Consider the following 144,179-nt stretch of genomic DNA (forward strand, 5'->3'; position numbering starts at 1 on the left):
GGAAGCAGTAGCGAGTAGAAGTAGACGTGATAAATCGGCGAATGAAAGAGGAAACGTGTACGTGTCTGTGTGCGTATTTCTGCATGAGGCTCTGGCATAGCAGATAAGCACACGGCAGCTCCTTCCGGCTGTGAGAGGCAGTCCGGTTTCTGCGTCCGAAGTACAATGATAAAAAGAGTAGAGTTTGCACACATATTCATAACTCCATAGTGGTTATTAACCGAAGTCAGCGTCACTGTAAACAAGGCCCATGTCCAACTATCCTAAGTTTCGAGACTCACATCAAGACTGAAAATAAAAAATGGTTCAAATGGCTCTGAGCACTATGGGACTCAACTGCTGAGGTCATTAGTCCCCTAGAACTTAGAACTAATTAAACCTAACTAACCTAAGGACATCACAAACATCCATGCCCGAGGCAGGATTCGAACCTGCGATCGTAGCGGTCTTGCGGTTCCAGACTGCAGCGCCTTTAACCGCATGGCCACTTCGTCCGGCGTGACTGAAAATAATTTATGTAAAAGATCAGTATTTTCTCAGACAATATATTTCATTTTTATCTGGAACTAAAAGTTCTTTTCTTGTTGATTAATCGAAGTCATGATCAAATTGTCGTATTACAATAACTTCAACTAACTTTTGAAACTAATATTTGATAACTGTTAAATTATTGAACCTGTAACAGACGGCGAATTTCAACTTTTATTCAGCTATGCTAATTACCTTTATGTCTTTTATTAAATTATGATGCCTCGATGCCATGGCTATCTTTTTTCAGCGTTTCCTTGAGATTTTGTTGTTCTTTTGAGGTCTTTCATATCTGTTGCATTCCCGAGAGTGATTTATAAATTTGAAGGGTTGAAAAAACTTAGTTAGAGTAAAAATAACCATTAGGTTACACTGCGTGATTATTGCCGAATTGCGTAATACGGTAAATAAGTCAGTATTCATTCTGTATATACATTCATAAACGAATTCCAAATTTTTAAGTATATACTTGGATTTGACCAATTTTGTGATCACTTGCGTATATAGATTAGCTCCCCCGAGAATAATGACAGTTGTCGCCATACGCGTCTTACTATTTCTTACATTAACACAATCAGATCTAGTTGGTCTCAGAAGTAAATTTTCTCGTTTAGCACTGGCAATCGTCTTATTTTATTACATCATTAAAATTTCTTTAATCTGCATTACCTCATCACTAACAAATCTGACTGATCAATATGAATTAATTTTAGTAGTGATATATGTTATATCCTAGCCAGTAATGCCACCCGAGCCCGCTGCCAAAAGGTTGGCAGCATCAAAGTCCGGACGCCGTCCGCATAAGCAGCGCCAGCGAGACAGGAAATCGCCGCAAGTCTGCGCGCGCCACCGCTGGCTTCTGGTTTCTTAAGCGCTGGAGTCGCGAGCGCTAGGACAGTTCTGTATTCGCCGCTCAGTTGTATACTCGGCACCGAATTGTGTACTTGCTAGTCAGTTGTGTGTTCATCGCAGCAGAGTTGTTGTTTGTCGTCAGCCGACGCTGACCTAGCCGCTCCGACTCGAACTAGACAGATTTCTGTAGACACGGAGTTCACTATTGTGTTTCTGTATCTTCGTCAATAAAGATAAGTACCGACTTTTATTTAATCAGAGTGTTTGGGTTTTCATCTTTCTGTTCACTGTTCCAGCGGACCGGTCGGCCCGCTATTAAAAGTGTGGCGGTGACTTCGTAAGCCGTTTCTACCGCGAATTGTTTGTCGCTACGAACACCGCCACAAAAATATGTATTTACACTGAGTGATTATTATGGTTGTGTATCAACTTGTCATATAAATAATTAATTATACACTTCTTCACATCATCTCGGTTTATTTCTTCAGAATCGACGCCTTTCCGATAACGTAGGTGCACATAATCGCGGTTGATAACAGTGTTTATTATAAATTGTGGGAAGATTACAAACTGCCATCGTTTATGCACTAGTATCGATATCTAGGAAATCAGGTGCAATTTACTGGTATGGATGCAGAAGCCGAAACCTTATTTTCCGTGTTCTAATAAGAGATCGTGACGTCATACAGAAAACTAGATGCGAGGATATTTGGTTGACACACTCAGGTAGTTGCAGCTCGTCACTCAGTTTCTGTAGGGATTACAACGGAGAACTGTTTATCCAGTGGTACTGGATTATATATTTTTATGTAATGTATATTGCGAAAATGACGTGAGAAGCGAAACCTGTGGGGTGTTTATCTTTCAGAGAAAAAAAGAGTTTCAGTAAGTAAAAGAGAAAGGCATTGAAAAACCAGATGAGGAAGAATGGCCACAATTATCAACATTATAATTGTGAGAATTATTCGAAATCGCTTCGAAATGATGAATGAACTGTGTTATGAATGATGTCGGCCTGAAGAATGCCACTGTTGAAATGTAGAAATAAAGAACTCTTTCTACTGCACTGTAGTTACAATTGAATTAATTGAAACGCAAAGACTTGCGGAGCAGGAAGGTCTACATTGTACGGACAAGAGCAGACAAGAAGAATGAATCTTGCGCAAGCCATTTCCTGTGAAAATAAACTATTTGTAGTGGTACATAGAAAACATGTGCAACTTCTGTGTGCCAGGATTTAAAGAGGTAGTAGAACGACCGATACGTCGACTCTGCTGGAATTAATGGATTACAGAAGAGCCAAAGTCCTAGTTACGCATTAGTGTGTCATAATTATGGCACTTGTTTTCTTCAGTACCAATATGTTACAAAGAGAGCTCGCGAAAATGCAAGGTTTCAGGGCGCCATATCGCGAATCCTGTCGACAAAGATTACTGTCGGAAGAGCGGGCGAATTGTAGTTATCCTACAGTACAGTCCAGGCAAACTGAACAAATCAGTTTTTTTTTTCGTTAGTTGTGGTCCAAGGTGGGCCTTAGTAGTATAATAAATATACCGTTTTTTTCTTGGGTGGTTCCTGAGAAAATCACAAAAGTCGGTTTTTAGCCGTTTTTTTTCACCGTGAGAGGCAATTACCTAAATAAGTAAGGTTACCAACTGGTACCAGGTTTACCTGTATATTCTTTAGACATTTACCCACAAACAATATTTTTTCCGTTTTCTAAGATCCGTTATTAAGATATACCGAAAGAAATATGATTTTCGGGCACCAAAACTACGAATTGTGTTGATCGCCACTCGTATTACTTCTATGTATGGCAAATCGTGAAATTTTTACCGTATGTTCTTAAGATGACCGTCTTGGAGAACATTAAAACTTTTTTCGATATCATCACCCGTTACCGAGATCCAGAGGTCAATGTTATCTACTTACGCAGAAAATCACGACGTGGTACCCAGAAAAAATATTCGAAATTTGTGGTAAGTTCCTATGGCAGCAAATTGCCGAGGTCATCGGTCCCTAGTCTTACACACTACTTAAACTAACTTAAACTAATTTACACCAAGGACAACACACACACACACACACACACACACACACACACACACACACACACACACACACGCTCGAGGGAGGACTCGAACCTCCGACCTCCGACGGGGGGGAGCCGCGCGAACCGCGGCACGGCGCCCTAGACCACGCGGCTATTCCGCGCGGCTGTAGTATTCGATATGAGGCGTAAATGTTGTTTTAACTGACGTAGTGAACACGTTACAAGCGTTCTGGGACCATCGAAAGGATTTTGCGGGCACCAAACTATGTTTTTATCCAGCGTTTTTTTCTTCACCAATAGAATTTTATAAGGCGCTGTCTTCTGGGCACTTCAACCTAATTCTGACTGTCTTGACCTGGAAATTATTCAATGGTGTTACGTGGTGGTGTGTGCACCTAACAAAAAATTCTTTCTTCATACGAAATTCTTCGTACTTACAAATCAAACACCGCATTTTTTTTCTGTTCTACTACAGCGTAGTCTACATATGTTCTGCATTTCATGAAGAGTGAACCTGCATTAGATGGGAGTCTTGCGTTCACTTTAGACTAGAGGAAGTATCTATTTTGTTGAGCGGTCACTTCATACTGTATAGTTTTAGCATCAATTTAAAAATTTCTGTTTTCCTTCCTTAGACGGCTTTTTTAAAATATGTCGAAGTACGTAAATAAACTGCCAAAACTTTACTGACGAATAGAATTTGTTTTATGTAGCAGAAAATCCTACTGCACCAGAGAAAAGAAGGGAACCAGCGGAAAAATGTTCCTGTCGGACCACGAAAAAGGCTAACGTATTGCTTTTTAAAATACTCTGGCGGGAAAGTGGGAAACTTGCTGCTCCAGTCCTCATATCACCCTGCTCACCAAAAGTTTTGGCATGGGGACATATCTGTGCTATTTTGTGCTGAAAGAGAGTAGGAAAGAAAGAGGGAGAAGACATTAAGGGTGGGAGTGAAGGGGAAGTGACTCTGAAAGAGAAAGAGAGATGGATGATGACAACACCAGTGGGAGCTAAAGAAACACGAGGTAGTGCTGGTCAGTGGAAGACAGTGACAGTAAAGGATAAAGAGAGGTGGATGGAGATAACAGCAGTGGAAACAAAAGATAGAGGAGGCAATAGAAATGAAAAAGAGATGAGTGGTGACCCAACCTGCAATTCGGGAGTGAGGGAGGGGGGGGAGTATTCCGGTAATCCCAGACCGGCTAACTTTAGCACGTATATGTATGGGAGGGCGTATTTGGGACCACAATTTTAAACGCGTTTGTACAACAGATAATTTAGGTTGCTCTCACCCCCCAGTTTCTCAACTGCCGGGGTATGGTGGAGACAGTGTGATATACTATAAATACAGGAGATAGTGAAATGATAGAGAACGCCAGAGGAGGCCAACGTGTCAGAGAGGACACAACTTCAAAACAGAGGGACACAAGAGCGGAATGTTGGGAGAGAATGAAACGAGTGGCAGCAGAAGAGAGGAACCTACATCGTCAGTCACTGGTTTGAAAGCAGGAGTAGAATTTTGTCCAATTTCCCTCATTGCCATGCACCCATGTGTTACAAAAATTTGTCCAATTTCTCGAATGCCATTTCGAATGTTCAGCGTTAAAACAGCGCGAATATGTTGGCATACAAATATTTCTGATAATGAAGGAGGAATAAGGACTGTGGCAACTGGTTCACAACTTTTCTGTCAGCATATTCTAAGAGGAGCGTGTTCGACTTTATTGTGCTTCGACAGGAGCATGTTTGCGCTGGTTTTATTATACACATTGTGGGCACCAGTACTACTTCTTCTTTACTCGAAGTTAAATCTTACTTAAAAGTGATCACTACTTCTAAGCTGTGGAACCTAAAGTGCGGGAAAGAGTTCAATGGAATTGCGCGCAACGTACCTAATTATTTTAAGTTCTGAGCGACGTGTATCACATTGGCCCAGATCTGGAAGAACGACAGTTCAAATCTTCAGAAATGATTCTGTGATTTTACTAATCTGTTATTTATCTTAAACTATTAACTAAATTACTATTTTTTGTTACAGTACAGTAACAGAAAGGTGGTATGGAAAACGGAGCACAGATTAATTACGTTTCCCTGTGACAGTATATCTCGATGAGGATCGTAGATTACATGAATACATGCACATAGGAAGTGCGGCTAAGCCAACAATCAAGAGATTTGCTTAGAATGAAACCGAAAATGCGAAATGTGATATAAAAATTTTCGGTCGTAATAAATTGTTTTCCAACGAAGTCGAAAACGAAAAAGAAGAGGATTTGAAGAAATGATATTTGCTTTAAGCAAGTCGAACGTAAGTAAAGTTGCGTTCGACATTGCAGAAGGATACGGATTGCCCCATAATTTCAAAGCAGAAGAAGCTATAGCTGGGAAAAAGTGTAATGAAGGTGTCATCTACAACTACAGCTCAGCCTCTTTAAAGGAATTGTGTTGAAGACTGCGGGGAATCCAGCACAGAAACTCTTCGAGAAAATGGGGCATGGTATAGCGAGTTGTGTGAGGAAGATTGAATGGAAGGAATTATTGAATACATGAAATGCAAAACGTGAATTCATGCAGTGAGAAGAAAAACAGAAAAAAAATAGTGATTTACAGTGTAAGAACTAAAATGTCGAAATCTTATTTAAACTTAGACCTGTACATTACATTAACGTCACGGACGTAGTTAATAATGGTGGTGCAATCTGTGTACCAACTGCTGCAAATTACGAAACCACAGTCCTAATTTCTTCCACTTACAGATGTTCCGAAAATTAAGTGTAGGGTTGAATTTTTCTCATAATTTCCTGTCTTTATATCATATACTAACAATAACAACCAAGGGATGAAGATGGCAATGTTTCAATAATTTTGTAACTTACTGTTTAGTCTAGAAGGAATTAAATCGTACGAGTTGAAACGTCCGCTTAGAGAAATTAATGAATGATTTTGCTGATAAACCCCTTACGTTATTTGATTTTCAAACAGCTGAACAAAACTTACTCAGACATTTCGCTCTTTACTTATTCTGATAAACACTAAACTGACATACAATATTTTTAGCGCAACGCAATCTGACTTTCAATAATCTCTACAAAAGAATGGCCCTGACTAACAATAACCTATACCTTTCATGAATCACTTACCTCTCAAAAAACTTCGTTACTGGAACTACTGCAATACAGCGAGGGCCAATACTGCCAGCTAAATAAAAGATTCTAACTACTGAAGGCACTAACTACTGATAGGCATACTTACCAAATGAAAGATTTTGATAGAGAAGAAACAATGTATTTGCCTTAATAATATTCAAAAGTCATAATATATTATATCAGTCCATGACATCCAGTCTTACAAATTTACTCTCTCTGATGGACACACATCCAGATCATCCGCTCTCAAAACTCTGCCATCTCTCTCCCCACATCCACCACTGCTGGCGGCTCACCTCTAACTGCGCAATGCTACGCGCTGCTCACATCTAACTGTCCAACACTACAATAACAATGTTCCAACAACGCAAATCAGCCACGGACTGCACACAGCACAGTCAGTGAGTTTCATACAGAGCGCTACGTGGCGTTACCAACATAAAAACCTAAACAGCCTACCTACAAAGTGATATGTATTGGGCAACTCTCCCATCAAATAGTGGCGAGGAGAACAGAACTTCCTAGCTACCCAAATACTCAGAGAATATAGCCTTCTGTGACCTGTAACTGTGTGTGATTGAACTGTACTGTGGTTGTGAAAAAAGCTAATTACCAATCCAAACCCCTGTTGTGGTCCGGTAGCTGGCACCAACTGCCCGTTCTTGATGGCGGTACAGAAGGACAAATGGAAAAGACAGAGATTGGCTTTTAGAAGTGACGCACCAACTGCGGCGCCCGAGCGTCAGTAACTAATGGGCTGATCGCAGGCCGGCCGCGCCCTCTGATTGGCTGCCGGGCAGCGCTCATCCATTAGTCACGTGACGGTCGGCGACCGCAGGCCGGCGCGGGGCGTGCATACCGCCGCTATGCGCCTCACCGCCGGCCAGCCGCCTCAATGTTTGATGCCCAGCAGGGCCGGGCCCCGCTTCCGCCGGATACTGCCGCCTACGCCGCCAACGCTCTCTGGCAGCCCCCGAAAGCCCCTCTCACCGAAATAATACTGTCGGCCTCTGGGTGCATATCTCTGATTCGTCTCATGTACTATATTCACTGATTCGTAAAAAACGAGGATCTTATTCTGCGAAAGAATGGTTCACAAAAATGAATTTCTTTGAACCTGGGAATAATGTTTTGAAACATTCCATGCTACCTGCAACAGTTAATTACACTACTGGCCATTAAAATTGCTACACCACGAAGATGACGTGCTACAGACGCGAAATTTAACCGACAGGATGAAGATGCTGTGATATGCAAATGATTAGCCTTTCATAGCATTCACACAAGGTTGGCGCCGGTGGCGACACCTACAACGTGCTGACATGTGGAAAGTTTCCAACCCATTTCTCATACACAAACAGCAGTTGACCGGCGTTGCCTGGTGAAACGTTGTTGTGATGCCTCGTGTACGGAGGAGAAATGCGTACCAGCACGTTTCCGACTCTGATAAACGTCGGATTGTAGCCTATCGCGATTGCGGTTTAACGTATCGCGACATTGCTGCTCGCGTTTGTCGAGACCCAATGACTGTAAGCAGAATATGGAATCGGTGGGTTCAGTAGGGTAATACGGAACGCCGTGTTGTATCCCAATGGCCTCGTATCACTAGCAGCCGAGATGACAGGCATCTTATCCGCTTGGCTGTAACTGATCGTGCAGCCATGTCTCGATCCCAAAGTCAGCAGATGGGGACGTTTGCAAGACAACAATCATCTGCACGAACAGTTCACGACGTTTGCAGCAGCATGGACTATCAGCTCGAACACCATGGCTGCGGTTACCCTTGACGATGCATCACAGACAGGAGCGCCTGCGATGGTGTACTCAACGACGAACCTGGGTGCACGAATGGCAAAACGTCATTTTTTCGGATGTATCCAGGTCTGTTTACAGCATTATGATGGTCGCATCCGTGTTTGGCGACATCGCTGTGAACGCACATTGGAAGTGTGTATTCGCCATCACCATACTGGCCTATCACCCGGCGTGAGGGTATGGGGTGCCATTAGTTACACGTCTCCGTCACCTCTTGTTCGCATTGACGGGACTTTGAACACTCGACGTTACATTTCAGATGTGTTACGACCCTTGGCTCTACACTTCATTCGATCCCTGCGAAACCCTACATTTCAGCAGGATAATGCACGATCGCATGCTGCAGGTCCTGTACGGGCCTTTCTGGACAAAGAAAATGTTCGATTGCTGCCCTGGCCAGCACATTCTCCAGACCTCTCACTAATTGAAAACGTCTGGTCAATGGTGGCCGAGCAACTGGCCCGTCACAATACGCCAGTCACTACTCTTGATGAACTGTGGTATTGTGTTGAAGCTGCATGGGCAGCTGTACCTGTACACGCCATCCAAGCTCTGTTTGACTCAATGGCCAGGCGCATCAGGGCCGTTATTACGGCCAGAGGTGGTTGTTCTGAGTACTGATTTCTCAGGATCTATGCACCCAAATTGCGTGAAAATGAAATCACATGTTCTCGTATAATTTATTTGTTCAATGAATACCCGTTTATCATCTGCATTTCTTCTTGGAGTAGCAATTTTAATGGCCAGTAGTATAATATGAATACTATTCAGAAATTATGATCCGATTGGTCGCGAAATGGAAAGCACAGTGGAAATCAAAAATGTCTTAAGTGTAACAGTTAATTAAATCCTTAGCTACTTCTCTACACAGTCGCCGCTCCAACTGAGACATTTGTCGCAGCATTGTACCAACTTTCCAATACCCTCCGCACAGAACGCAGCTGCCTGCGCTTTCTACCAATTCTCTGCGCTGATCTGTTGTTTGTTGTCTGTGACAAAATGTTCTCTTCATACCCAGCGGTTTACGTGAGCAGAGATGAAAATCAGAGGAAGCCAAGTCCGGGCTGTGTGGTGGTTGATCAAACACTTGCTATAGAAAACACTGCAGTTGTGTCCTCATTAACCCTGCAGTGTGCGGCAGAGAATTATCACGAAAAAGGAAATGCGTGGTAGTTATGTTGTGTGGGTAGCATGAAATCAGGCGAGACCTCTCACAGACATTCATGCTTGGCGGGAGACACTATTTTCTAGGCATCTTTAATGGTCACCAAGCACTCAGTACAGGAAAGAGCAACGTGACGCGAGCGAAGTGCTGACAGGGTCCAAGACATCTCTCAAAACTTTATCCAGTTATCACTGTTGTTTCCACTTCGCGTTCGATTGCAGTTACCTTCCGAAGAGCCTTCGCAATTTATTTATGTACTATTGCAAAATGTTGCCTTCTTTCTATTTTCGATAGTCATATAATAAATGCCGCGCGGAGTGGCCGCGCGGTTTGACGCGTCATGTCACGGACTGCGCATTCACTCCCGCCGGAGGTTCGAGTCCCTTCTAGGGCATGGGTGCGTTTGTTGTTCTTAGCATGTTGTTGTGGTCTTCAGTCCTGAGACTGGTTTGATGCAGCTCTCCATGCTACTCTATCCTGTGCAAGCTTCTTCATCTCCCAGTATCTACTGCAACCTACATCCTTCTGAATCTGCTTAGTGTATTCATCTCTTGGTCTCCCTCTACGATCTTTACCCTCCACGCTGCCCTCCAATGCTAAATTTGTGATCCCTTGATGCCTCAAAACATGTCCTACCAACCGATCCCTTCTTCTAGTCAAGTTGTGCCACAAACTTCTCTTCTCCCCAATCCTATTCAATACCTCCTCATTAGTTACGTGATCTACCCACCTTATCTTCAGCATTCTTCTGTAGCACCACATTTCGAAAGCTTCTATTCTCTTCTTGTCCAAAATGGTTATCGTCCATGTTTCACTTCCATACATGGCTACACTCCACACAAATACTTTCAGAAACGACTTCCTGACACTTAAATCTATACTCTATGTTAACAAATTTCTCTTCTTCAGAAACGATTTCCTTGCCATTGCCAGTCTACATTTTATATTCTCTCTACTTCGACCATCATCAGTTATTTTACTCCCTAAATAGCAAAACTCCTTTACTACTTTAAGTATCTCACTTCCTAATCTAATTCCCTCAGCATCATCCGACTTAATTTGACTACATTCCATTATCCTCGTTTTGCTTTTGTTGATGTTCATCTTATATCCTCCTTTCAAGACACTGTCCATTCCGTTCAACTGCTCTTCCAAGTCCTTTGCTGTCTCTGACAGAATTACAATGTCATCGGCGAACCTCAATGTTTTTATTTCTTCTCCATGGATTTTAATACCTACTTCGAATTTTTCTTTTGTTTCCTTTACTGCTTGCTCAATATACAGATTGAATAACATCGGGGAGAGGCTACAACCCTGTCTCACTCCTTTCCCAACCACTGCTTCCCTTTCATGCCCCTCGACTCTTATAATTGCCATCTGGTTCCTGTACAAATTGTAAATAGCCTTTCGCTCCCTGTATTTTACCCCTGCCACCTTCAGAATTTGAAAGAGAGTATTCCAGTTAACGTTGTCAAAAGCTTTCTCTAAGTCTACAAATGCTAGGCACGTAGGTTTGCCATTTCTTAATCTGTCTTCTAAGATAAGTCGTAAGGTTAGTATTGCCTCACGTGTTCCAACATTTCTACGGAATCCAAACTGATCTTCTCCGAGGTCCGCTTCTACCAGTTTTTCCATTCGTCTGTAAAGAACTCGCGTTAGTATTTTGCAGCTGTGACACTTTAAACTGATAGTTCGGTAATTTTCACATCTGTCAACACCTGCTTTCTTTGGGATTGGAATTATTATATTCTTCTTGAAGTCTGTGGGTATTTCGCCGGTCTCATACATCTTGCTCACCAGATGGTAGAGTTTTGTCATGACTGGCTCTCCCAAGGCCATCAGTAGTTCTAATGGAATGTTGTCTACTCCAGGGGCCTTGTTTCGACTCAGGTCTTTCAGTGCTCTGTCAAACTCTTCACGCAGTATCTTATCTCCCATTTCGTCTTCGTCTATATCCTCTTCCATTTCCATAATACTGTCCTCAAGTACATCGCCCTTGTATAAACCCTCTATATACTCCTTCCACCTTTCTGCCTTCCCTTCTTTGCTTAGAACTGGGTTGCCATCTGAGCTCTTGATATTCATACAAGTGGTTCTCTTCTTTCCAAAGGTCTCTTTAATTTTCCTGTAGGCAGTATCTATCTTACCCCTAGTGAGACAAGCCTCTATATCCTTACATTTGTCCTCTAGCCATCCCTGCTTAGCCATTTTGCACTTCCTGTCGATCTCATTTTTGAGACGTTTGTATTCCTTTTTGCCTGCTTCATTCACTGCATTTTTATATTTTCTCCTTTCATCAATTAAATTCAATATGTCTTCTGTTACATAAGGATTTCTTTTAGCCCTCGCCTTTTTACCTACGTGATCGTCTGCTGCCTTCACTACTTCATTCCTCAGAGCTACCCATTCTTCTTCTACTGTATTTCTTTCCCCCATTCCTGTCAATTGTTCCCTTATGCTCTCCCTGAAACTCTCTACAACCTCTGGTTCTTTCAGCTTATCCAGGTCCCATCTCCTTAAATTCCCACCTTTTTGCAGTTTCTTCAGTTTCAATCTGCAGTTCATAACCAATAGATTGTGGTCAGAATCCACATCTGCCCCTGGAAATGTCTTACAATTTAAAACCTGGTTCCTAAATCTCTGTCTTACCATTATATAATCCATCTGATACCTTTTAGTATCTCCAGGAATCTTCCAGGTATACAACCTTCTTTTATGATTCTTGAACCAAGTGTTAGCTATGATTAAGTTATGCTCTGTGCAAAATTCTACAAGGCGGCTTCCTCTTCCATTTCTTCCACCCAATCCATATTCACCTACTATGTTTCCTTCTCTCCCTTTTCCTACAGACGAATTCCAGTCACCCATGACTATTAAATTTTCGTCTCCCTTCACCACCCGAATAATTTCTTTTATCTCGTCATACATTTCTTCAATTTCTTCATCATCTGCAGAGCTAGTTGGCATATAAACTTGTACTACTGTAGTAGGCATGGGCTTTGTGTCTATCTTGGCCACAATAATGCGTTCACTACGCTGCTTGTAGTAGGTAACCCGCACTTCTATTTTTTTATTCATTATGGAACCTACTCCTGCATTACCCCTATTTGATTTGTATTTATAACCCTGTATTCACCTGACCTAAAGTCTTGTTCCTCCTGCCACTGAACTTCACTAATTCCCACTACATCTAACTTTAACCTATCCATTTCCCTTTTTAAATTTTCTAACCTACCTGCCCGATTAAGGGATCTGACATTCCACGCTCCGATCCGTAGAACGCCAGTTTTCTTTCTCCTGATAATGACGTCCCCTTGAGTAGTCCCCGCCCGGAGATCCGAATGGGGGACTATTTTACCTCCGGAATATTTTACCCAAGAGGACACCATCATCATTTAATCATACAGTAAAGCTGCATGTCCTCGGGAAAAATTACGGCTGTAGTTTCCCCTTGCTTTCAGCCGTTCGCAGTACCAGCACAGCAAGGCCGTTTTGGTTAATGTTACAAGGCAAGATCATTTAATCATCCAGACTGTTGCCCCTGCAACTACTGAAAAGGCTCCTGCCCCTCTTCAGGAACCACATGTTTGTCTGGCCTCTCAACAGATACCCCTCCGTTGTGGTTGCACCTACGGTACGTCCATCTGTATCGCTGAGGCACGCGAGCCTCCCCACCGACGGCAAGGTCCATGGTTCATGGGGGGACTGCGAAATACAGAAGCGTAATTTGTACAATGTTAACATGCTTCTGGCGCTTGCCTTGTCGTGTCGTAACTGAACTTTTGCGCTCGTACGTAATATTCGTAGGCGATACGAGACGGTTTATTACATTTTGAAGATTTGCGATATGCTAGAAATGATTAAAAACTGAAAGAGGTGAATCAGCAACTTTGAAAATATCTTTGAAGTAATTCAAGCTGGAAATATAACCGAATATATTGTCTTAATCTGATTATTATCAACGAAAGACTGAACGTAGTCCCAATACGATAGACAATTAATAGTTCTACTGATAGGAAGGGATAATAGTGTAACGAGCGGTCTAACGCACTGCAGTCATGGACTGTGCGGCTGGTCCCGGCGGCGGTTAGAGTCTTCCCTCGGGCATGGGCGTGTGTGTTTGTCCTTAGGATAATTTAGGTTAAGTAGTGTGTAAGCTTAGGGATTGATTACCTTAGCAGCTAAGTCCCATAAGATTTCAAACACATTTTTGAATAGTGTAAACTGTGAGGAATATACCTAAACTGCATTAAAGTAAATAGCGTGATGTTGCTGTAAACTCTTTGGCTGAATTTACGCAACTAATGCCACCCACCTGAAAGAAAGGTTACTTCTTTAAGACAATGATAGGATGTGCATAGACTAGAATAAACCAACATAAAGTGAATTTACAGTGTGTGACATTTCTTTCAACCCATTTAATACTACGCGCTCATGAAACATATTTTATCTGCGCGACAACATAGATTATCAACAGAGCGTAGCATTCATAGATATTCTTTGGCCTTCTAGAAAGCTATCGTACTGATTCAGACTATTTAGCTCACGGGAATTGTAAACTTTCATAGATAAACTCTGGATGTATATAGACTGTAATCATTATTATGGCAATCATCCCAGTTTCTATGCATTTACATGTAGCTAGGCTCGTACGCGTCGGGGAGCAAATATTCATCTGAGTAAGCCGGTATAACTAACACGCACTCTGCGTAAATACAGTGCAGCAAGACAATTTTTTTTTTGTGACTTTGCTCGCAAACATCCTACCGCGAGCGAGCCGGAGCCTGAGCATCATTCATTAACGATCAAGGAATAAAAAAGGAGAAGTTACATCTCTACAGCTCCCTCGAGTACCAGGGCAGTCATTTACCGATGTCTTAACAGATGTCTTGTCATCCTGTCCCTTCTCCTTGTCATTGTTTTCCATGTATTCCTTTCCTCTCCGATTCTGCGCAGAACCTCCTCATTCCTCATCTTATCAGTTGACCTAATTTTCAACATTCGTCTATAGCACCACATGTTTCCATTCTCCTCTGTTCCGGTTTTCCCACAATCCACGTTTCACTACCATACAATGCTGTGCTCCAAAAATGTCTTTCTCAAATTAAGGCTTATGTTTGATACTGGTAGAGTCTCTTGGCCAGGGATGCCCATTTGCCAGTGCTAGTCTGCTTTTAACGTCCTCCTTTCTCTGTCTGTCACTGGTTATTTTGCTGCCACCGGTTATTTTACTGCCTAGGTAGTATAATTCCTTAACTCATTCACTTCATGACCATCAATCCTGATGTTACGTTCTCGCTATTCTCATTTCTGCTACTTCACATTAGTTTCCTCTTTCTTCGATTTACTCTCAATCTATTTTCTATACTCATTAATCTTCTCATTCCATTAAGAAATCATGTAAATCTTCTTTATATTCATTGAGGATAGCAACGTCCCCTTGAATTTTAATTCTACTCCTGAACCTTCCTTTAATTTCCATCATTGCTTCTTCGATGTACACATTGAACACTTTGGGGGAAAGACTACATCCCTGCCTCATACCCTTTTTAACTGGAGCACTTCGTTCTTGATCATCCAGTCTTATTATTCCCTCTTAGCTCTTGTACATATTGTATATTACCCGTACCCTGCTACAGCATACCCCTACTTTTCTCAGAATTTCGAACACCTCCACCATTTTATACTGTCGAACGCTCTTTCTAGGTCGACAAATCCCATGAACTTGTCTTGATTTTTCTTTGGTCTTGCTTCCACATCAACCGCAATTTTGGAATTGGCTCTCTGTGGCCTTTACCTTTCCTAAAGCCAAATTGATCATCGTCCAACACATCCTCAGTTTCTTTTCCATTGTTCTGCTTGTTATTCTTGTAAGCAACTAGGATGCTTAAGCTGTTAAGCTGGTTGTGCGATAATTCTCGCACTTGTCGGCTCTTGCAGTCTTCGGAATTGTGTGGACGATATTTTTCCGAAAGTCAGATGGTATGTCGCCAGACTTATACAATTCACACACCAACGTGAATAGTCGTTTTGTTGCAACTTTTCCCAATGATTTCAGAAACTCTGATGGAATGTCATCTATCCCTTCTGCCTTATTTGGTCGTAAGTCCTCCGAAGCTCTCTTAAATTCTAATACTGGATCACGTATCTCTTCTTTATCCTCTCCTGTTTCTTCGTCTATCACATCAGTCGAATCTTCCTCTCATAGAGGCTTCCAGTGAACTCTATCCACCTAACCGCTCTCTCCTCTGTATTTAACAGTGGAATTCCCGTTGCACTCTTAATGTTGTCATGCTTGCTTTCAATTTCACAGAAAATTGTTTCGACTTTCCTAAACGCTAAGCCAGTCCTTCTGACAATCATTTCTTTTTCGCTTTCGATTTCTTCATCTTTTTCACGCAGCCATTTCGTCTTAGCTTCCCTGCACTTCCTATATATGTCATTCCTCGGTGACTTGTGTTTCTGTGTTCCTGAATCTCCCTGAACATTTTTGTACTTTCTCCTTTCATCGATCGACTGAGGTATTTCTTCTGTTACCCACGGCTTCTTTGCGGTTACCTTCTTTGTACCTATTTTTTTTCTTTCCAGCTACTGTGATTGCCCTTTTTAGAGATGTTCATTCCTCTTCAACTGTACTGCCTATTGGTCTATTCATTCCTCCCATATTTACAATCTTAGAAAACTTCAAGTGTATTTCATCACTTCTTAGTACTTCCGTATCCCACTCCTTTGCGTATTCATCCTTCCTGACTAATTTCTTAAATTTCAGCCCTCTCTTTACCCCTACTACATTGTGATCTGGATCTACAGGGTGGTCCATTGATAGTGACCGGGCCAAATATCTCACGAAATAAGCGTCAAACGAAAAAAACTACAAAGACGAAACTTATCTAGCTTGAAGGTGGAAACCAGATGGCGCTATGGTTGACCCTGGAGATGGCGCTGCCATAGGTCAAACGGATATCAACTGCGTTTTTTAAAATAGGAGCCCCCATTTTCTATTACATATTCTTGTAGTACGTAAAGAAATATGAATGTTTTAGTTGGACCACTTTTTCCGCTTTCTGATAGATGGTGCTGTAATAGTCACAAACATATGGCTCACAATTTTAGACGAAGAGTTGGGAACAGGTAGGTTTTTTAAATTAAAATACAGAACGTACGTACGTTTGAACATTTTATTTCGCTTGTTCCACTGTGATACATCTACCTATGTGAACTTATCATTTTCTGAGAACGCATACTGTTAAAGGGTAATTACCTGTAAATGCCACATTAATGCAATAAATGCTCAAAATGATGTCCGTCAACCTCAATGCATTTGGCAATACGTGTAACGACATTCCTCTCAACAGCGAGTAGTTCGCCTTCCGTAATGTTCGCACATGCATTGACAATGCGCTGACGTATGTTGTCAGGCGTTGTCGGTGGATCACGATAGCAAATATCCTTCAACTTCCTCCACAGAAAGAAATCCGGGGACGTCAGATCCGGTGAACGTGTGAGCCATGGTATGGTGCTTTGACGACCAATCCACCTGTCATGAAATATGCTATTCAATACCGCTTCAACCGCACTCGAACTATGTGCCTGACATCCATCATGTTGGAAGTACATCGCCATTCTGTCATGCAGTGAAACAACTTGTAGTAACATTGCTAGAATATTACGTAGGAAATCAGCATACATTGCACCATTTAGATTGCCATCGATAAAGTGGTGGCCAATTATTCTTCCCCCCATAATGCCGCACCATACATTAACCGGCCAAGGTCACTGATGTTCCACTTGTCGCAGCCAACGTAGATTTTCCGTTGCCCAATAGTGCATATTACTTCGGTTTATGTTACCGCTGTTGGTGAATGACGCTTCGTCGCTAAATAGAAAGCGTGCAAAAAATCTGTCATCGTCCCGTAATTTCTCTTGTGACCAGTGGCATAACTGTACACGACGTTCAAAGTCGACGCCATGCAATTCCTGGTGCATAGAAATATGGTACGAGTGCAACTGATGTCGATGTAGCATTCTCAACACCGATGTTTTTGAGATTCCCGATTCTCGCGCAATTTGTCTGGTACTGATGTGCGGATTAGCCGCGACAGCTGCTAAAACACCTACTTGGGCACCATCATTTGTTGCAGGTTGACGTTTCACATGTGGCTGAAAACTTCCTGTTTTCTTAAATAACGTAACTATCCGGCGAACGGTCCGGACACTTGGATGATGTCGCCCAGGATACTGAGCAGTATACATAGCACACGCCCGTTGGGCATTTTGATCACAATAGCCATACATCAACAAGATATCGGCCTTTTCCGCAATTGTTAAACGGTCCTTTTTAACACGGGTAATGTATCACGAAGCAAATACCGTCCGCACTGGCGGAATGTTACGTGATACCACGTGCTTACACGTTTGTGACTATTACAGCGCCATCTAGCACAAAGCGGAAAAAAGTGGTCCAACTAAAACATTCATATTTCTTTACGTACTACACGAATATGTAATAAAAATGGGGATTCCTATTTTAAAAAATGCGGTTGATATCCGTTTGACCTATGGCACCGCCATCTAGCGGACCAACCATCCGGTTTCCCCCTTCAAGCTAGACGAGTTTCGTTCTTTGTAGTTTTTTCGTTTGATGCTTATATCGTGAGATATTTGTCCCGGTCACTATCAATGGACCACCCTGTATATCTGCTCCTGGGTGTCTTGCAATCCAGTATCTGATAACAGAATCACTGTCTTATCATGATGTAATCTAACTGAAATCGTCTCAGATTACCCTGCCTTTTCCTGGTATAACTCCTCTTGTGATTCGTGAACAGAGTATTCGCTGTTACTAGCTGACATTTATTACAGAACTCAGTTACTCTTTCTCCGTTCTTATTTCTTGTCCCCCATATTCTTCTGTAAATTCTTTTTACGCCTTCACCTAAAACAGCATTCCGGTCCCCCATGACAATTAGACTTTCATCTCCCTCATAGTTTCTCTGTCTCTTCAGCTTCAGCTTGCAATGTGGACATCTGAACCATCCCTTTCGGCGTTGGTCTGATGTCGATTCGATACGAACAACCCTACCACTGAACTGTTCACAGAAATACAATCTCTGCCCTACCTTCCTATTCATAACGAATCCTACTCCCTTTATACCATTTTCCGCTGCTGTTGATATTACCGTATACTCGTCTGACCAGAAATCCTTGTCTTCTTTCCGTTTCACTTCAGTGACCCCTACGATATCCAGGATGGACCTTTGCATTTCCCTTTTCAGTTTTTCTAGTTAATACTAATACTAATACTAATGCCACATTCAAGCTCCTGACGTTCCACGACCTTACTCGTAGAAGGTCATCCTTTCGTGCGTTATTCACACTTTTTCTCATGGTTCCCTCCCTGCTGGCAATCCCCTCCTACCGAGCGAGGTGGCGCAGTGGTTAGACACTGGACTCGCATTCGGGAGGACGACGGTTCAATCCCGCGTCCGGCCATCCGATTTAGGTTTTCCGTGATTTCCCTAAATCGCTCCAGGCAAATGCCGGGATGGTTCCGTTGAAAGGGCACGGCCGACTTCCGCCCCCATCCTTCCCTAATCCGATGAGACCGATGACCTCGCTGTCTGGTCTCCTTCCCCAAACAACCGAACCGAACCGAATCCCCTCCTGGAGATCCGAAATAGGGACTATTCCGGAATCTTTTGCCAGTGGATAGATCATCATGCCAACATGATTTCTGGAATACATGCCGACATCGCAAGCAAATGAAGAGATAGAGGAAGTGTGAGGGTACTTAACGGGTAATGCCGTGCTCAAAGCGAAATGAAAATCTAATAGTCATGAGGGACTGGAATGAGGTTGTAGGGAAACAAGTGGGAGAATGAGTTACGGGCGAAAATGGGCTTGGTAGTTGGAATGACTGAGGAGAAAGACTGTTTGAATTTTGCAGTAAACGTCAAGTGGTAATACTAGATACTCTAAACGAGAATTAGGAGAAGATGAGATGTATTTGGAAAACACCATGAGCCACAGGTACTTCTGGCATTCACTTAATGATCGTTATTTGAGTTGCACCTTCTGGTACTCATTGTTTTTATGTTGTTCTGAAGACAGTCTGCGAAACCAGTTAATAGTTGTTGGCAACTAATCAATCGTTTAAACGACTGGAGTTGTCCCCCTCAGTATCAGTGAAGGTTAGTTCCACAGTGTCCTCTGTGTTTTTGTTGGCATTTTGCATATGGGCGTAAGGATCATGTCTTGTAACTGTTGGGGAGGGTTTTCCTATATTGACATATGCTTTCTTGATAAAGTGTCGTAAACGCTGCGGTTTCTGTCTTGTTCTCGTTAAGTATGTCTTTTGTAATTATGTGTCTACTACTATTTTTCTTACCACTGTGCGTTTACTATAAGCCTCTGTTTTCTACCTTCTCCCATCCCCGCCGCCCCTCTTCCGCCCACTACCTATTGTTTAAATGCAACAGGTTACGTTTCCAAGTTTTATCTATTATAGCATATACTGTGTATGTGCCTCTAACACTCATTAATAGTCGGTGTTTTATGATACAGTTGTTACTGGACTTCGTTTGAGTTATCTGATCATGCTCAGTTTCATATATGATAAATGGTTTGTAGCGTACCTTTCAGGAATTTTCGGTTAATAGTCTATCATTGGCCTCTCGTTACGTGGTGGTAGAGCTGCATGTGTTCGCCCAAAAATTAACACTAGATTCCCTTGAATATCTCCTTTTCTTTGTTATATAATTGTTTTAGTCGTTTGTGACGCATTTAGTTGTTATGCACCCGTCTTCAGTTTTACGTGTGTGCATCTACCGTCACTTGAGTTCCGCTGGATATGACGTGTGGCGCTGCTAGTGATTTTGTTGTAGTAGTGTATTTATAGTCAACTCATGGATTGCTGTTGCGTGTTCATAGTCTTACATTAAATGGACATATTGTATTTACTTATGATTTACTTTCGGGCATGTTGTGTGGCGTCCTCACTGTTCACCTAATAACCTATTTCGTCTTTTAGGCCATGTGAATGGCCAGTACGTTCCATTTGAAATTTTGATTGCATGAATATAATGGCTATTGGTTTTAATGTGGGTTAAAAGGCTAAAGAGTTTACTGGTTTACAGTTCATTTATTTTAAAAAATGTAAATTTAAATTTAATTTTGTTTTTAATGTTCACATGTGTTTAAATACATATGAGTAACCTTCTGACTGGTTTGCTATACAAAAACCTTTTCTGATACTTCATGAATTGATACTGTTTAGTTATCATTTATGGTTCACTGCATCTTCACACTCTAGTACCACTCATTCTGGTGGGATATAACGTAGCTCTTAAGGGTTTGCTTCTATTGGGTACTATTATTACAGAGTATCTACCATAAGAGCCTTCTGACTGTTTCTAATCTGAATTGTCTGTTGACATGTAACCTTGATGCCTGGGACATTTACTGACTTACAGCAGTTACTTCACGAGAAACATCCACAGCCTCTCAAGCTGATCTTATGAATTAAGAAATTGTTCTAGTAAATGGCAATTGGGCAGTGGTCCTGTATCATATACCACTACACAGTTCTGAGGGAACACTTAACTGATTCACTGCTTAGGCAGGGGACACAAATTTGCTATAGGCCTCTTAATCTGCTATTAGCAGTTTTTACCATCACCCACCCACACACACATACACACACACACACACACACACACACACACACACACACACACTTGGCAGGGTCAGGAAACAGCTAGTCAGTAACACAAATCATGTATGTATTCTGTGGACCACCTCTTCCAAAAGGACTGATGCAATTGCTGTACAAGTTGACATCTGTGCAACCTGTTGGCGGGAACCTCAAGGATAGAAGGTTCAGGATGAGCACAAAGGGGCGGCCCAATTAGTAAATGATCAGGACTGAGAGCAGAAGGAAAATCTAGGTCATCAGAGAGAAGACACAATGTCCTTGAATTCAAGCATGCTTCTATCTGAATTAACACAGTAGTCAGTTCTTCAGATGTCAGTACCACATTGTCGATTATGCATTTGAGATGCGACTTCATGCATTTGATTCCAGCCCCCCAGAGTCCACCAAAGTGAGAGGCACAAGGTGGAGTGAACCTCCAACTGATTCCCTCGGAGGTCGAAAAATTCACCACACCTTCAAAAGTAGCATCATTAGAGATAAATCATTTAAGCTCATTGTCTGCACCTACAAATGTGGTGCCTTTGTCACTGTATGTGTGAGAAGGTTTCCCTCTTCTAGCAATGGATCTCCTGGGGGCAGCCAAAAATGAACTTGTTGCCAAGTTACTGACTAATTCTAAGTGGATAGCCTTGGTTGCCATGCAAATACATAAAGCAATATAAGCCTTGATGGTAACTTTATTCTGTCTGCCTCCACGATTTACAGCAATAGGGACTGCATAGTTTACTCCACAGTGCTGGAATGGACGAGACTGGTTTACTCTAGCTGCAGGTATCTGACGCATGAGTTGAACTGCTGTCTTGGATTTAAGCCTAAAATATTTGAAACCTTTCCTGATAACTCCTTTGACTGTGTTACGCCAATTGGGGATCCAAAACGTCCTGTGTAACATGACAACAAAAGTTGTGACCCAGCATGCAAGAGATTTCCATGTTAATACATTATGAGAATTTTTGTCAAATGATGCTTAGGCAGTACGATAATAGGATTGTGCTCATCATATGGTATATCAGCATTAATTAATCTCCCCCCCCCCCAACTCGTAAGATACCTTCGGCATCAACAAATAGGTGCAAATACCTTAATTTGCTATTATGTGCCATACGGGAACTGGCCTTCAACAAAGCAATCTCATTACCATATACACTATGTTGAGCTGCACAATGCCTTTTGATAGAAGTTTGGCATTCCTGTGGAGTGAGTGGCCCAGTTATCCTGTATGATTGCCAAAGCCTAGTATTATTAGTAAACCTCAGTGAATTGGCCAAAACTCTGTAAGTTTTCTTGAATGATGAATATTTACACAGCAGTTCATCAAGTTTAATGACCGACACCAAGGATACCTGTTTACGCCTTGTGTCAGGCACATCTCCTACAGTAAGTGGAGTGCAGGTCGAGGTCGCAAATGAATAGCCATGACGGGCCAGACCACCACCGAATAAGTCAACTCAAACCAGCTGGATTAATACCACATGATAAGTGGTCAGCATAAGTATCCTCTGATTTGACATGTCTCCAGATGGCAACTGAACTCAGTTCCTGGATTTCAGAGACTCTATTGGCAACAAAGGTTTTCCAGCGACCAGGACTACGCTGCAGCCAACAGAGAACTATTGTGAAGTCCTTCTACAAATGACTTTCGCCACTATCTATGTGTCTAAGGCATTGGCCACGTTGTGAATGAGTCGAGCAAGAAGCAGAACACCAGATAATTCCAGTTATGGAAGAAACAGTTGTTTTACTGGGGCAACCCCTTGGCTACAGCCAATGAGACCAACACACTGTTATTGGGAAGAACACATCTGACGTATACACACGCACCATATGCCAACTGTGAAGCATAAAAAAACCATGAATTTCTAGTTTAACATTCTGGGGCAAGGAATGATCTTCCTGTTAATCAAAATACCATTTAGGGAAGGCAGTTGCATACACACAGCATTCCATTCATCAGTGAGGTTGGATGGAGGAATTTCATCCCAATCAAGGATTAGTTGCCACAAACGCTGCAAGAACAATTTACATCTTATGATTGCTGGACCTAGAAGCCCCAAGGGTCATAGATTGATGCTGTTGTAGACGGGACATTGCGCTTGGTAACCTTTGAGAGCCGATGACTCTTCGGCTGCACATGGCACTGGAATGTGTCAGATCGAGGGTGCCCTAATATCAATACCGTTTTTATGGCTTGTTCACCAGTAAGATGACAAGGCAAAGACGTTTCTCTGTCCTGCACAGGAATTTATTCCATGACCTTGTGGCTATTAGAGCACCATTTCCTATGTGGAAACCCCCCCAGAAGCAAGTAATTGAGGCAGCTGGGTTTCAAGTTCCTGATCTTTGGCTTCCATAGTTGATCCACGTAAGAAGTCGTCCACATAAAAAGTAGACATCAACTCTTGCGATGCCATTGAAAACCTGTTTTGATTTTACAAATCCTACTGTTGAAGACATCTGTTAGTATGAACGGCAGCAGGAGCGGTTCCTTTAAATGAGTGTACACAGTCTATATTCTTGCATCGGTTCAGACAGTGATTCCCACCACAGAATTCTCTGGAAGTTCCTATCATCAGGATGAAGAGGCACTTGGCAATACATTTTTGCTGTGTCAGCTGACAGAGCCACATCAAAGGAACGAAATTTTATAATAATAGAAAATAAATCTGGGTGGGCAGTGGTACCAACCATCAAGATATTGAGAGATACCTCATTAGAAGTGGCAGCAGAGTCATCAAATACTACCCTCAACTTAGTAGTGGAGCTGCATTCTTTGAAGAGTGTATGATGTGGAAGGTAACACTTTGAACCAATAATACCTTGAGAATTAGAGATCTGCATGCGTCCCAGTTAGACATATTCATGCATGAATGCAGCATATTCCTTCTGCAGATTCGGTTGAGTTTTAAATCTCCTCTCAAGATGCGCCAAGGAATGGCCTCCTGATTCACTATTCTGCTCATTCCTTGGTTCAGCAGGCTTGCGGAGCAATGTGTTATGCCTTCTTTTACGGGTCTTACAAGGAGAAATATTTCATTTAGTCGACAAATGATCAGAGCTGATGCACAAATCAAAGCTTATTTTTTGTCATCGACTTTTAGAGATTGAAACCCCTTGCATTTAGTGATAGCATGGAGTTCACTACAAAAGTTACATGACTCCTCAGTATCAGCATTAGCGAGATGAGCCATCCTCACATGTCTCGTTTGATTTGAATTACTGGCAGTTCCTTGCAGATCCCTTGAAGTGTTTTGACTGAACCTGACCATCAAGCTGACGGGCCCGACATTCTGTTTCCAAAAAATCTATTAGTTGATTTAATGTGGTGAATGCCGACCCATACATCTTTACCTCCTACTCATGACGATCTGTGGGTTGCATACTAGACAGAATCTCTTCCGAAAGAATAAATTCATGAAGTGTAACATCAGGTTTGAGAGCTTTCAAGGCCTTCAAATGGCTTCATACGTGATTAATTAGTTGCCTATAATAGCTCTCTGCGCCATGGCCGACCGTAGGTAAGGCCAACAAAGCCTTAGCAAGTCTGGCTGCAATTATTTTTGCGTTATTATACATCTGCTCAATCGATAGGTTACCTGCTGTGGCAGGTATATATCTTTCGATAGGTCTTTAGCTTCACCTCGCAAAGACGAATTAAGGTAATGAAGTTTTTGAACGCCATCAATTGAATTGTTATTCATAATGAGACTCAAAAATGTATTGCTGTATGATGACTACCTAAGGTAGTCAGTTTCAAAATTTGGCAAGTCAATAGCGGGTAGTTTCAGAGAATTGACATTACCTGACGTATTCGAGCCCAAATGCTTTGAAAGCTGGGTGTACCTTTCCATTAAACGCTTGATAGTGTATTCAACAAAGTCCCACGAATCCTCGAATTCCGCCCTGTCGTTGCCATGATCTGCCGTGTCTTAGACGACTCAAAATCAGTCTGAATGCGAATCAATCGACTTAATTTTGATTCCAGCATTTCGATGCTGGTACTGTCCGCAGAACTGCACAAAACTCTCTAAGAGCGCCCTTGCTACACCTGTCTGCTCAACTAATTTCGTTTTGTAGCGGGCGCTGGCAGGCGTTGCGGCCTCCGACGGCGCGAAGTTTCGGCGGGAGCAGGAGGTGACGTCACCGATGATGCTGGCACTAACACGTTTCTGCGTTTCTCGCGTTTGACTTCCAGACACATTAAATGTTCACAAATATGTTCCCAATGACCGTTGTTAAGGCTCTTATTCTCGAAGTCCCGAACAAGCCTTGGGACACTCGATAGTGGTCACCAACGAAACCTATCCGTGCGCAACTCACAAGTGGTTTTTAAAAAATTAACAAATATCGGAAAATAAATCCGCGCGAAAGTAAATTCCGCATGGTCACTGTATCCGGCCAAAAAATGTATGCACGGGCTCTTCTTCCCGTGGTGGTACATTAGAGTGTGAGCGTATACTGCGAGAGAACTCACTGTCCTCCTAATAATTGGACGAAACAAATTATATGGTATAAGTGTTTATTGGAATAAACTTTACAATGTATGCAGGCAGCGCGCCAACTGCGGCTCGTGGCTTAGCTGTGAGACATACACGTCCATCCGCTACGGAGTCTCGAATCTACCTGCTCGGCCGTTACAAGCGCTTATCTTGCCTTTGCGCGCGCGAAGGACATGGGAGATCCACTTCTGCGCGTGGGTTGCAAAGTCTCCTGACAGGGAGCAGACTATACTGGACAGTCTGACCTGCCCAGTTTGGAAGCTGCCACTAGATGGCAGTTGGAGTGAGTTGCAGAGTCCAAACATATGTACTTATATTTTTATACGTTTTTATGTATTTTGTTGTTGTTGTCCATTTTGTCTAGATTGAACCGATTAGTAAATTACATATGTAATGTTGGAGAGATTCGGTACTTTATTTGTATCCGCTACATACGATTAACTTTTCATGTGGTTTACTGTTCAAATATTTTTCAGTTACTTCATGGATTAACACTGTTTGGTATCCTTCTGCATTGTAATGCATCCTCGCAATCTAGTACCACTCTTTTTGGTATGTTCTGATGTAGGCGGTCTGGGTGTGCCTTCTAGTGGATATATTTATTGCAAAGTAGCCACCTTAACATTGTCTGTCTGAACCCTAGTTAGCGTTGCAATAATAAAGCCAGTGACATTTGTTGACAGTATATCACATTATTAGTCAATAATTAATCACCTGGTTACTTAAGTTCTAGAGAGGCTGATTTAGTCTGTTATCTAACTCGATTACACCTTTCTGTGACATTGCTTAGTAATATATGTTGGTCCCATACAGGTATTCCATGGTTTGTTTTACCACGTAAGTAATATCTTCGTACATCTAGGCTATATTTCACTATGTTAGATACAAAGAGTGTGGATAGGTCATAATATTTTTCTGATTTTGTGTTTTGGTTGTTGACTGCTTTGTCTGGATAGGATTAATGTATTACTTACACATTAGAGGTATAATACGATTTTCCATCGACGTCTAATTTTTTAGTACAACATTGGACACATATTAAGTTCATTACCTTTGATATTACTGATAAAGCATAATACGATCTGCAGATACTATACGCTACATGTGAGCCGTGTGACTGGCTCAGCGATATTCCCGTCTTGGTAAGGGTCTCTTTATGGTGATGTGCGCAGAGCGCACGGTGGCGCCACCTACCGGACCGATCGGGGAGCGGGGGTATGTTCTAGCAAATAGCGAGGACTTTACTTTGGGACGCCTAGCAGTAACGTCGTTTGCCAAGTCTGACAGATAGTACAGGTGCCGTGCGACGCAGCAGGAAGAGCACATGTAAAAGGGGCTGTTTACCCAAGTGACGGCGCCATAGGAAATATCGCCGGTGTGGAAGCAGTCACGTTACTGGGAAGCCGTTGGTGTATTTCGCTTGCTACATGTCTCGTGGCACCGTGATGTGCGGCGGCTGGCTTCGTCGCACAAGCAGGATGGTAAGGGCGTTGCTTGTGCAGTAAATTGTGGCCGGAATCGACTACTGGGTTCTGTGCTGTTGACTTCATTTTCTTAGCTGGCCGTTGATACTCCTTCTGAGTCTGTCTTCGAATGTGTTTAATGTCAACTTCCTTAGTACGAAATGTTCTAGTGAGAGCTGTATGTGATGTGTTAATTAACATTTACTAGGGCATGGAGTACTGATACATACTGTTTGTAGATTGCTATTGTCAGTGTTTAACAGTCATTGGAAACAGTTTGGCTGGTTCTTGTCTAAGTGCCGCCTGGTTATTGTATTTATATCACACGGCTTAATGTATAATTGGCCTTACGCAGGTAAGATAATAGATTTGTACTGCTTAAAAAAATGGTTCAAATGGTTCAAATGGCTCTGAGCACTATGGGACTTAACATCTGAGGTTATCCGTCCCCTAGAACTTACAACTACTTAAACCTAACTAACCTAAGGACATTACACAGCTGGCCGATGTGGCCGAGCGGTTCTAGGCGCTTTAGTCTGGAACCGCGCGACCGCTACGGTCGCAGGTTCGAATCCTGCCTCGGGCATGGATGTGTGTGATGTCCTTAGGTTAGTTAGGTTTAAGTAGTTCTAAGTTCTAGGGGACTGCTGACCTCAGATGTTAAGTCCCATAGTGCTCCGAGCCATTTGACATCACACACAGCCATGCCAGAGGCAGGATCCGAACCTGCGACCGTAGCGGTCGCGCGGTTCCAAACTGAAGCGACTAGAACCTCTCGGCCACAACGGCTGGCTGTACTGCTTAGCTGATGTTCATTAATAGCTTGTTTAATTCTACAGATGATGTGCTGTAATTAATTATTGTGTTTCTAGTTACTTAAGGCAGATGTCAGTCTGTTGTAGATATTCACTAGTTCTGGGATTTTTCGTGCCTATTCATAACCGGTGCTGCTCCCGTTTGGGGCTCCATGCCGAGCCTGTATTGGAAACAGCTGAGTGGGCGGGCGTCCGCTTCTGGGCGTAGTTTGTTGAATACCACGAGGTTTCTTCGTCAAATGAAATTTTATACTTTATATCTTACATCGTATTGCGCCTGCCATTTAAGTAACGTGGTTGTGTGCCGTGGTATCTGATTTGTTGTTGCCTGTACTCTGAATTACTTTGGTAATACCAATCACTGCAGTAACGAAAGACTACATATTCTCGTTAAATTTTAGTAAATTGTTCAGGGTGATCATAGTTTTGAGTAAATAAATTTTAACTCATTTCACTAAATGTGTAATAGGCAATAAGTGCCGTGGTTTAAGAATGTTTAAATTTGAAATAACTTGCTTTTTGTTTAAATGTGCCAAATAAATGTTCAGTGAAACTGTTGATGGAGATTGCCTGATGTGTCATTGGTCCAGTCCTACCACCCCACAGCCTATTGTGCTGAGCTTGTGTCGTTGTGTAAAAGTTGAATTCCATGCTGTGCTGACACATCAACGTGGATGTATATTAACAGTATATGACATTTACATGAGCATTTAGTTGTCGTTGTGATATTTTTTTATGGCAGTACATGATGTATGGGTGCATGGTAAATGATATAGGCATCTTCTAACGAGGGTTTTCGTGTATTCTGTATATCTTATGACACAGGTAATTTCCTGATCCTTTGACACATCGTGGACATTCACTTTATTTATAGGGCATAAGTATGCCCCTCTACTGTTTTCACCTCAGTGTTTCATACTTTGACATGCCGTATAGATCTATTGATATTGCCATTTTGACAGTTTGCCATACGCCCACTTAGATTTTATTGAAGTCGTCCTTCAGCAAGGGCTACTTTCTCACAAATCTGTGGATGCTTTTTATCCTGCATGTTATCTTGGGTTTTATATATTCTAAGTATGGCATGACGTAGGGGGTTTTCTACGTTTGGTCTCTTGACACGTTCTTGGACATTTATTTTATATGTATAAGATAATTATTACTATTTTCTGTTTACATCTTAGCGTTTTATAACTCTGATTGGACGTATAGATATATTTATAATGCCATTTTGTTACTTTTACTTATATTGACACTAAGATACTGCTGATGCCGTCCTTGTGCAAGGACTACTTGCGCATTGATGCATGTTTCTTTCAGTTACTGATTTCTAAAGTTATAGTTTCTTTCATATATCTATCATTTGAGCAGTTATTTTTGTCGGTTAGTGACTACTTCTGGACTGACAATTAATGCATCTTTCAACTGACTAATAAAAATCATGGGATATTTAATGAATTTATTGATAAATAGTATATTCTTAAAATCCTCGGATTAAGAAGCGCGTAACAGATGCAGTCTTTGGCCCCCACGGTTCAATCTACACATCGAAGAAGCAATGACAGAAATAAAACAAAAGTTTCATAAGTAGGATTAAAATTCAGGATGAAAGGGTATCAATGATAAGGTTCAGTGAATGTGAAGAAGCATTATAGATCTGTTGAACGGAATGAACAACCATATGAATATAGAATATGGATTAAGTGTAAACCGGAATAAGACAAATGTAATGATTAGAACTGAGAACAGTGAGAAACATAACTTCGAAATTGGTGATCAAGGAGCAGATGATGGTCAGAAATTCTATTACTTTGGAAGGAAAATAACCCACGACTGACGAAGCAAGGCAGACTAGCAGAAGCAAAGAGGTCATTCCTGGCCAAAGAAGTCTGCTGGTGTCAAACATGGGCCTTAAATTGAGGAAGAAATTTCTTGTTGGTTGGGTGGTTGATTTGGGGCGGGGGAAGAAACGACGACGTCATCGGTCCAATCGTAGTGGGGAAGGAGTGGGCCCTACGTTTTCAAAGGAACCATTCCGACATTTGCATGAAGCTATTTAGTGAAATCACTGAAAACCTAAATAAGGATGGCCGGACATGTGTTTGGACCGTCGTCCTCCAGCATTCTAGTCCAGTGTGCTAACAACTGCGCCACCTCTTTTGGTAAGAAATTTCTGAGCATGTATGCGTGCAGCACAGCATTGCTAGGTAGTGAAACATGGACAGTCAGAAAACCGGAACGAACTGCAACCCTGCCTCGTTCACTTCCAAACTACGCCTCCCCATTCATATCCATCTACTCTTGCAAGTCCTTGGTAAACCTTCGCTTCCCCCGTACTTTATCCTAAGGATTACAAGGAGTTATTCCAGTCAACATTCTCAAAAGCTTTCTCTAAATCTACGACTGCTATAAGCCTAGGTTTGACTTCCTTCTACGTCTCCTCTAAGCTAGGTGGTAGGGTGAGGATTATTTCATACGTTAGCCCATTTCTTCGAAATCAAAGCTGACCTTCACGAAGATCAACATTTACAAGTCCTTTTTTCCGTTCTCTTTTAAGTTATGACTTATAAAACTGGTATCCACACCTTTCACGCATGGTTTCTCTGGATCCCTATTAAACCATGCAAGACGTCACTGAGCAAAACAGTGACGTTGATCTGAATCAAATGAACCAGTTCGAAATGCATATCGCCTACTTCCCCCCATCCCCTTCCTTCCCCCCCGGCCCGTATTACTCTGCTGCATTTCATTACTTTCATCATGGTAGCAACAGCCCTCCCCCCCCTGGCCCGTATTACTCTGCTGCATTTCATTACTTTCATCATGGTAGCAACAGCAGTAACCGTTACGAAATTGTTTCGAATGAAAACAGCCCACAGTTGCACTAATTATGTTTATACTAAATCTTACCATAGCAGCAACACCAGCAACCGTTATTAAATTGTTTCGAATGAAAAACAGCCCACAGTTGCACTAATTTTGGTCTGTTTTTCATTCGAAACTCTGTTGCATTTAATGAGCTGCGCGAAAAGGAAACGGGAAGACAAGGTGTAGCCATGACAAGTGAGTCGATATTGTAGTTCTTCTTGAAGTTAATAATGGTATTGGGCATGAAGGGGTTAATCTCTAAACACTGAAAGAAAAGAGCGGTAAGTTACACCATCGTTCATTGCAAAATATTCCACAGGAGGAACAGCACATGGCAAACAAACGTAATGCTTCACTCGCTCACACGCTGGTGATGAGCAGAAAACGTAAGATGAAATTCGTATAGTTACGCAGTTGTCAGAAACTGAGCGGAAAAGTCCACATCTCAGGGAGACACCCAAGTAAGTTAAGTACACGTTTTCCGTTTCGCACATGATGAATACGTCGTTCAGGTCATATTAGGAAAATATTTACAGTAACCCAAATAACTAAGTCACGGGGAGGCTATCGACTCCTAGAGCGCGATTTACAGTGAGACCCCCAGTGCCTTAACTGAAAACGCGCCTCCTTCTGTCTCGTCACTATCATCTCGCCCCACTTTACTGTCATGACAAGTCGATCTCCGACCTCAGATTTTTCAGATGGCATCCACGCTGCCAAAACTGCCACAGACCGCACAGAAGATGAATTTCTCTCCTCGGCCTCCATCCCACCGAAGATAATGGCAACGGCTCGGTTGCATTCTAACATCCCGTCCTGACCAAGAGTAAAACTGAAACGACGCTCCTCTGAGCTCTCAGCGGAAAGACTGGCAAAAAATACGTTTAGTCTAATGAGACAGAATTTCATAAGTAGAAATGCCGCCAATGAGAAAGAATGTAGCAAACATTTCCCCCTCTCTTCCGAAAATTTATTATTCTAGGTAATTTAGTTTTTCAGTTTAACATATTGGCTGATACAACCGGATCACAGCTGGTCACATGTTTCAAGTTAGTTATAACACCGTCGACTATGAGAGGGACCGAGCAGCTGTACCTTCTTTTTAGTGTCTCTTCGTCTCTGTTAACAGATACCATGACATCTCTTATACACTATTGGCCATTAAAATTTCTACACCAAGAAGAAATGAAGATGATAAACTGGTATTCATTGGACAAATATGTTATACTAGAACTCACATGTGATTACATTTTCACGCAATTTGGGTGCACAGATCTTGAGAAATCAGCACCCAGAACAACCACCTCTGGCCGTAATAACGGCCTTGATACGCCTGGGCATTGAGTCAAACAGAGTTTGGATGGAGTGTACAGGTACACCTGCCCATGCAGCTTCAACACGATACCACAGTTCATCAAGAGTAGTGACTGGCGTATTGTGACGAGCCAGTTGCTCGGCCACCATTGACCAGACGTTTTCAATTCGTGAGAGGTCTGGAGAATGTGCTGGCCAGGGCAGCAATCGAACATTTTCTTTGTTCAGAAAGGCCCGTACAGGACCTGCAACATGCGGTCGTGCATTATCCTGCTGAAATGTATGGTTTCGCAGGGATCGAATGAAGTGTAGAGCCACGGGTCGTAACACATCTGAAATGTAACGTCCACTGTTCAAAGTGCCGTCAATGCGAACAAGAGGTGACCGAGATGTGTAACCAAAGGCACCCCATACCATCACGTCGGGTGATACGCCAGTATGGCGATGACGAATACACGCTTCCAATGTGCGTTCACCGCGATATCACCAAACACGGATGCGACCATCATGATGCTGTAAACATAACCTGGATACATCCGAAAAAATGACGTCTTGGCATTCGTGCACCCAGGTTCATCGTTGAGTACACCATCGCAGGCGTTCCTGTCTGTGATGCAGCGTCAAGGGTAACCGCAGCCATGGTCTCCGAGCTGATAGTCCATGCTGCTGCAAACGTCGTCCAACTGTTCGTGCAGATGGTTGTTGTCTTGCATACGTCCCCATACGTTGACTCAGGGATCGAGATGTGGCTGCACAATCCGTTACAGCCGTGCGGATGAGATGCCTGTCATCTGGACTGCTAGTGATACGAGGCCGTTGGGATCCGGCACGGCTTTCATTATTACCCTCCTGAACCCACCGATTCCATATTCTGCTAACAGTCATTGGATCTCGACCACCGCGGGCAGCAGTGTCGCGATACGACAAACCGCAATCCCGATAGGCTACAATCCGACCTTTATCAAAGTCGGAAACGTGATGGTACGCATTTATCCTCCTTACACGAGGCATCACAACAACGTTTCACCAGGCAACGCCGGTAAACTGATATTTGTTTATGAGAAATCGGTTGGAAACTTTCCTCATGTCAGCACGTTGTAGGTGTCGCCACCGGCGCCAACCTTTTGTGAATGCTCTGAAAAGCTAATCATTTGCATATCACAGCATCTTCTTCCTGTCGGTTAAATTTCGCGTCTGTAGCACGTCATCTTCGTGGTGCAGCAATTTTAATGGCCAGTAGTGTATAATTACAAAACTGAGAAATCAGTCTATTTAGTCCAGAGGTTGAAAATACCGCCTGTTGTAAATTTCTTTTATTACCACGCGACCTGTTTCGGGCTCACATAAGCCCATCATGAGGTGTCGCAACTGTACTGTGCCCACCGAGCGCCGTGATGGACGTGGACTAGGCGCCGTGTGCTGCCAATGAGTGCAGAACATGGAGTTTTATTGATTAGTTAACACATTTGATTTGTTTTCGATATTTTGCGAGTTATAAGGAAACGTTTTCCGGTTCTGTTAGGTTTACTCCCTCCCTCCCTCCCCCAAAGCCCATCATGGAAACACGCTACAGAAAATGTAGTGTGTGCAAAGAAAAAAAGAAGAAAAGTGATGTAGGGTAATAGTGTGTGAAATGTCTATTGGCGTTGCACATGCCTGTATTTGTTCTGCTACACAACACCAAAAAAAGCTTCTTAAATAGTATTATCTACTTTCCTCATCACTTCAATAAACGGTAAGGATAGATTTATAAAGGATTACTATCATAAGATTATGTAATTATGAGGAACGTGTGTAAAGAAAAATATGCTGATTCTCGTAATTTAAATAGTGAATATGGGGTCGACTATGCGGAAAAAATAGTATTAAGTCAATTCTGGAGTTAGACCCCACCTGGGAAAATTTTGGAAGCCCTGGCCAATACTAGTGCTTGAACTTGCACCCTTTCAAAGGTCGAACCCAGCTCTCCCACTTGTGCACATTTTTTGGACACCGCCGAAGCACCGTGTGCGGTACTTTACGTGTGAGGTAATCTGGTCGATAGCCTCCAAGCGTGGCTTCTGAAGATGGTGGTGAAATTTAGGGTATAATGCGAGATAGCGCTCTTTGGCCCCTGCAGGGTCTTATCTACAGTCCATACCGCTGCCTAAATTTTCCAGAGGCGTCCTCTTTGCTCATTGGCCCCGCACTAGCTTTGATGTCGACAGGTTTCTAGCTGAGACTAAAGAACACGCAGCTGCCATCCTGCGGCAAGATTGTATCTACAGCTGGCACAATTGCCAAGAATCCTAGAACAAGGTCAGTATTCGGTAACATGGAGCCTCATCTGATAACGACACTACTCGACTTCGAATACTGAGGGCGACCGACTAACGTATCTGGGACACCGGACAGGTCAGGCTTTATCTGAGGAGTCAGGTATGCCACCAAGCCCGCACGCTCTGCACTCGAGGAATGCTTTTCCACTCGTAACCTGGCGTAAGCCGCAGCAAGACTGAGGAGAATGCACTAACCAGTAGAGCGCGTGGCGAATATACGTGGGCAGCGTTCATCTACATCACTTGCTATGCACGCAGACACGAAAGCAGGCAGCCAGCAGTTCACTCACTCGGTTATCACTTGGCACTCATTCATGGAGTGATGGGCAACAGCCGTGTGCCCTTACCACGTGTATAAAGAAACGTAGACTTTACCTATGCAACTTGAGTACTAACGGGCCCGGCAAAAATTCAGATGCATTGTGAGCTTGTGGGTGCTATTCTGTCATTCTGCGCAACAGATTAATCTGAGAGGTACCCTTTACCCTGCGGCTCCTGCAAGATGCAATTTCCACCCCCACACTATTACAGAAGTCAGACAGACGCTCCTAATGTTCTAAAGAGAAATGCCTGAAAAACTTTCAGCAATAAATATCTTCTGGAGTCGTCCGCTGTAAGGAAATGACACAAAAAATTCACAAAATTTCTTACGTAACTAGTGGGATACTTGGGTACTGGAGTAGAACTAGTTAGTATAAGAAAAACATGAAACTAATGAAAATTATTATTTATTTTGCTAAAATTCTGAGAAATCACAATGACATTTTTAGTTATGAACTGAACAAGTTATTTCCGGGTTCTTTTCGGAATGTGAAGTTACCTCTTAAGGATAGGATTCGTTAATGAAATTTCTATACAAAGTTTAATATTGTTATTGACTTTGCAGAATGGCAGAGAGCCGTGCCTACTTAACTTGAATAATTATCCGTTACAATGTTGCTAGGCTCGGTCAAGGTTCTCATGTGTGAAATGCAGTGTAGTGTACTGTTGTGGAGGAAATACGGGACTCGCAAGAGCTGTAGCGCACAATACCGTAGGCTGCGATGACTGCTGTCTGCCCCGCTCGCTGCTGACAAATAAGATAACTCTCGTTCTATCTGGATTGACCTTCGCCAATCAAACTCTCCCTACGCCTTTATGAAGTCAAGGACTCCTATTCGCCCCTAGTCTAACTATTGGCGTGGCACACCAGTCAGATAACCAGTCCACCGCGATGCTACTCAAAAATTCGCTCGCAGGCATTTAACTATAACTCTGTCCGTTCACACCGCACAATAAGTGTGGCGGCCAACACAGTGAACAACGCTTAATCGCAAGGACTCAATGTAGAGTCGCACTCCGATTCACTCTCGACAGAGGTGCTCTCCACTGAAGTACTGAGGAGTCACTTGTTCCTCGCCCTTTGAGTACACGTATGAACGCACACACTCCCGTTACGTGTTCTCGCTCCAAGAGCGACAACGGAACGGCCCTCTCCACGCCAGACGTGGAGGGGTATATCTTTCGGTCTCCTCCATTACTCTTTCAGCTCAAGGCGTCAGGAATATCGTCTGCCAATCAGCATTGATCTTTCAAAACGGGAGAATGACGTTTCGTTGAAGGCAACCAATCCGGAAATCTGTAGCATCGGCGTTTGGCGTTTGCTGTCTCCCTGTGAAAACCTCTGAAACTGCATGCTATGTTTGTAAAGAATGCGTAGGCTGGGCGCTCCCACACAGTGTAGCGGAATTTGCTTTAAAGCCGAACACGGGGTCGTTCTGCCTTTCACTCGGGCAAACGCTGTCTGCTGTACGGGCGGTCGAGGTTGACTCGTTCTCTGAAAGGACCGGCGTCCCAGCGTGCGGTCTGCCTCTCCCAAACTAAAAGCCCCTGTGACCGTCGTGTCTGGAATGTATGCCTGTACGCAAGCCTCGAGTATTTCAATCTCGGTGCGCATTTGCGATTTACTAGTTATTTGCATATCGTTTACATGAATTCATACAACATTGACTTTATCTTACCGAGTTTGGGTTCGAATGAAGCGTCTTGATGTGCGGAATATGATTGTCATGGCGGAATATGTAAACAATGAAGGTCAGGAGACCATGACGTCTTACAGCATTTATAAATAGAATTCCTTTTTAGCTGTCGATTTTCCGTGTTTTCTATGCAGCAAGTTGTGCTCTATACCTGAGATTCACCAAGTGTTACCAAAATATAACGAAAATTAAAGTGACAATCGAATAATTAATGTCATTGGAGCTCATTGTTTCAGTTGTGGAACTGAATGTTTCTGTGAAATAATAGCTGATGAACTGATGCTCGCTTTCAGTCAGTTGCTAACATGGCAGTGACTTTTAGACATATTTTCAACAGAACAAATTAAAAGATTTACGTTGAGGTATGCAACAACAGACTATAATTTCCAGTATCGTTTATGATGAACAAAAAACTTCAGAACAGTTACACCATACACTTTCGTCAGTAAATCGAGTAAATGAACTTGTAGGACTCATTAATTTCCATAATCTGAAAAGAAAGAGGTAGGAAGCGTAAGGTGTAGTGGTGAAAAGAGATGAGTACTATTCGAATAGATTTATATCTGGATAATTCCTCTAATAAATAGATCAATTTATTTGCCAATAAATTATCTGCAATTTAAATTAAATAATTAATAACGAGTAACATATAACGTCAACGTAGTTTCTTTGTTTACTTCTTGTACAGAATTAGCATTTGCTTCCAGAGCTCAGTGCAGTTTTTGAGTGGCAAATAACTTATTAACGATTTGCCTGGACTGTGTCGTTGTGGCTCAGTGGCTTAAGTTACAGACAACAACGCTTAGACTTAGGATTCGATCCCCAGTTGATTCTACGATTTTTCTCTCTCCCTATCGCTTCTTTCACCTATAAAAATGACAATAATGTGAATTCTACTTGCGCCAAATGTCAGAGTACGTGTTGAAACGTAAAAATCAGAGGCAAACCACGATCCCTAGTAAAGCAACGCAGGGTTGAGCATAGTTTTATTTGATTTAGAGAGTAGCAAGTGAGACATAAAGACGCATATACGCAGAAAAACTCAGCATTTTGGGTTATGACCCGTTTAGGAAGTTTCAGCAGCAAATTTACACTCCTGGAAATTGAAATAAGAACACCGTGAATTCATTGTCCCAGGAAGGGGAAACTTTATTGACACATTCCTGGGGTCAGATACATCACATGATCACACTGACAGAACCACAGGCACATAGACACAGGCAACAGAGCATGCGCAATGTCGGCACTAGTACAGTGTATATCCAACTTTCGCAGCAATGCAGGCTGCTATTCTCCCATGGAGACGATCGTAGAGATGCTGGATGTAGTCCTGTGGAACGGCTTGCCATGCCATTTCCACCTGGCGCCTCAGTTGGACCAGCGTTCGGGCTGGACGTGCAGACCGCGTGAGACGACGCTTCATCCAGTCCAAAACATGCTCAATGGGGGACAGATCCGGAGATCTTGCTGGCTAGGGTAGCTGACTTACACCTTCTGGAGCATGTTGGGTGGCACGGGATACATGCGGACGTGCATTATCCTGTTGGAACAGCAAGTTCCCTTGCCGGTCTAGGAATGGTAGAACGATGGGTTCGATGACGGTTTGGATGTACCGTGCACTATTCAGTGTCCCCTCGACGATCACCAGTGGTGTACGGTCAGTGTAGGAGATCGCTCCCCACACCATGATGCCAGGTGTTGGCCCTGTGTGCCTCGGTCGTATGCAGTCCTGATTGTGGCGCTCACCTGCACGGCGCCAAACACGCTTACGACCATCATTGGCACCAAGGCAGAAGCGACTCTCATCGCTGAAGACGACACGTCTCCATTCGTCCCTCCATTCACGCCTGTCGCGACATCACTGGAGGCGGGCTGCACGATGTTGGGGCGTGAGCGGAAGACGGCCTAACGGTGTGCGGGACCGTAGCCCAGCTTCATGGAGACGGTTGCGAATGGTCCTCGCCGATACCCCAGGAGCAACAGTGTCCCTAATTTGCTGGGAAGTGGCGGTGCGGTCCCCTACGGCACTGCGTAGGATCCTACGGTCTTGGCGTGCATCCGTGCGTCGCTGCGGTCCGGTCCCAGGTCGACGGGCACGTGCACCTTCCGCCGACCACTGGCGACAACATCGATGTACTGTGGAGACCTCACGCCCCACGTGTTGAGCAATTCGGCGGTACGTCCACCCGGCCTCCCGCATGCCCACTATACGCCCTCGCTCAAAGTCCGTCAACTGCACATACGGTTCACGTCCACGCTGTCGCGGCATGCTACCAGTGTTAAAGACTGCGATGGAGCTCCGTATGCCACGGCAAACTGGCTGACACTGACGGCGGCGGTGCACAAATGCTGCGCAGCTAGCGCCATTCGACGGCCAACACCGCGGTTCCTGGTGTGTTCGCTGTGCCGTGCGTGTGATCATTGCTTGTACAGCCCTCTCGCAGTGTCCGGAGCAAGTATGGTGGGTCTGACACACCGGTGTCAATGTGTTCTTTTTTCCATTTCCAGGAGTGTAATTAGCCAACTGATGATGAGTCATCACCAATCAGCCGAGTGAGATGGATGTGGAATATGATACGCCTTTTTTTCTCATAACAAACGTCCTTCACTATAACTATAAAAACTATTTTTCCATCGTGTTACTTGCTTTGTGCGCTACTGGTTATAAGTTCAAATACATAGATGTTGGGACTTTAGGAAAATACAGCGACTCGTCTATTTTTATGCAGCCAGTTTTTCATGAAATTGTCATTACTATAAATTTACGACTATCGGGAAAAAGTCTCATATCAAACAAGAGAATACTGATGCTAAACTTCGTTGTCGGAGATGAGGCATTAGGTATGTCTGAAAATTTAAAGTGTCCTTATGGAGAAAGCAGATTAACAAACACTGAAGAAACTTTCAAAAATCGACTGTCCCAGACTAAACGGCTTACAGAATGTACTTTTGGCACCCCGGAAAACCGAAAATTTGTCATCACCCAGCGAACGTCCGAGAAAAATTTGCATTTGCCAAACTAAATTCATGCTGTTTTTTTCAAAATAATGCGCCAGAAAAAGATGGTTATAAATTTGAAGACATATTATACGTCCGTCCAGAACTGGAAATTCCCTCAGGTTCTACGAACTGTCAAAAAACACGATATTTCGTTCTGGGTGCAGGCAAGGTCTGGCTACTTCGACAAGTGCACGGAGACTGAAGGTAGCCCCATGCATTCTCCACGAGACAGTGTGCTCACAACTGGCAGTGCCGAGTCACCAAGTCACAGCTGCCCGGCTGCACGGACCACTAAGCACATTACTGTTTTATTGGGTGCCGCAGACGCACTGCCTCGTGCTTTACAGTCATTACACTTCTGACTCGGTCCCCTTCAACTGTCTGTGCACCTTCCAATACGCTTCCCCCTGTCACTGCTAACATGACGCAAGAACTCTACAACACTAGAAGTACCGGACTTCGCTCTTCCCCTAGTAGTACCATGTAAGTCATCTTTGACCCACAGTAGAAAACCACAGTTTTAATCGTATTTGGGTGGTGTTTTGAGTGTCTTCATGTTGACAATACGTCTCTAAAATGAATAGTACACTATCAAACACAAATTTTAAGAAGTTAATTTTTTTTTAAATTTTAAATTTAACAGAAGAAATTCTGCAATCTTTCATCAATCATCCTTAAAACAAGTAAGTAAAACAATGTTACAATGTTTTTCTTTATAAAAATATTGAAAGAGAATCAAAACACAGTTTATGAGTATTAATAGTATTTTTACTTTTGTAGTAAAATAAGGTAAGTACCAAATATTCCAAAATGCAGAGCTGACTAAAATGCTCTGCGTGTTTTTTTGCTTATTGCAGTTAATGAACTAAAACATAAGAACAAATAACTTCAGCTTATAATTACCAATATTTGGAAATATTTCAAAAATGGCTCTTAGCACTATGGGACTTGAATGCTGTGGTCATCAGTCCCCTAGAACTTAGAATTTTTTAAACCTAACTAACCTAAGGACATCACACACATCCATGCCCGAGGCAGGATTTGAACCTGCGACCGAAGTGGTCTCGCGGTTCCAGACTGTAGCGCCTAGAACCGCTCGGCCACTCCGGCCGGCAAGGAAATATTTAAAACAAGGACATGACAGAATTGTTTAAGCTGTGATTCAGATATTCGACAAGAGTTTTTGCTGGACAACTTTTGCATACATACCGTTGCACTTGAAGCATACGTTTGATGTTTTATTTCCTTTGTTGTTTTATTGTTTGCTGGAATCCTGAATTTGACAAGACCTTCTATTTCCATAATGGCCAGTGCCGGTATCGAGTGCCTGATATGCGTACTTCTCTCTGCAGTTTGTAAGAGGCAGCAAGCTCGTCTGCTACTCTGAGTATTAAATCCCAACGTGAAATCTTCTTAGTGGTAAGCAGCATAAAAATGTGTGAACGTTTACCAGGGAAAGGTCAAGAATATTGTATAAGATAAGCACAGGCCATTGGAGGGTGCTAGCTCGGACACTATAATGCCTAGCCATTTGGTCAACTACACTCCTGGAAATGGAAAAAAGAAAACATTGACACCGGTGTGTCAGACCCACCATATTTGCTCCGGACACTGCGAGAGGGCTGTACAAGCAATGATCACACGCACGGCACAGCGGACACACCAGGAACCGCGGTGTTGGCCGTCGAATGGCGCTAGCTGCGCAGCATTTGTGCACCGCCGCCGTCAGTGTCAGCCAGTTTGCCGTGGCATACGGAGCTCCATCGCAGTCTTTAACACTGGTAGCATGCCGCGACAGCGTGGACGTGAACCGTATGTGCAGTTGACGGACTTTGAGCGAGGGCGTATAGTGGGCATGCGGGAGGCCGGGTGGACGTACCGCCGAATTGCTCAACACGTGGGGCGTGAGGTCTCCACAGTACATCGATGTTGTCGCCAGTGGTCGGCGGAAGGTGCACGTGCCCGTCGACCTGGGACCGGACCGCAGCGACGCACGGATGCACGCCAAGACCGTAGGATCCTACGCAGTGCCGTAGGGGACCGCACCGCCACTTCCCAGCAAATTAGGGACTCTGTTGCTCCTGGGGTATCGGCGAGGACCATTCGCAACCGTCTCCATGAAGCTGGGCTACGGTCCCGCACACCGTTAGGCCGTCTTCCGCTCACGCCCCAACATCGTGCAGCCCGCCTCCAGTGGTGTCGTGACAGGCGTGAATGGAGGGACGAATGGAGACGTGTCGTCTTCAGCGATGAGAGTCGCTTCTGCCTTGGTGCCAATGATGGTCGTAAGCGTGTTTGGCGCCGTGCAGGTGAGCGCCACAATCAGGACTGCATACGACCGAGGCACACAGGGCCAACGCCCGGCATCATGGTGTGGGGGGCGATCTCCTACACTGGCCGTACACCACTGGTGATCGTCGAGGGCACACTGAATAGTGCACGGTACATGCAAACCGTCATCGAACCCATCGTTCTACCATTCCTAGACCGGCAAGGGAACTTGCTGTTCCAACAGGACAATGCACGTCCGCGTGTGTCCCGTGCCACCCAACGTGCTCTAGAAGGTGTAAGTCAACTACCCTGGCCAGCAAGATCTCCGGATCTGTCCCCCATTGAGCATGTTTGGGACTGGATGAAGCGTCGTCTCACGCGGTCTGCACGTCCAGCACGAACGCTGGTCCAACTGAGGCGCCAGGTGGAAATGGCATGGCAAGCCGTTCCACAGGACTACATCCAGCATCTCTACGATCGTCTCCATGGGAGAATAGCAGCCTGCATTGCTGCGAAAGGTGGATATACACTGTACTAGTGCCGACATTGTGCATGCTCTGTTGCCTGTGTCTATGTGCCTGTGGTTCTGTCAGTGTGATCATGTGATGTATCTGACCCCAGGAATGTGTCAATAAAGTTTCCCCTTCCTGGGACAATGAATTCACGGTGTTCTTATTTCAATTTCCAGGAGTGTATATCGAATCTATCCTTAATTGCATTATATAACTTCACAGTGTCTGGAAGTTTCTTCTCAGTATTCCATTTCACCTGACATCCAGCATGTATGTTCTCAGGATACTGATATTTTTTTCTTTTTTCCTTGGAATCCTGTGAGAAGATTGCGCCCGTCTTGTAATTGTGTTGCGTAGAATGTGTCGTCTCCACTTCACACTACAGGAAGGACTTTCTTCAGTGATACCCGAAGAGAGCCAACTAAAGTTGTTCCTTTTGGTTTCAGCTCATCTGCCAGTTTCACGGAGGTGAAGAAGTTGTCAGTCGTGACGTTCCGTAAGGGCAACGCGATTGACATCTGCTGCCGTGTGCACGTGCCGCACGAGTCGCGCGGGTGCGACGCGTACACCATACTCCCCCCCCCCCCCCCTCAATGAACCATAGACCTTGCCGTTGGTGGGGAGGCTTGCGTGCTTCAGCGATACAGATAGCCGTACCGTAGCTGCAACCACAATGGAGGGGTATCTGTTGAGAGGCCAGACAAACGTATGGTTCCTGAAGAGGGGCAGCGGCCTTTTCAGTAGTTGCAGGGGCAACAGTCTGGATGATTGACTGATCTGGCCTTGTAACACTAACCAAAACGACCTTGCTGTGCTGGTACTGCGAACGGCTGACAGCAAGAGGAAACTACGGCCGTAATTTTTCCCGAGGGCATGCAGCTTTACTGTATGGAAAAATGGTGATGGCGTCCTCTTGGGTAAAATATTCCGAAGGTAAAATAGTCCCCTATTCGGATCTCCGGCCGGGGACTACTCAGGAGGACGTCGTTATCAGGAGAAAGAAAACTGGCGTTCTACGGCTCGGAGCGTGGAATGTCAGATCCCTTGATCGGGCACGTCGGTTAGAAAATTTAAAAACGGAAAAGGATAGGTTAAAGTTGGATATAGTGGGAATTTGTGAAGTTCGGTGGCAGGAGGAACAAGACTTTTGGTCAGGTGAATACAGGGTTATAAATACAAAATCAAATAGAGATAATGCAGGTGTAGGTGTAATAATGAATAAAACAATAGGAATGCGGGTAAGCTACTACAAACAGCACAGCGAACGCATCGTTGTGGCCAAGATAGACACGAAGCCCACGCCTACGACAGTAGTACAAGTTTATATGCCAACTAGCTCTTCAGATGACGAAGAAATTGAAGAAATATATGATGAAATAAAATAAATTATTCAGGTAGTGAAGGGAGACGAAAATTTAATAGTCATGGGTGACTGGAATTCGACAGTAGGAAAAGGGAGAGAAGGAAACGTAGTAGGTGAATATGGACTGGAGGTAAGAAATGAAAGAGGAAGACGCCTGGTGGAATTTTGCACAGACCACAGCTTAATAATAGCTAACACTTGGTTCAAGAATCATAAAAGAAGGTTGTATACATGGAAGAAGCCTGGAGATACTGACAGGTTTCAGATAGATTATGTAATGGTAAGACAGAGATTTAGGAACCAGGTTTTAAATTGTAATGCATTTCCAGGGGCAGATGTGGACTCAGACCACAATCTATTGGTTATGAACTGTAGATTAAAACTGAAGAAACTGCAAAAAAGGTGGGAATTTAAGGAGATGGGACCTGGATAAACTGACTAAACCAGAGGTTGTGCAGAGTTTAAGGGAGAGCATAAGGGAACAATTGACAAGAATGGGGGAAATAAATACAGTAGAAGAAGAATGGGTAGCTTTCAAGGATGAAGTAGTGAAGGCAGCAGAGGATCAAGTAGTTAAAAAGACGTGGGCTAATAGAAATCCTTGGGTGACAGAAGAAATATTGAATTTAATTGACGAAAGGAGAAAATTTTAAAATGCAGTAAATGAAGCAGGCAAAAAGGAATACAAACGTCTCAAAAATGAGAGCAACAGGAAGTGCAAAATGGCTAAGCAGGCATGGCTAGAGGACAAATGTAAGGATGTAGAGGCGTATCACACTAGGGGTAAGATAGATACTGCCTACAGGAAAATTAAAGAGACCTTTGCAGAAATGAGAACGACTTGTATGAATATCAAGAGCTCAGATGGAAACCTAGTTCTAAGTAAAGAGGGGAAAGCAGAAAGGTGGAAGGAGTATGTAGAGGGTCTATACAAGGGCGATATACTTGAGTATAATTTTATGGAAATGGAAGAGGATGTAGATGAAGATGAAATGGGAGATATGATACTGCGTGAAGAGTTTGGCAGAGCACTGAAAGACGTGAGATGAAAGAAGGCCCCGGGAGTAGACAACATTCCATTAGAACTACTGACAGCCTTGGGAGAGCCAGTCCTCACAAAAGTCTACCATCTTGTGAGCAAAATGTATGAGACAGGCGAAATACCCTCAGACTTCAAGAAGAATATAATAATTCCAAACCCAAAGAAAGCAGGCGTTGACAGATGTGAAAATTACCGAACTATCAGTTTAATAAGTCACGGCTGCAAAATACTAACGCGAATTCTTAACGAATGGAAAAACTGGTAGAAGCCGACCTTGGGGAAGATCAGTTTGGATTCCGTAGAAATATGGGAACACGTGAGGCAATACTGACCCTACGACTTATTTTAGCAGCTAGATTAAGAATAGGCAAACCTACGTTTCTAGCATTTGTAGACTTAGAGAAAGCTTTTGACAGTGTTGACTGGAATACTCTCTTTCAAATTCTGAATGTGGCAGGAGTAAAATACAGGGAGCGAAAGGCTATTTACAATTTGTACAGTAACCAGATGGCAGCTATAAGAGTCGAGGGGCATGAGAGGGAAGCAGTGGTTGGGAAAGGAGTGAGACAGGGTTGTAGCCTCACCCCGATGTTATTCAATCTGTATATTGAGCAAGCAGTAAAGGAAACAAAAGAAAAATTTGGAGTAGGTATTAAAATTCGTGGAGAAGAAGTAAAAACTTTGAGGTTCGCCGATGACATTGTAATTCTGCCAGAGACAGCAAAGGACTTGGAAGAGCAGTTGAACGGAATGGACAGTGTTTTAAAAGGAGGATATAAGATGAATATCAACAAAAGCAAAACGAGGATAATGGAATGTAGTCGAATTAAGCCGGGTGATGCTGAGAGAATTAGATTAGGAAATGAGACACTTAAGGTAGTAAAGGACTTTTGCTATTTGGGGAGCAAAATAACGGATGATGGTCGAAGTAGAGAGGATATAAAATGTAGACTGGCAATGGAAAGGAAAGCGATTCTGAAGAAGAGAAATTTTTTAACATCGAATATAGATTTATGTGTCAGGAAGTTGTTTCTGAAAGTATATGTATGGAGTGTAGCCATGTATGGGAGTGAAACATGGACGATAACTAGTTTGGACAAGAAGAGAATAGAAGCTCTCGAAATGTGGTGCTACAGAAGAATGCTGAAGATTAGATGGGTAGATCACATAACTAATGAGGAGGTACTGAATAAGATTGGGGATAAGAGGAGTTTGCGTCACAACATGACTAAAAGAAGCGATCGGTAGTAGGACATGTTCTGAGGCATCAAGGGATCACCAATTTAGTATTGGAGGGCAGCGTGGAGGGTAAAAATCGTAGAGGGAGACCAAGAGATGAATACACTAAGCAGATTCAGAAGGATGTAGGCTGCAGTACGTACTGGGAGATGAAGAAGCTTGCACAGGATAGAGTAGCATGGACAGCTTCATGAAACCACTCAGGACTGAAGACAACAACAACAACAACAACAACACCATACTTCGCACGTGCCGACTGACGACGCTCTGCGCTGACAGAACCGAAGCGCGCGCAACGTGTTATTTTCCTCAATCGATTTTACAGAAACTATTCAGTGAAAATATTTGATTTTTGCCTTACTTGTAGCGTTATATGTCAGCTTCGTGCCGAAGTGCCAATGATCTTATTGTGATGTACACATTTTAGTAAGACATTACGCAAAACTCAAAAAGTTTGCAACGAAAGTTATGGGTCGTTATGATTTTGCGTTTGGTGCGTATTACACCATATGTTGCTGCGTATGAAATTTAGCTAACATGTTGAATTTTTGTTTAGACTTGGGAGTAGGTCTCTATCTGCCTCCGGTCTCGAGAAAATTGATCCCATGTAGCGCACTCACTTCCGATCTCACGCCCGCGAGAATGAAATACTCGCAACATCTATCATATTTTCTAAATCGCTCGAGACATCGAAACGAAAGTTTGGCGAATGATAGCACACAAGGAAGAGTGCTTTGCCAATTCTTAAACACACGGCACTTTCTTATCTATATATCAGTACTTCTCTATATATCAGTACTTACATTTCCCTTTTTATTTATTTTTATGAAAATAAACACGAAATTTCTTCCTTTATGTTCCTGCAAACCGACGCTATGAGGTTTTCCGTAAGTTATTGAGTTCTGTGATTGCCAATTACTTGTTTAATGAGGCACTCCGTTTCGGAATTCTGTCTCAATAGCTGCTGTGAGATGAGTTTGGCAAATTACACTGTGATAAAGGAAGTACAATTAAACCAGTCACCAAGAGAAATCTGGCCGTTACTCACAAACGGTGATGCTTCTTCGAATGAGAAAAGCTTAACAACTCACGCAAAAATAGATTGCCAATTCTGTTGGAATTTTGGTGGAATCCCCGTAACCCATCGTATTTTTAACACTGACCGACTGGAATGGAAACTTACCAAAGGATTTTATTCCTTCTCTTGATCTGAGCAGTTTTAAAATAATGACGATCGTTCCTTCATGCGGAATGATAGGCACATGCCAGATACTGGTTACTCACCTACGGCTTGCCAAACTGACATTGTGTGATCGCGAATAAAATATTTGTTACTGAGAAAAATAAACAATTGATCTGTCCCACAACACGATGGTCAGTGTATTGTTAGCAGCGGAGGATAATGGGAGCGACAGGAATGCACAAGCTAGTCATGTGTTCCTTGTGAGTTGGAGTTCGAAAAACATTGTCATGAAAGTAGATCTACCTTTGTCAGCAGTACATTTCAACAAATTAAATATATCTAATCATAACACTCTTTTAGGATATACCTACTTTAGTAATAATACTGACCATTTTCTTCATTTGTATAGCCTGTTGTATAATTAGTTTATTAATGCTGATAATGTGCGTGCAACAATTGAAATGATTTTTCTCATCATGACAAACCAATTAAAACATTGTTATTTGTGACCGCTTTTCGACTGATTCTAACTTGCAGTGAAAATGTGATGTTCACATACATGTAGTGAAGTTTGTCGTATTATATTTTACATCCATATCCAAGTAATCACAGTGAGACTTCTATATCTCAGATTTTGGACGCTTTTTACCAGGAGCACAAAGGGATAACACCTGTGGAGATTATCCTTTTCTAAATTTTTGTAACAGATCGTACAGATACGCCAGCGTACTAGGCAGAGAAGAGATAACCTTGTTTTACTTTCCTGACTAGAATCACATGATTTTATAATATTCCTTGCTTCCTTATTCACTACCCTCTCTCCCTTCTTGAGATCTGAAAACATCGCGGAGGTATACGACACAATTCCAGCGGCCAAAGGCTCATCACTTACTGAACTATGCATTTTTGACAGAAGAAAAACAAAACAAAACAAAACTATACAGATATATATAACAGAAAAATATAACGTACTAACGAAGAAAGCTGGAGCGTTTAAATGGCGAAAAACGAAACACAACCCAAAGGCAATAAAATTTAGTACACAGTAAGGCAAAATTTATCGTACGGGCAATACTACCACTGCTCATATGCGCCGTTCCGATGTGAGGATATGGCCGGGCTACTTTTCCGCTCCCTGCCTCAAATTTCCCACGGTGCTAGCGAGGCACGCGCGACGCGCGGCGCGAGAAATTGTGCCTCAACCACAACGCCGCGCGACCTGGCGCAGGCGCGTGTCGCGTCCCAGTCGCAATTTGCGCAGTCCCATTTGAACCTGTGATGTTACAAAAACGCGCGCTGCGCTGCGTCGCGCCACACGCTCCACACGCGAAGTGTTAGCAGAGCCCTAGACAGCAGCGTAGAAGGCGACGGGGGGATATTACGTTACTCTGTAGCTAAGCAGTGTCACTCGTCAATCCATAGAAAGCCGCGCTGATATAAAGTAGCATCCGACAACCGAATGCTTCGTATTTTACGTTCTTTTTGGCCAAGAGTATAATAATATACTCTAATATCTCGTTAATAACGTCGAGGCACGCCCAGAAACAATTTAGTGTCTGAAAACCAACGTTGCTGATAAGAAACTATGTTAAAATAGGTATGGGTCGAAAATGACCCACATGGTACTACTGGTATAACACGTAAATTTTTGATACTTCCAGGTGAGCTAGGGGATGAAATTTTGGTGAGTTGTACAACCCCAAAAATGAGGAAAATTTACGGGAGCGTTTAGTCTGGCGATGATTATGGAGGGGACTACTGATCTCGACAAACCGTCGTGGGTCAAAAATGACGCACATGGTACTTCTAGTGTTTGCAGCCAACGATGAGAAAGCAATCGACTGTGTGTTCACAGTACTCTTTGTCTTAGAACTTCCAGCTAGTGAGATTTGGTGATATGCTTTGAGATCAACTTTATAAAATATTTTCTTGTCCACAAGAATGGAATTTACATCATTTACGTGAGGAATTGGACAGCGATCAGGAAGGGTCTAGTCATTAAGATGTTGGTAGTCTCCACAAAGACGCTACTGACCATCCGGCTTCCCTGCGGACTAGCCTACTGCGATTTAGTCAGGCGACTTATGTTAAGATTCATTAGAAACTGGAATTCTTGTTTAATCAACTTCACTTTACATGGATCTAAACTGCCGGATTTTGAGTATACTGGAACTTGCAGTACAATGTTCGACATCATGCTTCATTTCTCCCGGCGTAAGGGTAGGTTTTGTCAGGTCAGGAAATTTTTAAGTAGTTCAGCGTATTTACGGTTAGCATAGAGCGAACTGACGGAATCAGACAAATAAGCTGCACACTAAGTGCAGTCGCATGTAACTGAGTATTGATGTGAACCAATAATTTTGTTTTGAGATCTATCAACAAGCCAAGATGACGAATAAAATCTGCCTTTTGTTGTGTTAGCTACAATGAAATTTTACTCAAAATTGCGTTTTAAATCTAAAACAAGATTCAATAACTTTGATCCATCAGTTTTAATCTCAGATCCATTTGCAGCATAAAGTTTGTAGTCTGCTTCTTTAACTTTATTCTTGGGACATAATGGCATAACGGAAATATCAACACCGCTGTGAATCAGAAAACGCGACCCCGAAGTTGCATTTCTCACAGACAATCGATACTGGTGGTCTGGTAAAACCGTTGTGGCAGAACACTCAGTCGCTACTGTGTCTGCCGACTGGAATTCTCCTCCCTATTCCATTGACAAGGATGGACACACTTGCCAGGTCTGCATTTTGAGCGATAACGAAAATGAAAATGGAACTACTTGCCTGGACTATTGTATCTCGGCTTGCAGCTGCCTCTGCTGCGAGAACGTCGTAATGATTGATATTGTCGCTCCTTCGATCTGGATTTACGGACCTCAGTTTCCAGCTCTCCGATCCTTATCAGATCATCTTTTACTGATACGACGAATCACTCGTCACAGGGGACACTTTTGTTGAGGATGATTGAAGTTCACCAGTGCTTCACATTTCTTTCATCGGGCCAGCCATTTACGCTAGTTTGTCCACATTTTCTTCGGAGATTACTAAAATATTTCGAACGATACCAGGAAGTTTGTCTGTCAGAGAGTCTTTAAAATTTTATTTGTAACGTTCTTTCCTCCACAGATTTTCGTTTTCCGAAGCAGTTGATTAGGTTTCTTACCACCAATTTCTAATTCGCTAGTTAATTTCTAAATTTGATAATCTTCACATTTCACGAGCGTCCATATATTTTTGACAAATTGAGGCCCTAGGTCTGCTATCAAATAATTGAATCTGGTTGCTTTAGGCTGTATTCGAGGAACTGTAAAATTTGCTTCAAACTGACAAAACCGTATGTCAGGCTTTCAGTCCATAACGGAGGAGTTTCATACTACCTTCATCCGCTTCAAATTTCCGTATCACTGTCTGGGACATTACTGTTCCCTGTATCTGCCGTCATATTTGCTTCATGTTAATATCACGTTATTGGTCTTCTTGTACGATTAATCACAAGAAAACAGTATTTTAGATTCAAAATTATTTGGGAATTTCCTATCTTGTTACACTCCAACAACAAAACAACTGAACTCAAAATCTCTTTCTCAGTGCATTTCACAATATCATTTGTTTTGAAAAGAAAATATAAAGTTAAGTAAACCTACCTAAGCCCGAACCGTCCATGAAGGCCCAACGGTACCGACGGCTGCAGTGTCATCCCCATTCCACAGACATCATCGGATGCGGATATGGAGGGACATGTGGTAGGGCACACCGCTCTCCTGGCCGCACGTCAGTTTACGAGATCAGAGCCGCTACTTCTCAATCAAGTATATCCTCAGTTTGCCTCACAAGGGCTGCGTGCACCCGGCTTGCCAATAGCGCTTCGCAGAGCCGATGGTAACCCAACCAAGTGCTAGCCCCGCCCGACAGCCCTTAACTTCGGCGATCTGACGCGAACGCGTGTTACCACTGCGGCAAGGCCGTTGGCCATAAAGTTAACACAAATAACATTTATTGACATATCTGAAGGTTGTGAACATAAACATGACCTACACTTCAAGCGGCTGTGTCCACTGCGTGGCCAGTGTACATGCGCTCGCGTGGCTGTCATTAGCATCGGTAACCTTCGGCAGCTTCCAATAACGTTCGCGAAAAGTATTCGTTATTCGTTCTCTCACTCGCTAACCACAGAACCGTGTGGACCACCGGGATAGGACACGCGGTTGCAGGGTTCTAATAGAAAGCCTCATATGCTATCCAGTGTGCAGTTAATGGGAATACTGTGCTGTAGGAAAACTGTAACCTCCGCAATCAACATACGAGATTCGTTTGTGTATCATCACCCGAATTTCAATAACACAAAACCCAAAAGGACCCTCCACCTCTCGATTCAAATGTTTCAAATGGCTGTGAGTACTATGGAACTTAACATGTGAAGGCATCAGTCCCCTAGAACTTAGAACTACTTAAACCTAAGGACATCACACACATCCATGCCCGAGGCAGGATTCGAACCTGCGACAGTAGCAGTCACGCGGTTCCGGACTGAATCGCCCACAGCGGCCGGCCCTCTCGATTCAATAACTAATACTCTTAATGAGGATGAACCAGGCAGGCTGCCTCTAGCCTGGCGCATATCAACCAAATAAATTATACTAAACTGATGTTATCTGCGATCGCGACAATAAAGAAAAACGGCAAGCTCCTCCTTATTTTTTAGTTGCTTTCTCTACATGTTAGTCCACAGCTCGTGGTCTCGCGGTACCGTTCTCGCTTCCTGAGCACGGGGTCCCGGATTCGATTCCCGGCGGTGTCAGGGTTTCTCACCTAAATAGAGATGACTAGGTGTTGTTGTGCCGTCTTCATCAACATAATTTATCCCCATTACGGACGGAGAAAGGCAATGGCAAACCACCTCCACTAGGACATTGCATAGTACGGCGCTGCGGGTCTCACGCATCGTCCCCTACGCTCTGTCGAGCAGTATGGGACTTCGTCATCATCTACATGTTAACAGCACTGTATAAGATATAAGATATTACAGTGTGTTTCACAGTAATTTTTTGGGTTCCGTACCCCAATCAGTGAAAAAGGGTCCCCTTAGGATCACGTTGGTGTCTGTCTGTCTTTCCGACTGTCAAGATTCCTTTCCCTCAGGAATATGTAGAGGTATAAAATTAAAAGTTATGTCATATACTAAGGTTTTTAGTCCCATGGCGGTGTGAAATACTGGAGCTTCTATATCAACGGAATAAAAAGTTACTGCTACTTATGTCACGTACTTAGATATTCAAACACCTATCAAAGCCTATAGAGTAGTTCCCGTTCACCTAGAATCATGAAATTTGAGAAGTGCTTGGTTTCACAGCACAGGTAAATAAAAAGTCCGATAATTCTTATTTTATAATTATATACAAGATGCCTGGTTTCATAGTACAAGTAAATTAAAAAAGCCGAAAATTTTTATTTTGTAATTATGTCTCTTTTCTGCCATATTTTCGTCTGTCTGTCCATTTTCGTCTGTCTGTCCGTCCGTCCGTCTGTTAAGACCCCTTTTTCTCAGGAAGGGGAAGAGGTATCAAGTTAAAATTTATGTCAAATGCTGAGGATTACGGTAGCTTTACGATATAAATAATTTAAGCTTCTAAATCAATACAATAAAAAACGGCCATATATGTCATGTATTCTGATGCTTGCATAGTCACTCACTACTACCTACATACCAAGTGTTCCAAGCCAGATCTGGCGTGTTGGTCAAGCGGTACAGCGCGTGCCTCGGGAGAGAGACGTCGTAGGTTCAAATTTTGCTCAGACCACGATTTTTGAGTTTACCTATTAATTTAGCCTTCATCTCTCAACAATGTGAGGATTCGCCAGAAAAATCACGTAGTTCGGGTTCCAAGGTAAAGGAAAGGTCTTCTTTCCTGGTTCAATAATTTGAGTAGGTAAGGTACACGCGAGTCACTCAAGCAAGCCCAGCATTGACACGGCCGTCTGGAGAGGACATCCTGTACTTCCGCCTGCGGAGCGTGTGAGGTGTTTGTTTACATTGCGACTTAGCCTCCGCATGGGTTTCACGCACGGGGATTATGGCAAGTAAGTTCGAAAAACGTAAAGCGGTTGAAAATATCAGCCAACAAGCTGAAAAACGAATGTTTATTAGTCCTTGGCCTAGGTTTCGATATTTCTAAAAATATCTTCTTCAGAAGGAGTGGACGTTGTTACATCACATGGCGGTAAATTACATTAGCTGAAGCCGAGCGGCTCTTGTCATATATGACAACGCGTAGTAACAACGCCCATCCTTCTGAAGAAGATATTTTAATAAATATCGAAACCAGGCTCAAGGCCTAATAAATCTTTGTTATGCAACTGGTCATCTTTTTAAGCTCTTCAGATTTATACAGTTGCTGATTTGCAGACATGTTTCAGATTTTCATAAGAATTGAAATTATGTTTCAACTTTTTTCCGGAATACGCGCGACCAAAAGCCTTTGACGTGGAACGTTTTCTCGGTGCGGAGGCTAAGATCTCGCGATCGAAACTTCTGATACGCACCACGCGATTCTCAATATCACCGTTTACGTTAAAATGATCAATGACGCAACGTCGAGCCCGTTTTAAACGTGACCAAACGGGAACTCCGTTTCCGTCACGTTAACTGTAACGTCGGCGTGGTCAAAGTCGAATATGTGGGATTAGGCTGCCGTCTGCTTCACATCTGCTGTGCACCGAGCTACGTTACTTTAAGTATTAACTGTATATCTCTTACTTATCACTTCTTCTTCCGTGTGTTTTTGCTTTTAGAAAGCTTTAATTTTCGGGTACTAATAATAGTGTTCGATAGATTTCGTGTTTGTCTTGGTTACAGTCAGAGAGACTCCCTTTAATCAGCTGTAGTACCAGTAGTGCTAGCGTTTGTTTTGTATACAGTCCAGAGACAGGTAGTGCTTATTTTCATTGTTTTCAACAAGAAGTGTCTAGTAACCACCAGTTTAGTCAGCTTCAGCCGCCTTTAGTGAATTAGCAGTCTGGTTAAAAGCTGATTAGGTCTCTACAGTAAATTGTTGATTTCTTAAGATGGATAGGATGTGTGACTGCTGTGTACGGACGCAGGACGAGCTGGCCACTGTTCGCGAACAGCTGAACGTGTTGATGGCCGCCGTCAGCCGTCTTCAGGCTGCTGCCTTGGAGTGTAGCGGCAGTGGGGAGTCTGGTGCGTCGCATGGTACACCCCAGATGTTACAAGCTTCACCCACGGTCCCTGCGGGTACCGGGTGCGATTGGGCCATCCTCTCCCCAAGGGAAGTCGCGGGTTCAGCGGACTTCGGAGCGCACGAGGCGGAGCGTCAATGTGGATGCTGGCCGTGTGGCATCGCCCGCTCTGCCTGTGAGTGGATATGTGGCCGCTCTTTCAGCAAGATCCGAGTAGGCACACGGGGAGAGGGGTTTATTAGTGATTGGGAGCTCCAACGTTAGGCGGGTGATGGAGCCCTTTAGGGAAATAGCGGAAAGGTCGGGGAAGAAGGCAAGTGTTCACTCTGTCTGCTTGCCGGGGGGGGGGTCTCATCCGAGACGTGTAGGAGTCCCTTCCGGCGGCGAAAGAGAGCACTGGGTGCACCCGACTGCAAATTGTTGCTCATGTCGGCACCAATGACTCCTACCGTCTGGGTTCAGAGGTCATCCTCAGTTCATACAGGTGGTTGGCGGAGTTGGTGAAGGGGGAAAGCCTCGCTTGCGGGATGGAATCTGAGATAACTATTTGTAGTATTGTTCCCAGAACCGATCGCGGTCCTCTGGTTTGGAGCCGAGTAGAAGGCTTAAATCAGAGGATCAGACGATTCTGCGGAGATCTGGGGTGCAAATTTCTCGACCTCCGCTATCGGGTGGAGAAATGTAGGGTCCCCCTGAATAGGTCAGGTGTGCACTACACGCAGGAAGCGGCTACAAGGGTAGCGGAGTACGTGTGGAGTGCACATGTGGGGTTTTAGGTTAGAGAATTCCCTCCCTAGGCCCGACAAGACGCCTCCTGAGACGCGAAAGGGTAGTAGTAGGCAAAACGCAACAGGGAATAACAATTTTAATGTGGTAATAGTAAACTGCAGGAGCGTCTATAGAAAGGTCCCAGAACTGCACTCATTAATAAACGGTCACAATGCCCACATAGCACCAGGGACAGAAAGTTGCCTGAAACCAGATGTAAATAGTAATGAAATACTAAACTCAGTTTGGAATGTGTACCGCAGAGAGAGGCTGGACAGTGAAGGAGATCAGAAATGTGAAATAATTTGGGTGAAGGTTACGGATAAAGCAGGCTCAAACATGATAATTGGATGTCTCTATAGGCCCCTTGGCTCAGCAGCTCTTGTGGCAGAGCACCTGAAGGAAAATTTGTAAAGTATTTCGAGTAGATAACCAGACCATGTTATAGTTCTGGGAGGAGATTTTAATTTGCCGGATATAGACTGGGAGACTCAAACGTTTATAACGGGTGGCAGGGACAAAGAATCCAGTGATTTTTTTTTTCAGTGCATTATCTGAAACTACCTTGAGCAGTTAAACAGAGAACCGACTCGTGGCGGTAACATATTAGACCTTCTGGTGACAAACAGGCCTGAAGTATTTGAAACAGTTAACGCAGAACAGTGAATCGGCGATCATAAAGTGGTCATTGCATCGATGATTTCAGTCGCAAATAGAAATATTAAAAAAGGTTGGAAGATTTTTCTGTTTAGCAAAAGTGACAAAAAGCAGATTTGAGAGTACTTGACGGCTCAACACAAAAGTTTTGTCTCAAGTACAGATAGTGTTCAGCATCAGTGGACAAAGTTCAAAATCATCGTACAATATGCATTACATGAGTATGTGCCAAGCAAGATCGTAAGAGATGGAAAAGAGCCACCGTGGTACAACAACCGAGTTAGAAAACTGCTGCGGAAGCAAAGGGAACTTCACAGCAAACATAAACATAGCCAAAGCCTTGCAGACAAACAAAAATTACGCAAAACGAAATGTAGTGTGAGGAGGGCTATGCGAGAGGCGTTTGAATTCGAAAGTAAAGTTCTATGTAGTGACTTGGCATAAAATCCTAAAAAAGTTTGGTCTTATGTCAAAGCGGTATGTGGATCAAAACAAAATGTCCAGACTCTCTGTGACCAAAATGGTACTGGAACAGAGGTTGACAGACCAAAGGCCGGAATACTAAATGTCTTTTTCCAAAGCTGCTTCACAGAGGAAGACTGCACTGTAGTTCCTTCTTTAGATTGTCGCACAAATGACAAAATGGTAGATATCGAAACAGATGACAGAGGGATAGAAAATCAATTAAAATCGCTCAAAAGAGGAAAGGCCGCTCGACCTGATGGGATACCAGTTCAATTTTACACAGAGTACGCGAAGGAACTTGCCCCCCGTCTTGCAGCGGTGTACCGTAGGTCTCTAGAAGAGCGTAGCGTTCCAAAGGATTGGAAAAGGGCACAGGTCATCCCAGCTTTCAAAAAGGGACGTCGAACACTACAGCAGGTCAACAACTGGAAGCAGTTAATTCCATAAATTATCCGGGAGTAGGCATTAGGAGTGATTTAAAATGGAATGATCATATAAAGTTGATCGTCGGTGAAGCAGATGCCAGACTGAGATTCGTTGGAAGAATCCTAAGGAAATGCAATCCGAAAACATAGGAAGTAGGTTACAGTACACTTGTTCGCCCACTGCTTGAATATTGCTCACCAGTGTGGGATCCGTACCAGATAGGGTTGACAGAAGAGATAGAGAAGATCCAACGGAGAGCAGCGCGCTTTGTTACAGGATCATTTAGTAATCGCGAAAGTGTTACGGCGATGGCAGATAAACTCCAGTGGAAGACTCGGCAAGAGAGATTCTCAGTAGCTCGGTATGGGCTTTTGTTGAAGTTTCTGGAACATACTTTTGTGGCGGCGTTCGTAGCGACAAACAATTCGCTGTAGAAACGGCTTACGAAGTCACCGCCACACTTTTAATAGCGGGCCGACCGGTTCGCTGGAACAGCGAACAGAAAGATGAAAACCCAAACTGATTAAATAGAAGTCGGTACTTATCTTTATTAACGAAGATACAGAAACACAGTAGTGAACTCCGTGTCTACAGAGATCTGTCTAGTTCGAGTAGGAGCGGCTAGGTCAGCGTCGGCTGACGACAAACAACAACTCTGCTGCGATGAACACACAACTGATTAGCAAGTACACAATTCGGTGGCGAGTATACAACTGAGCGGCGAATACAGAACTGTCCTAGCGCTCGCGACTCCAGCGCTTAAGAAACCAGAAGCCAGCGGTGGCGCGCGCAGACTTGCGGCGATTTCCTGTCTCGCTGGCGCTGCTTATGCGGACGGCGTCCGGACTTTGATGCTGCCAACCTTTTGGCAGCAGGCTCGGTTGGCATTACTGGCTAGGACATAACACTCCGCCCCCCCAAATCGCCGCACCGTCGTTGAATAATGACGTGGCGAGCGTCGACGGCGGGGGAGGGATCTGGCCGCAGGCGTAACAGAAGAGACCGGGGCGGAGACTGTTGTCGGTGGCAGTCCCCGGTCCGCACCCCAGCATTGGCTGCGCGGGGCCTCGGGAAACACCGACTGAAAACCGAGGTCAGGGTGCACGCCTGTGACCACGGGCGCAGCTTCTGGTACTGGACGCGACGGGGCGTCGGGACCCACGAAGAGAGGCAGCGTCTCCTGACGCTGCGTCGACGGCTGCTGAGTGGGCGCCGGACAAGGCGCTGCGGTGTCAGACTCCTTGGGGGTGCCCAAGGAAAGCGGCTGCAGGACGGGCTGCACAGCCACCGCTTGGGAAGGCGGCCCGGCTGAGGGGTCGACGTCCATCAGCTCCGAAGGCGGTGGCGACTGAAGAGGGACCGCAGGCGCCGGAGCGACCACCTGGGGCGCTCCCGGATGAAGCTGCGCGGGAGACATCAACGGGACGGGCTGTCGGCGTGGTAGCGGCGACGGCTGCTGCTGCTGCCCTGGGGGCGGCAGCGAAGTCGGAAGGCGCGGCTGGAACCCGCCGCGGACCAAATCTGTGGACAAAGAACGAGCGGCAGAATCCGGGCGGCCAGCGCAGCGCAACTGGTTCTGATGCCTCCTGTGCACCCCAGTAGCACCTTGAACAGTATAAAAACCGCGACCCTGTACACTTATCACGGTACCACGTTCCCAACGACGGCGACCGTGATAAACTCTGAAAAAAACGGCGTCGTTGCGCTGAAAACGCGTGCGATGCTCAGAAGCGGCGGGTCGATCCGGGGGGTGCAACAACCGTAGTAGGGTGCGATGACGACGGCCGTGGAGAAGCTCCGCAGGCGAAGGGCCGTTGCGTGGCGTGGTCCGGTACGACGACAGGAACGTGATGAGGGTCTGCTGACGAGAGTGCGTAGCACGAAGGCGGTCCATATGATGCTTGAATGTGCGTACAAAACGTTCCGCTGCACCATTCGATTGAGGGTGGAACGGCGGAGTAAGAACATGGCGAATGCCATTGGCAGAACAAAAACTTTCAAATTCAGCAGAGGTAAATTGTGGACCATTGTCAGACACTAAAACTTCTGGAAGACCCTCAATACAAAAAATTGAAGTCAACGCCTGTATAGTTTGTGCAGACGTTGTAGACTGCATGGGCACAACAAACGGAAAATTACTAAATGCATCTATCACGATGAGCCAACGAGAATGCCAATATGGACCAGCGAAATCAATATGTACTCGCTGCCAAGGACCGGCAGGGCGTGCCCACTCAAAATAGCGTTGAGACGGAGCAGCTTGATGTTCGGCACACGTCGAACAATCTGTTGACATCTGCGTAATCTGCTTATCAATGCCGATCCATGTACAATGACGGCGGGCAAGCTGCTTGGTGCGGACCACTCCCCAATGACCTTGATGCAACAAGTCGAGGACCTTGGATTGGAGCACTTGGGGAACCACTACACGAAGCTGGTCATTCTCGGTGCGCAACAGCAAAACTCCGTGCGAAACAGACAACAGATGACGTTGCGGATAATAGCGACGAACCACAGGATCCGATATGTCCTTTGCCTTGGACGGCCAACCACGTTGAACAAAACGTAATAGTAATCTCAGATGAGGATCCGTAGCTGTCTCACGTGCCACCTGACGATAATCAATCGGAAAATCCCGGAGGGATTGATGCTCATCGGCGTCAATCTGATGGCAAGAGTCGTCAGAGGAATCGAAGACATCATCCGCAGCAATCGGCAATCTAGAAAGCGCGTCAGCGTTTGCATGCTGAGCTGTAGGGCGATACAGTATCTGATACTGGTATTGTGATAACAAAAGAGCCCAACGTTATAGTCTCTGAGCTGTCCGCTGAGGAACTGGTTTAGACGGATGAAACAGTGACGTCAGGGGCTTGTGATCTGTTACGAAATAGAATGGTCTACCATAGAGGTAGTGATGGAATTTTGTGACACCGAACACAATAGCCAACGCTTCCTTGTCCAATTGGCTATAATTACACTGAGCTTTGTTTAGCAATTTAGATGCGAACGCAATAGGACGTTCGGTGTTACCGACTCGGTGAGACAACACAGCACCGAGGCCGAAAGAAGAGGCATCACAAGCTAACACCAGAGGCTTGTTAGGGTCGTAATGGACCAGACAACGATCATTCAATAAAGCCTCTTTAAGCTGCTGAAAGGCTGATTGGCAATCAGCTGACCACACAAACGGAACATTCTTACGGCGGAGACGATGCAACGGTGCAGCAATCTGTGATGCATTAGGTATAAACCTAATATAATATGTCAATTTGCCAAGAACTGCTTGCAATTCATGCAGATTGCGAGGGGCGGGCAAATCACGAATAGCTGCTAAATGTGACTGGGAGGGATGAATGCCTTGAGCATTAATAACATGTCCCAGATACTCCATCTCCGTAAGGAAAAATGAACACTTATCGATGTTGCAACGTAGGCCTGCCTGAGACAACACTTTAAACAAACACTCCAAATTACGGAAATGTTCAGCAGGCGTCCGACCGGACACAACAATATCGTCTAAATAGTTGCAACACGATGGCACATTAGCCAGAAGTTGTGACAAAAAACGCTGAAAAACAGCTGGAGCTGACGCACAACCAAAAGGCAAACGCAGAAAACGGAACAACCCCAACGACGTGTTTATGACAAAATACTGTTGTGATTGCTCGTCGAGGGGCAATTGCAAATATGCTTCACGGAGATCAATTTTGGAAAAGAAACGAGCTTCCCCTAACTTATCCATCAGCTCGTCCGGTCTAGGCAAAGGAAAAGAATCAATGACAGTCTGAGGATTAACTGTCGACTTAAAATCAGCACACAAACGTAACTTGCCAGACGGTTTCTTTATAATAACTGAGGGAGAAGCCCACTGGCTCGCTGAAACGGGTTGAATAACACCGTTGTTTTGCCAACGACGAAGTTCATCTGCTACAGGTGCCCGGAGGGCGTGAGGCACTGAACGAGCACGAAAAAATCGAGGCTGAGCATTATCTTTTAACGTAATATGAGCGGCAAAGTTCACAGCACAACCTAGTTCGTCTTTAAATATGTCACTGTATTGTTTACACAAATCGGTTATGCTGTCTTGAGGAACAACAACAGAATTAATTTGCAACACATTGTCTTGGATAGACAGGCCAAACAAGTCAAAACAGTCTAATCCGAAAATGTTTACACTGTCTGTAGCGCGGAGCACTGTGAATGAAACTGTTTTTGTATTGCCACGGAATGTGGCTGGCACGCTACATACACCTAACACAGGAATTTGTTCTCCACTATAAGTAGCCAAAGAATGTTTTGCCGCTGAAAGTTTAGGGCGGCCGATAGCCGCATACGTAGCACTATTTATGAGAGTCACAGACGCACCAGTGTCTAATTGAAAATTGAAGGTCTTATCCTGGATGCGTAGCTTCACAAATAGTTTATTACACTGTCTCTGGATCGGTGCAGTGGAGGCGGAAGACACAAAATCAGCGCGTTTAGCGCGTGTTTGCTGCGTACGACAACTCGTGGGTTGGGCGGGTGGAACAACAACTCCTGCTTCACTTGCAGTCTGTACATTACTTTTTACAGCGTTTGAACTACGCTTGGGTCGCATAGCAGAGGGCTGGGTGGGTGGCTTATTGCGAACAAGTTTATTACCCACACGAACCGTGGAAGAGTCTTTAAACGCGACCTTCTGGGCGGGCTGGCTTTGAAGAACATGAATATCCGTGGGCTGGGCAGCACTAGAATTGTTCTTGCGTTTACGCAAACAAACAGTCTGGATGTGTCCTTTCCTTTGACAAAAGTGACAAACCGCGTTTCGTAACGGGCAACGTTCACGAGGATGAGCAAGAACACACTTAGGGCAAGACTTAACTCTATCATGTTGCACACGCGGCTGACGAATGTGTTTAACATGACGCGGCCGGCTAGTGTTTACAGTCTGACTCTGCCGGTGGGGCCGCGGGCGTGACAGAACTTGCTTAGCACAGGCAATTTGAGAAATACGTGGCTGATCTAACTCACACACAGCATAGTCAAAAGTATCTTGGGCTTCAATGATGTTCATCACAGTCTCTAATGACGGGTCAGGCAACTTTAAGATAGCAGCACGAATACGAGAATCTGCAATGTTTTGAGTAATAGCGTCTCGTAGCATGACATCACCGTAGGAAGCTCCACACACACAATTAAATCGGCACTGACGGGTGAGGCCCCGTAAATCTGTTAACCACTGTTTATTAGATTGATGTGGCAGTTTCTTTAATCTGAAGAACTTGAATCTGGCTGCTGCCACATGAACTCGCGACTCGAAAAACGCAGCAAGCTTGTTAACAACAACGTCATAGTCTAAAGCTTCTGGCTGGGATTCCGGGAACAACTTACAAAGTAGTCGATAGACTTCCACGCCTGCAGTGGAAATTAAATAAAGCTGCCGCTCAGTACCCGTGATTTTGTAGACTGTCATGTGCGCCTGCAACTGCGCGAAATATTCTCGCCATTCTTCTCTTGATGCATCAAAAGCACGGAAAGGTGGTGCTGCCTGTGCTTGTTCCTGTTGTGTTGGAGGATTAGCCGCTTGTTTGGCGATTGCTTCCACCAGGCTTTGTATTTGCTGACTCTGTAACAAGATCAACTGTTGTAAGTCGGCAGACATAGTGAACACAAATTAAACCAGCCCCCAAAAGTTTATCGCTATAATTAGTATAACCAGAAACAAGTTGAACCAGCCCTGCACAAGAGTTCGGCAGTCCTCGTCGCCAGTTTTGTGGCGGCGTTCGTAGCGACAAACAATTCGCTGTAGAAACGGCTTACGAAGTCACCGCCACACTTTTAATAGCGGGCCGACCGGTCCGCTGAAACAGTGAACAGAAAGATGAAAACCCAAACACTCTGATTAAATAAAAGTCGGTACTTATCTTTATTAACGAAGATACAGAAACACAGTAGCGAACTCCGTGTCTACAGAAATCTGTCTAGTTCGAGTCGGAGCGGCTAGGTCAGCGTCGGCTGACGACAAACAACAACTCTGCTGCGATGAACACACAACTGACTAGCAAGTACACAATTCGGTGGCGAGTATACAACTGAGCGGCGAATACAGAACTGTCCTAGCGCTCGCGACTCCAGCGCTTAAGAAACCAGAAGCCAGCGGTGGCGCGCGCAGACTTGCGGCGATTTCCTGTCTCGCTGGCGCTGCTTATGCGGACGGCGTCCGGACTTTGATGCTGCCAACCTTTTGGCAGCGGGCTCGGTTGGCATTACTGGCTAGGACATAACACATACCTTCACCGAGGAGTCAAGCAGTATATTGCTCTCTCCTATGTATATCTCGCGAAGAGACCATGAGGATAAAATCAGAGAGATTAGAGCTCACACAGAGGCATACCGACAATCTTTCTTGACACGAACAATAGGAGACTGGAATAGGAGAACCAACAGAGATACGCAAAGTCAGGTGGCTTGCGGAGTATGGATGTAGATATAGATGTAGATGCGCAGCCACGTTCCGTCTTATCTGACCGTTAGTGGATGTCGAGCTGTATTTAGTACGACGAACAGCTGCGTACCTATTCTGGGTGTGGAAAAGAGGGCCACATCGGATCTGCATGTCGGCAGCGACGGATAGGCAGCCTGGAGGAGTGGTACTTCCTTCGTCGTCTGCGTTACTACCGATAAAATACGCAATGTCGCTTAACTGGCGGCCGGCCGCCCGGCGGCTCTCGGTATCACAATAACGTCTGATGGATAGTTTTACGATCTGTCATGAGACGGTCGTAGACAAGGTGACTGACGATGTAACGTCATGTTCTTAGTTCTGGTGGTTGCTCCGGCTACGCCCGTGGACGACACTGACGTCGGATATGACTCCTTAGTCGAACTATCTGGTTGTCCCGACGATGACCTTTCTGCCTGACCGGTGCGACTCTCCCGCCTTCGGACCGTCATTAAAAGACGCAAAAGGATTCGTTGTAAGTCACCAGCAACGGACACTTTTCTCTGTCCAGGTGATACACTACCTGTCCAGCAAACCAGCATTTCAGCGTCTGGCGTCTGAAAGACGGCGTCGTCAATGCGTCTGTGAAACGGCTGCCCTCAGTGGCTCCCGCATCGCCGGAACGGAATGTACCTGCATCTGCAATCCCTACCGAAGAAGGAACGTTACCTGCCGCTCTGGCGGTATCGGCAGGCGCTGAACATACGGATACCATGGCGACGGAGTGACCGACCGTAGATGCCCAAGACGAGTCTCCGCCGTTAAGGGATGTCAACTTCTGTGTCGTGCGAGGGGAGCCTGCAGTGCCTGCCGCCGGGTGCCCCCGCAGCACCGACCTGTAGCCCCTCACCTCGGTGTAGCGCAGCTACACGTACAACGTATCATGACACAGAATGTCAAAGGCATACGCATGCCCGTCGAGATCCGTCTCCTGAAAGGAATGATAGTATTCGGAACTAGACATTGCACTGTTACAGGAGATGCATTTAGCACCACTACCACGGATAGCAGCGTACGACTTCTGTGCCTCTCATGGCGATCACTTTGGCGGTAGAAGGGCTGTGCACGCACGCGAAGACTTTCTGATTGACGACATCGTGTATCTGCCGTCTGTCGAGGATAAGCCGTTTACTATTCACTCCACACGTGTTCTTAATGTCTATGCGCCTTCTGGTACAGATCGTCGGCGTGACATGGAGTGATTTTATACGGAGAGGACTGCTCCGCTATTCTTAGGGCGACATGAGAATCTTCTCTTTCGATGGGACTTTAACTACGTACTCAGCCGGAAAGATCAATACCCGTATTTTACAACGTGCCAAGAGCTGCGTCTCGTTGTTCGCGATCTAGCCCTACGGGAGGTACGCCGCGCAGAAGAACCGCGATTCACGTTTCACACGAGCCACTCGGCCAGTCGGTTAGAAACCATTTGTGTCTTGAGTGGGCGGTTGATACGGTGTTCGCTGTAGAGTGCAGACCTCTGATGTCCCCTGACCGCTATGCGTGTACGTGTACACTGCTCCTTCCACCCCAGGAGGTTTGGTGGACTGCCATAGTAGCTTTCTACTCAGCATCTACAGAATCCTGATCGTTGTAAGCTTTCTATGAAAAATATTATCTCTATATGAGAAAACTTAATACATTGGTTTCGAAAACTTTCTCCTCGTGTCACATGAAGTTTAAATAACGTGTTCAGTTGCTGAGGAAAACTGATTGCCGCGCGGGATTAGCCGAGCGGTCTCAGGCGCTGCAGTCATGGACAGTATGGCTGGTCCTGGTGGAGGTTCGAGTCCTCCCTCGGGCAAGGGTGTGTGTGTTTGTCCTTAGGATAATTTAGGTTAAGTAGTGTGTAAGCTTAGGGACTGGTGATCTTAGCAGTTAAGTCCCATAAGATTTCACACACGTTTGAACATTTTTGAAAACTGACTGTTGTTTCGCCCTGTGTTACGTGTGTGAACAGTCTCGTGAAGTAGAACTTTATTTCATGAAAGACAAAATTTGAAATAAGGAAAATGAATCTAATAAAATTCCACCAGAAACTAACCGTGTGTCGGAGTACATTATGAACTATGCGCAATACGAACTGCAATGTTAAACTAAGAATATCCACAAAAATAAACTACTGCTCTAGTCGGAAGAAAATTATTGTTTGAAATTACCGACATTATTCACTGAAAATTAATCTGCTTGCTAGCATGATACCTGATACATCCCGACTACATATTGTTTGCTCAAGAAAGCGACGTGAGATCTGCCCTGAAACAAAAGTGTCTTACCTCCGGCTCTGTATACTGTTTTTTGTTCTGGAGTACTGACGTTCTTGGAAGCAAATACAAATCAGCAGATTCAGCAGTTAAAGGTAAGTAATTTTCGTCAGAAGCAATCTGTCGCTTAGTGTGGCGTTAAGGTGAAATGCACAGACGATACATATTTAAAAAATTATTAAATATCATTAAAGTGGCTTTTACTTTAAAGAAAATCGTTTTTGAGAAACAAAAATCTGATTATTAACAAAGACTATGTTCAACATAGGAAGTCTCTATCAATTATAGAATTCTGTCATTACAAAGAAACTACAAACATACTTTCAAAATTCCTCCAAAATCTGCTCCATCAATACAAAGAACAAGAAGTATTACATATCAGTTTTCATCGCCATAATTAATCACCATAATTAATCGCCATAATTAATCTAAAAAGGTTCTCCCAGATCTCATTTTTCGAAAACTCAATTGCATGCCACTGTCCCTCAGATAAGAATGTCTCAGCGCTGCACAACTGACTGACTATCAAGTCAACCATAGATAAAGGTAAACACAGAGTCAGTTATCTTATTCAGTACTCCTACAGTATGCTCATTCATGTTTGTCCCAGAACAATAAAGGTAAATTATTTAAAATAGGAGAAAACTTACGAGAATCTTACACATTGAGACGTTGACAAGGTGCGGATGGCATCTCCGATTATAGCCTTCAGTGATAGGCTGTTAGCTAGGTATGCTAAACTGACGCTCCACCGAACATTCATCACTTACATTAGGGAGGTGGCCGCATGGCACAGTCACGCTACGCACTTCTGTTTAGCGCTCTCCGCGACTTTGACTTCCCCCGCAGTGTAAACTGAAAGCACCATGGTTAAGGCGAAGGTGCTATCGATTACTCGACGGAAACTGCAGGGGGGCTGTGGTACGTGCCTGCAGATCTGACGAAGTGTGGCGAGAGAACGCTTGCATCATGCATCGTATTGTGCACGAACGCAGACTGCAGATAACACTTAGTCACTGAACTCGTTGATCACGGTGCGCAGCGGGTCACCTTCCAAGTGTACCGTGCCTATGATGGGGCCGTCCTGGAATTCGAGCCTGTCGCTGCGGACATTCCACACGATCTCACGATTGAGAACGGGATTCATTGTGGATCTCAGTTATGCTCGCGCCGAAATCCTACGAAAGCGCCGGCCTCGGGCGAAGGATTCCTATGTCTCTTTCCTGCGTAGTGTCGTCTGTAACATCGTAGAACCCAACTTCCAACTGTTGCAATGGAGTGTGATTTGGCGGCACAATCTCCACAGTTTCTTTTCGATGCCTGTCAGCTCGACTTATGCGACCTGTGGGAAGGATCCAACTGATCAGCTTCTGACTCAATGCCATAGGACTGGCGTTCTCTCCCCTCTGCGCTGTCTGTCGTACTGTCGACGATTATCGCCACTACTTCAATTGTTTAGCCGTTTCCGGTGTCTGGTTGTTAGGGCGAAAACTGGTCACGTGTTTTCTGCGAGTGCCGCCGTATGTTATTAACCCCGATTCCTATCTTTACCCAGCGCTCAATATTTTCATATCACTACATCTCTGACGGTACAAGGGATAAAGGGCTGGAAATTGGCCTATCTGTATAAAGATCCTCATCACCAAGACCTCCATTTTTGGCAGTACTTAATTGCAGACTGCACATGCGGAGGTCTCGGCTGTTCCCGTTATCACCCGTATTTTGCCATTTATCTCTGGATATAAGAGGACAACATTTCAGGACTGGTGTGTCTTCATAATCATCTGTGTTGCGTCAGTTTATGACACCATGACAACGCTGGAAAGCTATAACGTTTTAATTGGCTTCGTTCAAAACTGGCACTAAATGTGGAGTAGTTTATTGCTTCTTAACTCTTCCTGTTCATTCCAAATCTAATAGGACTGGTTTCTAAGATGACGTTACATTTCCACTAGTTCCTACACGTCCCTTGCTGAATTCCTTGTTTTTTTTTCTCGGAACGCTTGCTATCTCACGTCGTCATATGTGTGACGCTCCGGCACAGTTTCCCTACAGCATTTTTTTCTGGCTTCGGTGTTATCTGCGTGGCGTTAACGACAATATGGGTTTATTTAGCTTGTTTATCACTCTTTATGTCGGAGTTGAGAGGGAGGAGCTCTTCTTGGTTGGGATTAGTGTTCAGTTACAACAGAAAAAACGGTTCTGAGCACTATGGGACTTAACATCTGAGGTCATCAGTCCCCTAGACTTATAACTACTTAAACCTAACTAACCTAAGGACATCACACACATCCACGCCCGAGGCAGGATTCGAACTTGCGACCGTAGCAGCAGCGCGGTTCCGGACACGAGCGCCTAGAACCGCTCGGCCACAAGGCCGGCAGTTACAACGGATTGACAGTTCTCGTGGAGTTGGCAGGACTGATATAGTGAAGAAGGAAATTATTACATTAATTCAGTTCGTTTATTGTTCTAATCAACACTTTATTTTTATTGAGATGTCAGACCAAACGCCTCAACAGAATGTCAGATACTTTCAATGATCACTAGGTAGGACCTTTATCAATGACGAGTGATTTCAAATCCACTCGGTCTGCCAACTATTAGCCACTTGGCCTTAATCATAAATCATCAACACTTGAAATAATTCACTATTAGTAAAGGGCCACTTGCCCTATAGTAAAAGAGACAAGTACTAACCTGTAACTTGTTCCTTCTGTGCACTGAAATTCCTCTAACTTAGTTCTTTGAGACAGACACAGGTAGTCTCTCTTCAATAGTATTCCAATGAATACTGAAAATTGCTACTTAGCTTGCAGCTGCCGTGTGTTCACCAGAGTCTATCGCTGTATTTTCGTAACTAAAGTTTCTAGTTCTGCTTCAGGTGCTGCTGAGGAGCGTCACTCTGGCTGCTCGGATTACTCACTGAATTGCTACTCCACTTTAACCTGCCCATCGATGAGCTTGTGTTCCATTCAACACTGATCATGGGTGCAAATGGCCCTCTGCAATATCTGCCGGAAGCTTTCGTTGTAAGCTTTTCTAGACACGAGACCGGCTTAATGTAAGACTAACATTCTAGTTTCCACTAGAAATTTGTCCATTACATGCATCAGACGATTCCCACTAACTCCTGTGACCCTCACCTCTTTGGCGTGCCGTCAAGAATAATCCTCACTGCTGTGTTTGTTCATCCGCTCAGAGGCTAACAGCTTGCGGCTGTCTCGGGACTTGTTATCTCATCCTGTTCGTCACTCGTCTGTTCCATACGCTTGAAACCCTGTGTCCGCTTGTAGTTATGATCTAACATGGAACTTGATGTGACGTGGAACATTTTCTGATCCGACATGTAATTAAAATTACTAACATTTTCCACAGTCATGATATATGTGGTAAAATGAGTGAAACGAAAGACAGAGAGTTTAATTTTTCTCGGCAGTAACATGTTAGTGAGGGGTTTGAGACTCTCCTATTGTAGCATGATTAAACTCTCAGAGAGCTTGTATTACATCACCAGTATTTGTTGCTGAGAAGTTTAAGATTTTTAGAGTGCAGCCTGTGATGTAAACCGTGTGATATTTCAACGAGGCAGCTGTTCTTCTCCTTCGGGTGCGACTGTGGGAGTCGTAGTGCCTCTTCAGTTTATACGCTAGCTCATCAGAAAGAAGCAGCCGACAGGGGGAGGGACGAGTTGCAGTGGACGCTCCAATCCGTGTTGCTCTGCGCCTTCGCCGGTCGTAGGCCGCAGACATCGGCATGAGCACCCGAGCAGGCGTGCGGCCTAGCGGTCGGTGTACCGTGCCTCAGATCTGCTGTTCTCGTTGGGAGTCACAGACTCTCTCCAACACCAGCACCAGTCTGGTGTGCTAGCACATAAACACAGTGGCTAGAAGTCATTGCTACGGTGATGAGCTGTGTTTGTTGGGCAAATGCTGCGGACAGATCCTGTGTAAGTCACAGATGTAACCACGATATCTGAGAAATCCGTTACCGACAGATTTGTATAGTAAATATGACAGCCCTGGCGAGTTAAATGACTCTGAGTGTGAGGTGTTACGCAATGCAAAGCGCAACGGTAATAGCATGTGGCAAGTTAATCTAAAATTCGGGTTTCTCAAGTCAACAGTGTCTAGGGTGGAACTTCAATACAGTAAAACCATCGGTTCCACAGCCACAAACCGCAGCACACAGCAGCTAAGTTTTTGAAGAATGGACGTCACGTCGCATCCGCCAAACCACACCACGAGGGAATCGGCCTCTGCTGCGAACCAAATTTAGTTGGGGAACGTCAGGAACCTGTTTCTGCCAGCATTATACGAAGACAATTGCATCGCGTAGGTTGCAGCAGACGATGACCGACATCACGCTCAGTGCCTTCCCTTTGGTTCGCAGTTTCCACGACAGAATCTTACTCAACACCCGAGAACTTTTAATGATAGATGGTACTGTTATGGAACGAATTACCTGAAACTTAGGAACCGATCATATTGCTCATTTTCTAATATATCCACGATTTATGGGAAAGAAAACTTACTCAGAACTCGATATTGTACACTTTTCGTAGTATTGTGTGATAGGTCTCGTCGATCTACGTCCGCAGAGCGCAGATATTTAGTGATAGTGGAGGCTACATGAGCACTTAAATGTGGATGCCCGGACAGAAATGTGATTCCTGAACTTCCTTCATATTCCTAAAGGCGCTCTCCTAAATTCGCTTGTAATATGTCTGGTGTTTCCTTCTTATGCGTAACTTAAATGTGAATCCTGACGGTCTCTTTGCCATTTCTACTTTTTTCTGTATGCGAGTACTGAAGATATGTTTCCGTATTTTCCTTGCTTGTGTCCGCGTACACATAAGATACCATCTTATGTGTGTTGCGTTATATTCATATTAACCTCCTGCATATTACGAGGGTAATCCGAAAAGTAAGGTCTATTTTTTTATAAGTACATATACGTGTTTATTTCTACAATGGTTTACATCAGTTTACAGCTTGAACATTTAATTACTTTTTGACATAATCACCATTTCTGTCGATGCATTTTTGTAGACGCTGTGGCAGTTTTTGTATGCCCATGTCATACCAGCTCGCCGCCATGCTTTTCAGAAAGTTATTAACCTCTTCTTTCAGCTCGTCGTCGGAGATGAATCGCTTTCCGGCCAAATGTTCCTTTAACTTAGGGAACAGGTGATAATCACTGGGCACCAAGTCAGTTCTATAGGGTGGGTAGGTGATTATGTTCCATTGCAGGAGAGCAACGGTTTGCTGAACGATGTGTGGGCGAGCGTTGTCATGGAGAATGTGTACGCGCTTGCTCAACATTCCTCTTCTCCGGTTCTGAATTTCCCGTTTGAGTTTTTTCAGAATCTCGCTGTATGGCGTGATAGTTGCTTAGTCTCAGGTGTAAAGTGGTATGCCCAGGTTTCGTCACCTCTGACAGTTTATTCCAGCAAGATGTCCTGTTCGGCTGTAAGACGGTGAAGAAATGCGCGGGAAGCATCAACTCGTTGCCGCATTTGGTTCTGTCAGCATGCGTGGCACCCATCTTGCGCACACCTTCCGGTAGTTCAATGCTTCGGTTAACATTCTGTGAGCGGTGCTTCGGGAAACTTCTGGAACCAACGTGCAGAGATCATCCAGGGTGATCCGCCGATCTTCACACATGCTTTTCTGAACCTCCAACACTGTCTCCTCAAAAATTGGCGGTCTCCCGCTCCTTTGTTCGTCGTGAATTTCGGTCCGACCAGCTGCAAACTCTCTACACCTCTTACGAACATTTTTGACATCCATGCACGACTCACCATACACTTTCGTCAATTGTCGATGGATTTCAATCGGTGCAGTTCCCTTTGCGTTCAAAAACCGAATAACTGTGCGCAATTCGCACTTGGCGGTAACGTCCAACGGGAGCTCCATTCTCAGTGGCTGCCAAGCCAAGACTGACCGCCTCAGCACGGCGTGCGCATGTTTAGACACAGCGCGTGAAGCACTCTTCATAACAGTGTGACCAACTGCCACACAAACAGAGTTCTGTACTTATAAAATAATAGATCTTACTTTTGGGATTACCCCCGTATGTATCTTAATTAATGCATAAAACGTGGAACAGTACTACATGCTGGATAAAAGCAGAAAAAATAACCTTATGAATTGAATACGTTTAGTAAAAAAAAAATACACCCTACAGGATCACAAAGCTCATTTCTTCTGAAGGCAAGGATAGGTACACGTCTTCCCCTAACTTGAGAATAACAAGACAGACTCCTCCACTCAGTGGACGAAGGGAAAATTATTCAGAATTAATAACTGGACAATATTCATTCTTGTTCAGTGATGCATACAATGTACAGACGGTAGAACTTCCCATGGTAACACTGGTAACCTATGAGTTGGCAAACCCACGAACAGCAAGGAACACTTGATGTCCTCAAACATAAATCAGACGAAAAATTACAAGATTTCGCACTGGTTCAGTTATGAAGACGAAATGCTTACTTGACGGATTAGCCTCCTGAGCGAACAAATAGATTAGACGCCTAATGGACATTATGTGCCAACTTTACAAATGAAAAATAAAGGATGTGATCACTATGTATCTCGGACTTAGCAATTAAAGCAACAACAACAAATCTGATACTAGATTTTCAGAAGAGATGTAATAAAAAAGAAGCTGGTATCAGTTACATGTAACACAGAAAGGGAGACACACTAAAGCAAAGGGAACAACTAACAGAAAGTAAACAGCATACGAGATGCGACAATAAAGTAATGAGACTGATTTTCTTTGCAGGATGTGGCAGCGTTGCAGGCTTGCATAGGCACAATACCTTTGACCTTGGTCTATAAGCTGCTTCTAGCCCAAGCAGCACATCGATGCAACTGCTGAGTCATGAGTTGTGCTGTAGTAAGTTAACACGTGTTTGTGTCTCTCGTCACGGAAATGGAACCACATAATATTGCGCAACGGTATGCCATTTCTTTTTGCGTGTAATTGGGTGAAAACGAGACGACAACTTATGGTAAGCTTCAGAAAGCTTTTGGAGAGGAGTTTATGTCAAGATTTAAGGTTTTTGTTGACATAAAATGTTTAGTGAAGGCATCACGATTGTTGAACATAAAGACCGCAGTGGACGACCATGAAGGACACAGCCGGATGTCAACTATGCCAGGGTGCATGAACTCGTACGATCTGATCGTAGATTATCCGTGCAAATGATTGCAGAAGAACTGAACATCAATCGAGAAACGGTTCGTCTAATAATAACTGAAGATCTTGGTATGAGAAAGATTTGTATAAAAATGGTCCCCCAAAACCTCACACCATACCAGCGAGAAACACTGAACAATGAGGTAGTCGATCTGTTTGTTGAGTCATGTTATCACTGGTGATGAAAGTTGGTTTTTTCAGTACGACCCAGAGACAAAACGCCAAACTTAGCAATGGTGCTCAAACGGATCACCCAGACCAAAAAAAGCTCGCATGTCAAAGTCAAAAGTGAAATGTATGGTTGTGTGCTTCTATGATTCCAAGGGAATTGTTCATAAAGAGTGGGTACCTCCTGGACAAACAGTTAACCAATATTACTACAAAGAAATTTTAGAAAAACTTTGTAAAAGAGTTCTTTGTGTCCATGCCAACATTGCTGATAATTGGATTCTGCATTATAATAATGCGCCACCCATACTGCTCTGTCAGTACAGCAATTTTTAACCCCAAACCAAATTTCAGTACTACCCCAAACACCTTATTCACCCGGTATCGCTCCTTGCGACTTTTTTCTATTTCCAAGAGTCAAAACGGCGGTCAAGGAACACCATTTTCAAACAACACAAGAGGTTCAAAAATCTGTGACGAAGGTCTTGGAGGATATTACAGAAAATGAGTTCCAGAAACGTTACCCTCAATGGCAGAAGCACTGGAAAAGTATGTGCTACCAGAAGGGAACTACTTTGAAGGAGACAACACTAAACTTGACTAAAACGGTAAGCAACAGTTTTTTTCACATCATTCTCATTAGTTTATTGTTACACCTCGTATTTACGAAAACAGAGAGCAATGGACATAGCATAAAAACAAAGTACAAATGTGTGAGTGAATCAGTTTATCTACTAGTGAAAACCACATAAAAATCCTACAATAGATCTTAAGATTGGCTAGGAACATACATACATTAGTGGCTACAAAGCAAATTAGTTTGTGTGTGTATAGATGATTAAGTCTGAATTTGTAGTCAAAACAGAACCAGCAGTTAATGCAGAAGTCACAGCCAGTTGTTAATTAGCTTCATTCAATCTGCAAACGAACTGGGATTTCAATGACCTGTTTTTCGATCTTCGTGCATTATGACCTCGCCATTAATTTGTCCAACAAGCTAGTTAACGTTAATGTTGAAAAAAAGTAATTGTAAGAAAGGAACGACATTATATTGTGCACTGATAGAAAATAACTCTAACAAGCTCCAAGAAGAATGCCACTTCAGAGAGACGGATGTTGAAACTTCTTCTGCTAACGAACATATGCAAAGATCATAAGCACTGCGTATATTTGCTGCATGAATATGATGATATTATTATTATTATTATTATTGTGTTGTCTTTTTGTTATTAGGCTTCGTTTCAGCATTTATTATTGATTTATGCTCTAAATGTAGTGGTTATGCAAGACTTAATAATCCAAAATAGTAACAGCTGCATCATAGTCTTGTAAATCATCGATTTTCATGGAATTGCTTCAGACTTTTTGTTCCTAATTGATGTATGTGATCTTTCGTTACTCCTATGTCCCACAAATTTTGATACTATAGAAATATTCGAAAAGCCCTTCTTAAGGGAACCTGTTACATTCAACACAACATGCTATAACATCAGAACAGTTTATTTAGAAATCGCTGGGGAAAGATAAGACAACCTTGTCATCTGATAGCTAAAAGACAATAATACACAACCTCATCTGAGGAGAATAAGCCACAAAAGAACAAGAACTATCCATGATTTCAGTGAAAAGGGTTTTGAGATAAAAATCTTTTTAATGACTTTGAGAGGTACTTGCAAGTTTAGATACAAGTAATTTATTGTAAAGGATGAATTTTTAATATATAACGTGTTTAAATTGATTAAAAAAGCATAAAATAATTTCCTTAGCACCATACTGATCCCTAATGCCAAACAAATACTCCTGAAAATCTATGAATCTGAATTTTTAATAAACATGAAAATACTTGTAAGGGTTATAACGAAAAACGTGGGGACATGCAATACAAAATTGATGAATGGTAGTTCATCTGCTAATTATTAGTTATTGCAAGCTTTCCACGTTTATCGATATGGATCTTATTAGTTTCCCATAGCTATTAAATTCATAACCACATACTTTTCCGGCTATCTGCGTGGTTTTAGGAATCTGTATGGTGTGAGGAGAAATTTTTCGACACTTTTTAGTCCAATTTAAAAATGTTGGATATAAAAATTGAATTTTATTTCAGTAACTATTTCCCGCTTTTTAGTCTCGTATGTATGAAACTTTTCAATCGATTTCAAACATTTTAATGAAATTACAACAAAGACATGTTGCAAATTTCAGGTTTATTTCAATTTCCCTTCATCTCGCTCTATTAGTATACTACTTCTACTTATTTATGGCTCGAGAAAAGACCATGAATGTACGAATGAGAGAGATTCGAGGTCACAGAGAGGTCTATAAGCAATCGTTCTTTATGTTCTTTGGCCGGAACAGGAAAACTGGGAAACAGCAGTGGTATACAAAATATCCTCCGCCAGACGCCAGATAAGAAAGTGAATTAATACTCAATTTTCATCCTTTTGTGAACTATATATAAAATTTTAATTCTATAGATCATTGGGATCTTGATTTAAAATTTATTGCAAATTTTGTACCTGACAGACAGAGAAAGTGACATCCATTTCTTACTCTACTCTCTCTGTTGAGCCGTCCCTGTACACTTGCATACCGCCCAGAACGTATTCTGATACCACCTGAACAATACGCCTGTCCTACAGGACAGGCGAAATGTCATACATTACTAACCATTTTCACACCTATCCCAAAGGACCAGATGGACAAGAAATCCAGTTAATACTACATTGTTATTCAGTTGACAGCTATGTTTAAAATATCAAGTCCCTATCTTATAATGAAGTTAGTTTAAAATCATTTCCAAAATTTCTACCGAACAAACAGAGAAGAAGGCTACCTAATAAAAACATGCAAAGTAATTCGATGTCTGTCGTAGAATTAATAATTGCAGAAAATGAAGGGAAAATGTAGAATACTTCTGTGATTAACTTGAAATGGAGGAAAAGTAATTACCAAATGACACACAGAATATAAACAGACAAAATCAACCAAACAAGGAGCACAACATAAACACATACAAATTAAAAAAGGCGAGATCTGTAGCAGGAATATTCCAAAGGACTAAGAACAGGAGTAACAAAGTAGCAGCAGCGACTGACCATTTGTTCCAGTAACTGTTTCAGCGATCCTGTAATGGTCTGCGATATGTTTAATCATGCATGACAACAAACACACGTTGTAGCTAGATGGAGAATATGAAACATATCGTTTAAAAATGGAGATTGATTCGAGTTCTGCAAATATGTATCATTTTATATGATTTGTAATTCGATACAATGCTGTACGAAATCTGTACAGTCTGCAAAATGCTGAAAAGATCGCTGAGGGAGAAGTCGTTGACTGGATGCAGAATGACTTCATTAACCAAGATTACGAGTTTTTGCCAATGCTGTCATCAAATATCTGTTAAAATAAAATAAATCACATAACTAAATACGAAATAAATGTGGGTTACAAGACCAACATACGAATACAGTACAATTAAAAACATTCCAATCCTAAGACTATGCATATTCTGGAACCTCAAGTAACAAATGCACATAACATGCTGCAGTGGCAACAAAGGTGAACAGATTGATATTCGAGTCCCTTACTTGTTACAGGAATTCTTCTGTAGCTGGGGTAGGTGACCACTCAGGTTTCACACAAATTGCAGTTGTGGAAAAGTCTTGATAGCACAATTTCTTATTAAATGTCACACATTTCGAAAAATCGTTTCAGATATAAGATGTGGAACAAAGTACAGAAGGTAACACATACAAGCATAATACTGGATTGTGATACTGTGAGTACAGTTATTTCAGTATGCATATGTAGACCTAGTTTTAGGCATGACAAACTGAACACATGGACTGTATATGGTAATAAAGTTCTCATTTGATAAAGACTGCGTTTGGTAGCACAGTTGTCAGTTCAATGAATGCAAGTGTGAAAGTGACAATAACGTACTAAACTGTCAAACACTTAAACTACGCTGACATATGGCGTTAGCATTAACTATAGACAATTCACGACGACGATTAAATACACTTTCTCTGCACGGTTCCAAGATGGCCGCCGAGTAAGTGACGCCAGAAACCATTTCCAGAAAGTTAAGTGATTTAGACAGGAATATAATTTAGTTTAACGCCGACAACAAATTAAATACGTGCATTAGTGTATCGTTTAGTCTTGCCGTTAAAGGTTTGACTTTTCTTTGCGTATTTTTTCAGAAAACACGAAAAGATCGTAACTTCGCGAAGTCACGCTTAGGCTTAAATTTTGTAAACGTGTTTGTTTATTATTTCACGGTAATTTAACTAGTTTCTCGGTAACAAATAAGTAAACTACCGTAAATAGCGTATAACTTCATTATTTTAATACAGATTTCGGAAAAACAGCGTAACTTTATATCAGAAACTTGCCTATATACATTTGTTTATAGGCCTAATTCTCGTAACGTTTTTGGAGAATCAAAGTTAAAGTATCTCGTTTAATTGTCCTTTTTTCATTCCATCGAGTGAAATATATAATAAATAGCGTATACCTTCGTTGTTTTATACAGATCTCAGAAAAACAGCTGAATTTTAAATCAGAAACTTTCTTATATACATTTGTGAATAGGCTTAATTCTTGTAACGTCTTTTTTGATTTTCGGTAATTTAATTGATTTATTCTACCTAAAGTATTATTTTTACCATGAGTGAGAAGTGCCTAACTTGCCGTAGAATTGTTAGTTCCGGGGTTTGGTGTGATGGATGTAGTAGTTTTTTTCACTGGGGGGACTGCAGTGGCGTGGGTGTTGGGAAAGTGGATCAGGCTCATCAGTGGTTATGTAGGATTTGCAGCAGAGATAGGAAGATAGTGGAACAGGAGGGGAAAATTGCTGCCCTTCAGGCTGAGCTAGATCAGGCTAGGGAAGATCTGGACAAGTTAAGGAGGGAGAAGGGAAAAGAGAGGTGGGAAGTGGCAACAGGTAGCAGAAGGAACAGGCCTAGAACCAAGTCTGACAGTTTTGTGGTGAATGTCAAAAATAAGTTTGACCTGTTGCTTCAGTTAGAAACTGATGAGCCTCAAGCAGAGGTAGGTGTGGACAGGTCACAACAAACTTTCAATAGGAAATTGAAAAAGAATGTAGGAAAGTCATCGAAAAGGAAGAAAGTTTTGTTGTTAGGCAGTTCTCATGCCAGAGGTGTAGGCCAACTTCTGCAGGAGGAATTAGGACCAGAATACCAGGTCACAAATTTTTTCAAACCAAGTGCTAGTCTGGATCAGGTGACAGAGGATTTAGGTTCACTCTGTAAAGGATTTACCAGGGAAGACACCGTGGTTATTGTGGGAGGGCCAGGGAACAGCATCGACAGAGATCCTGGGTACAGTATAGAGTGTGACCTGGTAAAGATTGCGTAGGCATCGAGACACACTAATGTTGAATTTGTATCTGTCCTGAGACGCCATGACCGGCCTCATTTGAACTCTTCTGTTGGGAGAGTTAATTTGGAGTTGGAACAGCTGCTTGGGTCGGGTGCGGGAGCTCATATTGGTGTGATTCCTGTTGATTATCTCAGTAGGTGGGACTATACCAGGCACGGCCTACATCTCAACAGGAAAGGGAAGGGGAAACTGGCTGGAGTAATAGCAGGAAATTTAAGGGGGGGAGGCACTGCCATGAATGGTAAAATACCAGTGGTTACAGGTGTTGGAGCAGCACCTTTTTTAGGATAGGTAAGACAGAAAGATGTCAAGTTCTACGAGAGGTCAGGATTGAAACAAATCTTCAGTTTAGGAAAGAAATTAAACAGCACAATTCTAGCACATTGGATCACCAATCACAGCTACCAATTATAAATTTTCACCAATCACCAGAAATTTTATCTACACCAAGTTGTATCTCAGTCCTAGGTAATTGCATTGATGAATTAGTCACCCAACCCAGTTGACATAATCTGCCTCTCTGAACACCATGCGACCACTGGTATAGGAACTAGGCCTAAGAACAATGAGAAACTCAGACAGGAGAGTACTGCAAATGTTAGAATAAGGAAAGGTTCTCATCAAAGTATAATTAAAAATAATGTAAGTATATTTCATCAAAATATTGGGAGTTTAAAGAATAAAGTAGATTAGCATCTGGTTTGTTTAGAAGATTTAGAAGCTGAGAATGAAATAGATATACTATGCCTGTCTGAGCATCACATTGTTACCAATATGGATATGGTAAATGTAAGTGGTTATAAGCTCTCTGCACATGTAATGAGAGAAAATATGGAGAAAGGAGGAGTTGCCATATATGTCAAAAGTTATCATTGTGCAAAAAGTATAGAAACAAAAAAGTTTTGTGTAGAGAAACATATAGAAGCATGTGCCTGTGAGCTTAAATTAAATAAAGGCACATTTATAATTGTAACTGTATATAGGTCCCCATCAGGAAATTTTCATCTATTTCTGAAAAATTTGGACTCCTTGTTGTGCTATCTGTCAGACAGGGGGAAGCAAATTATTATTTGTGGGGACTTCAATGTAGATTCTCTGAAAGAGGTTAATAGGAAAAATGACCTTGAAGTATTACTCGGTTCTTTCAATTTGACGCCCGTTGTTGATTTTCCTACTCGGGTGGTAAAGGATAGCAGCTCACTGATAGATAACTTCTTTATAGACCAAGATAAGTTTAACCAGGTAAATGCTCAGCCTGTTGAGAATGGTCTTTCTGATCATGGTGCACAGATAGTTACAATATATGACATAGCTCCATTCAGCAATACTAAACAGTCCTCCAAAGTAGTACGTTCAGCCAACGATTTAACAATTGCAAATTTCAGGGAAAGCCTACAGCAGTTAGACTGGGATGAGGTGTACCGTGAATCTGATGCCAATTTAAAATATAATTTATTTCATGACACTTTTGTAAATGCATTTGAAAACTGCTTCCCCAAGAAAATACTTAAATATACTCGTAAGAAACCTTGTAACAAACCATGGCTTACTAAGGGTATAAAAATATCTTGTAACCGGAAAAGGGTAATGTACCTGACAGCAAGAAAGAGTAGTGACCCAGAAACTATCAAAAATTATAAAAACTACTGTGTTATATTAAGAAAAGTTATTAAAAAATTCAGGAGTATGTGTATCATGTCTGAAATCAGCAACTCTGATAATAAAATTAAAACAATTTGGAATATTATTAAAAGAGAAACAGGTCAACCAAGAGCAGAGGAAGACAGTATTACCATCAAATTGAATGAAAGCTTTACGAACAAAAAGTCAGAAGTTGAAAATATTTTTAATAATCATTTTCTAAATGTTGTGGATATAGTAGGATCCAGGTGTTCATTAGAAGATGCTAGGCTGTTAATGGAAGAGGCCATACCTATGCAATTTGATACAATTGAAATCTCACCCACTTCTCCCTCTGAAATTAGGAAAATAATAAACTTGCTTAAAAGCAAAAACTCACATGGAATTGATGGCATTTCCAGCAAAATACTAAAAGCTTCTTCTCAACAGATAAGTAAGATTCTCAGCCACCTGTGTAATAGTTCTCTGGAACAGGGCATTTTCCCTGATAGACTGAAATATGCTATTGTTATACCTCTGCATAAAAAGGGGGATAGATCTGATGTCAACAATTACCGTCCAATCTCCCTTCTAACAGCTTTATCCAAAATTTTTGAGAAAGTAATGTATTCAAGAGTAGCTTCACATATCTGTAAAAATGAAGTACTAACAAAATGTCAGTTTGGTTTCCAGAAAGGTTTTTCACCAGTCAAATTTTGAATGATATGAATAACCGAACACCACCCACTGGGATTTTTTGTGATCTCTCAAAGGCTTTTGATTGTGTAAATCATGAAATTCTGCTAGACAAGCTCAAGTATTGTGGCATGAGTGGGACAGTGCACAAATGGTTTAATTCGTACCTAACTGGAAGAGTGCAGAAAGTTGAAATAAGTAGTTCTCGTAACATGCAAAGATCAGCACATTCCTCAAACTGGGGAACTATCAAGAATGGGGTTCCACAAGGGTCAGTCTTGGGTCCTTTGTTGTTCTTATTATATATTAATGACTTGCCATTCTATATTCATGAAGAGGCAAAGTTAGTTCTCTTTGCTGATGATACAAGTATAGTAATCACACCTGACAAACAAGAATTAACAGATGAAATTGTCAATACTGTCTTTCAGAAAATTACTAAGTGGTTCCTTGTAAACGGACTCTCACTGAATTTTGATAAGACACAGTACATACAGTTCCGTACAGTGAATGGTATGACGCCATTAATAAATATAGACCTTAATCAGAAGCATATAGCTAAGGTAGAATATTCCAAATTTTTAGGTATGTCCGTTGATGAGAGATTAAATTGGAAGAAACACATTGATGATCTCCTGAAACGTTTGAGTTCAGCTACTTATGCAATAAGGGTCATTGCAAATTTTGGTGATAAACATCTTAGTAAATTAGCTTACTACGCCTATTTTCACTCATTGCTTTCATATGGCATCATATTTCGGGGTAATTCATCACTGAGGAATAAAGTATTTATTGCACAAAAGCGTGTAATCAGAATAATAGCTGGAGTCCACCCAAGATCATCCTGCAGACATTTATTTAAGGATCTAGGGATATTCACAGTAGCTTCTCAGTATATATACTCTCTTATGAAATTTGTTATTAACAACCAAACCCAATTCAAAAGTAATAGCAGTGTGCATAACTACAATACTAGGAGAACGGATGATCTTCACTATTCAAAATTAAATCTAACTTTGGCACAGAAAGGGGTGAATTATACTGGCACTAAAGTCTTTGGTCACTTACCAAATAGTATCAATAGTCTGACAGATAACCAACAGGTATTTAAGAAGAAATTAAAAGAATTTCTGAATGACAACTCCTTCTACTCCATAGAGGAATTTTTAGATATAAATTAAGAAAAAAAAGAAAAAAAAGAAAAATATAAAAAAATAAAAAAATAAAAACAAAAATAAAAAATAAAGAAAAAACACAAGAAATAAAGTTGTTATATTAACTTAATTATGTTGTTAAATTAACCTAATTATGTCATGTATTGGAAAATTCGACTCATTCCACATCATTACGAAATATCGTATTCATGATCCATGGAACTAGAATTAATCTAATCTAATCTAATCTGCAAAACGAGATACAACTCTTACGAAACAAGACATTTTAAATTCTGTCGTTGGATAAAAGTTAAATGATAATAAAATACTCATCGAAATGCAACAGTGACACAGATAAAAGTTAAATGACAATAAAATCATCGAAATATAACAGTAACACAGTAGGTAAGAACTACTTAACTAAGTGTGTGTCATTTACATAGGATGTCAGTTGTGACGTGTTGCTACTCCAATAAGTAAACTAATAAACGAAGTTAGGAAATATAGGCAATAAAAGTAGTAATATATGACATAACATGAGAAGAATATATATTATTCGTTAAACAGCTTTATGAATGTAAAATACAGGTGTAGAGGTTCATGTATGATACGCACAATTGATCCTAAGTACGCCTGGACAATAGTAAATAAATGTAAAATATTGCAATATTTCTTTATGAAATTGGGAAACGTGAATAGATTAATCCAGGCGGCAGTAACAATGATTTTTAACCAACTGCCAAGTAATTGGATTATTTACAAAAAGAAAGATCAGTACTGTTTAAATTGTTTGTGCAGTATATATTAGAAAATAGCTGAAGTGCAATTATCATTAGCGAATGCAACATGGTAGAGAACTTCAGGTTACATAAATGGGTACAATAATGAGGCCAAAGCTGTAAACTGTCAAGTTGAAGCCGTTCGTATAAGTACAATGTTATGATACAAACTTTGATCACATACCGCATTGTATGTATGCATTTATCAGCAACATGTAACAGATAAAACGAAGTGGTGGGTGGAGCACCGACACTGTGAAGCACTCCAGAGGATGGTCATAATCATACTGAGCGCGCCAGGTGGGACAAATATTTATATTAGCGACGTGCACTGAGAGTGGCACTATCACTTTGTGTGAAATGAAAGTATGGGGAAAAGATGATGCTGTTTGATGAATAGAGACTAATATCTATTTTTCTCATGTTATGTCTTATATATTACGTTTTATCGCATACATTTTCTCACTTCATTTATTACTTTACTTATTGGTGTAGCAACGCATGTTAAAACTGATATCACGGCTGTCTGAATCTTATGTAGTTAAATAGTTGTTACCTACTGGGTTACTGTTATACTTCGATGTACATTTTACTGTCATTTAACTTTTATTTGTGTGATTGTTATATGTCGACCCATGTTTTATTATCATTAAACTCTTATACAACGACAGAATTTAAAGTATATTCTTTCATAAAAGTTCTTACACCTTTTTGCAGAGAAAGTAATGTTAGTACATTGACACATCGATGTTAATTGTCTTTGGTTATCTTATGCCATCACTCGGTATGGTTTACGTCTGTGGTAATTTAATATTCTACAACTACTCCATTTAACACCTGCATTCCTTAAATTGACAACTGTACTATCAGATAAAGTCTTTATGATATGAGAACACTATTGCTATATACAATCTATGTACTGAGTCTAAAGCTAGTTCTACATGTAAATATTGAAATAAGTGCGCATATAACTTTTGTCAGGACTATGCATTGTACTTGTATATGTTACTTATTTTTCATAATTTCTGTAGATTGTCCCATACCTTTTGTTCACTGAAGATTTAACGAAACGAGTAAAATATAATAATGATTTTTGCGATAAAAGGTTTTCCGTAATGGTAATTCGTGATAAATCCTGTCCATTTTACGAAGGTATAAATTTTTAACACCAGATGGCGTTGCAAATGTGGGCATGGCGCTCTACAGTGCCATCAAAAGACCTACACACGACTTACAAACAGCATTAAACCAAGACAATACAACGAAATTTACAATGAAACTGAGAAAAGTTTACAGAAGGTAAGATAATGCTAAAACAGTTACATAGTATAATTCAAACCATTCTCGGTTCGTGAATTTTGTGTCGGATTAATGACTGCCGGTAAACTTCTATATGAGTTCAGGTTTATCTGATTTTCCATTCATGGACATTTCACATAACGAATGTGGGCGGAAAGAAGAAAGTGCCTTACCCTTCTTAGAAGGCAAGTCCTCGTAATGTTAACAGTGACGTCTCCATTACGCACACAACCTGTATTGTAGTAAATGTCGCTTAAGCTTGACGGAAGTCACTCTCTAATAACAAAGTCGTTTGGAAACGCACTGCTCTTATTTTGTCCCCTTTACCTCCCTCATTAAGGGGGGACGTAGATGAAAAATACTCACTGTATCAAAAATGCACCAAATCCACAGTTTCGGAGATATGGCAATGAAATTTTGTACTACACTTTACATGAAAGTAACACATTTACACATAAAATCTTTTGATTATACATATTCAACTTTTTTGAATTTTCAAAAAATTATGTGTGTTCCTTTTTCTCAGAATGTATTCAAAAGATTTCTACAAAAGTTACTCTGTTTCATCTCTTTATATGTTGTAAGCTTCTCTCGTGAGATTTTTGGAACAGGTCAAATAGGAGAATTTTCATAGTTTTTTAATTATAATTCCACAAGTACAATTTTAAATTAATGCAAAATTCCAAGCACTTTGCCCTGTATCTCAGCTTGCAATCAGAATTTCAAAATTTGCTTTTGAGACAACGTTTATTAGGTTTACAGAAATATGTGTACAAAATGTCATAGTTCCAGCATTCATAGAATCTGCGGAAAAGGTACACATACTTTAAAAAACTAACTTTTCAGGAAATGCAATTTAAAGTTCAATCTAACTTTTTTCCTTATGTCACTTCTTCAGAAGGCACTACATTTGTATTCTGGGTCGTCTTTCCTTTCAAGACTTCTCTTCTGGTTTCTTGTTATCTGTCTTCTATCCTTTACCATGTCTTCAACTGACTTTTCAGCTGCAGAGACGCACTGTAAATCTATTTTTCTCAGGATGTCTTGAAGCCCACTCTTTCTAATACGTTCATCCTCCCGTGTTCCCATCATTAAATATAGTAACTGCAACATACATTGCAATTCTGACAACTGTAGCAGATGCAAATGTGTTTTTAGGGCATCGTTTCCATTAGAGTGAATGTAGAGACTCATTTGGATTTTGGGTTCTGCCATGAACACACGTTTTAAGAAGTGCAGGCTCGGCCAAAGATGATCTATAAAACCAAAGAGTATATATCACGGCCTTCTAGATGTATCCCGCACACGTTTGGGTGAAAGTAATACACAGAATCGCTGTTCGCTGAGCTGGTATTGAAGTGCTGCTTCAAAATGTGGGCGTGGCAGGGAGGCCGCGTCACACTTTTCAATAATTTTCAAGTACTTCGGATGCGATTTCAACATTGACACTTTGGGAACTTAATGTCCATGAGTTGTACTAACAAATAACAAATAAATGGAAAATTGACATTTTTGGTCAATTTCACCTACGTCCTTCGTTAAACGTACTTGGTAAAGTTTGCATATAGACGAGCAATACTGAAAAGACCTGTCTAATACTACTCGTAATTTTATAAACAAAGCTATTCGTCGTTGAATAATATTTCCTTGGATTCTTCTGATGAGACTCGGTTTGATATCTATTTTTCCAATTAGCTTTGTGAGGGTTCAGGAGTCTTACTTACAATTATTTTACAGTTGCTACTGTTTTCAGTGGTTGACTACTAATAACGTAATTGAAGAGTAGTCTTGTTTATGCACAATACATTACTTTTGTTTATGTTGAAAATAAACTGCAAATTCCTGCATTTCTCTACAGTTTTCTGTTGTTTCAAGTTCGATGTATGCGGCATTATGGTTGGTGAATAACCTCACTATGTTCAATAACACTACAATAGGGCAACTCCAGCGTCAGTATTTTCTCTAAAGATTTCGAAACGATGTTTGTTGTTGTGGGCTTCAGTCCTGAGACTGGTTTGATGCAGCTCTCCATGCTACTCTATCCTGTGCAAGCTTCTTCATCTCCCAGTACCTACTGTAACCTACATCCTTCTGAATCTGCTTAGTGTATTCATCTCTTGGTCTACCTCTACGATTTTTACCCTCCACACTGCCCTCCAATGCTAAATTTGTGATCCCTTGATGCCTCAAAACATGTCCTACCAACTGGTCCCTTCTTCTAGTCAAGTTGTGCCACAAACTTCTCTTCTCCCCAATCCTATTCAATACCTCCTCATTAGTTACGTGATCTACCAACCTTATCTTCAGCATTCTTCTGTAGCAAAACATTTCGAAAGCGTCTATTCTCTTCTTGTCCAAACTAGTTATCGTCCATGTTTCACTTCCATACATGGCTACACTCCATACAAATACTTCCAGAAACGACTTCCTGACACTTAAATCTATACTCGATGTTAACAAATTTCTCTTCTTGAGAAACGCTTTCCTTTCCATTGCCAGTCTACATTTTATATCCTCTCTACTTCGACCATCATCGGTTATTTTACTCCCTAAATAGCGAAACTCCTTTACTACTTTAAGTGTCTCACTTCCTAATCTAATTCCCTCAGCATCACCCGACTTAATTTGACTACATTCCATTATCCTCGTTTTGCTTTTGTTGATGTTCATCTTATATCCTCCTTTCAAGACACTGTCCATTCCGTTCAACTGCTCTTCCAAGTCCTTTGCTGTCTCTGACAGAATTACAATGTCATCGGCGAACCTCAAAGTTTTTACTTCTTCTCCATGAATTTTAATACCTACTCCGAATTTTTCTTTTGTTTCCTCTACTGCTTGCTCAATATACAGATTGAATAACATCGGGGAGAGGCTACAACCCTGTCTCACTCCTTTCCCAACCACTGCTTCCCTTTCATGCCCCTCGACTCTTATAACTGCCATCTGGTTTCTGTACAAATTGTAAATAGCCTTTCGCTCCCTGTATTTTACCCCTGCCACCTTCAGAATTTGAAAGAGAGTATTCCAGTTAACATTGTGAAAAGCTTTCTCTAAGTCTACAAATGCTAGAAACGTAGGTTTGCCTTTTCTTAATCTTTGTTCTAAGATAAGTCGTAAGGTCAGCATTGCCTCACGTGTTCCCATATTTTTACGGAATCCAAACTGATCTTCCCCGAGGTCGGCTTCTACCAGTTTTTCCATTCGTCTGTAAAGAATTCGCGTTAGTATTTTGCAGCTGTGACTTATTAAACTGATAGTTCTGTAATTTTCACATCTGTCAACACCTGCTTTCTTTGGGATTGGAATCATTATATTCTTCTTGAAGTCTGAGGGTATTTCGCCAGTCTCATACATCGTGCTCACCAGATGGTAGAGTTTTGTCAGGACTGGCTCTCCCGAGGCCATCAGTAGTTCTAATGGAATGTTGTCCACTCCCGGGGCCTTGTTTCGACTCAGGTCTTTCAGTGCTCTGTGAAACTCTTCACGCAGTATCTTATCTCCCAATTCGTCTTTATCTACATCCTCTTCCATTTCCATAATATTGTCCTCAAGTACATCGCCCTTGTATAAACCCTCTATATACTCCTTCCACCTTTCTGCCTTCCCTTCTTTGCTTAGAACTGGGTTGCTATCTGAGCTCTTGATATTCATACAAGTGGTTCTCTTTTCTCCAAAGGTCTCTTTAATATTCCTTTAGGCAGTATCTATCTTGCCCATAGTGAGATGAGCCTCTACAGCCTTACATTTGTCCTCTAGCCATCCCTGCTTAGCCATTTTGCACTTCCTGTCGATCTCTTTTTTTAGATGTTTGTATTCCTTTTTACCTGCTTCATTTACTGCATTTTTATATTTTCTCCTTTCATCAATTAAATTCAATATTTCTTCTGTTACCCAAGGATTTCTATTAGCCCTCGTCTTTTTACCTACTTGATGGTCTGCTGCCTTCACTACTTCATCCCTCAGAGCTACCCATTCTTCTTCTACTGTATTTCTTTCCCCCATTCCTGTCAATTGTTCCCTTATGTTCTCCCTCAAACTCTCTACAACCTCTGGTTCTTTCAGTTTATCCAGGTCCCATCTGCTTAAATTCCCACCTTTTTGCAGTTTCTTCAGTTTCAATCTGCAGTTCATAACCAATAGATTGTGGTCAGAATCCACGTCTGCCCCAGTTCGAAACGATACGTACTATAAATTAAGTTTTGCTTCATAGGAAATCCAGAATCCACTCATTGGGCTGGTGTAACACTTACTGAGCGGATCTAATTTTGTCCTCCAAACATTAGTGTGGAAAGGCAAGCCTTTTGTGCTGTTATTGTACACATCCATCTCCACATAACATTACTTCATTAGTATAAAACTGTTGATCGTCATTAGTCTTTTTTAACTTTTATTTGTTTGTTTGTTTGTTTGTTTGTGTGTGTGTGTGTGTGTGTGTGTGTGTGTGTGTCTGTGTGTGTGTGTGTGTGTGTGTGTGTGTGTGCGTGCGCGCTTGTATGTGAGGGAAGGTAATAAATATTGCTGTTTAGTGAGGGTGTGTGACAACATGTAATAAATACTGCTGTCATGTGAGAAATTGCTCCCTCATAATGATAATAAATTCCAACTATTTTACCACATTTATAACAAGATAGAACTATTCTTAAGCAACACTGCCATTCATTCTCAGCAGTCGGAGGATAACGCTTTTTAAAGGAAAGATTAATAGCAACCACTAAGTGAGCAGGTCTACATGTAAACATACACAGCGATCGTGGTAGGTACTAGAGCAGCCTCTCTATTTATTTGATTGCAGCTTCGATTTCCTTCTTGGCTTAGCAAATCTCTTCAGTCTACAATAAATGCTCTCTATTCCATTTATATAAACTTCAGTCATTCACGTATTGCACAATTTTTAGTCATTATGACTCGTTACATTATCATATCAATTAATAGCTGACAGCATACTACTTATATTAAACTAACTACTCTCACCAGTGAGGGGTTCCAATATACAGTATTTCAGTTCCAACTGTTCGGTCTATTATATCTTCATTCTTTTTTATTTCTAGAGCAGTCAACATATTTTTATAAAATTTTGAAGGGGTTCAGTTTCTTTTTCTCTGTATTTCCCAGCACTTATGTTTCGCTTCACTTCATTGTCTATTCTCAAGACACAGTAACTGGGATTTGTTCATGTCTTTAACGTTAGTGTTTCGAATCAGCTGGTTTCTTGTACTGAAAACAACTCGCAGACATTCTATTCTCAGAGCAGTCTTTGTATCAGTAAGCTTAACTTTAGATATCTCATTTCATTCCACTTATTGTGTCAGGACTTTCTCTCTTTTGATGACTGCCTTTGACATGTTTCATAGCTAAGCAATGACATCTGTTTCCTGTATATTTTTACTCCTTCAATAATTTTCCACAATATAAAGCCACAATGACTGTCTTTCAATAGATCAGTATTCTTTTTCTTTTCTTTCTCTAGTCAGATACACAGTGAAGCTATATGATTAACTGGTCCCATATTTAATACCTTATGATATTGCTGAAATACTGAAAGTAAGATCATCACTCGGTCGGGAGAATGACGCCTCACGTCCGAAGATGCAGATTTAGGTTTCCCGTGTTTTCCCTAAATCGCTCCAGGTAAATACCAAGACAGTTTCTTTGAAAGGGACGCCTGATTTCCTTACCAATCTGTAAAACATTCCAAGCTTTTGCTCCTTCTCTAATGAGTTCAGTGTCAAAGGGATGTTAAGTCCTGACTTTGCTTCCTCTCTTCTTCTTATTTGGAAGTCATTGACGTCAGTGCTTCAAACATTTCATAATTGAACCACTGATTACTACCAAGACTGCAGTCCTCAAATTAATGAAATGTCACTGATCTCTAAGCTGCTCCAAAAAATTGTAATGTAACACTATATTATTTTAAAATTCAGGGGCATAGACTCATTTCTTCAATTAGTAATGCTGCTGGAATTAAATAATGAAGAAAGTAAGTGAGGTTATGATTCATAATACAGGAAGCTACTGATTCATAATATTAAATCTCTTATTGGCGGTGAATACGGACTCGGTGAACCAGACAGCTCAAGAGTAGTGGAATTAAGGACAATAATGAAACGTACATGCAGGTCGTAGGCGTCAATACGAGCTAGGCAAAAGTGCCATATGTGCTAGTAACTGAAAAAATATTCCAAATTGTAAAGGAAATCTGTGGATGTAGCCATTGAAACAAATACAATGGCACCCCAAGGAATTGGTCAACGAAATTTCATACACACGAAAGTCACTTTGACCACTCTAATTTTATTTCACTCGGAAGTATTCTTCCAAGAGAGAGTGAAAGAGAGGAGACTGACGAGAACAATGGTACATAAAAATAATAACATAGATTGCTACGATATGACGTTACCAGGAAATGAACTGAAGAACTTTTCCGGGAGAGAGATAATCTTTGAATTAATAAAAAAATGATCTACAATATTGGCAGAGCACAAAGGAGAATGCACCTCAATTTTGGCAGTTCCAAGTATCCAGAGTTGGAGTTTCTGGGAAATCACTCTCAAGCAAATACAAAGGAATATACAACTGAAATGGTGCATGGGTTTCCGCTGCCAATATTAATTAGTACAAAACGTTTAGAGAGATATTGCCACACTGTACTGTAAAATTAAATAATCTCAACATCCTGCAGAAATCTAGGAATTTCAAAGAATATATAATATTTTCTTTCGTAATTACATAGTGTTGTACGGAGAAAGATTTTATTTAGATAAACATCAATGCTGCAAGAACATAAGTAAAGTCTAGCAAGAATATGGAGAGAACGTTAGAATTTGAGATTAAAAGGTAAAGTGGTTCCATTCGTATTATTTAATTATGTTTTCTTCTAGCTTACTAGCTTTAATGAAAAATAAATTCAGACCAAAATGCTCATTGTTGGATACTGTAGCATTTTTCTTAAATAAAATAAGTGCATCTTCGTGGAAGGAGATTAATATCACATAGGTCGTTCACAGAAATTAATTTTCCGAAAACCTTGCTTTTTCATAAGTACAATTAAATGAAATAGTTTTTTACTGTTCATTCAATGTAATTGCCATAACTCTGCAAACAGTTTAAATAAAAATAACATTACGAATTATTGCACAAAGGTATCCATAAGCAGGAATATCACTTTACATTATTATTATTATTATTATTATTATCATGTGCATTGAGAACGATGCAATCGGACACAAGAGGTCACATTTGTGGTTTTGACAAAAGATACGGCCTCCTGGAGTGGTGAAGACAGCGTGCAATGTTGTAACGTGGCTTCCATCATTTGACTACACATTATGCACTTCATTTGTTACGAATAACTTCGGGAAGGCACAGTAAATATTAGTCACTTGGCTATTGTAACTGATTACTTTATTTTTGTGTTAAGAGGATTAGTTGACTGATCAGTATTGTTTGTGTTCGAATGTGAGTTTACAATAGAAACATTATTTTTAGGGTCTTCCTTGGCATGATATTCACATCATTAATTAATTTCATCTCTGATCAAGTCTGCTCTAGATAATTAAAGGTCTTAGCATTTAATTAATGTCTGGATTATTTTACCATTGCTGAGGATCGTGTTTAACATTTTAGCCGCCCTATTCAGGTCAAGTCCACAGGAAATCTGACGTAAAACAGCGACAGGGCCCTCAGAATTTGTCATTCGTAATTATGAATAATGTTGTTCAGGAGGTGCAGGACGTGTAATGTTCGGAATTTATTTTATATAGAATGAATCTGAGGTCTTTGAAAACCAGTGCAAGTATATGACCTTTAGATAAAGCTCATATGCTTCAAATAGCATTAGCAAAAGTACTGATATTCCAATACTGAATCCAACAAAGTATAAGTTTTGTCCATGCACAGTGAACGTACTCTTGTGTTCAACATGTTTTGTCTGAGATTAAATAGTTAAGTTCTATGGAGTTCGTTAAATCACAATAGTCTTTACAAAATAATCATGCACACAAATAGTGTAAAAATGTTTCTCTTCGTTTGTGGAAAAGATGATTTGAGTTTTACAGGAGTCTCACACGTTTGTTTAGCTATGAAAAAAGTAATTCATGTTAGTACATATGTCAAAGCAATTGGTTTGAAAATTTGGACTTTTGGATGGTAGGTCTCGATGTAGACCTTCCATGTTGAGATGAATGGGAGTCTGGGTAGGAAGGAAATGCAGGTTGTCGACAATAGGACCCATCATAGAGGATAGGGATCTGGACAACCGGGCCAATGAAGTGGTAGGTGATCATGGGCCTCACGATAGTTTAGTTTCATTTCATGGAGACGTCAGGCAGGTCCTCAGATATGGATTACATGGAAAATTTGTACGTTTGGATCGATAACATATTACACTGTTCTAAAATAATCTTATTAACACATAAACATGATTCCCATTAGAACATAAACAACTTGTTAATCATTTGGACATATTAAATAGATTCATGGTTTCATTGAGGATTAATTTTTTTCTTTTAAGCTTTCAGATCTATATGTTCATTGTCCATCGGCCTGCACCTTTTGTATGTTGGTTTAGTTACTGTCTATTATTCACGACCTGTATTGTATTTCAGAGGCAAACTTTACAGATATAATTGTACACTAGATGCATTAGGTGAGGGTCTTTGTAGGGCTAGGCTTCTAAACTGGTGCTACATGGTTTAATTCAATATGGTTACGTGCCCAGTATTCCGCTTTGACAGTTAAGTACAGTGCAGACAGTATCGTCAGTTTCAATGAGCCTGGATCCAGTACTATTTGCTGTTCACTCACAGTGGTCTTGTGAGGACTTGCTTCCATAAAAGAGGTCATCTGTATTGTTGGAGTTGAAATCTCTGATTGGATTACGCAAGTCAACATATTTTACAACAAACTTGAATAATCCGAGTGAGAAACCACTATTTCTTCATTTATGTGCTAGACTTACATATGTCATCACTTGCTGGCATGACTCGAAGGAGGCTCTGCAGTGACGACTTTGAATTTGACTTTTCCGCAGAGCTACAGTCTGTTTGGTTCCCCAACACGTGTTTTCGACTCTACAGTTTGGAGTTTGGTAGAAGAATTTCGTGTTTTACCTAACCACCGTCGCTTTATATGTTTGTTGCCACGCCACAGTGATACTATGGGCCAGTGTAATTTTTTACTGAATGGTGCTGTTCTTGTGAGCTCCAACACTTGTGTTCTGCACCTCTTTACACCCTTGGTTGTGATGCGGTGAGTGGTGTATGCAGTCTACTCGTATTACGGATTAGTTATCGTTTACATATAATTAGAAGAAGATAAGCACCAGAGAGCACACTGCCATGAAACTGCTTTGTGTCCCTGCTGTATGCCATACTAACATGTGATTGGAATAAATGCCGGCTTGTGACTGGGTGTAGATTAATGCCTTGTTCAATTAGGTCACCTGTGGAGCCGAGGGTTATGGCGTTGTGAACATTACTACCTTCAATGCTTTGTGTTTAACCACGCTCTCGGTGTGACTGTTCTGTACTTCCTTGTTTTTGTAAGTGTAAGGTGTTAAATCACTTCATTTCGCGCGGAACTTCTAACTTGATATCAAAATCGTCTTGTCGGATGGGCAAATGTTTCCTGGAATGGAATCGGGTTTTGAGTTTTGTTAGATTTGGTCGTTTGTTGCGCGGCCCCCGCCTTGTTCGTTTCACTTCAAAAACTAGTGCAGTATAAATATTTCATCTTCTATGGCGAATAGTCTGTGTAATACCATGGCGAAGTAGTTATACTAACCCCTGATTAGCTTAGAAGTGGCGCACCACTGTAGTTAGATGTTTAGTCTGAGTTATAGATTTCCATAATTTTTTTTTCCAGTCACTTTCAAAATGTTTAACCCACAGCACGCTCTTGTTCCACAGCACTCAACAACTAACATAAGTTGTACATGTGCAATTTGATTTCGATGCAAGGTAGTCCATTACAGCGCAAAGACGTCCTGTTGTTCTAAGTAGTTTACAACTTGGTGTATATGGCTGCCTTGAACAGGTGTGGTAGTTGCAAATTTAATTTGTGCTGCCTGGTGAGAAGTATAATTATTTAAGAGGGCAAAGCTGAGCTGTTATTTCAACCAAACTTGTGGCTTAAACTGGGTGTCTAGTTCTATTAAATTTAATTATGATTAGACTGTGGCGTTGACATTTTGGAGGCAACTGTTTAATGTCCATAAATTAATATTTTCTATAGGGTGTTGCACAATCTCATTTGATATTTGATTGTTTTGCATCATTTTGTTAGATGTACTGGACTTGTAAAATTGCCATATGTGGTGTTCATGTTGTTAAGGCGGTTGTCAGCGTCGGGATTAAGATATTGCCAAGGCCACGGCAGTGATTTGGAGTTACTAATCAGTCCAGTCCGCTACAGCCAGTCTGGTGAAGATGTTTTCACATTCAGAGTTTCAAGAGGGCATTCATGGACCAGTCATCTTTGAGTGCTTGAACCATTTCTGTCCAGGCCTTAAATTAATAAAACAGAATCAAATCAATCTACACTCCCATCACATAATTTTCTCCCACTTTCACTGTTTCACAACTTAACTATTTTCTTATCAGTCATTTAATTCACAGAAGCCAATATCTGCTTCTGTATATTCTTTGAATTATGTATGACATAAATATAGGGCATACATACATTATATACAATATGCACATCAGAAAATGTCTTATTAATCACTACAGTTTTCCTGCACAATACGTAATTTAACATAAATGAAATAAATAAGTTTTTTACCAATACCTATAAGCAGCTAACTTCTATACAGTTGAGAGCATTTATGCACTAACATAAACCTGTATGTGTAGAGAATGTAATTTTACAATATGTATTTCTTTAAGTCACGATGAGGGTACAGTCCTTTACTCTTGTGTAAGCCAGGTAAGGCTAATAAGTAGCTTCCTTCATGAGATATTCTATTTTAAGTGGCCCTGAGTACATCAGTTGCCAATAACGATTTTTCTTCTTTAAAATGAATGGCTTCGGGCGCGTGCTCAAAATTGTTTTGTCCTCACAACGAATTCTTTAGTATTTGTTAACTTTTTGACACAGTATGCTTTCCTTAAGCAAATGTTTTCTGTTAATGTGATAAGTGTTTGTCTTATGTTTTCTTTCCAAGGAGATTTCCCTGTAATTAAGAAAGTGACTTGGGATTTCAACTACTTGACTGAAAACAGATGAAGTCGATTAGTACAGATTTATTTTAACTCACAACCTTCAGTCATCACGTTACATGACTCTCCTAACAGGCAGTGGCAATAAATTGCGTTTGCGTGGAGTAAAGCGCGATAAATCAAAAGTAATTCCTATCGACTGACCCAGGCATAATGCGAAGTGCAAGAAGAATTCTACAATACACAGTCCATGAAACTCTTGTGGAAACCTTGACGACGTGATCCAACAAATTAATCAGTGGTCGGGGCGGGCGCAATATCACCGAATTCAGCATGGTGGAGCGGTGTGGTTGTGCCGACGTCGGCCGACCTTATGGTGCTGCAAGGCTGCACTCGTCTATTCACTTCTAGCTATCTTGCTCAGTACTTAGCTGAACCAAAACTTCCTATCTCCAAGCTCAGTCGTTCCATTTGCTAAGTCCTAAACTGCAGAGATACTCACCCTTTCTCAGGAAAGCTGAGTAAAGAACGCCACGTTCGCACTCTAGGCAAGCTGGGAACGGAAGACCTCTACGGAGACTTCACACAGTCTGCTCTTCACATCGGTTTCCCCTCCAGCAAAATCACTTACGCCAATTGCAGTGCAAGTCGCGTTAATTATGTGTCGCTTCCCAGCACCGACCAATGCCTGCTCTGGGAAGTGAACAAATTTCGACAAAATTTCCCTTCCTCTCAACTTCTGTTATTTAGCTCCTCCCAGGCCACCCATCAAGGTTAGCGCCTGCACAACACCAAGTTTTGCGGAATTCTGACTCTCAGGAGAGTACTTCAAATTCCTTGGTCCTACGTTCCCATCAGAGGCTCGCATATTTCATTCTGTCGCTCTTCACCTGATTTGCTTCAGACTCTGTGGACTGTGAATTCAGCGTGGAGTTGCTATAGTCACGAACACGCATATTTTCACCTCTGTTGACTGCTCCACCGTAGCTTTGCGCGCCTTTCTCGCATGTTTCACACAAAACGGGACAACGGACATTTATCAACAGGCGTACAAGTTCTTCGTCTGTTTCCTGGTACACCAGCATGGATTTGGGGTCAACCACCCACTCACTATCACCCATCTTAAGGCGACTGGAGGCCGCGCCCCGTTACCGCTTTCTCAGAGCTTGAGCCGCCCTAAGCTGCCTATTGTCACTTCCCTTAGCCGCTCCCCTGGCGGCCACGGTCACTGTATGCTTCCCTGGGACAAACTAGCCTCCAGTAAATCGACGGGTTTCCACAAAGTTTTTCATGTCGTGTGAATTACTTTAAAACCATCACCCGACATTAATTATTCCAATACGTCCATACTATACCCTCTACAAGACGTATTGTGCCTTGTCAGTAATTTTTGTTCAGCTCTGCTGTTCGCTCAATGTGAGTTAGGTGATGTTTAATGACTTCATGTAAGGGGCATAGTTCTTGCCATCTTACACATATACTATATTTTAAAAGTGCCACGAAGAATAATACGCAAGAAACAGAGTCATAATGATGTGGGCACAAGTACATAGTAATATTTAAGGTACTAGAAAGGCCGACCAGTTAGCAAATCAAGAAAGCTATCTAGTATAGCAACGAAATAGCGACCATCGATTTTATGAACTGAGTAAAAAAGGGAATAAAGACAGTATGCTCACTTGGCAGGAAAAACCTTATTGTCTGCAGCGGTTAGTTCTACAAACCTTTTCATCCAGCAACACCTCATAACTATTACAAAAATTTCATATCAACTACAGAAAAATTTCATTCAAAACTGCGTAACTGAGATACTATTGTACATATTACAAAGGCAGAAAAGCTCCTTCGAATAGGTGTGTAAAATACAACTTCCTGTTCTTGAGAGCAGGAAGAATATGTGGGTCATTTCTTGTTTGGTTGTAAACTCAAAAATGTTCAAAAAATTTAGAAAACTATGTGATACAAAAAATTGGAAATAAAAAATAATCTCCATATAAGTCACATCTTGTATTTGATTGCCGTAATTTTAGTACATTTTAATGAAAGTTAGTCATTAATTTCTGTACCAAGTGTCATTGACATTGGTGTATTCGTTTCAGAAAAGACTGTTCTTAAACCTACAAATTGCATCGTTTCGGACAAATGCATTTGAAATTGATAATACAAACTATTCAGCTTGTGTTCATAGTTAAAACTCGCCAACCGCACATCTGTCGTCGTTGTGGATTTCTATATGTTACATTTGAAGACCCTGTTTTGAATTATGGTCTCTGCTGTTATTTGTAGGATACTTTTCTCAGGCTCCCGCACACTCAGCTGGACAGTTGAATGAAGCGCACTCGTCCTGTTCATCCCATGTTCTATGTCCATATCACTGAAAACTTTCAGACTGCTGACAAATCCTTTAGTTAAGCACAGCGTTCATGACAGCAGTGTTTAGGGGTTTCAGGCCCAAAATTTCCATTGGAGACAAGTGTTCCCACGCGTACTTACTGAAACTTTCGTCATTATTTTGAGTCCTCCTATGGAGGCATGTAACAAACAAGTCTTTGCTAGGTACGACTCAATAGGTAGGTTTTAAAATATTTGCAACTGATACTGGCAGGAGGTGATTGTGTTTACATGCATCACCAATTACACTACCTTTCTGATACTTACAAGTGACACGACTCTTAGGATAGAGAGAGTGAAAAGAATCTTCGTATGTAAGAGTAATGTGAAAGAAGGTGGATTACATAGCTTTTCTGTTTCGCTAACTTATTAGTATTTCTCCGCACTATTTTGTCCATACTTTTACGATGTATACGGTCAAAACATAATTGTAAACAGATTAAGATTACTTCGTGAATCCAACATCTCCACCACATGCTAGCACGAATGTAACATGTACAGGACACTGAGCTGATGTTCATCTATCATCTACACTCGCTAAGCACCGGAATGTCTAACTTGAAAAGTAGTGGGCAAGGAACAAATAGGGTAAAGGCCGAGAAAGTCTGCTAAAACTGGAATAAACTCAACGGAATTGTCAACACATTGAAGGGGACATGTCGTTATTTGGAATATGCTTTGTTTCCTTCATAGTTTTAACTGAAGCATGTAATTCTATGTAACTATGTCTATATTACCCAGTGGAATGAAGTAAGAAAACGTGTGTGTGTGGGTGGGTGGGTGCGTGAATGTGACAATATCAGTAACCATTAGCTGGATAAACAAGTTACAAAGTTACAAATTAAATCAAAAATAAAGCCACTATGCCACATTGTAAAAGAGATTCTAGTCAAACGTTAAACTGTAGAACGAAAAACCAGTCCAAGTTGCAAATTTTTACGTTCATTCATTCTGTTACAAGCTTCTCTACAAGTTTTACATCACCTCCCCCCCCCCTACACACACACACACACACACACACACACACACACACACACACACACACACACACACACACACACACACACCGCGCGCGCGCGCGCGCGATTTAGTACTCCCTCAATTTATTGCTACATTCTGTAACTATTTATTTTTCTTCTGCCATACGTTTTCGCCTTTCTCCGATGATATTCCGGTGCAATTTGACGTCATTCTGACCAGTGGTATTATTTCTACTGCGATTTGTAAGTTTAACTTTAATTATAATCATCCTGTATTTTGCTGAGGTCGACGTTGGGCAGCCAAATTGGTAGAACGTACATAACAAGCAAAACGTGTCAACGAGTGCCCATTATAGAAATTATTCCCGCTCCAGTTTGATATCACTGAGCGTTAGCTGTAAAGTTAATCCTAGACAAGCAGCCCTCAAAAATGCGCAGAGGCCAATGTATGTTAAACGTCTCCCATAAAGATAATGAAGTCTTGCATGACACTATCAGAATAGCATGGACCAACCGCCCATGTTAGTATGGAGTCTGGTTTTGGTCCAGTTTTCACTTCCTCTACGTCTGTATCATGAGGCTCAAATGTGATTTGTGACTCCTCCTCCTCCCGCAACATTTCCCTTGATGGATGTCCCCCACTTCCCTCCCCATCTCCCACGCCCTCTAGGCCAATTGCCTGTCATATGAATGGGGGCTGTTACCTTATTGTTTGGGCTATCAGTTTATGACCTCCAGAAATCCCTCCCCCTCCTATTCACGCCCCCAGCCCTTCTCCTTCTAGGCTTATTGGGCTGTTATCCAGTGATTATTTAGGATTCATTTTGTTACCCATTTATTATCCTTATCGCTATAATTTATTACCCAGTTAGGGTGGGCTGAGGTTGCTTGTTTGGGATCCATATTGCAGATATCTGCTACTGAATTAGGACAGACTGTGGATGTTTACTAAGGCTACAGTTTATTACCGAATTTGGATAAATTTACTACCCTACTAACGGTGTTTAATTAGGTCCTTATCGCTGATATTTATTAACCATTTAGAATAATTTATCAGGCAGGATGGCGTTCAAGATAGCTGCCGCAATCAAACATTGCTAATTAATGATTCCCTCCCCATTACATCGCAGTGGACGTAAGCCAGTGCAAAACCATGGGAAACAGAAAAAGAACCAAAGTGGGGCAACTATGTTTGACAGTTGTATATTGCATGGTCTATTTACTTAAATACTTTGGTATAATGTAACATGTTACGTCTTTTAAGGGTATGTGTAGCTGTCTTTTAAATTTATCGCACCCTTGCTATAAAACAGTTACACCGTGGAGGTCTTGGCTCTCATTTTTTTTATCAGAGTACGCCCTTGCTACTCAACAATTACACTTTGCAGCTGCAGGTTTCATGTTTTAAACAAAGTATGTGATAACTGCTGTTTCCAGGTTTGAGAGCAGTTTTTTACGTGGTCATGCTGCACTACCAATGCAGTTGGAAGGGAAAGAACAATTGTGACAGTTTGATTATAAACATTCGAAGCCTTATTCCTCCCAATGGCGATCAGTGAGGGTAAATGCCGTCCACGCCGTTTTCCGCTGTGCTCTACTTGTTAGTGTGTGGAAAGGAAAGGAATCCAGACTGCAGCAGCACCAGGCCAAAGTTATCTCCTAACCCACTCCCCCCTCCCCCCCTACACACACACACACACACACACACACGCACACACACAAACACATACATACACATGAATACACACTAAACCCCACTCTGGGAACGCATTTTCACTTCCGTATAGCATGTTCGAATCTGTGAACCAACATGACCGACAAACACTGAAAATGAAATACGCCACTATTTCGAAAAAAATTGGCTCTGAAACTCAGCTTTCCGATTCGTGATGATGGTGGGACCTCAGTACACGTTTTACACGCTTTTAGGCCATATACTGGCAAATGTGAAATGTGGGAAAACATACAACTAGTTTTTGAGAGCCATAGTTCGATCATCCTGGGGGAGCTATGAGACGGTGGGCTGATCACAGGCATTCGTGAGCTGGACTGTGTACACAGTCGCACCATTATGCGAGTCTCCTTTTTTTGTTTTAGTGTGGTTGCGCTTAAAGAGGCTGGATACTACTTCTACATTTCATTTAAACACACTATGGTCTGTAGCAGTTAATTCTCAAGCTTAGATAATACACCTTGCAGTCAATGGCATCAGTTTCACTTCGTTTTTTGTGCACACATACAGAAAGATTTTTCAGCTGTAATGATATTACAGCTTCTATTTCATCCACTGGCCAAAACCGGAGGCGAGTTACAATGGAATCAAACGTGTGACACATACATTTTCCATTCTGTCAAGAGCTTGTTTCGTCAGTTGTATTCTGCACAGCAACGCCCTACGTTTTAGTAACAATTTTACTCTGCTTGGCATAACATTTGAATGTCACCGTTGCTTCCCAATGCAATATATTCCAACGAGGTGGCACGGCGGCCAACGGCCGTGCCGTAGCAGTAAAAGCGGTTCCCGTCAGATCACCGTAGTTAAGCGTCGTCGGGCTGGGCTAGCACTTGGGTGGGTTACCATCCGGTCTGCCGATCGCTGTTGGCACGCGGGGTGCACTCAGCTTACGAAACATTTGTTCGATCGATTTTTGAGTACTGCTCATCAGTGTTACTCATTTATCAGGCTACCCTAATATATGAGGTAGAGAAATTCCAATGCTTAATAGCATGCACGCGTTTGTCTTGTCAGTGATGGAGTTTTATGTAGAGACTAAACATACTTCGGTGGTAGACGTTGTAAGAGATACGTTGTGCACCACAGAGAGACTCAGTGTCGAAAACTTGAAAAGCATTGGGCAGCATACTACTTCCACCCACAGAAGTCTCGCTAAATCACCACAACGACTACACACCGTAAGATGCAGTGCAGGCGTTATGAAACTAATTTTCGGCACAATCTTTAAATTGAAATTAACGTCGTTTGGGTGTAAAACTTTTCCACCCGTCCCCCTCCTCCTCCTCCACAACCTTCACCCACCCACACCTTTCTCTCAAGCCCTTTCTCACATGTTATAGTACAGGAGTTTTACCTGTAGCATTAATGTTTTATATATGCTACCATAGAACCACAAAGTTACTACAGTTTATATATAAAATGAAGCGCAAAAGAAACTGGTATAGGCATACGTATTCAAATACAGTCATACGTAAACAGACAGAATACGGCGCTGCGGTCGACAACGCCGCCGGCCTCGGTAGCTGAGCTGTTCTAGGCGCTTCAGTCTGGAACCGCGCGGCTGCTGCGGTCGCAGGCTCGAATCCTACCTCGGGCATGGATGTGTGTGATATCCTTAGGTTTAAGTAGTTCTAAGTCTAGGGGCTGATGACGTCCGATGTTAAGTCCTATAGTGCCTAGAGCCATTTGGACCATTATTTCGACAAAGCCTGTATAAGACAACAACCGTCTGGCGCAGTTTTACAACTGTTACTGTCTGCTTCAATGGTAGGTTATCAAGATTTAAATGAGTCTGAAGGTGGTGCTATAGTCGGCGACCGAGTGATGGCACACAGCCTCTCCGATGTAGCGATGAAGTGGGCTCACGGGTGACGCGTACGTATACAACCTGTCTGATCACCTGCATCCATTCTTGTCCATTGTTTATTCCGACGGATTTGTTCAATTCCAGCAGCACACTGTGACACCTCCTGAATTGCTACAGAGTGAGTCCAGGAACACTCTTCTGTGTTTAAACACTTCCACTGGCCATAAAACTGCACAGACATGACCATTATTGTACATATCTGGGATGTCTTGCAATGTGCTGTTCAGAAGGTTTCTCCAGTCCCTCGATCTCTTACGAATTTATGGGCAGTCCTGCAGTATTCTTGGTGTCAGTTCCCTCCAACACTACTTCAGACATTAGTCGAGTGCATGCCACCTCGTGTTGCGGCACCTCTGCCTGATCGCGGGGGCCCTACATGATGTCAGGCAGATGTACCAGTTTCTTTGACTCTTCAGTGAATATATATACACACACATCAGAAAACTTTTTGCATCACCTCCGTTCCGAGATTTCCGGAACCTGTACAGAAATTTGTAATAGAGATCAACATAAACGTCATTTGTGCCCTTTTTATTGCTCATGAGAACCCCACATTTCATGTTGTACCACGATACAGCGAGACATTCAGAGGTGGTGTTCCAGATTACTGTACTCACCGGTACCTCTCATACCCAGTAGCACGTCCTCTTGTATTCATGCATGCCTTTTTTCGTCGTGGCATACTATCCACAAGTTCATCAGGCACTGTTGCTCCAGATTGTCTCACTCCTCAATGGCGATGCGGTGTAGATCCCTCAAAGTGGTTCGTGGGTCACGTCGTCCATAAACAGCCCTTATAAATCTATCCCAGGCATGTTCGGTAGGTTCATGTCTGGAGAACATGCTGGCCACTCTAGTCGAGCGATGTCATTCAAAAATGTGTGTGAAATGTTATGGCACTTAGCTGCTAAGGTCATCATTCCCTAAGCTTACACACTACTTAACAGAAATTATCCTAAGGACAAACACACACACCCATGCCTGAGGGAGGACTAGAACCTCCTCCAGGACCAGCCACATAGTCCGTGACTGCAGTGTCTTAGACCGCTCGGCTAATCCCGCGCGGCGAGCGATGCCGTTATCCTGAAGGAAGTCATTCACAAGCTGTGCACAATGGGGCGCGAACTGTCGTCCATGAAGACGAATGCCTATCAAATATGCTGCCGATATTGTTGCACTATCGTCCGGAGGATGGCATTCGCGTATCGTACAGACGTTACGGCTCCTATGATCACCAGCAGCGTACGTCGGCCCCACATAATACCACCCCAAAACAACAGGGAACCTGTTGCTGCAATCGCTGGATAGCTATCTAAGGTGTTCAGTCTGACCGGGTTGCCTCCAAACACGTCTTCGACGATTGTCTGGTTGAAGGCATATGCGTCACTCATCGGTGAAGAGAACGTGATGCCAATCCTTAGCGGTCCTATCCGCATGTTGTTGGGCCCATCTGTACCGCGCTGGATGGTGTCGTGGCTGGAAAGATGGACCTCGCCATTGACATCGGGAGTGAAGTTGCGCATCATGCAGCCAATTGTGCACAGTTTGAGTCCTGTGGCTGCACGAAAGGCATTATTCAACATGGTGGCATTGCTGTCAGGGTTCCTCCGAGCCATAATTCGTATGTAGCAGTCATCCACTGCAGCAGTACCCCTTGGGCGGCCTGAGCGAGGCATGTCATCGACAGTTCTTGTCTCTCTGTAACTCTCCCATATCCGAACAACATCGCTTTGGTTCACTTCGAGACGCCTGGACACTTCCCTTGTTGCGATTCCTTTCTGGCACAAAGTAACAATGCGGACGTCATCGAACCGCGGTATTGACCGTCTAGGCATGGTTGAACTACAGATAACACGAGCTGTGTACGTCCTTCCTGGTGGAATGACTGGAAGCGATCGGCTGTCGGACCCCCCACCCCCTCTAATAGGCGCTGCTCATGCATCGTTGTTTACATCTTTGGGCGGGTTTAGTGACATCTCTGAACAGTCAAAGGGACTGTGTCTATTATACAATTTCCACAGTCAGTGTCTATCTTCAAGAGCTCTGGGAACTGGGGTGAGGCAAAACATTTTATTTTTATTTTTTTTTATGATGATAGGGAGATCCGTCTGAAGTTTCGGGGATGAGATTAACTCGAAAACTATATACATCGGGTAAAATAGTAGGTAAAACAAGTTCGTAAGCTCAAAGGGGGACCCCCAGCCCCCACCCTCTTTGGTGAAAGATGCATCAAATCGATACAAAATGTGCACTAATTCTTTTACTACGACAAATTAAGCTATTTTTTGTACAAAATGTATCCTACCCGCCACAGTTTTTGACGGTGGGAGGCGGAATGGTATTAAAATCTCGTTAGTGAACTCTTCAGAATTACATTACTCACCCGGCTCTGGCGCTACCGTGGCCAAACTTCGAACTATGTCTCAGTATAAAGGTCGGTGCAATGCGATCAGACGTCACTTCACTTTCAGATTGTGAACCGTATACATCAACTGACGAAAGTAAATTATTCTTTAGCGAAACATGGCTCAATATCCCCCAACAGAGATTGTTGATATGATGTAAATTTTAGGCGAATGCCATAACAATTACGCTTCAGCCGCGCAGTTGTATGCCGATCGTTTCCCAAACAGACGACACCCAAGGTAAAACATTATCCGAAATTTCACTCAAATACCTCGAAATGGATACATGCACCGTCCACCTCGTCATCGCGAATACAATTAAAATGACGCTCGTACCCTTACCGTCCTCGCCTGTGTTCAACTGGATCCCGAAATGAGTAGTCGTGCGATTCAGAGACAAACTGGAATACCAAAATCAACTGTTCTGAGGATTTTGAAGGCACATAAATATCATGCATATCATATCACATTGATACAGGCATTAACGCCGAAAGATATGCAAATACGCGAGCAGTTCTGACATTGGACCTTGGAAATGATAAGAGGTGACAATGATTTTTTTAGATATGTTATATTCACCGAAGAAGTCACATTGAAAAACAATGCGATTTAAATCGTCATTATTGTCATTGTTGGTCTCCTGTCAATCCACAGTGGCACAGACCCGTTGACAATCAACACAAATGATCGTTAATGGTTTGGTGTGGAATTTTAAACGGTTACTCGATAGAAGCGTATTTTTTTGACCGAAATGTTACTGGGGAATCTTATTCACAACTTCACCGCGATGGTTTGTTGGAGCTAATGGAAGATGTTGATTTAGAAACTAGGCAACGAATGTCGTTCCAACAGGACGGAGCAGCTCCCCATTATGCTAAAAATGTGCGGAACGTTTTAAATTTACGGTGCCCTGGTAAGTGGATAGGACGCGGCGGACCAATTCAGTGGCCTCCATGTTCACCAGACGCTAAAATCTCCTGATTTTTTATTGTGGGGTTATTTAAAAATATTGTTTATGATAGACAGACCTCAACCCGAAACGTTATGGAGCATCGCATTTGAAGAGTGTGTGTAGTCATACCATGGGATGTGCTGCTCAAAACTGTGGACAACTTTCGCAGGCGATTGACTTTATGCATTGAAGCAAATCGGGATAATTTTGAACAATTTCTTCGTGGCTAATTTCATTAATTAAGCACCCCAAATTGTGAGAGGCAATGGGACTTACACTAATGAAGCACCCCAACATGTGAGAGATAAGGGGACTCACACTAATGAAGCACCCCATGGGAACATTATTCTACTACGTCCATGTCGTTGTTCCTGGGTGACGCTAAAAGTATGATACAGTGCATCTTGTACAAAAATAGTTTAATTTGGCGTAACGAAAGAATTGGTGCACATTTTTTTTCGATTTGATAAGTCTTTCTCGGATAATTCTAAATAAATCAGAGTTCTTCCTCAATTTTACTTTTTTCTCTATTTCAGCGCTGTCTGCCAATGGTTTAAAAAACGTTTCAGACAAAATTTGATTACTTTTTTATGGAGAATCCGAATCTGCAATAAAAAGTGGGTGTTTCCATTTAAGATTTAAAAGTTGCCCGCTGCCTCACGCAAGGAGGCAGGGGCTGAAGGTCACATGTACTATTATTTAATGTCCCCCTTTGAGCTTACGAACTTGGCTTAGCCACTGTTTTTAAGCGATATATAGTTTTCGAGATTATCTCATCCAAAACGTCAGATGGACCAACATATATATATTGTGTGTGTGTGTTTGTGTTATACTTGACCCTCATTTATCTTATTTTTATTTTAACCTGGGATTTTCTCTACCTTGACTGCTTACATTTTAAGCTTTGAACCAATTAATATACCCCAACCTCTAGTCCTGTGTACGAGTGGTAATCAAAACTTATCACTACTGGTTTCGGTATAGAACTTTACATTTCATGATATTTAACCGGTTACCACTAACACATAATGCAAAATTTTTGTCTGCTTCATCTGTAATCGTGAATGAAGATTTTAAGGGTTTTTAAAATTTGTAACAAACTCAATTTTGTAAAATTACTTGTTTTGGCGTGGTTGTTTATTTTTAGTTCCCATTGTGAGCAGGAATAAATACGTACATATTCGCGTACTTTCATGAATTTTTTATCGCTTTCCTAGTACTTCCTGTTGTTTTATCATTGTTTCACTTTACATTGCTGAGTGGGTTTCACTGAATACGTTTCGCTTACATTTTTATATATTCGTATTTTGTAATTGTACTCTTCGTGATTTTTACATAGAGTCACAATTTGTTTCATATTTATTTACGTTTTCACAGCATTGATTATTGGCTGTATCTAATTAACATTTATGTCAAGGTTACCTCTTTAACAAAGTTCTTAGTGTCGTTACCTTCAGTGAGCAAGGGCTCCTGTTCGTTTCCCAGTTGCCCGTCAGATTTTCTATGAGGTAGGGAGGTCTAGAACGGACTCCACTGTGCCTCTTGAGGCCAAATGGGGAGATAAGATGTAAGCAGCAACATCATCAGGAGTTACCTACCAACAATGACGGCTGTAGGGATTAACGAGACGCTCATCATATGACCCACGAGCGTACGTCAGCCCTCATGCCGTCTTGTTGGCCGCTGCCGGCTATTCGGAACAGTCCTATTAAGGGAAACTTCCCATCGTACCCCCTCAGGTTTAGTGGTAAGAGGTTCCAGTGGACAGCGCGTCAAAAACTGAAAACAGATCAAACATGAAAAATGAAGTAGTTATATTGAACTGTGAAAACAAAGTAAAGTGGATAGTGAACGGGCCAAGTATAAGAAGTACAGTTTAGAGCAACCTGAAAGAGCAACGGTATCAGGGATAAGTGGCTACGCTGTTGCACTGCCTATGGGGTGAGTCGTGCTCAAACCTGTCTCTTGCCATTTTATTTTTTTCATTGTTCGCAGTATTCAAATTTGTGTCTGTGTCGTGTTGTAATGTCCGTTTGCAACAGCGAGGTCTTAGCAAGGGACCGATCATGACAGCTGAGTCCGCACAACTACTCTATAAGCAGCCAAAAGGAAGTAGCTTTAGAATTGGAACCTCCACGTTTACCGACAAGGCAACAAGTCAACCGAATCCTCTGCCGGAAAATACGTCTGGTGTGTCATACACACCATTAGTGACAGTGTGTGTATTATATTATAAGAATTTTTTATCGACGAACGCAGTTTGAACGCCTGGTAAACGAGTGAGATATGCCTCCTTCCCCGATTTAGGTGTTCGTATGAATGTTAATGTGATCAAAACATGAGTATGTTACGTATGTTGCAACAAATGAAACCAACAGTTTCACACTCACGCAATTTCTCTGTTCTCTCTCAGAACATACGTTTTTAACGTTTTTGAAGTTGCTTTCCGTTTTGGAAGTTTTGACTCTTGAACATTTGCAACAGTCCATCCGTTCTGTGCTCTAGCTTATTATAATTTGGCTACTAATTGTTATTGTTGTTAATTTTCTATTTAGAGAAACTTATGAAGTAATTAAAATTACGTGAGCTTTCGTTTTGGAGAACTATTTGGTATGACATGTTGTTTATGTACTGTGTTTATGGCTTTATAATAGGTTTACTTATGTTTTCTCGTACTCATCGGCTGCTCATCGAGCAGCAGAAACATTATGACCACCGACCTACTATGGGTGGAAACCTATCCGGGCGATAGCAGGTCAGACACTTTCACGGTTCGTGTAACATAAGTGAGCGTGCTGTGCGTGCGTAGAGTAAGGCGCGCGATCTATCTGAGTTTGACAGGGGGCAGATTTTGGTGCCCAGAATCTCGGCAGAAGTATTTCGGAAACTGCCCAACTTGTGGGCGTTTGAGGAGAGCTGTGGGGAGCGTCCTCAACGCGTGACCTAACCAAAGTAAAACCACATCCAGACCAGCAAGGGCAAGGCGGTCATCCGCCATGAAAAGTTTCGGACTGGTAAAACAGGGGAGGCGGCGAACTGTTGCGGAACTAACATAAGACTGTAATGCTGGGCAGAGTACAGTGTGTCTGAAATCACAGTGCACCGAACGATGCCTAACGATGGACCTCCGCAGCCGATTGCTCGTGTATGTGCCAATGTTAACTTCACGACATCAGGAACTACGACTGAAATTGAAACTTCCCCTTTGAACAATTTATATATGGCTGTGCTTAACCTGACACACAATATTTTGTTAGCGCAACGCAATCTGACTTTCAAAATTCCCTACAAAAGAATGGCCCTGACTAACATTAAACTATACCTTTCACAAATCACTTACCTCACAAAAATCTTCGCTGCTCAAGCTACTGCAATACAGCGAGCGCCACTACTGCCAGCTAAATAAAAGATTCAAACTATGGAAGGCACTAACTACTGATAGGGATAGTTAGCAAATGAAAGATATTAATAGAGAACAAACAATGTATTTACCTTAATATCATCACAAGTCATAATACATATCAGTTCATGACAAATTACAAAACTCCGCCATCTCTCTCTCCACATCCACCACTGCTGGCGGCTCACCTCCAACTGCGCAACGCTACGCCCTGTTCACAGCCAGCTGCCTAACACTACAATGGCGAGTATTACAACAATGCAAAGCAGCCACAGACTGCACACAGCACAGCCAGTGATTTCATTTTGAGCGCTACGTAACGTTGCCAATAGTAACGTTGCCAATAAGAAAACATAAACAGCCTACTTACATAGAGAAAACATAAACAGCCTACTTACATAGAGAAAACATAAACAGCCTACTTACAAAATGATCACGTGAACACCGCACTGGACGTTGGCGCAGTGGCAGAGCGTTGTATAGTCTGATGAATCCCGATACTTTCTTCATCATGTCAATGGGAAGGCGCGAGTCTGTTGGCATCCAAGGAATCAACTTGACGCACGGAGACAAGCTGGCGGCGATTCCATTACGCTCCGTGAACATTCACGTGGACATTCAAGGATCCATTGGAGATCGTGCAAGGCAAAATGACGTCCAAGGACTATGGTACACGGGTTGTAGACCACGTACACCCCTTCATGAGATCATGTTTCCCGAAGACAGTGGTAATGTTCAGCAAGATAATCCACCATGTCACAAAATCAGGAGTGTCATTCAGTGGTTCGAGGAACACAGTGGCGCGCTTCAGTTCATGTGTTGCCCCCCCGCCCTCCCCCCGACTCACCGGATCTGAACCCGAACGAATAAATCAGGGATGTGATTGAAGGTGCGGTCGGAGCTCATCGCTGCCGCGCCGGATCAGCCGAGCGGTCTAGGGCGCTGCAGTCATGGACTGTGCGGCTGGTCCCGGCGGAGGTTCGAGTTCAAAATGGTTCAGATGGCTCTGACCACTACGGGACTTAACTTCTGAGGTCATCAGTCCCCTAGAACTTAGAACCACTTAAACCTAACTAACCTAAGGATATCACACACATCCATGCCCGAGGCAGGATTCGAACCTGCGACCGTAGCGGTCGCGCGGTTCCAGACTGTAGCGCTTAGAACCGCTCGGCCACTCCAGCCGGCGGAGGTTCGATCCCTCACTCGGGCATGGGTGTGTGTGTTTGTCCTTATAATAATTTAGATTAAGTAGTGTGTAACCTTATGGACTGATGACCTTAGCAGTTAAGTCCCATAAGATTTCACACCCATTTGAGCCCCAAGATCTCATCGCCCCTCTCCCCGAAATTTACGGAAATTAGGTGACGTGAGTGCAGATGTGGTGCCAAATCCCTCAGTGACCTACCAAGTCCTCATTGCTTCCATGCTACGACGAGTCTCCACCGTTATCCGCGCCTAAGGTGGACATACTGGCTATCAGGTAGATGGTGATAATTTTGTAACTTATCAGAGTAGTATTTAATATACTGCTGTGGCTTATACGCAGTTTTCACTCTAGGTTTATGTTACAGATATGGTACTGACAGTCATTTGTTCCACTGGTATGTTAACTATTGACGACCGCGAAGATTTGTTCAATTGCATTTTCATTGTGTATATGTGTGTGTGTGTGTGTGTGTGTGTGTGTGTGTGTGTGTGTGTGTGTGTGTGCGTGTGTGAGTGTGTGTGTGTTCTTTGTGTGATGTTTGAGATTTCACTCAAGGTGCTGAACAATCTTCTGTTGCAGAGTATGGTTTGGACACTGATCAGTTTCTTGTCCTGTGTAATAGATTTCTGGATGTGGAAATTTTGTTCTAATGTAAATGAATGTTACAGATGTTTATGAATGGTAGGGGTGGTTCTTCAGCATTTGGTAGTCTCTCTGTTTCCATGCCACTAGGTGAGGGTTGTGTACGATATGCAGCTCAGAGTAGACGATAATAAAGGTTTTGCAATTTGATGCTACAGAAGACTGATGAAGATTACGTGGATAGATCGAGCAACCAATTAGGATGTGTTGAATCGAACTGAGGGGAAAGTAAATATGTGGCACAATTTGCAACAAGAAGGGAGCGATTGATAAGATCAAGCCTGAGAGATCGTAGAATCACAAATTTCGTTATGTGGAGAGAGAAAGAGAGAGAGAGAGAGAGAGAGAGAGAGAGAGAGAGAGAGGGAAGGAGAAAGTGTTGAGTACGGTATGCGAGTTGAAATGGATGTTGATTGCACCTGTTATGTATAGATGAACTGAAGACCACAGCAACGACAACATAAATAATTTATAACATACATCCAGAAGTTTGTCAGTGATATATTTTGCTGTAATTTGTGTAGTTATGATATGCCTTTCCTTCTTCCTTCAGTAATTACTATGGTTTGTCACAGACACTAGACAGAAAATCTTGAATGTGACGAGAAATAAATAACTTAATTAAAAGTTAATCACGCGTCTACAGTTCAGATTCTTCGTATATTCTGCCTGCCCGTTGATGGTACAGGTAATACCCAAATGGATTGTCTAGAGGCCGACTGCCAAGAGTGTAAATATTGATGTTGTTGCGTTAGTACAAATTGGGCTATAATGCAATCCGCCCAATACTCATGACCTCTGGTTCGTCATTCTAAGGTAATTAAACAGAAATGTGACTAATTCCAATTATCCTTAGCCCTTAATAGACTACACGTAATATTTTACCCACAAGTGAAGTGTATTCTACCGAATACAAAACAGTGCTGAACACAGAGAAACAGCTTATGAGGAGGCGAAGGTAGCTCTCGACGCCCTGCAAAAATATATTATCTTTGGACAGGAAAAGAAACTTATACATCGCTTGTACTTCAGTCTGTTGATTACGGTAATGTTATTCTGCCACGTTTTTCTGAGGAAATTTGGCATGGCTTGCAGATGGTGTTGAATAACTGGGTGTGATACTTCTGAGACATAGGTCATTTGATCACATGTCCGATTCTTAATTACAGCAGCTGTGCCTAAGTGCATACAAGTAAAAACGTTTTGATAGTCCTGATCTGTTTTTCTGTATGCTCAACGAGTACAGCCCCTCCAATTTGGTCTCGATAAAGAAACTGTTATCTGAGTAGCACAGCTGAACACTCTTTTCCATAACACCATACTTAATTGTTTCCCGTTCTGTCACATGATCACCTTCTCTAAATCCACCCCATAACAGAAACCATATTCAGGAATAATATCCCGAACAATATCAAAGAAGTGAATCACCTATCTTATAACAACGTAATACTTTCATCCGTTACCAGGCCTCTCTCATATCGCAAAATCCAACATAATAAACCTGTTTAACTATGTGTAAAATTGACACACTTACTCCTTATATAACCTTCTGTGGTTGTCGGTGTTTTGATACTCAAAAGACTACCTCAATAATAATAATAATAATAATTCTCTGATTCCTGTAGCTTCGCGGTGTGATTAATAAACATTATATCTGGCGTCTAGGTGAGCTGACGATTCCTTTTATATGAGAAATATTAATAGTGTTCACCTGGGTTTAGTCTGCCCCCGGTAGCTGAGTAGTCAGCGCGACAGAATGGCAATCCTAAGGACCCGGGTTCGGTTTCCGGCTGGGTCGGAGATTTTCTCCGCTCAGGGACTGGGCGCTGTGGTGTCCTAATCAACATCATTTCATCCCCTTTTACGCGCAAATCGCCGAAGTGGTGTCGAACAGTCTACCCGACGGGAGGCCCTAGTCACACCTCGGTTTAAGTGAAATGGTAGAATTTGCGCTTACAGCCTAGACTCCAATTAATCGAACTAGGACGACCGTCGTAATATTGTGGCTGGAGGTGCCCTCAGCTCTGTTACGCACCCTAAAATGTATTACAGTCGTGCCAGTATGGTGAGTTAGATTTTACTCTCTTCAAGTCAGACGTTGACTTTCGGGCATAGAAGAGATTCTAGACCGTTTACTTATTTAGCGATGATTTGGAACGTATATCTAAGATGAAACAATTATTCCTTTTTATGTTAAAATGGTAGGTTGCATATCATGAGCACTAATGACGTACGAAGATCTAAACATGTTGCTGAAAGTAAGCAGTAAAATTTCGCATTCAGTAGGCGTCAATAACATATAGTACACGAAGATTATTTCAAGCTATATCCTTCCGAGTATGAGACTTAAGTACTGTAGATAATTCTGCGTGTCGAAGTTTACTGGTCAAGGTAGTTTTTATTTTATCTGTGGTACACTTGTTACATTTGAGTTACATCTGGACATAAACACCAGTATAGGCAGTACATCGACGTGAGCTGCTGCCTCAGTTTTCTTGTTACAACCTAATGTGGGATGCGTCCGTCTATAAAATAAAATAAAAACTACTTCGTGAGGCTGGATTAAATGAGTAATCCACTTTAAATGAGAATCGTAAAAATCGTGCAGTGACAGTATGAGCTATATTACATATATTGAAGAATCTCTCAACTACAGGCCGTATACTTATACGATAAAAAATTTACTCGTGAGTGAAAGAGTCCAGAAATAAAACGCAGAAGCTGCTCACATGTTTAGTCTGAGCGAAATGTCAAACTATCACGCGCTGCTTGGGGAATTGCCAGGCTGCTGCGATTTCTGTTAGTCGTGTTGGAAACTGCACCATGAATAACGTAAAAGGAAATATACTGACAGCGAAAATAAATGAATTCGTTCCTTCTCTTATGCATCGTAGGCAAGAAACTCATAAATATTAACGGCTGTCTCTGAGGTACCAATTCAGCAATGGAAGTCGACTGCTGACTCCAAAGGTTGTAATTACAGCAATATATATGTAAATTAAAGAGTTCTATGTAGAGAGAGGGCACTTCAGATTTCCTTGTAAATATCGTAGAATTGGATCTCGTATTACAGTACTACGGGTTATTTCGATTCTATACAGGGATTCAAGGAAGTTCAAAGAAATGTTGCTATACTTTCCGCTTTCTGACTCAATTCCGGAACTTCTAACTGGCTCGATTCTCAAAATTAAAGTAGCTGCATGGTTGGAACAGGTAATAGACGGAAGAAAGTTTGTAAAACACTCCAAATGACAAAGCATGCAATATCTTATGCATTTGTTTCGCGAGCATAGTTCATTCGTAGATTTACTTTAATTACTTAGACCCTCATTTCTACAAAGTAAGAGAAGTTTCGAAATGAAAGTTTACCTCAGAAAGGAGAAAGATTTCCTAAAAGAACAGATGGTAAGCCGAGAAATCATAAGAAAGTTTTGTTTATTACGTACGAAAAGTCTACATAAGTAATACGGGAATAGTTTTGGAGAACAAAAATGGATAAGAACTCAAACAGCTGATTAGAGGACGATGACGAACTTTCAGTGGGAGTCACAATCGGATGAATTCTGAATGACCTGCTGGCGACATGACTTTTGTACACTGTGGCGTTGAGTAACGAATGATAAAAAAGAGAGAAATATTGAAGAGTTTCTGGCGGCAGATCAGTTCGATATTAGTAAATGCAAAGGTTCCTTTGCCCTGTTCTCGTCAATCGTTCTCTAATGTCCCCTCTGAAACTCTTAACATCCTCTGGTTCTTTTAATTTATCCAGGTCGGATCTGCTTCATTTCTTACCTTTTATGCAATTTAATCATTTTTACTGTTCATGGCCAATAAACTCCGATCAGTGTCCACATCTGCCCCTGGAAATTTCTCACAATTTAAAATGTGGTTACGAAATCCCTGTCTTACCATTATGTAATCAATCTGACACCTTCCAGCCTGTCCAGGTCTCTTCCATGTATTCAACCTTCTTTCATGACTCTTAAACAAAGTGTTATCGACGATTAAATTATGCTCTGTGCAGAATTCTACCAGGCGATTTCCTCTTTCATCTTTTTCCCTCAGCCCACATTCACCTTCTATCTTTCCCTGTCTTCCTTATCCTACTATGAAATTCCAGTCCGCCATAACTATTGAATTTTCTTCTCACTTACCTATATGAATACTTTTTTAATCTCATCACACATTTCTTCAATCTCTTCATCATTTGCGGAACTAGTTGGCATATGAACATTTACTATTGTGGTGGGTGTGGGCTTCATATCTATCTTGGCCACAATAATGCGTTGACTATGCTGTTCATAGCAGTTTACACGCATTCATATTTTCTTCTTCGTTATTAGACCTACAACTGCGCGCAGTCCGGAACCGCGCGACTGCTACGGTCGCAGGTTCGAATCCTGCCTCGGGCATGGATGTGTGTGATGTCCTTAGGTTAGTTAGGTTTAAGTAGTTCTAAGTTCTAGGGGACTGATGACCACAGTTGTTAAGTCCCATAGTGCTCAGAGCCATTTGAACCATTGAACCAACAACTGCATTACACTATTCGATTTTATATTTTTTAGGCCTGTATTCACCTGACGATAAGTTCTGTTTCTCCTGCCACCGAACATCACTAATAGCCACTATATCTGATATCAACCTATTCGTTTCCCTTTTTAAATTTTCTAACCTTTTTTCCCGACCATGAGATGTGACATTCCACGATCCGATCCGTAGAATGTCGTTTTTATTTTACCTGATGACGATATTCTCCTGAGTAGTACCCTCCGGGAAATGCAAATGGGAGACTATTTTACCTCCGTAATATTTTACCCAAGAGGATGCCATCATCATTGAACCATGCAGTAAAGCTGCATGCCCTCTGGAAAAATTATGGCTGCAATTTCACCTTGCTTTCAGCCGTTCGCAGTAGCAGCACAGCAAGGCCGTTTTGATTAGTGTTACAAGGCCAGCCCAGTCAATCATCCAGACTGTAGCCCCTGCAACTAGTGAAAAGGCTGCTGCCCCTCGTCAGGAACCACACGTTTGTCTGGCCTCTCAACAGATATCCTCCGTTTGGTTGCACCTACGGTACCGCTATCTGTGTCGCTGAGGCACGCAAGCCTCCCCACCAACGGCAAGGTTCATGGTTCATGGGGGGAAGGGACGAGGGGATATTTTCTCAAAAAAAAATTAATTTAGTTTTAGATAAAAATTTAATTTAGTTTCGGAAATTTCACTGTGCAGTAAAACTTTTACGGTTACGTATTTAAGGTTTCGAAAATACGCTACTTTTAAGGTAACGTATTTTTACGTTCCATCATATGACACATATTATTTGTCAGGTGAACATCTATTTTTCTGTACACATACTAATCGTATAGGGAGAATGAGGTGTCATTAGAAATATTTCTTAACCGGGTTCTGACACTGCATACCGAGTTCGCACTACAAGCTACTATTTGTGGAAAAATTAAGAGATTTTTAGCTATCATAGCCAAAAGGGCATCATGGACACCCACCTTCATACCTATGTGAAGCTTACTTATTAATGACGAATGAGACACATATTACAAACACCACTTTATTTGTTTCAAAAGGTTTACTAACTGGATAATTTGTATGCAGCATTGTCGCAGATAACAACCGTGACCATTGCGGTAGTCCATTATCTCTGCCGGTGGTACATTTTGACTTTTCTACACGAAAATAATTTCTGAAACGACATCCATATTTGAAAGTGTTGCCAACTACCCTTATCCCAACGACTACACTAAATGCAAATACTGTCAATATTTACAGCTACAAAAGCGCCGAAGTTTCACACGAGTCCCCTTTTACAATTAATGGTCAGCTGATTGACACCGGAAAAACTGCTGCAATACCATGAATAAACACCATCTGTTCCAAACATGCCTTTTTAGTTGATAAGAAGTCAGTTGCCTAGTAAAATGGGCCGCGTGGAGTGGCCGCGTGTTTTGAGGTGTCATGTCACGGATTCCGCCGCTCCTCCCGCCGGAGGTTCGAGCCCTCCCTCGGGCATGGGTGTGTGTGTTGTTCTTGGCATAAGTTAGTTTAAGTAGTGTGCATTTTCGAACATTTTAAACAGTTCGCGGCGACAGATGCTTCAAAAAGCAGGATTATATTTACAAAATCATAAATACGTGATCATTATCTAACGTTATTCGATTAATTTTTAAGACGTTTCATTCTTACAACTACCCGTGTCCGCCGACATCTAGTGGCCGTGCGGTTCTAGGCGCTTCAGTCTGGAAGCGCGTGACCGTTACGGTCGCAGGTTCGAATCCTGCCTCGGGCATGGATGTGTGTGATGTCCTTAGGTTAGTTAGGATTAAGTAGTTCTAAGTTCTAGGAGACTGATGACCTCAGATGTTAAGTCCCATAGTGCTGAGAGCCATTACCCGTGTCGCAATGACAACACTTCTCCAAATACTGTTATTATCTAAAACTATAAAACTGCGAAAGGTTCGCAGAGGTCACCCGTTTCAGGTTTGTTTCCGGTGAGTCCCCACGCCATCGGAATGCTTGATTTCAGTGAGTACCGTCGGATGTCACCTTCAAGTTCCGTCCAACTGCTATAACTCTCGTGCCAGCCGCTACGCTGCTACGTGCGGCAGACAGCCTCACCTGTCACGGATAAACACTCAGAGTGAACTCGCACACTCTCTCCCCACCACTCAGCATGTCACCATGCGGCGTACCCCAGTGCAGCACCGGAGCAAAAATGTTCAAATGTGTGTGAAATCTTATGGCACTTAACTGCTAAGGTCATCAGTCCCTAAGCTTACACACTGCTTAACCTAAATTATCCTAAGGACAAACACACACACCCATGCCCGAGGGAGGACTCGAACGTCCGCCGGGAGCAGCCGCACAGTCCATGACTGCAGCGCGACAGACCGCTCGGCTAATCTAGCCCGGCAGCACCGGAGCCTTTATAAACGTGATCACAGGACGAATCGGTACTACTCCTCTCCGGATCTGTTTCTGGCGCGTTTCAAGTAATGGATGTTTTATCTGTAGAAGAGAAAATCGAAATCATTTGGATTTACGGTGGGGTGAAAGCAATTTCGATGACATTGTTGCTCTTTATGTCCATCCTTTTGCTGATAGGTCAAGGTCTCGTAGGACTATTTATCGTGCTGTGAAACTATATAGCATCGATTGAAAGAGTAAAGCCTAAAAAAAAGAACTTGTAAATCAACTCTCCCGGGAGCAGCAATAATGCACTCTGCGCTGGCTCATAACCAACATGCAAGTACCCGAAAATATCTCATCAGTCACGTTTAGCTCACACAAATGTTTGGGCGATCCTAAAACGTCACAGATACCATCCCTGCTATATCGGCATGCATCAGGAACTTCAGGCAACAGAACATTTGGTTTCAAAAAGATGGGTGTCCGGCAAATATCTCTGCAGTAGTCCAAAAGCATTAAACAGCAATTTTAAAGGTCGCTGGATCGGTATAGCTAGTGCCGTTTGTGCCCTACAACATAACACGACCATACGTCGCCTAAATTTTTGTTCCGTGCTTATCTTCAGGACAACGTGTATGTACACTACTGGCCTTTAAAACTGCTACACCATGAAGATGACGTGCTACAGACGCGAAATTGAACCGACAGGAAGAAGATGCTGTGATACGCAAATGATTAACTTTTCAGAGCAGTCACACAAGACTGGCGCCGGTGGCGACACCTACAACGTGCTGACATGAGGCAAGTTTCCAACCGATTTCTCACACACAAACAGCAGTTGACCGGCGTTGCCTGGTAAAACGTTGTTGTGATGCCTCGTGTAAGGAGGAGAAATGCATACCATCACGATTCCGACTTAGATACAGGTCGGATTGTAGCCTATCGCGATTGCGGTTTATCGTATCGCGACATTGCTGCTCGCGTTGGTCGAGATCCAATGACTGTTAGCAGAATATGGAATCGGTGGGTTCACGAGGGTAATACGGAACGCCGTGCTGGATCCCAACGGCCTCGTATCACTAGCAGTCGAGATGACAGGCATCTTATCGGCATGGCTGTAGCGGATCGTGCAGCCATGTCTCGATCCCTCAGTCAACAGATGGGGACCTTTGCAAGACAACAACCATCTGCACGAACAGTTCGACTACGTTTGCAGCAGCATGGAATATCAGCTCGGAGACCGTGGCTGCGGTTATCCTCGACGCTGCATCATAGACAGGAGCGCCTGCGATGGTGTACTCAACGACGAACCTGAGTGCGCGAATGGCAAAACGAAATTTTTTTGGATGAATCAAGGTCTGTTTAGAGCATCATGATGGTCGCATCCGTGTTTGGCGACATCGCGGTGAACGCACATTGGAAGCGTATATTCGTCGTCGCCCGGCGTGATGTTATGGGGTACGATTGGTCACAAGTCTCGATCACCTCTTGTTCGCATTGACGGCACTTTGAACAGTGGACGTTACATTTCAGATGTGTTACGACCCCTGGCTCTACCCTTCATTCGATCCCTGCGAAACCCTTTATTTCGGCAGGATAATGCACCACCGCATTTTGCAGGTCCTGTTCGGGCCTTTCTGGATACAGAAAATGTTAGACTGCTTCCCTGGCCAGCACATTCTCCAGATCTCTCACCAATTCAAAACGTCTATTCAGGGGTACTCTCGATGAACTGTGGGATCGTGTTGAAGCTGCATGGGCAGCTGCACCTGTACACGCCATCCAAGCTCTGTTTAACTCAATGCCCAGGCTTATCAAGGCCGTTATTACGGCCAGAGGTAGTTGTTGTGGGTATTGATTTCTCAGGATCTATGCACCCAAATTGCATGAAAATGTAATCACATGTTAGTACTAGTATAATATATTTGACCAATGAATACTCGTTTATCATCTCTATTTCTTCTCGGTGTAGCAATTTTAATGGCCAGTAGTGTAGAAGTACCAACTGTTGTGACTGACAATTCGAAATTTTTCGCTAACCCAACTTTTATTGATGTAAGTTCACAAGGTTGATGACTGAACAACAAACGAAAGGTAACAGTAACGATACCAGTAAAAGTCTCCTAATTAAGGCCAACAAAAGTTCACTTCTAATTTTCCACACAGATTTGTGGTCACAGACATCCACACACACAGACACACACACACACACACACACACACACACACACACACACACACATACACACATACACACATACACACACACACACACACACACACACACACACACACACACACTAGTAACAGTCCAATTCAGAGACGAAGATGTTATATTCAACGGTCGCAATACATGAGGTCGGCATCCGGCGTGAACTGAACTTCGGGGCTGGTTCTAGCCCCTAAACAACTTTCTCCAGCCAGTCAGATTTTGGCATAGTGATACTTCCTGCAGGCCGTGGCTCGAGTTCCTCCTGCAGGAAGTAGTGCTCGGAATGTCTGTATCCATAACCTTGTATGTATATAGCCAGTGTTTTACTATGATGCTTTTGGTACGCCTTGTGCTTAGACAACCTCGTCCTCTATGGCGTAATATGGGTTGCCGGCTCTCAGGGGCCATCTTGGCTCTGATATAACACCAACTACTAGACAGAACATGACAGAACGTACCAGAATTCCTTGCGCAAAACTTGCACCACATATGTCTACATGAGCTCGAAGCACGGATTAATAAAAGTGACGAAATGGGAGGTCGACAGTCGGAGCATTTGTTGTGCATTACAACAATGGTAGGAGGCAAGGGGACTGACCCAAATCAAGCACCCCAGCGATGGTGCAAGGGGACTCACCAAAATAAAGCACCCCGAGTGGAATATAAAACTATTACATCCAGCTCGTTGTTCCTGGATCACGCTGAAAGTGGCCCATTAACCAGACATTTAAATGTTACTTACTGTAGAATCAAGTTTGAAAAATTAAATTAAGTTTTTACTGAAAATATTAGTTATCAGCAACAAAATAATTTACGTTTTATTCGCAAAGGTGGTGTAGAATCAAATGCCTCGTTTTTAATTGCAGTAACCCTAAAAATTGAATTTTTCCTGTTATAGCGCAATCTACCACGAATGGAAGAAAGAGTTTTGGGTAAACCTTACGTATATTTTTTCTGCGTAGAATCTGAATCTTCAATAAAAATTGGGTGCTGTTCCCATTTTAAAACCAACAGTTAATACACCACGGGGGAGGTTGGGTGGTATTAACAGTTCTCGCACAACAGATGTCCATTCTGAAAATATTAATTTTGCAGCTGCAATCTTTTTACGTACGATGCACATTTTTGGATTTATTTAGTTGTTACAAGTATATAAAAAGAATTAAAAAACATCTCTGTAAAAACTGACAAGGGGTCAACGTTGATACTTTGCCATTATGTGATAAACAAAAAGAATAGTGCATATCCCACTGTTACTCAGCAAATAAGGTAATGACATATAGTCAGTGATTCCTGCACAATACGTTTCCAACATACGTAAATCGACATCTAACTGTGACTACGAAATAGAGTTTGAGGTACGTTATAATGTTGATTATTTATTAATTTTCATTTGTTATTAAAAATGTACTTTTTTAATCGAGGTTGATCAGAGAAATTAAAAAGAAAACAGGATAGGTTGAAGTTAGACATTTATACATATTGGTAGAGGGAATTAGTGGAGTGCAATGGCAAGAAGAAAAGGTTCTCTGCTCAATAAGTAAAGAGTTATCAACACAAAATCAAACAAGGGTAATGCAGGAATAGGCTTCACGACGAACAAGAAAATAGGAATGTGGGTAAGCTACTATGAACGGTACAGTGAACGCATTACGTAGCTATATCAGACACAAAGCAACAGACAACACAGCAGGAAAAGTTTTTATTCCAATAAATAATGAAGAGCTTGAAAGAATGCATGACGAGATGGTGGAAATCATTGGGGTAGTTAAGGCGACGACAATTTTTAATGGGTAAGTGGTACTAGGAAAAGGAAGGGAAGCAAAAAGAGTTGAATATGAACTGGCGAAAAGAGATAAAAACAAGAGCCATCTGGCAGAATTTTGGATAGAGCACAATTTAATCGTCACAAACACTTGGCTTAAGAATCATGAATTAAAGCTATATAGGTGGAAGACACCTAGAGAGGCTGGAATTTTTCAGATTGATTATAAAATGTAAAGACAGAGATTTCTAAACGAGATTCGGCTTGTAAAACGTTTCAAGGTGCAGATGAGGACACTGACTATAATTTAATGGTTATGACCTCCGGATTAAATCTGAACAAATCACGATAAAAATGGTTCAAATGGCTCTGAGCACTATGGGACTTAACTTCTGAGGTCATCAGTCTCCTAGAACTTAGAATTACTTAAGCCTAACTAAACTAAGGATATCAGACACATCCATGCCCGGGGCAGGATTCGAACCTGCGACCGTAGCGATCACGCGGTTCCTGACTGTAGCGTCTAGAACCGCTCGGCAACTCCGGCCGGCCAAATCACGGTAAGGTCCGAACTTAAAAAGATGGGACCTTTATAACTTGAAAGAGCCAGAGATTGTTGAGAATTTCTGAAGGAACTTTAGACAACGCTGGACTGAAAAAGGGGAAAGGATTACAACAGATATCAAATGTTCAGCTTTGAAAGACTGAATAGTGAAGGCAGCAGAATATCACATAGGTAAAAATGCAGGTCTAACAGAAATCATTAGATAAGACAGAAAATATTGAATGTAATTCCCAATAAAGGTAAACATCAGAATACAGGAAAGAAGTAGAAAAAATGTGCGTAGACGTCTGAAGATTAGTCTGACTGGAGATGCAATATGGCTACACAGGAATGTGTACGGTTAAAATGCAACGCTGTAGAAACAAACGTAACTGGGGGAAAAATAAATTCCGCCTGTAGGAAAGTTAAAGAGACTTTTGGATGAAACGGAAGCAGCTGTATGATTGTCAAGTGCTCAAATGGCAAACTAGTACTAAGCAAAGATGGGGAAGCTGAAAAGTGAAGAGTTTCTATAGAGTGGAGACTAGCTTGAGAACAATATTATAGGAAAATAAGTAGAAGTAAGTAAATATTATATGGCTGATATGATACTGCGAGACGAATTCGGCTGATTACTGAGAGACCCAAGTTGAAACAATGGCCTTGAAGCAGAGGATATTTCCTACAAAATTATTGAAATTCTTGGGGGGACCAGTCGTGACAAAATTATTACACATGGTTTGCAAGATTTATAAGAAAAGGGAAATACTCTCAGACTTCTAGAAGAGAGTATTAATTTCAGTTTAAAAGAAGGCAGGTGCTAAACTATGTGAATACTACCATATCATCAGTTTAATAAGTAGTGCTTCTAAAATATTGACAAGAATTATTTACATAATAACGTAGTAACTGGTTGAACTCGACCAGGAAAGATCTGTTTAGTTTCCGAAGAAATATGGAAACACAAGAGACAATACTGACTATACACCTTACCTTAGAAGACAGGACGAAGAAAGGCAACTCTACATTTATAGCATCCGTAGATTAAAGACAGCTTTTGAAAAAGTTCACTGTAATGCACTCTTTCATATCTTGAGGACAGCAGGCATAGAATACATGGAGCGATATGTTTTTTATAAACTGTACAGATTGCAGCTGTAACAGTCGAAGGAAATGAAAGGCATACAGTAATTCATAAGGGGGTTATACAGAGTTTGTAACTGATCCCTGCTGATATTGTGATGCATATTGCATAACATCAAGGATAGACTACAACCTTGTCTCACTCCTTCCTTAACCACCGTTTCCCTTTCACGTCCACTTTTTAAATGAAGGCTACGCACGTAAATATCATCTTTCTTTGTTGTTTGTCTCGTTTTCTGGTCGTTGGTCTGTCTGTTAGTGGATGCCGCTTGACCGATGCAGTGAAAGTGTTTATCTTGAAATCCTTTGTAAACAACCCATACTGATTTGAGTGCTCAGTAGGACATAGTAACTAGTTTGGTATTAATCCTCGCTGTGGCAAGTGGAGCGGAAGGGAGGGGGTGGTGGTCTTCATGTCCAGCTTCTGAAAATATTGTAATCTAGTGAGTTGCTTTATATTTTATAATTCTGAAAAATGTATTTATGCATTTAATGAATTCATACAGGGTTGTAACCGATCCCTGATGTTATTGTGACGCATATTGCTAAACATCAAGGATAGATTACAGCCCTGTCTCACTCCTTCTTGAACCAATTCCACAATTGGTTTAAAGTTTCCAGTTTAATCTAACCCAAAAATTTACGTCTTAGGAGTAGATATCACTTCCCTAATAATGTCATATTCAATATTTTTAGGTTCTGGAGCTTACTGACACATTAGTATCTCAGTATGTTGTCAGTACAAGTCAACAAGATTTAGCGAAAATTGCATAAAGTATCCCTCCACCCCTCCCTCCCTCGTTGGTAGTACAAATTACTGAGATTGCACTGAAATAGCTAAGAGTGTGCTGAAACATATTTTCAGATTCTGGACATTACTTACACAACAGTGTATCTAAAAATTATGTTGATGATATAAGTCAACAACAAGTAACGAATTTCGTTTTTTTTTCAGGTTTTACGTTAGGCATGAAGTACGCCGCGTCCTCCCCCCTTCCCCTCCCCCATTAGTAATTGGCGGTATGGAAACAACTTTCCTATTACTACGTTTGACCGTAAATCTGAGAAAAAAGCAGCGCAGGAGAAGGAAGATGACGAGCTTGGCCTGCTAAGTGATGTGGTTGACGGTCTGTGTTATACTATTTGCTGAATGACCAGTAAAATCTTGCAAGATACACTTTTGGTCGCCAAGGCTGCGCCACGGTTTCGAACACTCGTGAACACAACGTGTGATATCAGTTTTGACGCATCGAGAACAGTTTGAAAAGCTGCCGCTGCACGAGGAAGGTTGTGGAGACGAAAGTAATAACCGCTGCTTCAGGTATACTCAGATGCCGTATTTCGTTTGGATAACAGTCACATCTACTGACGAAAGACGGGAAGTTGTGCGTCCTTTGGAGGCACGATACTATGATACAACGTCCGGCGAACGTGTCTCGCACACAGATGGTCGACAACTAATTCGTCGATATCTTCCAGAAACCACTGTTGGTGCTTTGTGGACTCGTAGTTCAACAGCATGGAAGAAAGTTAACCAAGAATATATCCAGGACCTCTGTGATTCCATGTCAAGACACTGAACGACTTCATCTAACGGACATCTGGCTCACATAGTGCAGAATCCCCAGTCAAATATTATATACAGTTCTGTAATCTTAATCGTTTCAGGTTTGTCACATATCTATCACATGCTCAAACTTTATTTCAGTCACATGAATGTTACTTTTCTCTCCGCTGCAAGCTCCAAAAATTCCGTAAAGTAGAAGAAAATTGTCATGAAATCTCCATATTGATGATGGAATACTGAGCGTATTTTCCCATTCAGTGTTCGATATTTCAGGAAAATGGATGGATAGACACAATATATAATTCCACTGACAATAATGTTTCTTCTTACAAATATTTCAAGTTATTGTCCTAACCTTGCCTTCTATTGCCACCGCCACATTCCTCTCGCCATTCTGTCCCTTCCTCATACACCATTTTAAACTATATCTAGTAACAGGAATTAGTGGTGTAGAAACAGTACTATCCGTGCTCTAGGAGTAGCGTCTTTGATTAGTAATCAAAACGTTCTCGGTCCCGGGTTCTAACGCGCCCCCATTTAAATGTGAATAAAAAGCTTCAGATTTGAGGGGCGAAGTCATCCAACATAAGAAATCACCCTCATTCTGCAGACGGCCTTGTAGTGAGGGCGGAGGAGCGAACAGAGGTTCAGGGCACACTCTTACCCTTGGGGTGGGAAACTGCCTCTAAAGCTGGAAGCATCAGCAATGATCAACGGCATGGGGATGCAGTAGGAAATGGAAACCACAACATTAAAGATACATAATGTGTATCCGCAAGACATGTGGTCCATAGTTGAATAAGTGTCATAAGACCTCACCATTGGCAAAAGATTCCGGACTAGCCCCCCACTCTGATCTCCGAGAAGGAACTGCCAAAGGGGCAGTGACCATGAGAAAAAGTTTGAATAACCAACAAAAAGATGATTTACTACGAGTTGGGGCGTGGAATTTCAGAAGTTTGAAAGCGCCAGGGAAGGTAGAAAATCTTGGAAGTGAACCGCAAAGGCTCAATCTAGATGTAGAGGGTGTCAGTGAAGTGAAATGGAAAGAAGAAAAGGATTTCTGATCAGATGATTATAGGGTAATATCAACAGCAGCAGAAAATGGTATAACGGGAGTAGGATTCGTTCTGAATAAGAAGGTAGGGCAGAGACTGTGCTACTGTCAACAGTTCAGTGATAGGGTTGTTCTTATCAGATCGACAGCAAATCAACACCGATAACGATGTTGAAGCATGTATGCCAACGCCGCTAGCTAAAAATGAGGAGACAGAGAAAGTTTATGAGGATATTGAACGGGTAATCCAGTAGACAAGGCGAGATCAAAAGATAATACTCATGGGAGACTGGAACGCGGTTGTAGGGAAGGAGTAGAAGAAAGGGTTACGGGAGAATGTGGGCTTTGTACTAGGAATAAGAGAGGAGAAAGGCTAATTGAATTCTGCAATAAATTTAAGTTAGTAATAGGGAATGTGCTGTTCAAGAATCACTAGAGGAGGAGTATATTTGGAAGAACATGGGAGATACAGGGAGATTCCAATTAAATTACATCATGGTCAAGCAGAGGTTCCGAAATCAGACACTGGACTGTAAGGTGTACCCAGGAAGAGAGGTAGACTCAGATCGCAATATAGTAATGATGACCCAATAGAGTGATGACACAATAGTCAGGAAGATTCAATGCTCGAAGAAGAGGGATACGGAAATACTGAGGCATGAAGAGATACGCTTGAAATTTTCTAAAGCTATGGATACTGCGATAAGGAACAGCTTAGCAGGCAGTTCAGTTGAAGAGGGATGGACATCTTTAAAAAGGGCAATCACAGAAGTTGCAGAGGAAAACGTGGGAGCAAGAAAAGATAACTGCGAAGAAATACTTCAGTTGATCGATGAAAAAAGAAAGCACAAAAGTGTTTCAGAAAATTCAGGAAAACAGAAATACAAGTAACCTGGGATTGAAACAAACAGAAAGGGCAGGAAATCTAACACGAAATAGCTGCAGGAAAAATATGAAGAAAACAAAAAAAGAGATGATTGCCGGAAGGACTGACTTGCGTGAAATACATTCAGCACATAATTAAGGACGTGGGTTGCAAGGGGTACTCTGAGACGAAAAGGCTAGCACAGAAGAGGATGTCGTGGTGGGCCGCGTCAAACCAGCCTGAAGACTGATGACTCAAAAAAAAAGAGAAAAAGAAAAACAGAAAACCTACAAATCCTTTTCGTGATAAGAGCTATAGTGCAAAAATTTTGCTGTTCTACATAGACATCAGTAACCTTCTGTATCAGATAATCAACAAAATCCACAGAATTTCTTTTAAAAGCCCTTACTCTTCGGTACAGCATAAAGCTACAGTTGACTTCTTCACTATATCAGTGAAAAATAGGGCACAATTTAGGAGTAAAATTATTTGAATCATTGCCACTTGTGACACAAAATGAGGAGATAGTAACCGCCAGATGCCTATATTATCTCAGTAATATCACGCAATTCTTTTCCTGTGCTGACAAAATTTCCTCAGTATCCTGTTTCAGAACACTAACAGCTACTTTCTGAAGTATGTTGCGATTATGTTACACAGTAGTACTCTCAGCGAGTATACGACGCTTTACACAACAGATCACTGTTACTCAAGTACGAACTGCGAGGTTCGTTCATTCACTCATCCCGCATGGTACGTTGATCCAGTTAAGAAGGAGAGAGTTGAGGGATAAGGAACGAATCGTGATATACATTAAGAAATAATGAGTAGATCATAGAATCTTAATCTGTGTACTGTATTGCGTAAAAACTATCACTATCCCACTTTACGGTATTAACGATACTGGCAGATCAAGTGAATCAAGTAAATTAGCAAAATATCTAGTACTTTGGAAGCAACTGCTGCCTGCTTAGGTATAGCAACTGCTGACCTCCTATGAACAGCTTAATGTTTACATGCATGCATCGGTGTTTGTGAAAAAATAGCAATAGTTCAAAAATGGTTCAAATGGCTCTGAGCACTATGGGACTTAACTTCTAAGGTCATCAGTCCCCTAGAACTTAGAACTACTTAAACCTAACCAACCCAAGGACACCACACACATCCATGCCCGAGGCAGGATTCGAACCTGCGACCGTAGCGGTCGCGCAATTCCAGACTGTAGCGCCCAGAACCGCTCGGCCACCCCGGCCGGCTAGCAATAGTTACTTACATGTATGAATTCGGTAGACTGAACATAGCCTTTTAGTTCCGATGCAGATAAATGCAGGAATTACACAACACATTAATTTAAACTGTCTGTAAATTTATGTCAGTATAGAATCAAACGAGGCACAAGGTCCCCAAATTTTTAAGAAGAAGCACTGCTTACTCGTCACATCCGCAACTAAAATACTTGGGCTAATTCCACGTATAAGAAGCTGCACGTATTTCTGAAGGTGTGAAATATAAAAGGACAATTTCCTGCATGATTTGTGCTTGGTAGAATAAAGTACAATGAAACTCCGTCACTGCCGTACTAGGAATTAAATACAAAGCGACCTTTCTTTCACATGGACGAATGTAAAATACCATTTCTTTTTACGTGCAATGTTCGTGTTTACAGTCAACATCACAGAAGAAATACGATGAAATTCAAGCCTAATTGCCCTTTGAGTCACTGTGATAGGGAAGTTGTTACTCTTTAATTCTCTCATGCGTTTTCGTCGTATAGCGGGCGACGCTTTCGCCACCAGAGTTTACAGGTCATATGCAGATTTACGTAGAGCAGCGAGAGAGATGAATTTCTAAACCCGAGTCCCGGCCAGATGAGATCCACCAAGCTGTTAACAAGACCGACGCACCAGCGCTCTTTGTTTTGAAATTCAATTCTCTCCCCACGACGACACGTGTCGCCTTTGCGAGGATGACAAAGCAAGCGCAGAAACTTTTTTCGATAGAACATGTAAGCACGTGGCAATTAATCCGCAACACCGACGAAACTGTTATATTTTATCTGTGGTAAGAGCAAACTTCCGTGTTTCATGTTTGTAAACTCTTTCCGAAACGATGGTTACTGCAACAAAGGCAAGGCTTTGTCACATTCAAAACTCGCGCTCCCGGATATATCTCATGCATAATAAAACAAAAATAAATCAGAGATAATTAATAATATTTGTTTTCGAGATTAATGAGCCAAAATTTGCGTTGTGTTAAATCGGCATTAACAGTAGGTGTCGTCTCATCCTATTATCAAAATTTGCTGTTATGAACAGAAATTAGGGTGAAACGAGTTGTTCTTATGTGTACTTTTGTAAAATGTTTTAGAGATTGTCGGCTGAAAATAGATGAGCAGCGGAATCTGGTGAAAGTCAGCGAGTTTACTAGGCACGGACGGCTGCAGAATTGCGGCAAAGATAACATTTACGGCGCAGGTGGCCACTGCAAGACTTCGACAACCGCAAAGGAAAACTAGTTGCTGTTAAAACGGAAAATTAGCGTCCCGTGTTTGTTCATCGTAAATGGTTTTTGGTTAGTCCCATGAGGAATTCAGTCGTTGGCTGGTAGCCGGACTAAGATCGATCCGAGTCGGGATAAGACTCGAGAGTGTTGGAGCCAAACGCTACAGTCGTTTAGGAGCATGCCGTGAGATTGTTATCGGCCTGTCTGAAAAATATTTACGCCGGTCTGTGATAATTTGGATGTAATCTTATGGGGAAAATGGCGTCAAATACTGAGTTATGTGAAACTTAGAATTTCGTCTGAGGTAATAGCAGCGGCTATTGTAAATTGTAGTTTAGGATTCGTTTCCCTTGGTTGGTGAAATTATGATAAAACAGTTACTGAACTAAGTGTTTCTTGACAGCCACTCGTTTGCAGGCAATATTTATTTCGGCTAGAATGAAGATTTTCCATTTCGTTGTGGGATATAAGCGACGTTATCACAGGAAGTTTTTGTTTGAAGTTGAACGTGGAGAAAGCACGCACTAAGGAAATAGTGCCTCTGCATTGTTGTATTAGTGGATTTGAAGGTGAAAGCAATCATTTACGAAATAGTGACCTTGAAATATTGTGTAAGGTTTATTTTGCGACTTTGTCGTAAGCGTCGGTGTATTTTAGTTAATGTTTGGTAAACTCTATATAGAAACACGGACTGTGTTATCTTTGTAATTAGGGAAACGGACGTCCTACGATTTATGTAATGTAGTGAGAACCAATCTAAGTCAGTGGGAATTGGCACCCTCGGTCTTGAATGTAGTAGCATTTCCTATAAAACTGTAAACGACAAAGCAAGAAACAGTGTTACTGAAGACACGCTAATTGTCTCTCCTAAGTGCGAGGCTGCGTTTTAAATAATTTGAATAGCAATGGTTCCGCGAAAAGGGGGTTTAGTATTGTGTCTGTTTTAAATCTCAAGCAGTTTAAAAGTGGCGGTGACACCCAAGCCTTATGTTTAAATTTCTTTTACGCGTCCGCTTAGAGGAGTTTATTTGACTGGCCAGCACTCGTAAAATCAAAGCTGATTACTACTTGTACATGAAGGAAAACAAGCAGTAAAGACAGAACAGTTTCTGTTTAAAAAATAAAAAATGGTATCCCGAGTCTTATTTGCTCCATATTTTATATTCAATTATGTTTTTAAAGTAAAATTCAGTTTTACTGCGAATTAATAATTTTCAAATATCGTAGAGTAGTAAAACAAAGTCAAAGATTAAATTTAAAAAGTCAGCAACGTTATAAAAAGCAAAGAAATTAATTCCCAAAGAAATAGGAATATTAGTTCAGATCTGTTAATTTCTATAGAGAGAACTTACTTCATATTTGTTACGTTCAAAACGAGAAAAATTATCTCCAGGATCTTATTTAAAGGGGAAGATGATTAATTCCTGACAGAAAAAGAGGATGTGAGAATTTTAAAACAATTAAAACGTTGGGAGACAAGTTATGCATCGATATTGTTGTAGAGTTTTGAAGGTAGGAGACGAGGTATTGGCAGAAGTAAAACTGTGAGGAGAGGGTGTGAGTCGTGCTCAGGTAGCTCAGTTGACAGAGCACTTGCCCGCAAAACGTAAAGGTCCGACGTTCGAGTCTCGGTCCTGCACACAGTTTTAATCTGCCAGGAAGTTTGATATTGTTGTAGCTTGGTTGCTATGTAAGAAAGTGATCTTGTCAATTAAAAAAGGCAGTTAATTATACCTATGCAAGTGCGACATAAAATAAATATTGTTTCAGAGTGCATATAAGCACAATGCAATTAGCTGGTTCTACGAAATTTGGTTGTGGTTTTGAACTGGAAAGGTATTTATTCGGTACTATCGAGCAACACAGCTCTTTATATATATATATATATATATATATATATATATATATATATATATATATATATGTAACACCCCACCTGTCACTTATCTGGTTTTGGTGTGTCTTCACCCCAGCTAATTGACTAACACATCAACAGAGACTACAAAACTGCCGCAATATCGGATAACGCAAAGAAAGTAATAAGGCCCTGTGACTCCTGATTGAACTGCAGTGGCAGTGTTGACATTAATTGATTCAGAATTGATCACTTTTAAATAAAAAAGGGTGCACATTGATGTTATATGCAGCTATTGAACACCAGATGCAGATGTTGAACATAATATTAATTAAGAAAGTGACTTGGAATTTCAACTACTTGATTGAAAACAGATGCAGTCGATTATCACAAATTTATTTTAACTCACGATCTTCAATCATCACATTACGTGACTCTCCTACCAGACAGTGGTAATAAATTGCGTTTGCGTGGAGTAAAGCTCGATAACTCAAAAGCAATACCTATCGACTGACCCAGGCGCGGCCAGAGTGGCTGCGCGGTTAAAGGCGCTTCAGTCTGGAACCGCACGACCGCTACGGCCGCAGGTTTGAATCCTGCTTCCGGCACGGATGTGTGTGATGCCCTTAGGTTAGTTAGGTTTAAGTAGTTCTAAGTTCTAGGGGACTTATGACCCCAGCAGTTGAGTCCCATAGTGCTCAGAGCCATTTGAACCATTTGACCAAGGGGCGTAATGCAAAGTGCTAGGAGAATTCTATAGTACACGGCTATGAAACCCTCGTGGAAACTTTGACGACGTGATCCAACAAATTAATCAGTGACCGGAGCGGGCGTAATATCTCCGAATACAGTGTGGCGGAGCGGTGTCATTGTGTGGACGTCAGCTGACCTCGTGGTGCTGCAAGGCTGCGCTCGTCTATTCACTCCCAGCTATCTTGCTCAGTACATAGCAGAACCAAAACTTTCTATCTCCAAGCTCAATCTTTCCATCTGCTAAGCCCTAAACAGCAGAGATGCTCACTGTTTCTCAGGCAAGCTGAGTAAAGAACGCCACATCTGCACTCTAGGCAAGCTGGGAACAGAAGACCTCCACTGAGACTTCTGCCAATCTGCTCTTCGCCTCGGTTTCCCCTCCAGCAAAATCACTTATGACAATTGCAGCACAAGTCGCGTGCCGACCAATGCATGCTCTGGGAAGTGAACAAATTCCCACAAAATTTCTCTTCCTCTCAACTTCTTCTATTTAGCTCCCACCAGGGCACCCATCAAGTTTAGCGTCTGCACAAACACCAAGTTTTCCGGAATTCTGACTCCCAGGAGAGTACTTCAAATTCCTTGGTCCTACGTTCCCATCAGAGGCCGAGGTATTTCATGCTGTCGCTCTTCACCTGATTTACTTCAGGCTCTGTGGACCGTGAATTCAGTGTGAAGTTGCTATAGTCATGAACACGCATATTTTTACCTCTGTTGACCGCTCCACCATAGCTTTGTGCGGCTTTCTCGCATGTTTCACAGAAAATGGGACGACGGACATTTATCAACAGGCATACAACTTCTCCTTCTGTTTCCCAGTACACCAGCATAGAGTCGGGGTCAACCACCGACTCACTGTCACTCATCTTAAGGTGGCTGGAGGCCACGCACCGTTACTGCTTTCTCAGAGCTTGAGCCACCCTAAGCTGCCTATTGTTGCTTCCCTTAGCCGCTCCTCCGGCCGGCCACGCTCAACTCTAAATGCTTCCCTGGGGTAAACTAGCGTCTAGTAAATTGACTCGTTTCCACAAAGTTTTCATGTTGTGTGAATTACTTTAAAACCATCACCCGACATTAATTATTCCACTACGTCCATACTATACCCTCTACAAGATGAATTGTGCCTTGTCAGTCATTTTGTTCAGCCCTACTGTTCGCTCAACGTGAGTTAGGTGATCTTTAATGACTTGATGAAAGAGGCATAGTTCTTGCCATCTTACATAGCCCCTCTCTTCAAATCAATTTTGTAGTACAGGTGATGACTCCTATGGTGTTACCACCTGTGGTACAAAATTAATATCTCCATAACTGTTATTGTAATCCGTTCGCGTGGTTAGTTACGGGCGATGGATTACCACTGCCTCCTCTCTGATGCATTCTCCCACTCATTCCTAGGGTACCTGCCTTCAGTGACTGGATTTACTGTTAAAGACGTGGTCATTATTTAGTCTAATTTTACTTTAATCTCTGCCAATTCCTGAGACAATTACTGGTCATAGTACTCAAAAGAAAACTACAATTATATTACAAGGACACACGTCGCAAAGGGCAAATACACATGTTTAAGCACCTCTGTGCTTGTCATTTGAATGGCAAGACCCGCAATTATAACTTAAGGTCCATTCACTCTCAGTTATCCATCCCTACTCGACTTAAATTACTAACAACAAACATGAACAATATTCGTGTAACATTTTGTGAAGTTGATAGTGGTTGCTCTCATTCAATTATATGTGAACGCCCCTTTCACACTTTATAAATAAAGGTTTTTTTTATGTGTCTCACTGTCTCTGGACGTTTATATTGTGCATGGTGTAAGTGTCATCTTTACACAATTCAACAAGGTCTGACCCAGTCCAGTGTCTGGGATTGTGTACACACATATATACATATCTATAAAACACACCCAAAATAACAATAATCATTGCATATTGAGCAACCACTGTTGTGTATTTGTAACAAGGTATAAGTATGAAATCTTATTCTAACACAAAGAGACGTGGCATGACAAATATATGACGTTTTAACAAATGGCACATTTATAAAATCATAACCTTCTTATAACGTAATTCATAAACAGAACAAATGAGTACTTTCATTGAGGTGCATGTTATTCATTTGAATCCACACTGACATACTCGGCACAAGTTTCTTGCAGGAACGGAAGTGACATTAGTTCTCACTAGCAAGTCGAGGGATGACTAACGGCTGAGAAGAGAGACACTTCGATTACGGAGATAGCGCCACAGGCACCTGCATCTTCTTGAGGCAGGATGGCTATCACCTAACAGCTTGTTGTTGACATCTTGTCCGACAGGCACAAGACCCCATCGGTGCACCTATGATCGGTGACCTCTCGCGGCTCAGCCACAGGTCATTGCTCCTTCTATAGACGTTTTAGGGCAAGGGAGGGACCGTGATAAGACCAGAGCCTATTTTTGCTCAGGCCCTCAACGTTGGTGTCATTAGGCACAAAAGGTCAGCTGGGCTGTCGCTCCACCTGACGTGGCGAGCAACAAATATAGAAACCGTCTTGGACCTCTTCATTGCTGCCCCCGATCCGCACTGTGTACAGAGACCAGGACCGACCTCTTTGTCGTACACAGAGGAGCTGGATCTCACCTCTCTTGGCTGCTGAGTTGACCACCGGCCCGTCGATTCAGGGCGTGGTCTGCATTCCATCATCATTGACAGCTGTATGCTCCCCTCATTGCTGTCGTCCTCGTTCCTTGTCAGCTCGTGTGTGGTGCGCCAGGTGCCGTAGCATCAACTCCATCTCGCGCAGTTACGCTACCGTAACAAACTGAGATAACTAATTTTAGTACATGGAAAGTGCTGATGTTTAACCATCAGTACCATACATTTTTTTATACATAAACATAAAAATGTACAAGACAACTTCTTCACAGTCATTCACACACACACAATCAAGGGATAGGGAATCAAGATTATCTGAACAGGATCCCATCACCATTTCTAACTACCAATTCCTACGACTAACACGTGTGTTGGCCAACCCGACTACATATCTACTATTTACTACTTTGTATCTCTAATCTTGTTTTTTCTTCTGAATTCCCTATGTGGCAGACGTCCCTCTTATTGTGCCTGCGAACATGTATAAAACACAACAAACTTAGACATGTGTCAATCTTACCAAGATTTTTTTTGGAAGTTTGGATAGCCTTTATCGCGTTCTATTGCGACACTTCTTCTCCCCTCTATTTTCTTCCCGTTTTCTCCTCTTGTCACGAGTGGTTTTGTAAGGCCTGTGAACATGTTTCGGATTAGCAATGTCATAATGGCACAACACAAATATAGTTCACTGCTCACACTCGCAGTTGTTACACTATCTAGATATCAACAAGTATTTCTGGCGTATCAATGCTGCTGTTCGATCTGTAGATGATTACATCCGGTTCATTTTAACATACACTGGGTGCGCTAATTCACGCAACTGCGTATAGCTGTCCACCTCTTACGTATTCAGGGGCATACGAGATGCGTCGGTGCGTCCTCGTAACGACCTACGGGACTGGCCACCTTAAATATGTTCTCCAATGACGGAGATACAATTACGGGAACTTTTCTGTAATTTAGAGAATTCCTAAGCTATCCTTTTCTAGGGGTACGCCCAGAAATACTTGTATTCCATTCTATAATCACGTGTTTCTACAAAATAATCTAGTGCACTTCACTTTTTTAACATAGAGAGGCGAGATATCATTATTAATAATAAAAACACAAAATATAGGCACATATAAACGAGACATTCTACCACTAAGATCAGTACATACACAACAAACAAGAGTTTAGAAAAAATCCTTATTCTAAGCCTATATTTACTACGTCCGCGCTCTGGTCTAGTCATTCGTAATCCTGCCCGTTAAGGTGGGATGGACCAGGCTTCGGAGGGCGGACTTCGACCTCTTCCTGGTTGTTATTTTGGTAACCATTATTCCTGTTCCTTCCCGATTGCTGATTACCGCCCCAAGTCCTTTGTAATTTATTATGTTGCACCGGAGAGTGTCGCTCATCTTCCGTGTACCTTCTTTTCGAGTTGCCATTACTCTTATCTTGATTGTGGCCGTTGTAGTTCGGCACTGGCCTACTATCCCACTGAGGTCCATTATTGTGACGGTTGTTATTTTGTTCACGCTGTCGGCGTTCCTCCCGCGCCTGTTCCTCTTGAAATGCGAATTCCAATTCGCGCAAAATGCCCTTAAATACCTCAGTATCGCTACCACAACGACCGGCAAGTAATTGTTGATACGAGATGGGAAGTTTCATGTAGCGTAATCTGATGATTTCCGCACCGCTACATGGGTTGCCTAGGTACTGGTTCCTTATTGTCATATTTCCAAAAAATTTAACGGACTCCGGCACCCTGCCCCTTCCATATCTCTGGACATCATAATTTCTTGTTTGATCCTTTCTTGAGTTTATTTAGACCAATACCTGCCCAAAAAGGCATATTTGAATTCTTCGAACGAGACGCTCGTCTTCGCTACACTTCTCATGTACTCAGCGGTCGCGGCCTCCATATGGGAGCACACGAAATCCAGCTGGTACATCAATTGCCAGTGTGGGGCCAAAGATAACTCGAATTTACCCATAAAAGTTTTTGGATGCAAGCCATTACCTTCGTCCTTGTAGTGATGGAACTTTCGGACTGATACAGAATGCTTGTAGTCAAACCGGTCATCATTCCAGTTATCATTTCGCCCGTTCTTACGATTCGTATGAACTTCGGGACGTGGACTAATTCGTTCCGACACGCTATCGTCATCTCTCCCCCTCTGTATGTTCGACAGTTGTTCGGTACATCTAATTAGCCGACAGCAATTGTGCTCACTGGACTGCTGCGAGCTGTCCGTGTTTACCTTGGTCGTTGCCTCAGAGCTGTGAATGAAGGCGTGGCTCCCGTTGCTTATAGTGTCAACTTTGTCACACCGTGAAGCGGTTATCTGTGTTCCTGCAAGTGACGATTCAGTCGACGCAGTAATTACAACCTTCTCCTTTCTTGATTGTAATGAGACGTTTTACCTCGTCCTCTAAATTTCCTTTTAATATCGCCACCTCCTCTTTCAACATCTCGTTAGGCCCTATGTCCGGTTGCTCTTGTTGCTTTCCTTCGACACGTTTTATCTGGCTTTGTAGCCTTGATAACATGACCTTTCCTACTTTTGCCGTGCTTTGCGTGGAGTCCCGAGTTTCTCTCGCTATTTTCCTTGCACCTTTCGCTATTAATTTGGCTTCAATTGCCATTCGTTTGATGATGGTAACCTCTTTCTCTATTTTGACGCCGAGATTACCCCCTCTTTTACTTCCCTATGAACTTCTGTGAGCCTATAGTCCAGCTCCGAATTCGCCTTTTTAATTTCGGCATTAAGGTTGGCGCTCAGCTCTAAGTTTGCTTCTGCTGCAACAGGACCGTAATGTTTTTGAGAGTAGCCGCATTTTGATCCTCGTTCTTTTGTGGTTGAAAATGCGACTCTTCTCCTCTGTTCTGAGGAACCCTTAGATATCTAGACTAGAACCGTCTCCGCGCCCCCGTCGGATCACTTGTGAATGAATCGTTTGATAATTGTCGGACACCGTTTTGTTCCAACACACTCTGGCTTCTTGCGCTGGATCTTCCATACTTGTTCATTAATCCTGTACTCCCTGGGTCCCCCGAGCCCTCAGTATCACTGCCTGAATCAACGTCATTGCTATTCAGCAGACTAAACCAGTCGTGAGATGCAGTTTCAGGAAGTTGCAACTCGCGTTCGTCACGCTCATCGGTAGAGCTTTCCCTACTATCACCCATGTTGTCCCGAGTAATAGTTGATTATATTCTGCCGTTGTCTTGGCTTTTCCCCTCGTTATCATTTGCACTTTAATGTTACACGAAAACTCAAAACCCAGGTGCCCTTTACTTTCAATAATTAGATAACGCAAAACATATATCAGGACACAAATTGATACACTGGGTTGAGCAGTGACCCGACAAATAGTTCATCACGCATTCCCCAAAAGGGCTAGTACCAATGATTGTGTTCTGTTTGCTCAGCATCGGCTGATAATGGCACTGCACATCATAAGTACTCCAGAAAATCACAAATATAATGCATAGGCACCTATAAATCTCAATTTGAAAGGACAGCACATGAAGAAGACAATGCTACCCGTTTTTCAATTAACAATGGCTAAGCAAGGCAAAAAGGTTAGTACCGATGATTGTTCTGTGTGCTCAGCATCGGCTGATTACAGCACTGCACATCATAAGTACTCCAACAAATCACAAATACAATGCACAGGCACTTATAAATGTCAATTTGAAAGGGCAGCACATGAAGAAGACAATGTAACTTATTGTAACTACTGCTACCAGTTTTTCAATAAAAAATGGCTAAGCAATGGATTATGTGGAAAAATTTCCTTTTTCAAGACTACTTCCTAGCAAATCCCGAAGTATCGTATCCTGGCATGGGTCAGCCATATGTAACACCCCACCCATCACTTATCTGGTTTTGGTGTGACTTCACCCCAGCTAACTGACTAACAGATCAACAGAGAGTGCAAAACTGCCGCAATATCGGATAACGCAAAGAAAGTAATAAGGCCCTGTGACTCCTTCACTTTTAAATAAAAATGGTGCATATTGATGTTATATGCAGCTATTGAACACCAGATGCAAATGTTGAACATAATATTAATTAAGAAAGTAACTTGGGTTTTCAACTACTTGATTGAAAACAGATGCAGTCGATTATCACAAATTTATTTTAACTCACGATCTTCAATCATCACATTACATGTCTCTCCCACCAGGCAGTGGTAATAAATTGCGTTTGCGTGGAGTAAAGCTCGATAACTCAAAAGTAAGTCCTATTGACTGACCCACGCGTAATGCAAAGTGCGAGAAGAATTCTACAGTACATGGCCATGAAACCCTCATGGAAACTTTGCTGACATGATCCAACAAATTAATCAGTGGCCGGAGCGGGCGTAATATCACCGAATACAGCGTGACGGAGCGTCGTCCTTATATGGACGTCGGTCGACATCGTGGTGCTGCAAGGCTGCGCTCGTCTATTCACTCCTAGCTATCTTGCTCAGTACATAGCAGTACCAAAATTTTCTATCTCCAAGCTCAATCGTTCCATCTGCTAAGTCCTAAAGTGCAGAGATGCTCACTCTTTCTCAGGCAAACTGAGTAAAGAACACCACGTCTGCACTCTAGGCAAGCTGGGAACGGACGAGCTCCACTGAGACTTCTGCCAGTCCACTCTTCGCCTCGGTTTCCCCTCCAGCAAAATCACTTATGACAATTGCAGCACAAGTCACGTTAATTATGCGTCGCTTCCAAGCGCTGACCAATGCATGCTCTGGGAAGTGAACAAATTCCCACAAAATTTCCCTTCCTCTCAACTTCTTCTATTTAGCTCCCACCAGGCCACCCATCAAGGTTAGCGTCTGCACAACCACCAAGTTTTCCGGAATTCTGACTCCCAGGAGAGTACTTCAAATTCCTTGGTCCTATGTTCCCATCGGAGGCTGGCGTATTTCATGCTGTCGCTCTTCACGTGATTTTACTTCAGGCTCTGTGGACTGTGAATTCAGCATGAACTTGCTATAGTCACGAACACGCATATTTTGACCTCTGTTGACTGCTCCACTGTAGCTTTGCGCGGCTTTCTCGCATGTTTTACAGAAAACGGATGACGGACATTTATCAACAGGCATACAACTTCTCCGTCTGTTTCCTGGTAAACCAGCATAGAGTCGGGGTCAACCACCAACTCACTGTCAATTATCTTAAGGCGGCTGGAGGCCGCGCACCGTTACTGCTTTCTCAGAGCTTGATCTGCCCTAAGCTGCCTATTGTTGCTTCCCTTAGCCGCTCCCCGACCAACCACGCTCAACTCTAAATGCTTCCCTGGGGTAAACTAGCGTCTAGTAAATCGACTCGTTTCCACAAAGTTTTCATGTCGTGTGAATTACTTTAAAACCATCACCCGACATTAATTATTCCACTACGTCCATACTATACCCTCTACAAGATGCATTGTATCTTGTCAGTCATTTTGTTCAGCCCTACTGTTCGCTCAACGTGAGTTAGGTGATCTTTAATGACTTGAAGTAAGGGGCATAGTTCTTGCCATCTTACAATATATATAAGAGTTGACCATTTCCGGTACGCCTTTGCTTAGCGAGGTCTGCTGTCGTCTATTAGAGTTACACAGTGGAAGATTTAATTTGTCGCTATGAGTGCAGAGGTCGAGTATCTGATTTTGTACCCAAGGTATACTATATGGTATAATGTTTTTCATTGAAGCTAAGATCGTACAAACCTTGTAGATTTTTGATAGGTTCGCTATTAATTTCATTATTATAGTATTCCCGTAACTACTACTAGCCTGTGAAACCACAAATAGTACGTGAAGCAAATTTGTAGCGTACAACACCTCCGTAGTGAAACGTAGGCCTAGTATGGGCTGTACTGAGAGAATTTCAACGTCCAAGTAAAAGTGTCTATGCTGTGATCTGGACAGACGACATTTCCAATACAGATGTTTACACCATCTGGTTATCTCAGGCATGGTCTTAACCCGTGAAGTCAAGTGACATACTTCCGCAATAGAGCTAATATAGCAGTCTTTAGCTAGTTGAGTGCCACTTGTAAGTAGGCTGTTTAGGTTTTTATGTTGGTAACGCCACGTAGCGCTCTATATGAAAACCACAGACTGTGCTGTGTGAAGTCTGAGGCTGGTTTGCATTGCTGAAATATTTGCTATTGTACTGTTGGGTAGTTGGGTGTGAACAGCATGTAGCGTTGCCCTGTTGGAGGTGAGCCGTCAGCAGTGGTGGACGTGGGGAGAGAGGTGCCAGAAATTTGAGAGCGGACGATCTGGACGTGAAGCCATCAGAAACAGTAAATTTGTAATACTGTATACGCCGGACGGTGTGGCCGAGCGGTTCTAGGTGCTTCAGTCTGAAACTGCGCGACTGCTAGAGTCGCAGGTTCGGATCCTGCCTCAGGCATGGATGTGTGTGATGTCCTTAGGTTAGTTAGGTTTAAGTAGTTCTACGTTCTAGGGGACTGATGACCTCAGATGTTAAGTCCCATAGTGCTCAGAGCCATTTGAACCATTTGTAATACTGATACATATATGATGACTTTTGAACACTATTAAGGTAAATAAATGGTTTGTTCTCTATCAAAATCTTTCATTTGCTAACTATGCCTATCAGTAGTTAGAACCTTCAGTAGTTAGAATCTTTTGTTCAGCTGGCAGTATTGGCGCTCGCTCTATTGCAGTAGTTCCAGTAACGATGATTTTTGTGAGGTAAGTGATTCATGAAAGGTATAGGTTATTGTTAGTCACGGCCATTCTTTCGTAGGGATTATTGAAAGTCAGAATGCGTTGCGCTAAAAAAAATTTTTTGTTTCAGTTTAATGATGACCAGAACAAGTAAAGAGAGAAATGTCTGAGTACGTTCACTTTTGCTCAGCTGTTTGAAAATCATATAACGTAAGAGGTTTATCAGCACAGTAATTCATTAATTTTTCTAAGGGGATGTTTCACACTGAGTGAAACTAAGGTGTTCCTTTCTGCTGTGCGATGTTGCTCTCCCACTACGTGACGCTGTGCCTCTGTAGTGTCTAATCGTTTCTTTGTTCCTACGAGGGTGGTCGTGTCTGCACGGCGGCACAGTACAAGATGAAACACACATTTGTCAGATTTATCTTTAGATTTATATTACGCAGGAGAAACAGATGTGAGTGCGAAAATAAACTCCGTCTTCCCTCTAAGTAGATAGTACATTAAACTCTAATCTTTCTATCGTCTCTTATATTTCCAGAGACGTTGATCCCTGAATTCTGATTTTTTTTTTTTTTTTGCATATGTTTGTGAGAGAGGATAATATAGTGGATAGTTAGCTTAAAGCTCGCTCGCTCACATACATACAGTCATACACACACACACACACACACACACACACACACACACACACACACACACACACACACACAGAGAGAGAGAGAGAGAGAGAGAGAGAGAGAGAGAGAGAGAGAGACAACTACAGAGTCAGAAGACACACTTCATAAACACGTCAAATCACTTCGATGATTCGTCTGAATTCGTCAAGTATGAATACAGCTGTAGCTGTGATGCTATGGCGCTTCATATTTTTCACAGAAAGTAGTTACCTACATTTAGGAATTCAGTACGATGAATACGCACACGTGTATCCAATTCAGATAACTTCAACAATTTCACAGCATGTTAACATAAACTACGTGTACATTTACGTATTTACCTCTGCAGTGGATCACACGGTGAGTAATTGTGCTGCCATTATGTGATACTGGATTACTGAACGAAGGATGCAGGTGCTGAGTTACGTTCAGAAGAGTCTACATCTACAGCTGTATCCGGCAGATCATTACACAATGTACTGCGGAAGATCTATGGCGTAGGAGAATCATCTTTAACCATTCCTCTTCATTTCGCAAATGATACAAGATAAGGAAGATAGTCGGTATATTCATATTATTCTTGACTCGTTCTTGAAAGTGGACTCCCTTAGTTTGGAGTTTACAGTGCATCACATTGATCAGATATTAAGTGGTGCACATAGCATTTAGAGTAATTGATACATTGGTAAAAGAAAAGCAAGATGTCGGAAAAATTTTAACTATTATTTCACAACTGCTACTCAAAAATGAGATTGTCAGGTTCGTTGGATTGTACTAATGAATATATGTAGCCAGCTCTTACAAATAACTTCAGTAATATGAATATTATTATCATTAGACCAGTAGAAATAACTACCACAAACTTTCTAGTGGTTATGTCGAAATTTCTACAAAGTTAATTACATCATGTTCTTTTGAAAGGAATAATGTATTAAAATATTTGTATAACCACGCATTTAGCAGTGGAACAGTTCCGAATGACTTAAATATGCTGATGTTAAGCCTTTGTATAAGAAAGGAGATATCGAAGTACCGTAAAATTTTCGTCGAATTCCGCATTTGCCAGGATTCTCGAAATTTTCTGAAAATGTAAAATACTAACGGCTTCTTATTTCTCTGATTATAAACAATATTGGAACGTGACGTTTTAGGTTAGGTTTTACCATGATTGTAATTGATTTCAAATAAAAGAAGCTTTCTGTTAACAGTCTCACGGTGACTGGTAACAATAATTTTCTTGTTTCATTCGATTATCAAAGTCACTGTTCAGATTCTAAAGGGTTTCAGTACTGGTAAGGCTATTTAAACATACTGTGTAAATGGAGAATGTACTTAATTCATAAGACAACAACTTGCATGCTACTGGTACACTCTGTTATCTCTCAAAGGCATTTGACTATGTGAATGACAATATTTTTTAAAGTAAATTAAGATATTGCCGTATGTCAGGAAAAGCTGCAAAACGTTTAAAATCGTGTCACTCTGATAATAAACAAATGGTGTCAGGAGAAAGGAGCCGTGTATTAAATTATCCAGCGACGTCGAACTGGAAACTAATTACATGCTGTGTCCTGCTTTACTAATTACATGTGATGTCCTTACTTTTTCTTGTATATATCAGTTATCCTCAATCAATAAAATTATATAATGCTAAACTTTTATTATTTGCTGATGAGAAAGACATTACAATAAATAGCAAATCATGTGAAGTTTCAGAAACATTAGTTCATGAAATTTTTATGGAGATTAATAAATGGGTCCTACCAACTATTTGACCCTAAACTACGAAAGAACACACTATACATACTTCAGAAATATTAGTTCATGAAATTTTTATGGAGATTAATAAATGGGTCCTACCAACTATTTGACCCTTAACTATGAAAGAACACACTATACACATTTAAAAACTTTAATATGTACCCCTCTTCTATATGCTTAAAATGTGACACAAACGGACAGGACAGGTTGACACCGTTCTTTTGATTAGAAATTGATTGTAAACTCAACTGTTGGGGGATACTACAGAACTACTGAAACTCCTAAACAGATTAGTATTTTTGAACTCCTAAATAGATCATGAATTTTTGAGTTGTTGATATTATCAAACATAGATGATGTAAAAAAATTGCTAGTGTTCTTAGCTTACTTTTATGTATTACGGAATCAAACCACCCTAAAGCTTTCCGAGTCCAGAAGCGTGAAATATGAATTATTTGTTATGTGATCTCAAGAACGTCCTGCTGCTGCCTCGAAATTTTAAGTCCACGCACGGAGTGCTTCAAGCAGAGAAAAAATACATACCTTACATTGTTCTGCGGGGAAGCAATGTTACATAATTAAGAAAGTAAGTGTCGGGTGGGTTTGAAAATGATCTGCCTTAAGATATCGTACGAAAAGTGGGAGTGCCAATTAGCTTTAGCTTTTCATTAGTAAGACATGGAGTTTTAAATTTCAAACGAGGCAGAGTATAACTTGTTTTAAAGCCAAGCACACCAGTACTTTTAATACACCGAA

This window comes from Schistocerca piceifrons, chromosome 1, assembly GCF_021461385.2.
Source record: "Schistocerca piceifrons isolate TAMUIC-IGC-003096 chromosome 1, iqSchPice1.1, whole genome shotgun sequence".
In the NCBI taxonomy this organism is placed as follows: domain Eukaryota; kingdom Metazoa; phylum Arthropoda; class Insecta; order Orthoptera; family Acrididae; genus Schistocerca; species Schistocerca piceifrons.